This window comes from Aegilops tauschii, chromosome 7 (genome assembly GCF_002575655.3).
Source record: "Aegilops tauschii subsp. strangulata cultivar AL8/78 chromosome 7, Aet v6.0, whole genome shotgun sequence".
Lineage (NCBI taxonomy): Eukaryota > Viridiplantae > Streptophyta > Magnoliopsida > Poales > Poaceae > Aegilops > Aegilops tauschii.
The window spans coordinates 646,849,526-646,993,704 of NC_053041.3; the positions used below are offsets into that span (position 1 = coordinate 646,849,526).

At 44.2% G+C, this 144,179-nt stretch overlaps 1 protein-coding gene across 1 annotated transcript; it reads left to right on the forward strand.

Annotated features, from left to right (window-relative positions):
• The first annotated feature begins 2,073 nt into the window (after window positions 1-2,073).
• LOC109786712 (uncharacterized) lies at window positions 2,074-73,000 on the forward strand. The gene is made up of 6 exons (XM_045231636.2): window positions 2,074-2,415; window positions 6,477-6,628; window positions 69,684-69,950; window positions 70,046-71,467; window positions 72,092-72,218; window positions 72,635-73,000. Exons 1-4 carry the CDS (start codon window positions 2,074-2,076, stop codon window positions 70,299-70,301), a joined length of 1,017 nt encoding a protein of 338 aa, XP_045087571.2. The 3' UTR covers window positions 70,302-71,467; window positions 72,092-72,218; window positions 72,635-73,000.
• The last annotated feature ends 71,179 nt before the right edge of the window (window positions 73,001-144,179 follow it).

The window sequence follows — 144,179 nt, forward strand, 5'->3', positions numbered from 1 at the left end:
GGCTATATGGGCCTACATGGGCTTTAGTGGGAGATAGAGGAGGCGACCAAGAGGTAGGGGATACGCGCATTGTATGTAGGGGATATGCGCTCGGTTGCCACCCGGCGATCTATGCACCAAATTGGATCCCCGGTGGCGGCGTCGGAAAACCCTATTTGACACATTTGGGTGATACAGTCGGCGAAACGCACCCACAAGGCGACCTAGCGAGCGATTTGGGCCGGCCCATCTATAGCTTACGTACAGCTTTCAGATTCTGGTATTGGGAAATCTCTAGAGGATTCCCAGCCAGTTTATAGTGGTTTTGGGAACCTTCTAGAAGGTTCCTAAACCATTTTTTATTTTTCCTTTCTATTTTTCGTTTTTATTTTTCCTGTTTTTTATTTTTCAGTTATTTTTATTTTTTGTTTACTTTTTAATTTCTTTCAATTTTATTTTTTCGCCAAATTTTCTGAAAATAAAAAATGTTCGTATTTCTTAAAATTGGTTCATTTTTTCTAGATTTGGTTCCTGCATTTAAATTTTGTTCAGAAATTCCAAAAAAGTTGAAGTATTTCAAAATTTGTTCCCTTCTTCCAAAAAATGTTCAAAAATTCAGAAAAGATTAAAATATCTCAAAATGTTTGCATTTTAAATTTCGTTCACAAATTCAAAATATGTCCGAGGATTTCAGAAAATGTTCCTATTTTTGAAAATTATTCACAATTCAAAAAAAAATCATGTTTCCAATATTTGTTCACAAACTAAAAATATGATTGGGAAATTACATAAAATGTTTGTGTTTTGCTAAAATTATTCATTATCATCTTTCGGAAAATGTTCCTGTTTTGAAAATTTGTTCATAAATAAAAAAATAATGTTTTCATAATTTGTTCGTAAATTTAAAACAAGTTTCGGAGAATTACATGAAGTATTTGCCATTTGAAAAAATATTCATAATTTCTGAAATTATTAAATTTTTCAATTTTGCTCCTGCTTTTTTTGAAATATGTTTGCATTTTTAAAAAGTTATTCGTAGTTTCAAAAAATAATCTTTTTCGATTTTGTTCCTTTTTTTACAATTTTTTTTGAGATTCCCAAAAAATGTTTGAAGTTTGTGAGCAAATTTGGAAAATGTTTATTTTTGTAAATATATTTACCTTTGTGAAAAAGAGAACCACGTTCGAGATTTTGAAAAAAATGTTTATTTTCTTTCGCCGCCTATAGTTTTTTTCAGCTGAGCTGGCATTTTAGACAAACAAGTCTATGGTTCAGTCACTTGAGGTCGTGTGTTAAATCCCACACACGGTCGTTTTTGCGAATATTTTGCGAGCTGTTCATTGTATTTTGGGAAACGTTTGTGGCCGGGGCACCGGCCGAACCACTCGGCCGGTCGCGCGCGATCTGTGCGATCCCCTTCCATCGGCCCACAAATCGCTCCCCATTAACGCCCCACGCGGCTGTGCTGCTTCCTTTCTCTCTCTCTATTTCATCTCGCCGGTCCCTACCTCAGTTGGCCGTCGCCGTTCGCCGCCCCCGCCGGCCGTCCTCATTGCCGGTGGCCACCCGCGCCGGCCGTCCCCGTCGCCGTTCGCCGTCCTCGCTCGCCGGCCCCGGCGGAAGCTGGAACCGCGTCGTGGCCTGCTGCAACCGGTGCCCAGGAGAGCTGCCATCATGGATGGCGAGCATGGTGACGGCGAGCTGCAAGGACGGCGGCGCTCGCGGTGCAGACGTGACGGAGGCATTGCAGAACCTGCCGCACGCCCTCATGCTACAATCGTTAACCAAAATGCTTCAAACTAAGATGAAAAAAGCTTCAATCAGATACATCAAAAGCTGCAAGCAGTCATTGCCATGGCGGAGTGCTACAACCGTCGACATAAAATGCTACAACCCTTGATGAAAAAGCTTCAACCCGAAACGATGAAAGCATTAACCAAGGCTGCTACAAAGAAAAAAGCTGCAACCGTTGATAAAAAGCTTCGACAGTAGATGAAAAAAGCTACAACCATTGAAAAAGAAAGCTACAACCATACACTACATAACCAGAAAAGTTGCAACCGTTGTAGAGAAAGCTTCAATCGTATGTGCGAAATGCTTCAACCTGCGCGTGTCGCCACCGAGCCGCAATCACAGTGGATGGCTGGCGGCCCGTCGTCGACGCAATTTCGTGCAGCGATGAGCAACAACGGCGAGGGGTGGCGGCGGAGCTACAACCGGGGAGAGCTACAAGCGTCGCCGCTGCAAGCTGCAACCGCAGATGTAGTTGTTTCATGTGTCGCGGCGACGATGAGGACGGCCGGTGAGGGTTGGAAGCTGCGACAGGGACGGGCGGCGAGGGTTGGAAGCGGCGACGGAGACGGGCGGCGAGGGATAGGAGGCGCGGCGCGGCGCAGCCCGAGCGAGGGGATCGAGCCAAGGAAGAAGAAGCTGGGGGCAAGTTTTTTTTTTTGTCCAAATCCAACCGTGCACTGCTCGCATCGAACGGCTAGGGCTGGACCGGCCGAAACTGTTCGGCCGGTGCGCTGGCGCCTAGCATCGCCCTTGTATTTTACTGTTGCCGTTCGTTCGTTCTGAATGATTAGAGTCAGCTCGTGACATTGGCTAGCTGCGTGGTCGCTTTTGCGGTTGGTCGCGGGTTGGATTCCCACCTAGCCCGCAGCTTCATGTTGATTTTTCACAGAGCGCTACCTTATATGGGCCGGCCCAGGTCAGCTATCCCGTCGTATAGGAGCTTTTTTCGTTGCAGTGAACTTGCCTGCTGGGCCGACGAGAAAAGGGCCAGCGACAGCGACCGCGAACGATATATCACCGGCACGGCTCGGTTCCACGTTTTTTTGAGTTAGTACCACACCGCTCGGTTCCAAACGTAAGTAGCGGCATAAAAGTCCTGGTACTGACCGGGTTAATCGCCGAGGACAGCATTGACTGGACCAGCTAAGCTAGCTAGCTGGGCTAGCTCTGTTGAGGCATTACCAGACGACGCACTGACTGGACCAGCTAATTAAACGCTAGCTAGCTGGATTAGCTCTGCTGAGGTAAAAGCGTTCACTGGCCTGGCTACCCAGTTGAAGTAAGTCTTTTTTTTTCTCCCTTCCTTTGTTTTTTACTCCATCCTATGACAGATTTTGTTCATTTTCCTTTTTGATTTTTTCCCCCACAGACTATTAACATTTGCCTTGTGGTATCCTCGTCGCCCACCGTGGTCCCTAGTAGCAATAAGACTACAGTGGCAGCGTCGGCACCTAATTTGGCATGATGCAGCTCATAAACTTGGAAGCGTGATTTATGTGATCTAAAATAACCCAGCAACGATACTCCCATGCCACTGTACAGTGGCATATCGCCGGCGACGGCGATGAAACAACCCGAGGACAAACCCCTGAAAATCAGCCTCCCGGTCAGACGTAGGCACTGGGCCTTCCTTGGGTTTTTACTCCAATTGTACAATGGATTATGTTCCTTTTATTTTTTGATTTTTTTTCGCCCACAGACTATTAACATTTGTCTTGGGGTATTATCGCCGCCACTGTGGTCGCAGAGGCGTCTCCCTAGCAGCAATAGGACTACGGTGGTAGTGTCGGCCCCTAATTTGGCATGATGCAACTCATAAACTTGAACGATTGATTTGTGTGTTCTAAAACAACCTAGTATAACGACACTCTCATGCCACTCTATGGCGGTACGTCACCGGCGACGGCGATGAAACAACCCAAGGACAAACACCTGAAAACTAGCCTCTCAGTTAGGCACAGGCACGGGGCCACACAGATCCGCACCAGGGCACACAACCACATGAATCCCTGCCCAGATCCTTACATCTGCATACAAATAAGCCATATCCTGGCCAAGGCCCTACATCCGCTTGCATGCATGTACATAAACTGATGTGGCATGTTGGTTAGAAGTCTTTTCTCAAGAAAAAGTAACTTAGAAGATTAGCTTGAAGGTGCATGTCATGTAACCCGACAACTACCTAAGGTCATATCTAAGTATATCCTCCAAATCCCCCATTTGACCTCTCGAGGGATTTTGGACAAAATTTTGCACCTGACCAGGCCCAGTGAGCGCGAGGTGAGACGGAAACATACCAAAAAGAACAATCTCGCAAAGAATCTAAACTTGTGACCTCGCACGTCTAAACCTCATGTGCTAGCCATCACTAGTAGAAAACATGGTTCTAGTCCCGGTTTCAGAGGGCCTTTAGTCCCGGTTCTGGAACTGGGTCAAAACAAACGGCACTAAAGCCCAAAATCTTTAGTCCCGGTTTGCTTACGAACCGGGACAGAAGGGGCTCCACGTGGCCGCTACGGGACGCCCCGGCAGGAGGACCTTTAGTCCCGGTTGGTAACACAAACCGGGACCAAAAGGCAGTCACGCGTCAGCAGCTCCTAGGCGCTGGTGTTTCTGTTTTTCTAAAGGGAGGGGGTGGGGTTAGGGGTTTTGGAGGGTTAATTTAGGGGTTTCATATTGTGTGAGCTAGCTAATAGAGAGAAGTGACCTCTCTTTCTCCGTGCTTGGTCGACGCTAGCTACTATACATATAGAGAGAACTCGACACTCTAGCTAGTAAGCAAATGAAGGAACCATTAATTACACAAGATCGTCATGAACATATACAAAGAGAAGTGACCTCTCTTTCGCCGAGATTGGTCGAACAACAAGTTTTCATATATCTATCCAACGCTACTACATATATACAATATAACATCTCTTATAATCCCTAACATCTAAAATCAATTTCAATTTCCACATGGTATTCTCCCTTCTCATTTATGACGTGGTCAAGAAAGAATCCTGCCAATTCCTCTTGAATGGCTCGTATGCGATCATGTGGTAGGAGTTCATCCCGCATCTGCCACATCTAATTTAAAGAAGACATATATATGAATGAAACTCAATACACAATTGATGGTAATAAAATAAAATTGTGAATGTTATTGTTTACGTACTTCAAATTGTTTGTCAGAGAAGCCCCGCTGAGAGGTCGCATTGTAGATGAACTCACAAACATAGTGTCCACATAAATTATTCCCGCCTTCCTGCCGCAAACACTTTACGAGAAATAGAGTTCAATCAAACTGATAATCAAGCATGATAAATGGTATTGATGAAATTAGAATCAATGAGAGATGCACAGAACTAGCTAGTACTACTTACTTTCGGGTGTGTAAATCGCAGCTCTGTTTGCAGTCCCGAAACCATTCCGGTGAACTGTTTTCAAACCCTGCCAGACAAAGAAAATAATTACTTGATATCAGGAAATGAATAAAGTTGCCGATATGGTGCGATAATGATCAATTGAACTTACTTATGGAGCATTGCAGTCATGTCTGCATAATCCAGGGGATCTTTATGTCTCGAGTCTAAGACAGTTACTACTCCCTGGTCAAGCTTAATCTCTAGCAGAATAAAGTGGAAGCTACGCACGCATAACTCATCAATTACCTTATTATAACCTCGAGTAAGCGAAACCGAATATGCACAAGACAATAACACTCACTTGAAGTTGTAAGGAAAGAGTATTTTCCCTTTTTTTTGATTTCGAAGTAACGGTTGTAGCAAGTTTTCCTCAGTATCTTTGACTCTGTTTTTAACCGACCATTCATTTACGGTATTTGGGGTAATGAACCCAATGTCATAGATTTGTTCTTTTTTGCATTCGACGATCTTCAATCTGCATAATATAGTGAGGATAGTTATATATACATGCAATGAAAGAGCTAAGCTATAGAGACTTAATTACAGAAGTAATACTTACAGACAGTAGAAAGTCATGAGTTGTTTGTCGAGGGCCTTTTGATTGTATAATTGAAATAACTCCACAAATTCAACAGGCATCGGGCGACTCCAATGAGGTCGTGCTCCTCTTTAATTTTCACCATCAAACTATCCTTCCCAGACTTCCTACGGGTATCCATGTACCATTCATGCAATCTTCGCATCATCGTTGTTAGAGGAGGACGATCAGGTTTGACGAGAGGCTTCCCGTACTGGTATTCAAAAATCTCTACTACCACTAACATTTCAAACTCTACATCATCGCTCAGGTAATCACCAAGATTGGTACCGGGAAGTAGCCCCGGATGATTAGCGACGATATCACTAGACACCTTGAGCGGGGGGGGGGGGGGCACGATTGCTTCGCCTATTCGCCGAGCTGGGGAATTGTTTTCCCACTTCTTTGTTTTGGTAGCCTTGCATCACTGGAAGTACTTCCCGACCGCTGCGCTTCCTGAAATGTCTTTGCAATAACGCGCTCATAGTTGGATGGCGGCGGAGGGGGTGGTGGTCGCTTCAGGGCATCCAGAGTGCCCTTCACTTTCACCGGATCTACCGTTTCCTTCGGAGGTGGACGTTTTCATTCAAAATGGGCCGTCACTTCGGCAGCACTGATGTCCGTGTTGTCCTCGTCGGTCCTCTCATATGGTAACTTTTCCGGAGCCTTGAGGCTTGGACCGTATCTGAATTTCTTCCCGCCTCTGCTTGTACTGCTAGCCGCCCGAGCAGCGGTGTCTCTCTTCCGCCGTTGCTGACGCGGCGGAGTCCGCTGATAGGCCGGAGGAGGCGGAGGAGGAGACGGAGTGCTCCGACGCGCTGGTGGAGGCGGAGGATGAGGCGGAGTGCCCTCACATGCCGGAGGAGGCGGAGTGCCCTAATCACTCACCGGAGGAGGAGGAGGAGGCGGAGTGCCCTGACTCGCTGGAGGAGGAGGAGGAGGAGGCGTCCAGTTTGGAAGCTTGATGTACTCCTTCCTCCATAGACAGGTACTCCTTAAAGCATAAACCAGATGATTCTCCCCTTCACCTGTAGGGTAGTCAAGCTCCAGCTCCTCAAATCCCTCCATTATTTCATCAAATAAAACCTTGTGTGGTTTGTCCTGCTCCTGCTGCGTTGTGTTCCACCCCAGCTCAGCTGCTCCAACGACGGAAGGGTTCACCACAGCAGGGATCCGCTCTCCAGACTGTCTTTCACCGCCTTGGATCTTCTTCCCCGCTGCCGGCAGCCACGACAACTGCATTACCATCATCAACTGAGCAGATGACCTTGAGGACTACACGGGTCCGCAAGAGAGGTCGCACTCTTTCGTGTCTGCTTGCGTTATGCATCGCTTAATATGATGACATGCTACTTTATCGTCGTGTTCACCTATTAAACTCCGAGTCAGGTCCAAACTAATGCTGAAACTTGAGTTTTTAAATGGTTGCGGGGTACATATTGGGGCAGCAATCAGTACTATCTGTCTACTATCTGGTTAATCTCGGGTATCTACTATGAGTTTCCTGTTGGGTGCAAACAAACATTAAAGGAGCCATTATCTGTATTTTTTAACTAAAGCTATTATCTGCCTACTATCATTGGTTTTGGGTCTATCCATAGTTTGCTACCATCACTCTGGATTTGTGCATGCACTCCTTACATAATCTCACTATGTTTTATTCCTATGCATGTCAGTTATTGTACACAATGGAACTGAACATGTAGAGCAAAAGAGACGAGCCTTGCGTGGAAATAAAATTTCATGCAGCCGTCGCTCCATGGTGGGCGCAAAGGTAGCCCCCCTCCACCCATTTCGGATTGTAATCAAGAGGAAGATAACTGTTCTGAGGGGGATTCAGAAGGAGAAGACCACTTCTATTTACCCCATGAGGTCTTCGCTCTAACTTGGCATGCTGATGTTGGTAATATCATGCATATGGTGCCTTGCATTGCTTGCTTTATACATCAAATATGTCATCTGCTTATTTTAGACATGCTTTGTGTGAATGCCATCTGTTTAGTTTCTTTATCATATATGTGAATCATGCAATGCCATCTTGTTTAGCCAGGCATCATATATGTGAATTTTGCAATGCCACCCTGGTTAGCCAGTCATATTATATGTGAATTATATCATGCCATCCTTTTTTTATTACATGTTAAATTTGTCAACAATTTTAGTACATTCAATGACTCTTCCCGTGCATCAGCCATTCGGCACGGTCATGGAAAAATTTGGAGTGGAAACAAGGTCTTCAGAGCAGACAATGCTATCTGACGAAGCGCATGTCTTGCTGGTTATGGATAGCTCCTCAGAGGAGGATTCAGAGACAGATGACCAGTCCTATTTCCCCCCCGAGGTGCATGCTCTAACTTGGTAGGGTTATGTTGCTCATATCGTGCGTATGGTATCTTGCATTGCTATGTCATTTGCTTAGTTTAGACATGCTTTGTGTGAATGCCACCTGTTTAGTGTGTAATTACCATATATGTGAATTATGCAATGCCATCTTGTTGCAAGACATCATATATGTGAATTATGCAATGCTATCTTGTTGCAAGGCATTATATATGTAAATTATGCAATGCCATGTTGTTTAGCCAAGCGTCATATAAGTGAATTATATCATGCCATCATTTTTTTCTATTTCTCGTTGCATTTGTCGATGATGTTTGTATATTCAACTGCTCCTCCTATGCATCATCCATTTGAATTGGTGATGGAGAAATCTGGAGTGAAAACAAGGTCTTCAGAGCAGACAATGCTACATGCTGAAGCAGATATCTTGCTGGTTACAGATAACTCTTCAGAGGAGGATTCAGAGGCAGATGACCAGTCCTATTATCCCCCTAAGGTGTATGCTCAAACTTGGCAGGGTTATATTACTCATATCATGCATATGTTGTATTGCAATGCTTAGTTTTTACATCATATACACAAGATTGAATGCCATCTCCTTAGTTGACACATTATATATGCGATTGCCCTCTGCTCACTTGCTTAGTATATAAATCATATATTTGAATTATATCATGCCATGATGTTTACATAGACAGCATGTATCTGAATTATGGCATGCCAACCCATTTTCTAAAGACATAATATAGTTATATCATCTCATCCTGTTTACATAGTCATCATATTTTGAATTATGTTATTCTATCCGTGAATTATATCATGCCATCATGTTTCCATCGACGGCATGTTTGTGATTTATGGCATGCCAACCACTTTAATAGACACATCGTATAGTTATATCATGTCATCCTGTTTACATAGTCATCATATTTTGAAGTATGTCACTCTATCCTGTTTAGTTAGCCACCATACATCTGAAATTGTGTCATGCTAGCTGGTTTAATTAGCCATCATATATGTGAAATTATGTCCTGCTATTCTGTTTGGTTAGACAAAATAAATGTGAATTATTTCATGCCCTGTTTTCTTCCCTACTATCCATTGCACATGTCTATCTTACAATGTCTGTACATTCAATTACTTTTCTTGTTTATCAGCCATTTCAATTAGAGGGGGTGATGGCATTATGTGGGGGAGTAAAAACACGGTCTTTAGAAAAGATCGTGCTACCTGTCGATGCAGATAGAACCACGGTTGTACTTTCCCAAGAACCAGCCCCACCACACATAACCCAGACTCACGCAGATTGTATCCCTACCCAGTTGGATGGAGAACCAACTACACCCCTTCTAGCCCCAACCCTAGCAGATAGTAACCCAGTTCCAGTTGACACAGCACCGTCTCCACCACAGAGCACCGAAACACGAGCAGTTAGTAATGCAACTACAGTGCCCAAAGCACGAGGACCACCACTTCGAACCCCAAGTCAACGCTTAAAGCAGAAGAAGAATTGTTCTTAGGTCAGGTTCCGTAGCTATGGTTCATACTACTTTGCTCTTGCATCACTGTATTTACTCATACTAACTAATTTCAAATTTGAAGGATGCAATTGAAACTCCAATGGCACAACAGGTATGTTTGAAACCTGTTTCTTTAACGTGTTTGCTGTTGTAACTTGCTCTATGTTGATTTCAGTTTCAATTGAATAAACAGTCTTATATTCTGTCGTGTAGTTTCCCACACTTATATTCTGTCCATGCTGCTTTGACTTAATATATATGATTCAAACTGTCCCTATCTTGATTTGGCAAAATAAACGAGAATGATATAGACCATACAGTGACCATACTACATAGATATATGTTTGTTTCATGCTGTTATCCTGTCCACCTTACTACTGAACTGGTTTACCAAAATGAGTTTCATATACAACATGGTAAACCTATGATGTGTTTGTTTGTTTCTCTTTTAGAACGCAGATAAAATATTGGAGAAGACTACCCCGTTATGCAATGGTAAAGGAAGTAATGCAGATAAGGTTCAAGATAGTGAAACATCCCTGTTGGTCTCCAAGAAAGCTGATAGAAACTATATTGAAGACACTGAGACAACCTCAAAGTCCTGTCTTGATGTAGTGTTCGAGTTACTAGCTACTTCTGCTGGCACCAGCTCTTCGAACTCGTTGCCTGAATCAGTTCGGCTTCTTGAGTCTCAACTTCAAGTTGAGAGACATCGATCAGATGTTATGCAATAGGAAGCCGAAGGACTCAGGATGTCCCTTGAGAATTCAGATGCATACTTTCTGGTGCAACAGCAAGTGCTGGAGGATTTATGCGCCAAACAAGAGAAAGTTTATAAGCTTGCTAAGCATCTTGCCAGCATTATGGGTACCCATGATATTCTTTCTTGAGCTCTTCTGAAGTGGTTTCAGTTCTGGACTGTTTTGCTGCGGCGTTTATTTGCACTGGTCGCGAACTTTGACAATCAGTGTATATGATATGCTGCTTTGTTCCCTATATTTGCATTGGTGGCGAACTTTGATGCCCAGTGGATGTAATATATGTAATAGCCGTGATAGCCTAGCGTAAGTTGTTTGCTTATTTATTTCCATGTTGTTTTGTTTATTTCTTTGCTTGTAGTCAGTGCAGTTCTTTTTTCGCAGTTTGCTAGTGGCTGCAATAACCTATTTTTGAAAACTAGGCCACAATAACCATGGGCTACATATTTACTGTAGTTACCATGGGCGTCCTACGGGCCGTAGAAACAATGGGCCTTCTAAGGACCGTAGAAACAATGGGCCTTCTACGGGCCGTAGCATCAATGGGCCTTCTACGGGCCGTATGATCGATAGGCCAAACATGGGCCAATAGGCCGTAAACGGGCTAGATTTGGAATCGTCCGTTCATGGGCTGACAATAACGGGCCGTCGTTAATCGACCGTATTTGATGACGCTATGAAAACGGCCCAACGGATTAACGGGCTGCAAACGGGCCGATTGTAACCACGGGCTGAATTTGGCCCACAAGCAGAAAAGGCCAGTAACGGGCCATAAGTAACCGAATGCTGGAAATGAGCCCAAGAATAAATGGGACCTGAGAAGGTCGAAAGATAACACGGGTTGGAAACGGCCCAATGGAATAATGGGCCGTTAATGGGTATAAAGCGGTACACTGTTCATTGCGGGCCAGATTCACCACGGGCCGTAAATGGGCCAAGAGTTACAAATGGCCTCGTATGGGCCGAAAGACATCATGGGCCATATATGGGCCGGAAGTTACAATGGTCTGGAATCATATTGGACGGCCCAGATGAAGCTACTGGGCTTAATTCCGATAGGCCGTAATGGGTCGTGAGTTAGCGGGCCGTAAATGGGCTATATACGAACAGGTCGTTAACAGGCTTTCCATGGGCCGACCCGTTACCTTTAGACCAAGTCAAACGGGCCGGCCTTTTCACCGGAATGGGCCTCTGTTAGGCCATGCCACATGTCGACGTATCATAGGCGCCTCCTGTCCAATGAATGGATGACATCTGTCCCAACGGTGAGCCAACACGTGTTTCCTCCGGCCAATGAGAATTTAACACGTGGAAAATCCTCATTGGTCCGGGCTGTTAGCGGGTTATTGGATCCAAAACCGGACCCGATAGCTTAACGGCAACCCGTTACGGTGGATGCCACGTGTCGGTCACCCTTGATGAAAGCACTTCCATGACGCGCCATTTATCGTCATGGAAGTGGACACTTCCGTGATGATAATTTTGGTAATGTCATGGAACATTTCTACGTCAACACAGGTATGACTATCTTGATTCTATCATAAAATCGTCATGGGTGTACATGCATGACAAAAAACGTGACCTACTAAGACAAACACGTATCATCACGGAAGTGTATTTTTTTGTATTGAATACTTATGGTTACGCACAAGTTGGCAAGTTTTAATTATTAGTTGAAGTTGTCTACCACTAGCATTATCAATTTCCAAGTCATCCTTAACCGCGGACACCGCTTTCCGAAAGATTTAACCATGCAGGGGTGCTTCCAACTTTCCCATTATAAGTTGTATATGCATACCCTTTCCTCCAAGTTGTTGCTTAAGGTTAGATAATGGGATTCAAGGGGGCCCCATAATACCCCTCACATGGTAGGATGCACACATCAAAGAACATAATAACCAGATTGTTGGTGCTTAAGGTTGGCCAGAGTGGAATGAAACAATAGGGCAAAATGCCTAAGCCTTCCACCCTTAGCAACATTTTACAAGCATAACAATTAAGCATGATATTATGATGTCCCATAGATATCCATGTTAACACATGGAAAGAACCCTGCAACTGCAACTAGCAACACTATAAGAGGGGCTGAGCAAGCCATAACATAACCAATCAAAGGTTTGCTAGAATAGTGGAGTTTAAAGGATTTATCATGGCAAATTGGAGGATTGCGAACATGTTGTAGGTAGTGAGACCAAACGATAGCATCAAGATATCTAGCAAGCAAAGCTAGTAATGGTATAAAAGGTAACGATCATCCTTGATTGTTATCCTGCTTTTAAGAAGGTACAAACCATGAAGCGTAGTTCAACAAATCCTCGCACTACATATCGTTATCGAAAGCTATCGAGAAGAATAAAAAGCGGAAATAAGCAAACGATAGGGTAAACAAACAATGCATGGCATTATGCTCCATCAAATGGATGCATGACAAGTTTAGTATGTTTGCAATTTAGACTACACCACTAGCAAAATTAAATGAAGCCTTGAGTCATTTGTGGAATGACTGAAGTGGATACACATGTGCATTTTAAGTTATTCAATGATTTTGACTAAAATAGTAGTTCAAGTTGTTTAGGATGCATGAGCATGGCATATTCATGATGTACACATGATTCTAGTATAAATGCATATAAAGAGCATAGTAGATCTCTATATTTGAAAGGAATGATATTCGGAAGGGTTTTGATGCAAACAGGAAGGAAAATGATTTGTGCATCAAAATGGAAATCCATTATCACTACTGGAATGTAGGGGTTGATTAGCCCCAAATGCATATAAAATACATGGGGTTTGAGCTTAGGATGTAGAAGTTGTGATAAGATGAAAGTGTAAGGGCCTAGGAGAAAATTTGCAGCAAACATGAACATGATGTGACTAAATATTAACACAAGGATCACCAAAATAATCCTTGCAAGATTCTGGTCAGAAAACATATAACATTTGTCAAATTTCATTCAAGTATGATGAACTTGTGAAATTGAAAAAGTTGAGGGATCTAAACGCAAATGTGCCATGTGCAAGAATATAAAGTGCTCGAACCCAGAAACAACTAGCATAATTAGATTTATTGGATTGAACTAATTAAAATTCATATATAATATGACTATGTTCAAATTTGAATTATCCAAATTCAAATTAGCCAAATTTTAGTTATTTAAATGAGTTTAGGAATTAAAAAAATATTTAAATGGAAAAGAAAAGGCTTGGACTTATTACACCCAGGCCCAGCTAGCCATGAGGCTGACTAGTGGACTTGGGGCATGCCTAACATGGATGTTCTGTGGACGGAGAGGTGAGACACTGACATGTGGGATCTGGGCCCACGTGTTAGCCTAGCAAAAAAATTGCAAAAACAATGGGATGTCCTCACTAGCGCTGAGATTCAAACACAGGTCTATCCGATGAGTGTGAGCTAGTTCAACCAGCTCAGTTGGGCTCGCATGTTCGACACACAGCGTGCAAGTGGCCTTAGTGGTTGAACACGAGCCTGACAAGTGGGGCCAACACGTCAGCGGGAGAGAGCGGCATCACAAAGAATCGATCCGCGCAGATCTAATCTCGCGCGTCCAAAAGAGATCTAAGGGTGCATGATTTCTCATGTGATAAAGCAGAGATGGGGAAATAGGGCAGTGGCCCTTAGGAGTTGGTGCTAGAGTCATAAGGGCCCGAGGACAAACGCCGACGACGAATTTGGTGGTGGAGCAGACAGCTATAGATGAAGGAGTGGACAAAGAGTACAACTCCAGGTGCTCCTGGCTCGACGTAGTGAATGCCGACGAACTCTGTGGACATGATTGCAGAGGATGGGGTTGACGTAGCTCACAACAGTGTCATGAGCACGCTCTCAAGGTCTCGGGGTGGTTTGCTCAATCTAGGATCTCTCATGGTTCCATTTGAGAGGGGAAAGAAAGGGGGGGCAATGAGCATGTAGTTGGCATGGATTGGGGAGGAGATAATGTGGGAAGTGAGAAGAACTAGCACGGAAGGTCTCAGGTGCGCACACGAATGAGCTGGGCAGAGCACGCGTGTGAGGAGGAAGAAGGTGGTGTTGGGAAACATAGTAGAAAACAAAAAAAGTAGCCCTACGATCAAGACCCTAGATCACTATGAAGATGCATACAAGGTTAGATCAGATCATTGTCAACTTCGAGTTGCAGCGGAAGAAGAGTTGGTGTAGATCGTTGATGAAGTCCCTCAAACCATTCACGAGAGATCCCTCGAACCAAAGATCAAAAGCACGACCTCTCTTCGGATTGCACATGTATGAGCCGACAGCGCTTCATCATCCACAACTTGACTTTGCTGAAGGATTAGAGCAGGGAGAAGATAAACACACATGGCTTCTCTATTATCTTGATTGGAGAAAACTAGAACTAGCTCTAATCTAAATCAAGTCTAAATTAGAACTAGAACAAGGGAGAACTAGAGGAGGCACCCAAACAATAGAACTTGTGTGTCTCTAGGGGGCTTCAATCTAGTATATATAGGTGGAGGGAGTGGGAGGGGACACTTTGGAGGAGGGGATCCACTCTCCTTGCACTGGCCTAGGGCGAGGAGGAGTCCTCCCCCAACTCCAATTCAGGCCCCTTGCTTCTGCAAGAAGCTAAGGGGACGCCTATTATTGGGCTCACAAGCCCAATAACTCTCCCCTATTAGGCCTTATTGATATTTTATTTAGCTCATTGACTCTAAATAAATATTAGGGACTCGTAGATAATATCTAAGAACTCTATTGTTTATATTAGCTCCGCAAAAATAATTTCCGCATATATATCATTTTCGGTATTTCTCGAAACATTTCTGGTAACCCTGAAACGCTTTGTGTTTCTCTCGAAACTATGTATTTTATTATTGAAACTATTCAGGTAATATTTTCTCATTCCTTCTTCCTTTAACCGCCGTGTCAAAAGGCAGGCGCATCAAAGCGATGATGATGCTCTTTAAGACGCCGGTGATGAATGCAATTAACTTCTTCCTTTTTTGGTTGGCCATTATTCCCTACTAGTGCTTGCTTTTCTGCAGGCTGCTGCTGCTACTTTAGTTTTCATGCCTAATCAACCAATTCTCCTTTTATCCATTTGGTTGACACCTATTATAATTGCAGAGGATAAGAAGAACTTGGTCTCTGACCGTACTGTTCTTGCCTGTACACCAATCTCTGCTTCAACTATTGCATTTACTTTCATGTAACAGTCTTGTACCCAATGCTTCAGTGGCAATGCATCCTCAGCAATGGACTCCACTTGGTAGCGGTACAGTTACTACTAGCACTAGCATGTTCTCTTGCTTCTACAGAGAAGGAAGGAAGGACTTCAGAATTCAGATATCACTATTGTTTTTATGTGTAGGGTGTACCGTGTACGCGACGATCTTACGGAGAGAAAGCATTAATGTTGAAAGTAATATTATCCAAACTTTGACACCAGAAGAACACATAAAAGAGTCCTTCTGGAACACTCCAGAATTGTCAAAATAAGGAGGTACGTGATACGGTAAGTAAACGGACTCCGAAAAATCCGCAAAATATTTTTTATCAGTTTTGGAATATTTTAGAATTTTGGAAATAAAGAAACTCCCAGGAAGCGTCCCCTGGTGGGAAAAAGACACCATGGCGCTAGGCCCACCTGGGACACCTTCCGTACTTGGTTTTTCTCCCGTATGCTTGTCCTCCAAGATAAAAATCTATATATACTTCCCGAACCTGTTAACCACCGTATCATGAAGAAATCCTCTGTTCTCTTTTATTGCTGTTTTCTACCAGATTCAACTAGACCAACGTCATGTCTTCCTCACCCTTCAACAATGGAGAAGGAGAAATAAGGTTGGTTCAGGAAGATCTAAGGAGGGATGAAGCTGAAGAGGTTTCTATGGAGGAAGAAGAGGAAAGTCCCTTTGGGATTCACCCTCCGGCCTCTGAGAGGGGTAAACTAGCTGGCATCTCCACTCACCCTAATCCTCATGAAGCCATGGGATCATCAAACAATCAAGTGATCCTGGAAGTGCAAGAAGAGCTCCCACCAAGGAGGCCCTTACACAGGTTACATCGTAACAATTTTCATTATTTGATTCACAATTATGGGTTCGAGAACACTCCTCGTAGGCACATACCGTCCAACTGGGACATATCTCGGCCAAGAGAAAATAGTGCAGGAACCAAACCGTGGGGCCCAGAGAATAAACACATAATTGCTGAGGTGAAGAAAATAGTGAATTAATTCATCAAGCCCTTCGAGAGATTCAAGGGTTGAAGGATCTACTTATGGTTATATTGGAGAATACTACTTCATCACCATCATCTTCTTCACCACCAAAGGAGAATTGAGTATCGGGTATGGGCACTCCCCTTGGCTTCCGCCAAGCTTGGGGGAGGTGCCTCGGTATCGTATCATCCCACTATCTTTTTGCTTTTACTTATCTTAGTTCGATCTTTTGCTTTAGATGAAATAAAGTTTAGTTCGATCCTTTCTTCTTGGAGAGTTTGCTTAGTGATCTATCATTGTAATCGTGTGCAAGTTACATAATAAAGTTTAGTTTTAGTTTTTGCTTTCTTTACTTTCATGTTGCAAATAAAGAAAAGAGAAAGAGAAAGAAAAAGAGAAAGGAAATAAACGGAACAAAGGAAATAAATCAATATGATTATATACTAATCCTATGGTAGGTGATAGCACCACATAAGGAAAAGTATAAGTAGAAAATTTTATTAGAGATTGATAAACATAGCATTATTCAATGATGCAACTCATGAAAGAATTAATAAGGGAAGAGAAGATTCACATATAAATATATACTATCCTAGAAAACTTTTGTGATTGTGAGCCCTCATCAAATATTATATGCCAAAATTGTTGACGTTGGACAAGGAAAACAATTTAATGGTTTATGTTTGTTTATATTCACAAAGAAGTCATATTATCATAGATCCTTTAACATGTGATGCTTGCCCCTATCCTTGCTAGCCAAAAATTTCGCACTAAGTAGAGATACTACTTGTGCATTCGAAAAACCCTTAAACCCAAATATTTTTCAAGTGTCCACCATACCTACCTAGGAATTGAGCAAGACCCCTCAAGTAAGTTGTCATCGATGCAAAAAGGCAATACAAATTTCTTCTAAATGTGTGAGATCATTTAGTGTAAGAGAAAATTGAGTGTTTACAAACTTGGATGGAAAAGAATAAAAGCGACAGACTACATAATAAAGGTTGTCATCTTAAGGGGCAATACAACGTGACGTTCTCTTGCACTAAGGGATTGAGCATACAAACAAATAAGCGCATGGCAACCTCTACTTCCCTCTGCGAAGGGCCTATCTTTTATTTTTATGTATTTACCTTTATGCAAAGAGTCAAAGTTTTCCTTCTATTCCTTTTTTAATTTTCTCCTTTGGCAAGCATCATGTGATGAGGAAAGATCTAGGCACATATGTCCAGTTGAATACAGATAGCATAAGTTATTATTGTTGACATCACCCTTTAGGTGAGTATGTTGGGAGGCGAAACTGTAAGCCCCTATCTTTCTATGTGTCCGGTTGAAATGTTTTGCTCATGGGTACGAGGTGAGTGTTAGCAATCATAGAAGACTATATGATGGTTGAGTATGTGGACTTGCCTAAAGGCTCCGACACGTGACTCTTCCTAAAAAGATGATGAATTGTAGTTGCAAAGTTGTCCGAGAACATAGTTTGTTGATTTCTAATAGAGTTTTTGCTTTGTACTTCGATTGTGTGATGAACTATTACCTATTCATGAGAAGTATATGATAAAAGTCTTATGTTTAAATTTGTTGCTGTTAAAATAATCAACATGATGCTTCTATGTTCGTATTTTGTTTTTATCGACACCTTTCTCTCAAAGCATGTGGACATGTTTTTCGATTTCGGTTTTCACTTGAGGACAAGCAAGGTCTAAGCTTGGGGGAGTTGATACGTCCATTTTAATTTGCATTATGTTTTCTTACTATTATTTATAATATTTTCATCCATAATAATGCTTTTTGGAGTAATTCTAGTGCCTTTTCTCTCATAATTTGCAAGGAACACACCAAGAGGGGGAATTCCGGCAGCTGGAAACCTGGACCTGGAAAAGCTACGTTAGGCCACCTATTATGCACAACTCCTAACAAGCTGAAACTTCACGGAGATTTTTATGGATTATTTAAGAATTATTGGAGCAAATAACCACCAGAGGGGGGCCACCAGGTGGGCACAACCCACCTGGGCGCGGTAGGGCCCCCAGGCGGGCCCTAGTGGGTTGTGGCCTCCTCGGCCCACCTCCGGTGCCCATCTTCTGGTATATAGGTCATTTTGACCTAGAAATAGTAAGGAGAAGGCTTTCGGGATGGAGCGCCGCCATCTCGAGGCCGAACTTGGGCAGGAGCACTTTTGCCCTCCGGCGGAGCGATTCTGCCGGGGGAACTTCCCTCCCGTAGGGGGAAATCATCGTCATCATCATCACCAACAACTCTCCCATCTTGGGGAGGGAAATCTCCATCAATATCTTCAACAACACCATCTCATCTCAACCCTAGTTCATCTCTTATATTCAATCTTGTTGCCGGAAATATAGATTGGTGCCTGTGGGTGACTAGTAGTGTTGATTACATCTTATAGTTGATTCCTATATGGTTTATTTGGTGGAAGATTATATGTTCAGATCCATTATGATATTTAATACTCCTCTGATCATGAACATGTTTATCATTTGTGAGTAGTTACTTTTGTTCTTGAGGTCATGGGAGAAATCATGTTGCAAGTAATCATGTGAGCTTGATATGTGTTCGATATTTTGATAGTATGTATGTTGTGATTCCCTTAGTGGTGTCATGTGAACGTCGACTACATGACACTTCACCATATTTGGGCCTAAGGGAATGCATTGTGGAGTAGCAATTAGATGGTGGGTTGCGAGAGTGACAGAAACTTAAACCCCAGTTTATGCGCTATTTCGTAAGGGACCGATTGGATCCAAAATTTTAATGCTATGGTTAGATTTTATACTTAATACTTTTCTTGTAGTTGCGGATGCTTGCGGGAGCGTTAATCATAAGTAGGAGGTTTGTTCAAGTAAGAACAGCACCTAAGCACCGGTCCACCCACATATCATATTATCAAAGTAGCGAACACAAATCAAACCAACCCGATGAAAGTGACTAGATGAAATTCCTGTGCACCCTCAAGAACGCTTTGCTTATCATAAGAGACCGTTTTGGCCTGTCCTTTGCCTCAAGAGGATTGGGCTACCTTGGTGCATAATTGTTACCGTTATCGTTACTTTCTCGTTACAAATTATCTTGCTATCAAGCTACCCGTTACTTACAATTTTAGCACTTGCAGACATTACCTTACTGAAAACTACTTGGGTTCGACACACTTACTTATAGAAAAGAGCTACAATTGATCCCCTATACTTGTGGGTCATCAAAGCTATGGCGCCGTTGCCGGCGAGTGAAGCGCCTTTGGTAAGTGGAATTTTGTAAGGAAACATTTATATAGTGTGCTGAAATTTATTGTCACTTGTTACTATGGAAAACAATCCTTTGAGGGGTTTGTTCGGGGTATCTTCACCTCGTCCAGAACCACAATTAGCTACCCCTCAACCTGTTGGGGAACGCAGTAATTTCAAAAAAATTCCTACGCACACACAAGATCATGGTGATGCATAGCAACGAGAGGGGAAGAGTGTTGTCCACGTACCCTTGTAGACCGTAAGCGGAAGCGTTATGACAATGTGGTTGATGTAGTCGTACGTCTTCATGATCGACCGATCCCAGTACCGGAAGTACAACACCTCCGCGATCTGCACACGTTCAGCTCAGTGACGTCCCACGAACTCTCGATCCAGCTGAGTGTTGAGGGAGAGCTTCGTCAGCACGACGACGTGATGACGGTGATGATGATGCTACCGTCGCAGGGCTTCGCCTAAGCACTACGATGATATGACCGAGGTGGATTATGGTGGAGGGGGGCACCGCACACGGCTAAGGGATCAATGATCAACTTGTGTGTCTATGGAGTGGCCCCTGGCCACGTATATAAAGGATGGAGGGAGGAGGAGGCCGGCCCTCATAGGGCGCGCCCAAAGTGTGGAGTCCTACTAGGACTCCCTAGTCCTAGTAGGATTCCACCTCCCACATGGAATAGGAAAAAGGGATGGGAGAAGGAGAAGGAAGGAAGGGGGCGCCCCTTTCCCTAGTCCAATTCCGACCTGTCCATGGGGAAGGGGCGCGGGCCACCCTTGAGGCCTTTCTCTCCTTTCCCGTATGGCCCATTAAGGCCCAATACGAATTCTCGTAACTCTCCGGTACTCCGAAAAATACCCGAATCACTCGGAACCTTTCCGATGGCCGAATATAGCCTTCCAATATATCGATCTTCACGTCTCGACCATTTCGAGACTCCTCCGCATGTCCCCGATCTCATCCTAGACTCCGAACAAACTTCGCTCATCAAATCACATAACTCATAATACAAATCGTCACAAAACATTAAGCGTGCGGACCCTACGGGTTCGAGAACTATGTAGACATGACCGAGACTCATCTCCAGTCAATAACCAATAGTGGAACCTGGATGCTCATATTGGTTCCTACATATTCTACGAAGATCTTTATCGGTCAAACCGCATAACGATACACGTTGTTCCCTTCGTCATCGGTATGTTACTTGCCCGAGATCCGATCGTCGGTATCTTAATACCTTGTTCAATCTCGTTACCGGCAAGTCTCTTTACTCGTTCCATAATTCATCATCCGTAACTAACTCATTAGTCACATTGCTTGCAAGGCTTATAGTGAAGTGCATTACCGAGAGGGCCCAGAGATACCTCTCCGATACTCGGAGTGACAAATCCTAATCTTGATCTATGCCAACTCAACAAACACCATCGGAGACACCTGTAGAGCATCTTTATAATCACCCAGTTATGTTGTGACGTTTGATAGCACACAAGGTGTTCCTCTGGAATTTGGGAGTTGCATAATCTCATAGTCTGAGGAACATGTATAAGTCATGAAGAAAGCAGTAGCAATGAAACTGTAACGATCATCATGCTAAGCAAACGGATGGGTCAAGTCAATCACATCATTCTCTAATGATGTGATCCCGCTTATCAAATGACAACTCTTTGTCCATGGCTAGGAAACTTACCCATCTTTGATTAACGAGCTAGTCAAGTAGAGGCATACTAGTGACACTCTGTTTGTTTATGTATTCACACATGTACTATGTTTCTGATTAATACAATTCTAGCATGAATAATAAACATTGATCATGATATAAGGAAATATAAATAACAACTTTATTATTGCCTCTAGGGCATATTTCCTTCAGGCTCCCACTTGCACTAGAGTCACTAATCTAGTTCCCATCGTCATGTGATTTAACTAGAATAGTTCACATCTTTATGTGATTAGTTCACATCTCCATGTGACTAACACCCAAAGGGTTTAGTAGAGTCGATAATCTAGTTTATATCGCTATGTGATTAACACCCAAAGTATGATCATGTTTTGCTTGTGAGAGAAATTTAGTCAACGGGTCTGCCACATTCAGAGCCGTATGTATTTTGCAAATTTTCTATGTCTACGATGCTTTGCACGGAGCTACTCTAGCTAATTGCTCCCACTTTTAATATGTATCTAGATCGAGACTTAGAGTCATCCAGATCGGTGTCAAACCTTGCATCGACGTAACTCTTTACGACGAACTCTTTGTCACCTCCATAACCGAGAAACATTTCCTTATTCCACTAAGGATATTTTTGACCGTTGTCGAGTGATCCACTCCTGGATCACTATTTTACCCTTTTGCCAATCTTATTGTGAGGTACACAATAGGTCTGATACACAGCATAGCATATTTTATAGAACCTATGACTGAGTCATAGGGAATGACTTTTCGTTCTCTTTCTATTTTCTGCCGTGGTTTGGTTTGAGTCTTTACTCAACTTCACACCTTGCAACACAGGCAAGAACTCCTTCTTTGACTGTTCTATTTTGAACTACTTCAAAATCTTGTCAAGGTATGTACTCATTGAAAATATATCAAGCGTCTTGATCTATCTCTATAGATCTTGATGCTCAATATGTAAGTAGCTTCACCGAGGTCTTTCTTCGAAAAACTCCATTCAAACACTCCTTTATGCTTTTCAGAAAATTCTACATTATTTCCGATCAACAATATGTCATTCACATATACTTATCAGAAATGCTATTGTGCTCCCACTCACTTTCTTGTAAATACAGGCTTCATCGCAAGTCTGTATAAAACCATATGCTTTGATCACTTTATCAAAGCATATATTCCAACTCCGAGATGCTTGCACCAGTCCATAGATGGATCGCTGGAGCTTGCTCACTTTGTTAGCACCTTTAGGATTGACAAAACCTTCTGGTTGCATCATATACAACTCTTATTTAAGAAATCCATTAAGGAATGCAGTTTTGACATCCATTTGACAGATTTCATAAAAGGCGGCAACTGCTAACATGATTCGGATAGACTTTTAAGCATCGATACGAGTGAGAAAATCTCATCGTAGTCAACACCTTGATCTTGTCGAAAATGTTTTGTGACAATTCGAGCTTTGTAGATAGTAACACTACTATCATCGTCCGTCTTCCTCTTGAAGATCCAGTTATTCTCAACGACTCACCGATCATCGGGCAAGTCAATCAAAGTCCATACTTTGTTCTCATACATGGATCCCATCTCAGATTTCATGGCCTCAAGCCATTTTGCGGAATCTGGGCTCATCATTGCTTCCTCATAGTTCGTAGGTTCGTCATGGTCTAGTAACATGACTTCCAGAACAGGATTACCGTACCACTCTGGTGCGGACCATACTCTGGTTGACCTACGAGGTTCGATAGTAACTTGATCTGAAGTTTCATGATCATCATCATTAGCTTCCTCACTAATTGGTGTAGGAATCATTGGAACTGATTTCTGTGATGAACTACTTTCCAATTCGGGAGAAGGTACAATTACCTCATCAAGTTCTACTTTCCTCCCACTCACTTCTTTCGAGAGAAACTCCTTCTCTAGAAAGGATCCATTCTTAGCAACAAAATATCTTGCCTTCGGATCTGTGATAGAAGGTGTACCCAATAGTTTCTTTTGGGTATCCTATGAAGACGCACTACTCCGATTTGGGTTCGAGCTTATCAGTTTGAAACTTTTTCACATAAGCATCGCAACCCCAAACTTTAAGAAACTACAACTTTGGTTTCTTGCCAAACCATACTTCATATGGTGTCATCTCAACGGATTTAGATGGTGCCATATTTAACGTGAATGCAGCTGTCTCTAATGCATAACCCGAAAACGATAGTGGTAAATCGGTAAGAGACATCATAGATCGCACCATATCCAATAAAGTACGATTACAACGTTCAGACACACCATTATGCTGTGGTGTTCCAGGTGGCGTGAGTTGCGAAACTATTCTACATTGTTTCAAATGAAAACCAAACTCGTAACTCAAATATTCGCCTCCGCGATCAGATCGTAGAAACTTTATTTTCTTGTTACGATGATTTTCCACTTCACTCTGAAATTCTTTGAACTTTTCAAATGTTTCAGACTTATGTTTCATTAAGTAGATATACCCATATCTGCTCAAATCATCTGTGAAGGTCAGAAAATAACAATACCCGCCGCGAGCCTCAACACTTATCGGATCGCATACATCAGTATGTATTATTTCCAATAAGTCAGTTGCTCGCTCCATTGTTCCGGAGAACGGAGTCTTAGTCATCTTGCCCATGAGGCATGGTTCGCAAGCATCAAGTGATTCCAAAAGTCCATTAGCATGGAGTTTCTTTATGCGCTTTACACCAATATGACCTAAACGGCAGTGCCACAAATAGGTTGCACTATCATTATTAACTTTTCATCTTTTGGCTTCAATATTATGAATATGTGTATCACTACGATCGAGATTCAATAAACCATTCACCTTGGGTGTATGACCACAGAAGGTTTTATTCATGTAAACAGAATAACCATTTTCTTTGATTTAATGTTGCAATAAACATGATCCACTCATATTATGCTCGACGCAAACACCAAATAACATTTATTTAGGTTCAACACTAATCCCGAAGGTAAAGGGTGTGTGCGATGGTGATCTTATCAACCTTGGAATCATTTCCAACACACATTGTCACCTCGTTCTCAACTAGTCTTTGTTTATTTTGCAACTCCCGTTTCGAGTTACTACTCTTAGCAACTGAACTAGTATCAAATACCGAGGGGTTTGCTATAAACACTAGTAAAGTACACATCAATAACATGTATATCAAATATACCTTTGTTCACTTTGCCATCCTTCTTATTCGCCAAGTATCTAGGGGGTTCTACTTCCAGTGACCATTTCCTTTGCAGTAGAAGCACTCAGTTTCATGCTTGGGTCTAGCTTTGGGCTTCTTCATGGGAGTGGCAACTTGCTTGCCATTCTTCTTGAAGTTCCCTTTCTTTCCCTTGCCCTTTTACTTGAAACTAGTGGTCTTGTCAACCATCAACACTTGATGCTTTTTCTTCACTTCTACCTTCACCGATTTCAGCATCACGAAGAGCTTTGGGAATCGTTTCCGTTATCCCTTGCATATTATAGTTCATCATGAAGTTCTAGTAACTTGGTGATAGTGACTAGAGAACTCTATCAATCACTATATTATCAGGAAGATTAACTCCCACTTGATTCAAGTGATTGTAGTACTCAGGCATTCTGAGCACATGCTCACTCGTTGAGCTATTCACCTCCATCTTGTAGGCAAAGTACTGTCAGAGGTCTCATACCTCTTGACACGGGCATGAGTATGAGATACCAATTTCAATTCTTGGAACATCTTATATGCTCTATGGCGTTCAAAACATTTTTGAAGTCCCGGTTCTAAGCCATAAAGCATGGTGCACTAAACTATCAAGTAGTCATCATACCGAGCTTGTCAAACATTTATAACGTCTGCATTTGCTCCTGCAATAGGTCTGTCACCTAGCGGTGCATCAAGGACATAATTCTTCTATGCAGCAATGAGTAGATCATGGACCTAGTCCGCATCATTGATACTATCATCTTTCAACATAGTTTTTCTCTAGGAACATATCAAAAATAAACGGGGAGCTACATCGCAAGCTATTGATCTACAACATAGTTATGCAAATACTATCAGGACTAAGTTCATGATAAATTAAAGTTCAATTAATCATATTACTTAAGAACTCCCACTTAGATAGACATCCCTCTAGTCATCTAAATGATCATGTGATCCAAATCAACTAAACCATGTCCGATCATCACGTGAGATGGAGTAGTTTTCAATGGTGAACATCACTATGTTGATCATATCTACTATATGATTCACGCTCGACCTTTCGGTCTCCAGTGTTCTGAGGCCATATCTGCATATGCTAGGCTCGTCAGGTTTAACCTGAGTATTCCGCGTGTGCAAAACTGACTTGCACCCGTTGTATGTGAACGTAGAGCTTATCACACCCGATCCTCACGTGGTGTCTCGGCACGACGAACTGTCGCAACGGTGCATACTCAGGGAGAACACTTATACCTTGAAATTAGTGAGAGATCATCTTATAATGCTACCGCCGAACTAAGCGAAATAAGACGCATCAAGGATAAACAGCACATGCAATCAAAATATGTGACATGATATGGCCATGATCATCTTGCGCCTTTGATCTCCATCTCCAAAGTACCGTCATGATCTCTATCGTCACCGGCATGAAACCATGATCTCCATCATCTTGATCTCTATCAATGTGTCATCACATGGTCGTCTCGCCAACTATTGCTCTTTGCAACTATTGCTATCGCATAGCGATAAAGTAAAGCAATTATTTGGCGCTTGCATCTTATGCAATAAAGAGACAACCATAAGGCTTCTGCCAGTTGCCGATAACTTCAAAAAAACATGATCATCTCAGACAATAAAATTTAGCATCATGTCTTGACCATATCACATCACAACATGCCCTGCAAAAACAAGCTAGACGTCCTGTACTTTGTTGTTGACAGTTTTACGTGGCTGCTACAGGCTGAACTAGAACCGTCCTTACCTACGCATCAAAAACCACAACGCGGTATAGTGATTGCTTTTTGATCTTCAGAAAGAACCCTGTTCATTGAATCCGATTCAACTAAAGCTGGAGAAATAGACACCCACTAGCCACCTGTGTGCGAAGCACGTCGGTAGAACCAGTCTCGCATAAGCGTAGGCGTAATGTCGGGCTGGGCCGCTTCATCCAAGAATGCCGCTGAATCAGGAATCAACTAGTGAAGGCAAGCAATATGTATATACCCATGCCCACAACTCCTTTGTGTTCTACTTGTGCATATAACATCTACGCATAAACCTGGCTCAGATGCCACTGTTGGGGAACGCTATAATTTCAAAAAACTTCCTAAGCACACGCAAGATCATGGTGATGCATAGCAACGAGAGGGGAAGAGTGTTGTCCACTGATACGTCTCCAACGTATCTATAATTTTTGATTGCTCCATGCTATATTATCTTCTGTTTTGGACATTATTGGGCTTTATTATTCACTTTTATATTATTTTTGGGACTAACCTATTAACCGGAGGCCCAGCCCAGAATTGCTGTTTTTTTGCCTATTTCAGAGTTTCGCAGAAAAAGAATATCAAACGGAGTCCAAACGGAATGAAGGTAAAGTTTTAACTGTGGTTAACAAAAGCTATATTAGAACACCTAAGCCTGATGAACAAATTAAAGTAGAACCTGGCATTGCTATGGTTAAAGATCTCTTGGAAGAAGATATTGATGGGCATGTTATGTACTTTTGTGAAGAAGCTGCTAGAATTGCTAAACGTGAGAGAAAAGATAAACATAGACCTGTTGTTGGCATGCCTGCTATTTCAGTTAAAATAGAAGATCACTGTTATCATGGTTTATGTGGCATGGGTGCTAGTGTGAGTGCTAATAGAGACACTATATCACCAATTGGGATTATTAGAGATGTTGAAGTCTTGTGTGGCAAAATAAAATACCCTACTAATTTTCTTGTTCTTGGTTCACCACAAGATGACTTTTGTCCCATTATCGCTGGTAGACCTTTCTTGAACACTATTAATGCTAAGATAGATTGTAAGAAACAAACTGTTGGTGTTAGCTCTGGTGATGAGTCTCATGAGTTTAATTTTTCCAAGTTTAGTAGAAATCTTCATGAAAAAGAATTGCCTAGTAAGGATGAATTAATTGGTCTTGCTTCTATTGCTGTACCACCTACTAATCCTTTAGAACAATATTTGCTAGACCATGAAAATGATTTACATATGCATGAAATAAATGAAATAGATATGATTTTCTTCGAACAACGTCCTCTACTTAAACACAATTTTCCTATTGAAACTCTAGGAGGGCCTCCTCTACCTAAAGGTGATCCTGTGTTTGAATTAAAACAATTGCCAGACACTTTGAAATATGCTTATTGCTACCTCTTGAGCATGCGTTGGTTTTACCTTGAAGAGGAAAGGGTGATGCAGTAAAGTAGCGTAAGTATTTCCCTCAGTTTTTGAGAACCAAGGTATCAATCCAATAGGAGATTACACGCAAGTCCCTTGTACCTGCACAAACAAACAAGAACCTCGCAACCAACGTGATAAAGGGGTTGTCAATCCCTTCACGGTCACTTACGAAAGTGAGATCTGATAGAGATAATAAGATAAATATTTTTGGTATTTTTGTTGTATAGATTGGAAAATAAAGATTGCAAAATAACGGCGACAGAAATGGCTAGTTGTTGGGAGAATAATATAATGGAGAATAGACCCGCGGGCCATAGGTTTCCCTAGTGGCTTCTCTCAAGATAGCAAATTCTACGGTGGGTGAACAAATTACTGTCGAGCAATTGATAGAAAAGCGCATAGTTATGAGAATATCTAGGCATGATTATGTATATAGGCATCAAGTCCGTGACAAGTAGACCGAAACGGTTCTGCATCTACTACTATTACTCCACACATCGACCGCTATACAACATGCATCTAGAGTATTAAGTTCATAAGAACAGAATAACGCATTAGGCAAGATGACATGATGTAGAGGGATAAACTCAAGCAATATGATATAAACCCCATCTTTTTATCCTCGATGGCAACAATACAATACATGCCTTGCTGCCCCTGCTGTCACTGGGAAAGTACACCGCAAGATTGAACCCAAAGCTAAGCACTTCTACCATTGCAAGAAAGATCAATCTAGTAGGCCAAAGCAAACCGATAATTCGAAGAGACTTGCAAAGATATTAAATCATGCATAAAAGAATTCAGAGAAGAATCAAATATTGTTCATAGATAATCTTGAGCATAAACCCACAATTCATTGGATCTCGACAAACACACCGCAAAAAGAATTACATCGAATAGATCTCCAAGAGAACCGAGGAGAACTTTGTATTGAGATGCAAAGAGAGAGAAGAAGCCATCTAGCTAATAACTATGGACCCGAAGGTGTGTGGTAAACTACTCACACATCATCGGAGAAGCTATGGTATTGATTTAGAAGCCCTCCGTGATTGATTCCCCCTCCGGCGGAGCGCCGGAAAAGGCCCCAAGATGGGATCTCACGGGTACAGAAGGTTGCGGCGGTGGAAATAGGGTTTCGTGGTGCTCTCGAATGTTTTCGGGGTATATGAGTATATATAGGCGAAAGAAGTAGGTCAGCGGAGCCAGAGGGGCCCACGAGGGTGGGGGCGCGCCCTCCTACCTCGTGGCCGCCTCGTTGCTTCCTCGATGTCCACTCCAAGTCTCCTAGATTGCGTTTGTTCCAAAAATAACTCTCCCGAAGGTTTCATTCCGTTTGATATTCCCTTTCTACGAAACATTGAAATAGGCAAAAAAACAGCAATTTGCACTGGGCCTTTGGATAGCAGGTTAGTCCCAAAAATAATATAAAAAGGTATATTAAAGCCCATTAAACATCCAAATCAGATAATATAATAGCATGGAACAATCAAAAATTATAGATACATTGGAGACATATCAAGCATCCCCAAGCTTAATTCCTGCTCGTGCTCGAGTAGGTAAATGACAAAAGCGGAATTTTTTATGTGGAATGCTACCTAGCATAATTCTCAATGTAATTTTCTTTATTGTGGCATGAATGTTCAGATCTGAAATATTCAAGACAAAAGTTTAATATTGACATAAAAATAATAATACTTCAAGCATACTAACAAAGCAATCATGTCTTCTCAAAATAACATGGCCAAAGAAAGTTATCCCTACAAGATCATATAGTCTGGCTATGTTCTATCTTCATGACACAAAGTATTTAATCATGCACAACCCCGATGACAAGCCAAGCAATTGTTTCATACTTTTGATGTTCTCAAACTATTTCAATCTTCACGCAATATATGAGCGTGAGCCATGGACATAGCACTATAGGTGGAACAGAATGGTGGTTGTGGAGAAGAAAAAAAAGTAGAAGATAGTCTCACATCAACTAGGCGTATCAACGGGCTATGGAGATGCCCATCAATAGATATCAATGTGAGTGAGTAGGGATTGCCATGCAACGGATGCACTAGAGCTATAAGTGTATGAAAGTTCAAAAAGAAACTAAGTGGGTGTGCATCCATCTCACTTGCTCACGAAGACCTAGGGCATTTTGAGGAAGCCCATCATTGGAATATACAAGCCAAGTTCTATAATATAAAATCTCCACTAGTATATGAAAGTGACAACATAGGAGACTCTCTATCATGAAGATCAAGGTGCTACTTTGAAGCACAAATGTGGTAAAAGGATAGTAACATTGTCCCTTCTCTCTTTTTCTCTCATTTTTTTATTTGAGCCTTTTCTCTTTTTTTGTGTTTCGCCCGGAGTCTCATCCCGACTTGTGGGGGAATCATAGTCTCCATCATCCTTTCCTCACTTGGGACAATGCTCTAATAATGATGATCATCACACTTTTATTTACTTACAACTCAAAAATTACAACTCGATACTGGAACAAAATATGTCTCTATGGGAATGCCTCCGGCGGTATACCGGGATATGCAATGAATCCAGAGTGACATGTAGGAAAGAATTTTAAAGGTGGCTTTGCCACAAATACGATGTCAACTACATGATCATGCAAAGCAATATGACAATGATGAAGCGTGTCATAATAACGGAACGGTGGTAAGTTGCATGGCAATATATCTCGGAATGGCTATGGAAATGCCAAAATAGGTAGGTATGGTGGCTGTTTTGAGGAAGGTATATGGTGTGTGTATGATACCGGCGAAAGGTGCGCGGTTTTAGAGAGGCTAGCAATGGTGGAAGGGTGAGAGTGCGTATAATCCATGGACTCAACATTATTCATAAAGAACTCACATACTTATTGCAAAAATCTATTAGTTATCAAAACAAAGTACTACGCGCATGCTCCTAGGGGGATAGATTGGTAGGAAAAGACCATCGCTCGTCCCCGACCGCCACTAATAAGGAAGACAATCAATAAATAAATCATGCTCCGACTTCATCACATAACGGTTCACCATATGTGCATGCTACGGGAATCACAAACTTTAGAACAATTATTTCTAAAATTCACAACTACTCAACTAGCATGACTCTAATATCACCATCTCCATATCTCAAAACAATCATCAAGTATCAAACTTCTCATAGTATTCAATGCACTTTTTATGAAAGTTTTTATTATACCCATCTTGGATGCCTATCATATTAGGACTAATTTTATAACCAAAGCAAATTACCATGCTGTTCTAAAAAGACTCTCAAAATGATATAAGTGAAGCATGACACATCAATTATTTCTATAAAATAAAACCACCACCGTGCTCTTAAAGGATATAAGTGAAGCACTAGAGCAAAATTATCTAGCTCAAAAGATATAAGTGAAGCACATAGAGTATTCTAATAAATCCCGATTCATGTGTGTCTCTCCAAAAGGTGTGTACAGCAAGTATGATTGTGGTAAAATAAAAAGCAAATACTCAAATCATACAAGACGTTCCAAGCAAAACACATATCATGTGGTGAATAAAAATATAGCATCAAGTAAAGTTACCGATAGACGAAGACGAAAGAGGGGATGCCTTCCGGGGCATCCCCAAGCTTAGGCTTTTGGTTGTCCTTCAATTTTACCTTGGGGTGCGATGGGCATCCCCAAGCTTAGGCTCTTGCCACTCCTTATTCCAAAATCCATCAAATCTTTACCTAAAACTTGAAAACTTCACAACACAAAACTCAACAGAAAATCTCATGAGCTCCCTTAGTATAAAAAAACAAACCACCACTTCAAGGTACTGTAATGAAATCATTATTTATTTATATTGGTGTTAAACCTACTGTATTCCAACTTCTCTATGGCTCATACCCCCCGATACTAGCCATAGAATCATCAAAATAAGCAAACAACACATGAAAAACAGAATCTGTCAAAAACAGAACAATCTGTAGTAATCTGTAGGTTTCGAATACTTCTGTAACCCCAAAAATTCTGAAATACATTGGTGGACGTGAGGAATTTTTCTATTAATCATCTGGAAAAACAATCAACCTAATCACACTCTTCAATAAAAACTGGCAGCTAATCTCGTGAGCGCTAAAGTTTCTGTTTTTTTACAGCAAGATCGCAAAGACTTCCCCCAAGTCTTACCAAAGGATCTACTTGGCACAAACACTAATTAAAAACATAAAACCACATATAAAGAGAAGCTAGATGAATTATTTATTACTAAACAGGAACAAAAAGCAAGAAACAAAAATAAAATTGGGTTGCCTCCCAACAAGGGATATCGTTTAACGCCCCTAGCTAGGCATTGATAATTTCAATGATGCTCACATGAAAGACAAGAATTGAAGCACAAAAGTGAGCATCTTAAAACACATGACAAACACATTTAATTATAACATACTTCCTATGCATAGGCATCTTAGAGGCAAACAAATTATCATAGCAAGCAAAAACTAGCATATGCAAGGAAGCGGAAAGAAACAATAGCAATCTCAACATAACGAGAGGTACTTTAGTAACATAAAAATTTCTATAATCATATTTTCCTCTCTCATAATAATTACATGTGGGATCATAAGCAAATTCAACAAAAGAGCTATCACATAAAATATTTTCAACACGATCAACATGCATGCAAAGTTGATACTCTTCCAAAATAGTGGGATTAACATTAACTGAAGTCATGACCTCTCCAAACCCACTTTTATCAAAAATTTCATAAGATTGAACATTCTCCAAATATGTGGGATCTAAAGTTGACACTCTTCCAAACCCACTTTCAATAATATTGCAAACACTATTATCAATCTCATATTCATCATGGGGCTTAAATAAATTTTCAAGATCATAGGAAGAATCACCCCAATCATGATCATTGCAACAAATAGTAGTCATAGCAAAACTAGCATCCCCAAGCTTGAGGTTTTGCATATCATTAACACAATTGTCATTAAGAGAATTTATAATAACATCATTACAATCATGCTTTTCATTGAAGGAACTATCAAGTATGGGTGCAATAGCAACGATCTCATGTTTAACATAAGGAACTATAACAAACTCATCTTCATAAATATTGGCATCATGGCCACAAGAATAGCAAGCATCATGTTCATCAAGGGATATTTCAATCAAATCATCGGAATCATAATTATCTATAGATTCATGCATATCATTATTTTCTTCCCAAGCAACGGTCATTCTTTCAATAAATTCTTTGACGCAGACATTATGAGCATAGTTTTCATAGCAATATTTAAGTATGTCAAAATTCTTAGATTCGTAGAGAGTAATATCATACTTTTCAATCAAAGAAGCAACTTCATAAGCACCCTTACAAGCAACAAATTCTTCAATTTGTTCGATATCGTAGTAACTATAAACACTCTTTGCATAAGAAGATAAGATTTCATTATCATTAAACTCACATAGGTAGGGGAGGTGTTTCTTAGGGTTCTTAGAGTAACAAGTAAAATCATAAATTTCACAAAGATTCCAAGCATAACACAACAATCACTACTGGAATCAGCTAATTTGCCATCTGCCAGCTCTTTGCCGTCTGCTAGCTGACGGCAAAGAAGCTCTTTGCCATCAGCTACCCAAAAGCAGACGGCAAAGAAAGGGCAGACGGCAAAGAAGCTCTTTGCCGTCTGCCAGCTCTTTGCCGTCGGCCAGCTGACGGCAAAGAATCTTTGCCGTCCGCTGGCGGAGGGCAAAGAGTGAGGTGGCCCCCACCCCCCGCCCGTTTTTGAAAAACTTAACGGGCCACCTCTTTACCGTCCGCTAGCAGACGGCAAAGAGGCAAAAAAGCGGACGGCAAAGGGGGGCGGACGGCAAAGAGCCTACTACCTAACGGCCCGTACCCCCGCCGTTACTCACTTCTTCCCTCTCCCTCCCACGCCGCCGTTTCTCTCCTCCCACGCCGCCGCCCGCCGCGCGCCGCCGCCGCCCCGTCGCCCCCGCCGCCCCGGCTCGCCGCCGCCCCGGGGCCCCGTCGCCCTCACCGCCCCGGCCCCCCGCCGCCCCGCGCCCCCCGCGCCCCCCGCCGCCCCGCGCGCCCCGCGCTCCCCGCCGCCCCGTCACCCCCGCCGCCCCGGCTCGCCGCCGCCCCGGGGCCCCGTCGCCCTCACCGCACCGCCCCCCCCCCCCCCCCCGCTCCCGGCCCCCCGCCGCCCCGCGCCCCCGCGCCCCCCGCCGCCCCGCGCCCCCCGCCGCCCCGTCGCCCCCGCCGCCCCGGCTCACCGCCGCCCCAGGCCGCCTCCTCCACCGCCCCGCCCCCTCCTCCACCGACCTCCTCCACCCCCCAGGTGAGCCCCCCATTTTTCAGTTTTTTTCTTTTTTTTTCTTTTTTTTCCTTTTTAGTTTTAGTTTTAGTTTAGATTTAGTTTTAGTTGTAGTTTTAGGTTTAGTTTTAGGTTTAGGTTTAGTTTTAGGTTTAGGTTGTAGAAGAAAAAAGAAGAAGAGGAAGAAGAAGAAGAAGAGAAAAAGAGGAGAGGAGGAGAAGAAGAAGAGGAAAAAGGAAAGGAAGAAGAAGAAGAGGAGGAGGAGAAGAAAAAAGAAGAAGAAGAAAAAAGAGGAGAGGAGGAGAAGAAGAAGAGGAAAAAGGAAAGGAAGAAGAAGAAGAGGAGGAGGAGAAGAAAAAAGAAGAAGAGGAAGAAGAAGAAGAAAAAAGAGGAGAGGAGGAGAAGAAGAAGAGGAAAAAGGAAAGGAAGAAGAAGAAGAGGAGGAGGAGAAGAAAAAAGAAGAAGAGGAAGAAAAGGAAGAATAGGAAGAAGAAGAAAAGGAAAAAAGAGGAAAAAAAACCCGACCCGACACGGCACCCCGACCCCGACCCGGCACCCCGACACGACACCCCGACCCCTAGACCCCGACCCCGACACCCCGACCCCGAGCCTGACCCGACACCCCGACCCCGACACCGACACGGCACCCCGACCCCGACCACGACCCCGACACCCCGACCCCGACCCCGACACCCCGACCCCGAGCCTGACCCGACACCCCGACCCTGACACCGACACGGCACCCCGACCCCGACCCAGCACCCCGACCCGACACCCCGACCCCGAGACCCCGACCCCGACACCGACACGACACCCCGACACCGACACCCTGACACCACACCCACCCTTACCCCGACACCGACACGGCACCCCGACCCCGACCCGGCACCCCAACCCGGCACCCCGACCCGACACCCCGAACCCGAGACGGCACCCCGACCCGACACCCCGACCCGGCACCCCGACCCGACACCCCGACCCCGACACCGACACGGCACCCCGACCCCGACCCGGCACCCCGACAAGACACCCCGACCCCGAGCCTGACCCGACACCCCGACCCCGACACCGACACGGCACCCCGACCCCGACCCGGCACCCCGACAAGACACCCCGACCCCGAGCCTGACCCGACACCCCGACCCCGACACCAACACGGCACCCCGACCCCGACCCGGCACCCCGACCCGACACCCCGACCCCGAGACCCCGACCCCGACACCGACACGACACCCCGACACCGACACCCTGACACCACACGCACCCTTACCCCGACACCGACATGGCACCCCGACCCCGACCCGGCACCCCGACCCGACACCCCGACCCGACACCCCGACCCGACACCCCGACCCGGCACCCCGACCCGACACCCCCACCCCGAGACCCCGACCCCGAGCCTGACCCGACACCCCGACCCCGACACCGACACGGCACCCCGACCCCGACTCGGCACCCCGACAAGACACCCCGACCCCGAGCCTGACCCGACACCCCGACCCCGACACCGACACGGCACCCCGACCCCGACCCGGCACCCCGACCCCGAGACCCCGACCACGATACCCCGACCCGGACCCCGACCCCGACACCCCGACCCCGAGCCTGACCCGACACCCCGACCCCGACACCGACACGGCACACCGACCCCGACCCGGCACCCCGACCCGACACCCCGACCCGACACCCCGACCCCGAGACCCCGACCCCGACAGGGCACCCCGAGACCGACACGACACCCCGACCCCCGACACCTCCCGAAAAGGTGTTCTTTGGCCTTCCAGAAGCCGACGGGGTCATATATTTGTGAATTATTAGTTAGGTCATATATCTTTCGATTTTGTTATGAAAAACATCATATATAATTGTGTTGATCGGGTAGTTTTAAATGTGCAGTTGTTTCATCGCTGCGAGGTTTGGTGTTCGACGACCTCGCCGTGCGTTCGACGAGCTCTGCCCCTTCGTTCGTGGGTGAGCACAAATGACATGTCCTCCTCCCCCATTAATTATTTGATCTATTCCGATGAAACTTGATAGCTAGCTACATATGTGTCTTGAATCATCAGTATGCGTAACCAATATGTGTCTCCCGTTCGAAAGCGTCATAGTTATAAATATGCATGCATTTGCATATTTATAACCTTCATTCTTTCGAATTGTCCAACGCTATCCATGGACAGCCCGAGTATGTTTAGATTGGGTTCGTTTTCCCATATGCTTTGCTCCGGATCCGACGCATAAATTTCGTCAGTGCCTCCCCTGTTGTTCTCCGGGTACACATCCTCTCTGTTTATTGCAGAGACGTGTATCAGGAGAACAGCGGGGAGGTGCTGCCAAAATTTTGCGTAGGATCCGGAGCATAGCATGGGAAAATGAACCCAATCTAAACATACTCGGGTGGGATTGGGACCTATCATTACCTATTAGAGTGTAGGTTGCATGGACGTAATAAAATTGACAAAGTAGATCAACTGATGAATACATACATGGTGAATTATATATATATATATATATATATATATATATATATATATATATTGTTGTGTGTCTAGTAGCTCTGAAAGTCAAGATGAGTGATCGTGCGTGGATGTACACCGGTCACACTGGTCAGAACAAATGGAGCACTGAATGGTTCACAAAAACCAAGGGGTTTGTGCGAGCCGCATTTGCAAATGGCCAGAGGAAAACCTGGTGCCCGTGTTTACGGTGCGGCAATTGGGAAAAGAGGACAGAGGCTGAAATGGGCAAACACCTGCAGAAGAGTGGTTTTACGCCCGATTATACGGTGTGGACATTTCATGGTGAGTCTGCCCAACGTGACCGAGCTGAGGTGGATCGTCGTCGCACCGACGAGCATGGTACCGGGATGGAAAACATGGTGCAAGACTTTGATGATGCTCGGGATTCGGACGAGGAGATGGAGGAATCTGCAAAGGCCTTCAATGAAATGTTGGAGTCTTCAAAACGTCCACTCCATGAGCACACTGAGCTTTGTCAGTTGGATGCCATCTCACAAGTAATGGCTCTGAAGGCTCAGTTCAACTTGGGCAGAGAATGCTACGATGCAATGATGACAGTATTTGGACGCTTTCTACCCAAAGGCCATGTAATGCCTGCAAACCTATACCAGTCGGACAAAATCCTCCGTGCTCTGAAGATGCCCTATGATAAGATACATGCCTGTGAGAAAGGATGTGTCTTGTTTAGGCTTGACTATGCGGACTTGAACTATTGTCCCATTTGCAAGTCTTCCAGGTATGTTGTGGTAGACAACGGTATGGGTGAGAAGACACAGACCAAAATCCCCGTTAGTGTTCTTCGGTATATGCCAATCGTACCAAGACTTCAACGTCTTTTCATGGTCGAAGAGACGGCCAGACAGATGACATGGCACAAAACGGGCAAAAGAACCGAACTAGATGCAGATGGGAATCTGATGATTGTACACACATCGGATGGTGTTGCGTGGAAAAAGTTTGATGAATTACATGGTGACAAAGCGGCAGATCCGAGGCATCCTCGAGTCGGCATCAGCACGGATGGGTTCAGTGTGTTTGGTATGACGGCAGCCCAATACAGTTGTTGGCCCGTATTTGTCTTTCCACTCAATCTCCCCCCCGGACAGATTATGCAAAGAAAGAACATTTTCCTGACGTTGATAATTCCAGGGCCCAACTATCCGGGGAAAATATGAATGTGTACATGCAACCGCTTAAGGACGAATTGCAAGAAGCCTGGGATAATGGGTTCAAGACATACGATGCCTATAGCAAAAGGAACTTCATAATGCGTGTCTGGTACAAGTACTCGACGCATGACTTGCCGGCGTATGCGCTATTCGTTGGCTGGTGTGTGCATGGAAGGTTCCCGTGCCCCACATGCAAGGGAGCTCTTGAGTTTCGTTGGCTTCAGGCCGGTCGCAAGTTTTCTTGCTTCGACATGCATAGAGAGTTCCTGAATCCTCGCCATAAGTTCAGGAAAGACAAGAAGAACTTCATCAGAGGTAGAGTTGTCAAAAACTCTGCACCACATGCATTGACAGGCCAACAGACCCTGGATCAGTTAAACGCTCTCGAGCCAGATCCCGAGCGTCCAGGGTACTTCAAGGGGTATAATTCTAAGCACGCCTGGACTCACAAAACATGCTTATGGGATCTGCCTTACTTCAAAGACCTCCTTTGCCCACACAACATCGACGTGATGCACACTGAGAAGAATATCGCCGAGGCACTTTTTGGTACATTGTTCGGCATAGATGGGAAGTCAAAGGATAATACTAAGGCTAGAGTCGATCTGGAGGCGCTATGTGATAGGCCGTTACAAAACATGAAAGAACCGAAAGGAAAGCAGAACTGGATGAAGCCAAAGGCATGGTTCAATCTTGGAAGGCCCGCTATGAGGGAAATTATCTTGTGGGTGAAAATGCAGTTGATGTTCCCCGATGGGAGCCAGTCTTGATAAATTGAAGATATTTGGTCTCAAGAGTCAAGATTGGCACATATGGATTGAGCGGGTAATGCCGGTGATGTTGCGTGGCTTCATCACTGAGGATGAATGGCTAGTACTGGCAGAACTCAGCTATTTCTTCCGTGTTCTTTGTGCGAAAGAACTATCGCCTGGCGTGCTAGAAGAAATGGAAGAGTTGGCGCCGGAGTTGATCTGCAAGTTAGAGAAGATCTTTCCACCGGGCTTCTTTAATCCAATGCAACATTTGATTTTGCATCTCCCGACCGAGGCAAGATTGGGGGGGCCCGTGCAAAATCGTTGGTGCTACCCAACTGAGAGGATGCAGAAGACGCTTCGACAAAAATGTAAAAATAAACGTAGAATTGAAGCATCGATGGCTGAGGCATTCATCACTGAGGAGGCGGCAAACTTCGTGACAGCACACTACGAAGCCAAAAATCGTCATTTGCATAATCCGAAGCCTCGGTACAATGCTGACGACCCTAAAAAGGGTGGATCCAACCTCAGCCTATTCAAAGGGAATCTCGCACCAGCCAGTGTTTCAAATCCAGTATCTTTGGATAACGAACAATGGCGGACCATTTCGTTGTATATCTTCAACAACCTGATAGAAGTGCGGCCGTACATCGAGTAAGTTCTCGGTACATAGTTTCGCAACTTCTATTTCCTTTGAACTGCTCTTATTCCTGGATATTTCATACAGTCGATACGTCGCCTTATTCTCGTATGGAGCGGTGATCCAAAAGGATTCTGTCGAAGAGTATGAGCTTCTCGCAAAGCAAGGTGGCGGCTATCCCGGTTTCATCTCTTGGTTCAAACAAACGGTAATTTCTATTAGACTTGTAGGCTAATTTGTAGGCGGCTATCCCGGTTTCATTCGCTAATTTGTGCGTAATGCAACAATCCTTTCATATTAAACTTGTAGGCTAATTCAGAGTCTATGGACGCCGAATTGAGACAAGTCGCTAATGGTTTTGACTATAAGGTCCGTTCATTTGACAAATACGATATCAACGGGTATCGCTTTCGTACCTATGGCAAAGAGCTATCTATGGCCGACCGAAAGTCTACAAATTGTTGTGTATCTGCTATCGGCGAAGGAGGTACCGAGTATTATGGGAGAGTTGAAGCAATTTATGAACTTCTATTCTATGGTGAAAACCCACCGAATGTCGTAGTCTTCAAATGTTATTGGTTTCAGCCGAAGGAGACTAGAAGAACTCATGAACATATAGGGCTAGTTGAAATCAACCAAAGCACCCATTTAGATGTTCCTGATGTCTATATTACGGCTCAACAGGCGACCCAAGTATTCTATCTACCGTGGGCCTGCCAAACTAATCCAAATCTGAAAGGTTGGGATGTCGTTTATGAAGTGCCGCCACGTGCTAGACTATCTCCCCCAAAGGAAGAGGATTATGAACCTCACATTAACCCAGACACATATGAAGGAGAATTCTTCCAAGAGACACGTCTTTCCAAAAAGCGTTTCAAGAACCGCTATACTTCACCCCAAAACATTGAAGTAGACAGCGACAGTGAATCCGACATCACCCCAGAGGAGGAACAAGAAGAGCCGGAACAAGAAGAGGTTACTGCTGCGGATGACCTGTCATTGCTTGACCGATTATGTCAAGGTGGCCTTGCACATGTTGATGCCACTGAACCCTATGAGCCCATCATTGATTATAGTGATGATGATGATTATGCATTTATTGATGATACTGATCGAGATTATTAGTAGTGTCAGGTATTAAATTTTTTAATGTTGTACTTGATGATGATACACTTAAGTGATACACATATTATTATTCATGTTGGTCTTTTTTTTATGTTGTACTAGTTTCGTTTACTGTTTGTCATGGCAGGTGTTGAAAGATGGTGGGCGCTGGTCGGGAGCGCGCCAAGGCCCCTTCTTCCTCGGCGCGTGGTATGAGGTCTTCGATTCCAGACGTACCTCTTCGCCGAGCGTTGCTGGACAGTATGTCCACACCGCCGGGCCCTTCTTCGTCCACCGCGGTGCCCAGCAGGGGACGAGGTAGGAAGAGAGGAGGTGGGGCACGTGGTCGCGGGAGAGGAGGTAGGGTGACTCCTAGGGCGCCTTCCTCGCCGCCACCCCCAGCTGTTTCACCCGAGCACGTGACTGCTAGGGTGGACTCGTCCGAGGAGGAGGCTACACGGACTCCGGTCCACGAGCCTCCGGTCCACGGGTCTTGGGCCCACGAGCCTCGGGTCGACTGGCCTTCGGCCCACGAGAGTTTGGCCCACGAGAGCCCGGAGGAGCACACGTCCGGATGGGGTACCTGGCCGGATCAGCCCGAGGAGCCGAGTGGCCATGCTGATGATGGCGGGGAGCCGACTGATCTTGAGGAGGAGGGTGGCACCATCTACCAGCGTGGTGCTACACGGCTCCCGTCCGTGCCGGCGACCCGCGAGCAGAGGTGGTTGATCTTCCCTGATGGGGAGAGGTACGTAAGTGCATTTAATATTTTTGTACCTTCTGCATTCACGTTTCTTCAAATAACTAATGCGTTGGCCTTGTCATGCTGCAAGGGTTGGGACCACCATCAGAGTGTCCGCCGGCCCAACTCCGTCCTTGGAATTCTTTGCCGGCAAAACTTCCCGGGGTTTGTCACGTTGCCTGGTGAGGGTCGGCTTCCAGAGCTTGGGTTGTGCTGGGAGCACTACGTGGCTGCCCCGGCCCTGCCGGATGTCATTATCGACGGTGTCGTGTGCGACATGAGGGCAGACATGGTGATCAGGACGTTCTGGGTAATTTCTCCTTTACACATTTCAAAATCTTCAACTAGCTAGTTATTAATTGTACTAATCAATATTGTCTCATTTGATTGCAGACATTCTACAGGTGTGAGGAGCGATACGAGGAGGACTGCGCAAATGTTATCCAGAACGTCTGCAAGCGCCTACTCCAGAACTTACGGCACGAGGCTCGGGTGCAGGCTGTTCGAGACTGCTACGCCTTGCGTGGTATCAAGAAGACCAAGCCGGCGTGCCGCGATAAGTTCCTGAGTAAGGAGCAGTACATGAAGGTAATTCTTAAGGCCTTCTACTTAAGTTCCTTCATTTAGTAATTCTTAGCCGTAGCGCTCAAGTTTCTATTTGCTAACTTAGGCGCCTCCGAGATGGTGTGCGGATCGGATGGATTGTTGGGAGGTGTTGGTCGATGAGTGGTGCTCACAAGAATGGCTAGCCCTCCACAACCAGGCCAAGGACAAACGTGCCCAAATGGAAGGTGTGCCACACCATCAAGGCAGCTCCAACTTATATCAGTTCGGGCGCAACTGGGTATGTAGTTTGCTTCATGATTCATGCAATTCATTCATCATGCTAGCTTGAGCCCTTTAATTACTAATTTTCATTGTTTCTCTCTTTCGGGCACGCCACAATAAGGCGGATAAGGTGCCAGAGGTGTACGACCTGTATGCCATGGCCCACACTGGCTCTTACAAGAAAGTCAAGGCTTTCTCTCAGTCTGACCTCGATGATGCAAACAACTTCACCAACATCTCCTCCCACAACAAGCTCGTGAGATATAGAGATGAGGGGAAGGCGAGGAAAGGGGAGGACTTTAACCCGAGCCAGGGTCCCATTGATCCAGAGCTGGTGATGATATCTGGTGGCGGGAGGTCCCATGGCTCCATAGCCATTGGAGATGGACTTATCCGTTGTCCTAGCACTCTCCCGGAGATCAAGGCGCGCCAGTCGAGCTCCGCTCCTGAGGTAAGGCCTCGTGAACGGCCAGTGCAACTCGCCATCAAGGTTAGTGATACGTACTCAGTTATCTTTCTCCATTACATTGTGTGCGCTTCCATCAATGATTACAAATGGTCATGTGAGCGGTGTTGCAGGCTGCTATACAGACTGAGAGAGATAGAACGGAGAAACTTCTGGCGGAGGCGGCGGAGAGGCAGCGGGAGATGGAGAGGACGAGAAAGATGATGGAGGACGAGAGGGCACGGAATGACATGCAGGCAAGGGCCATGTACGAGCTCCTTGTGGTAAGTTTCTTCTGCAGATTACTTGCTAGTCTTAACATTTGAGTCTCATTACTAACTAGTATGACTCTGTTCTGAAAACCAAATGTGCAGTCTGTGTGCGAGAAGTCCGGTCAGCCCGCTCCGCCGATGCCAGTGATTGCTCCTGGGAGCACGGTGAGTTTAGTTTGAATGGACATTACTTGGTAGTCTTAACATTTGAGTGTCGTAATGCTAACGAGACATTGGAAATGATCTTTGGTGCAGCTTAACTCCAGAAACGCATCGCACGATCCTTCTCCAGGTAGCGGCACTAGCCACCCCGCTCCTACACCTCCCTGATCACGGTAAGTTTCTCTAGTGTTTTGCTTAACAAATGCATAAAGACCTAGACTTAGCTTTATTTCCTCCAATATGCTTACCATAATGACCTAGAGTTAGCTTATTTTCCTCCAAAATGACCCATTTTACCTAGGTTAGCTTATAAATGATGCAGTTCATCCAAGTTAGCTCAAAAATGACCCATTTTACCTACATTAGCTCCTAAATGATCCATTTTACCTACGTTAGCTTTAAAATGGCCCATTTCACCTAGGTTAACTCCAAAATGACCCATCTTACCTAGGTTATCTCATAAACGATCCATTTCAACTAATTTAGCTCATAAACGATCCATTTGACCTAAGTGAGCTAAAAAACGATCCATTTCACCTAAATTAGCTCTTAAATGATCCATTTCACGTAAGTTAGCTCAAAAAGATCCATTTCAACTAAATTAGCTCTAAAATGACCCATTTTACGTAGATGAGCTCCTAAATGATCCATTTTACCTACGTTAGCTTTAAAATGACCCGTTTCACCTAGGTTAGCTCCAAAAGGACCCATTTCACCTAGGTTAGCTCCAAAATGACCCATTTCACCTTACTTAGCTCAAAAACGATGCCCTTCACCTTAGTTAGCTCATAAACGACCCATTTCAACTAAGTTAGCTCATAAATGATCCATTTCAACTAAGTTAGCTCATAAACAACCCATTTCAACTTAGTTAGCTCATATATGATCCATTTCACCTAAGTTAGCTCATAAATGACATATACTTCTTGTTCTAGTCTTCTTCTTGTTCTAGTCTTCTTCTTGTTCTAGTCTTCTTCTTGTTCTAGTCACCTATTTCTAACTTTCTTATTTACCATTTTGCAGATTTCATTCACTTGATGGAAGCTAGCTTGCTATGATGGAGTGCTTGCTTTTCCTTTGATGAAACTTTGCATTGTATCTAGATATGTGTTATGTGATATGTGCTGGATATGTGATATGTGATATGTGATATGTGCTAGATATGTGTTGGATATGAAACTTATATATGTGATATGTGCTGGATATGTGATATGTGATATGTGCTGGATATGTGATATGTGATATGTGCTAGATATGTGTTGGATAAGTGCTGGATATGAAACTTATATATGTGATATGTGCTGCAAATTGTGGGATTTAATAAAAAACAGAAAAAACAGACAATATGCAGGCTCTTTGCCGTCTGCCACCGACGGCAAAGAGCCTTTGCCGTCTGCCGCGGACGGCAAAGAAGCCACGTGGCAGCCAACTGTGCTTCCTGGGAGCTGACCCATTTGGTCAGTTTGCCTACAGTGGCAGACGGCAAAGACTTTGCCGTCCGTGGCAGACGGCAAAGAACCTGCACTTTGCCATCAGTGGCAGACGGCAAAGAACCTGCCATCTAGTGACGTGTACATGACATCATAAGGCGGACGGCAAAGACCAAAGGCTCTTTGCCATCTACGGCGGACGGCAAAGGTCTGCCGTTAGCCACATAACGGACTGACAGCGCAATTATTGCCGCCCGCCCTCTTTGCCGTCCGCCGCGGACGGCAAAGAGCCTTTGCCGTCCGCCGCCAGGAAGCAGACGGCAAAGCAGCTGTTTACCGTAGCCTTCTTTGCCGGAGCCTTTTGCCGTCCACGACTGACGGCAAAGGTCTTTGCCGTCCGCCTTTCGAGCCTTTGCCGTCCGCCATGGCAGACGGCAAAGTAGCTGTTTCCTGTAGTGAATCTGTTTATTTCATCCCATAAGAGTCTCCCTTTTTCAGACAAACGGTGACGCACAAAGCATGCTGATCTAAAGATTTCCCATCAACTAGGCTAGTTGGGGTTTCAGCACGAGCGCATAAGGATCGAAGATGATACAAGTAGAACACTTTAAGTGGATCCATATCAATAGATTTTTAGCAAGCAAAGATGCAAGCAAATGGAAGGCACAATGAAACACAAACAAAGATACATACGGGAAGAAGGCGAAGAAAAGGCAAAGGTGAAGTGGGGGAGAGGAAAACAAGAGGCAAATGTTAAATAATGTAATGCGAGGGATAAGAGTTTGTGATGGGTACTTGGTATGTCTTGACTTGTGCGTAGATCTCCCCGGCAACGGCACCAGAAATCCTTCTTGCTACCTCTTGAGCATGCGTTGATTTTCCCTTGAAGAGGAAAGGGTGATGCAGCAAAGTAGCATAAGTATTTCCCTCAGTTTTTGAGAACCAAGGTATCAATCCAGTAGGAGATTACACGCAAGTCCCTCGTACCTGCACAAACAAACAAGAACCTCGCAACCAACGCGATAAAGGGGTTGTCAATCCCTTCACGGTCACTTATGAAAGTGAGATCTGATAGAGATAATAAGATAAATATTTTTGGTATTTTTTGTATAGATTGGAAAATAAAGATTGCAAAATAAACGGCGACAGAAATGGCTAGTTGTTGGGAGAATAATATAATGGAGAATAGACCCGGGGGCCATAGGTTTTCACTAGTGGCTTCTCTCAAGATAGCAAATTCTACAGTGGGTGAACAAATTACTATCAAGCAATTGATAGAAAAGCGCATAGTTATGAGAATATCTAGGCATGATCATGTATATAGGCATCACGTCCGCGACAAGTAGACCGAAACGATTCTGCATCTACTACTATTACTCCACACATCGACTGCTATCCAGCATGCGTCTAGAGTATTATGTTCATAAGAACAGAGTAACACCTTAGGCAAGATGACATGATGTAGATGGATAAACTCAAGCAATATGATATAAACCCCATCTTTTTATCCTCGATGGCAACAATACAATACGTGCCTTGCTGCCCCTGCTGTCACTGGGAAAGGACACCGCAAGATCGAACCCAAAGCTAAGCACTTCTCCCATTGCAAGAAAGATCAATCTAGTAGGCCAAACCAAACTGATAATTCGAAGAGACTTGCATAGATATTAAATCATCCATAAAAGAATTCAGAGAAGAATCAAATATTGTTCATAGATAATCTTGATCACAAACCCACAATTCATCGGATCTCGACAAACACACTGCAAAAAGAATTACATCGAATAGATCTCCAAGAGAACCGAGGAGAACTTTGTATTGAGATCCAAAGAGAGAGAAAAAGCCATCTAGCTAATAACTATGGACCTGAAGGTCTATGGTAAACTACTCACACGTCATCGGAGAGGCTATGGTGTTGATGTAGAAGCCCTCCGTGATCGATTCCCCCTCCGGCCGAGCGGCGGAAAAAGACCCAAGATGGGATCTCATGGGTACAGAAGGTTGCGGCGATGGAAATAGGGTTTCGTGGTGCTCTTGGATGTTTTCGGGGTATATGAGTATATATAGGCGAAAGAATTAGGTCAGCGGAGCCACAAGGGGCCCACGAGGGTGGGGGCATGCCTACCCCCTGGGCGCGCCCTCCTACCTCGTGGCCGCCTCGTTGCTTCCTTGACGTCCACTCCAAGTCTCCTGGATTGCGTTTGTTACGAAAATAACTCTCCCGAAGGTTTCATTCGATTTGGATTCCATTTGATATTCCTTTTCTGCGAAACACTGAAATAGGCAAAAAAATACAGCAATTTGCACTGGGCCTTTGGTTAGTAGGTTAGTCCAAAAATAATATAAAAAGGTATATTAAAGCCCATTAAACATCCAAATCAGATAATATAATAGCATGGAACAATAAAAAATTATAGATACATTGGAGATGTATCACTTATCTTGATGAAAAGAAGATATATCTTGTTATTATTAGTGCTAACCTTTCAGAACATGAAGAAGAAAGATTATTGAAAGTTCTAAGCAAGCACCGAGCTGCTATTGGATATACTCTTGATGATTTAAAGGGCATTAGTGCCACTCTATGTCAGCACAAAATTAATATGGAACCTGATGCTAAACCCGTTGTTGATCACCAACATCGGTTAAACACGAAGATGAAAGAAGTGGTAAAAACGAAAATATTAAAACTTCTGGAAGCAGGTATAATCTATCCACAGGTGATAGTAGATGGGTAAGTCATGTTCATTGGGTCCCTAAGAAAGGAGGTATAACTTTTGTTCCTAATGATAAGAATGAACTTGTTCCACAAAGAATTGTTACAGACTATAGTATGGTAATTGATTATAGAAAATTAAACAAAGCAAGAAGAAAATATCATTACCCTTTGCCTTTTATTTATCAAATGCTTGAAAGATTATCTAAGCACACACACTTTTTCTTCCTTGATGGATATTCTGGCTTTTTACAAATACCTGTTTCTCAACCTGATCAAGGAAAGACCACTTTTACTTGTCCTTTTGGAACCTATGCTTATAGACGTATGCCTTTTAGTTTATGGAATGCACCTGCTACCTTCCAAAGATGCATGACTGCTATATTCTCTGAATTTTGTGAAAAGATTGTTCAGGTTTTCATGGATGACTTTTCTGTTTATGGGAAGTCTTTTGATGATTGTTTAAGCAATCTTGTGCAAGTTTTGCATCGATGTGAACAAACAAATCTTGTCTTGAATTGGGAGAAGTGCCACTTTATGGTCAATGAAGGCATTGTCTTGGGTCATAAAATTTCTGAAAGAGGTATTGCAGTGGATCAAGCTAAGGTTGATGCAATTGAGAAAATGCCATGTCCTAAGGACATCAAAGGTATTCGTAGTTTCCTAGGTCATGTTGGTTTCTATAGGAGATTTATCAAAGACTTTTCTAAAATTTCTAGGCCTCTTACTAATCTTTTGCAAAAGGATATTCCTTTTGTTTTTGATGATGATTTTTTAGAAGCCTTTGAAACACTCAAGAAAGCCTTAATATCTGCACCTATTGTTCAACCACCTGATTGGAACTTGCCTTTTGAAATTATGTGTGATGCTAGTGATTATGCTGTTGGTGCTGTTCTAGGACAAAGTGTTGATAAGAAATTGAATGTTATTCATTATGCTAGTAAAACTCTAGATAGTGCTCAAAGAAATTATGCTACTATTGAAAAAGAATTCTTAGCAGTGGTGTTTGCTTGTGATAAATTTAGACCTTATATTGTTGATTCCAAAGTAACTGTTCACACAGACCTTGCGCTATTAAATATCTTATGGAAAAGAAAGATGCTAAACCTAGACTTATTCGATGGGTTCTCTTGCTACACGAATTTGATTTACATATCATTGATAGAAAAGGAGCTGAGAACCCAGTAGCTAATAACTTGTCTAGGCTTGAAAATGTGCTTGATGACCCACTTCCTATTGATGATAGTTTTCCTGATGAGCAGTTAGCTATAATAAATGTTGCTAACAGTACTCCTTGGTATGCTGATTATGCTAATTACATTGTTGCTAAATATTTACCACCTAGCTTTACATACCAACAAAAGAAGACATTCTTTTATGATTTAAGACATTACTTTTGGGATGACCCACATCTTTATAAAGAAGGAGTAGATGGTATTATTAGACGTTGTGTACCTGAGCATGAACAGGGACAAATCCTACAGGAATGTCACTCCGAGGCTTATGGAGGGCATCATGCTGGAGATAGAACTGCTCATAAGGTATTGCAATCTGGATTTTATTGGCCTACGCTCTTCAAGGATGCCCGTAAGTTTGTCTCATATTGTGATGAATGTCAAAGAATTGGCAATATCGGTAAGCGTCCAAAAATGCCTATGAATTATTCACTTGCTGTTGAACCATTTGATGTTTGGGGATTTGATTACATGGGATGTTTTCATTCCTCTAATGGGTATACACATATTTTGGTTGCTGTTGATTATGTTACTAAATGGGTAGAAGCTATTTGAACCAGTAGTGCTAATCACAACACCTCTATTAAAATGCTTAAGGAAGTTATTTTCCCAAGGTTTGGAGTCCCTAGATATTTAATAACTGATGGTGGCTCAGGTGCTTTCCGTAAAATGCTTGCTAAGTATGATGTTAATCATAGAATTGACTCACCTTATCATCCTCAATCTAGTGGTCAAGTTGAACTTAGCAATAGAGAAATAAATTAGTTTTGCAAACGACTGTCAATAGGTCCAGGAAGAATTGGTCTAAGAAATTAGATGATGCACTTTGGGCTTATAGAACAGCATATAAAAATCCTATGGGTATGTCTCCTTATAAAATGGTTTATGGAAAAGCTTGTCATTTGCCTCTTGAATTAGAACATAAAGCATATTGGGCAGTCAAAGAGCTCAATTATGATTTCAAACTTGCTGGTGAAAAGAGGTTATTTGATATTAGCTCATTAGATGAATGGAGAACCAAAGCTTATGAAAATGCAAAATTATTCAAAGAAAAAGCTAAAATATGGCATGACAAAAGAATCCAAAAGCGTGAGTTTAAAGTCGAAGAATATGTTCTTTTGTACAACTCTCGTTTCAGATTTTTTGCAGGAAATCTCCTCTCAAAATGGGAAGGCCCATATGTCATCGAGGAGGTTTATTGGTCTGGAGCCATCAAAATAAATAATTCCGAAGGTACTAACCCGAAGGTTGTCAATGGGCAACGAATAAAGCATTATATCTCAGGTACGCCTATTAATGTTGAAAATAATATTATCCAAACTGTGACACCGGAAGAACACATAAAAGAGTCCTTCCGAAACACTCCAGGATCGTCAAAATAAAGAGGTACGTGATATGGTAAGTAAACGGACTCCGAAAAATCCGCAAAAAATATTTTTTATTAGTTTTGGAATATTTTAGAATTTTGGAAATAAAGAAACTCCCATGAAGCAACCCCTGGTGGGCACAAGAAACTAGGGCGCGCTAGGCCTGGCGCGCCCAGGTCGGTTGTGCCCACCTGGGACACCTTCGTACTTCGTTTTTCTCCCGTATGCTTGTCCTCCAAGATAAAATATATATATATATATATACTTCTGATGACCCACAAGTGTAGGGGATCTATCGTAGCCTTTTCGATAAGTAAGAGTGTCGAACCCAATGCGAAGCAGAAGGATATGATAAGCGGTTTTCAGCAAGGTATTCTTTGCAAGCACTGAAATTATCGGTAACGGATAGTTTTGTGATAAGGTAATTTGCAACGAGTAGAAAGTAATAGAAGTAAATAAGTTGCAACAAGATGGCCCAATCCTTTTTGTAGCAAAGGACAAGCCTGGACAAACTCTTATATAAAGTAAAGCGCTCCCGAGGATACATGCTAATTATCGTCAAGCTAGTTTTCATCACGTTCATATGATTCGCGTTCGGTACTTTGATAATTTGATATGTGGGTGGACCGGTGCTTGGGTACTGCCCTTCCTTGGATAAGCATCCCACTTATGATTAACCCCTATTGCAAGCATCCGCAACTACAAAAGAAGTATTAAGGTAAACCTAACCATAGCATGAAACATAGGATCCAAATCAGCCCCTTACGAAGCAACTCATAAACTAGGGTTTAAGCTTCTGTCACTCTAGCAACCCATCATCTACTCTTTACTTCCCAATGCCTTCCTCTAGGCCCAAAAAATGGTGAAGTGTCATGTAGTCAATGTTCACATGACACCACTAGAGGAAAGACAACATACATCTCATCAAAATATCAAACGAATACCAAATTCACATGAAAACTTATAGCAAGACTTCTCCCATGTCCTCAGGAAAAAACATAACTACTCAAAAATCATATTCATGTTCATAATCAGAGGGGTATTAATATGCATAATGGATCTGAACATATGATCTTCCACCAAGTAAACCAACGAGCATCAACTACAAAGAGTAATCAACACTACTAGCAACCCACAGGTACCAATCAGAGGCTTGGGGACAATGATTGGATACAAGAGATGAACTAGGGTTTGAGATGAGATGGTGGTGGTGAAGATGTTGATGGAGATTGACCCCCTCCCGATGAGAGGATCGATGGTGATGATTTCCCCCTCCCGGAGGGAAGTTTCCCTGGCAGAACAGCTCCGCCGGAGCCCTAGTTTGGTTCCGCCAAGATTCCGCCTCATGGCGGCGGAGTTTCGTCCCGTGAGCTTGCTTATGATTTTTTTTCTCGACGAAAGACTCCATATAGCCAAAGAAGGGCATCAGAGGGCTGCCAGGGGGCCCATGAGGCAGGGGCGCGCCCAGGGGGTAAGGCGCGCCCCCACCCTCGTGGACGGTGGGTAGCCCCCCTCTGGTACTTCTTTCGCCCAATATTTTTTATATATTCTGAAACGTGCTCCTGTGAAGTTTCAGGACTTTTGGAGATGCGCAGAATATGTCTCTAATATTTGCTCCTTTTCCAGCCCGGAATTCCAGCTGCCGGCATTCCCCCTCTTCATGTAAACCTTGTAAAATAAGAGAGAATAGGCATAAGTATTGTGACATAATGTGTAATAACAACCCATAATGCAATAAATATCGATATAAAAGCATGATGCAAAATGGACGTATCAACTCCCCAAGCTTAGACCTCGCTTGTCCTCAAACGAAAGGCGAAATCGAAAAATATGTCCACATGTTTAGAGATAGAGGTGTCGATAAAATAAAATACGGACATGAGGGCATCATGATCATTCTTAGAACAACAACATATATATATTGGCATATGATCTCTTATGCTAAAGTAACAATTCAATCACAATTTCAAGTATGAATCAGAAACTTCATTGTGAACCAACAAACTCTAATCTTAGTCATTGAGGCAATTGCAATTTATCATAATATCAGAAAGAGTCAATAAGAACTTTTCAGCAAGTCCACATACTCAACCATCATTTAGTCTTTCACAATTGCTAACACTCACGCGATATTTATGGTTATGAAGTTTTAATCGGACACAGAGAAAGATAGGGCCTTATAGTTTTGCCTCCCAACCTTTTACCTCAAGGGTAATTTCAACAATAATAGTTCATGAAAACTCACATCCAATTAGCTACATATAGCAGGATCTTTCCAACACATTGTGCTTGCCAAAGGATAAAATGTAAAAAGGAAAGGTGAAGATCACCCTGACTCTTTGCATGAAGTATAAGACAAGAATAAAAGATAGGCCCTTCACAGAGGGAAGCAGAGGTTGTCATGTGCTTTTATGGTTGGATGCACGAAGTCTTAATGCAAAAGAACGTCACTTTATATTGCCACTTGTGATATGGACCTTTATTATGCAGTCCGTTGCTTTTATTTCTTCCACATCACAAGATCGTATAAAGCTTATTTTCTCCACATTAATAAATCATACATATTTAGAGAGCAATTTTTATTGCTTGCAACAATGACAACTTACTTGAAGGATCTTACTCAATCCATAGGTAGATATGGTGGACTCTCATGGCAAACCTGGGTTTAAGGATATTTGGAAGCACAAGTACTATCTCTACTTGGTGCAAAGAATTTGGCTAGCATGAGAGGGAAAGGCAAGCTCAACATGTTGGATGATCCAGGACAATATAATTTATCTCAGATGTAAGAAAACATAACCCATTACGTTGTCTTCCTTGTCCAACGTCAAGTCTTTGGCATGTCGTATTTTAATGAGTGCTCACAATCATAAAATATGTCCATGATAGTATATTTATATGTGAAAACCTCCCTTTCTTTATTACTTCCTATTAATTGCAACGATGACCAAAACTATGTTTGTCAACTCTCAACAACTTTTATTCATCATACTCTTTATATGTGAAGTCATTACTCTCCATAAGATCCATATGATCTCTTTATTTCTATTTATTCTTTATCTTATCTTTTATTTTATTCCCTCAAGATCATAGCAAGATAATCAAGCCCTTGACTCAACACTAATCTTTATTATATATAGCTCACGGACTCGATTACATAGAAGGATCATAAAGCAAAACTCAAAACTAGAACATACTAAAACTTTATTCTACTAGATCAAGATATTACCAAAAGGATCGAACTAAGAAAAAGGGTAAAGATAAAAGTGTGATGGTGATACGATACCGTGGCACTCCCCAAAGCTTGGCAGTTGCCAAGGGGAGTGCCCATACCTGATACTCAGTTCTTCTTTGTTGGTGAAGAAGGTGTTGGTGATGATGGATAGTCGCACATCGAGCGTAGGAGATCCTCCAATTTGCGGATAATGCCATTGAGTGCGATGATATGCTCCTTCAACAAAATATTTTCATTGGTGAGATACTTGTTTTGAATGCGAGCTAACTCAATCATCTTGAAAGCTTCAATCTTCGTTGGGGTAAAGAGATTGTGATGAGGTTGAAGGATGTCTTCGTCTACTACTGCCAGAACTTGATCCCCCATGGCCTTCTTGATCCCATCATCCTTGCTGATCTCTACGGGCTCTTCTCTCTTCAGCTCTATCTTCATTAGCCAAGCATCGTTGCCCTCATTGTTGGAGGAGGAGGGAGACGACATGATGCCTGGCCTTGACAACCCTGGCAGAAAACAACTTGAAACAAAACAAGAGATTTTCACGTGGTACGGTGGTCAAAACCTTCGGAAGATTAAATAATGAATTATTGCCGACCAAAAGGAGTATCGTGCAAGAAAACAGAGTCTGGAGAGCACACGAGGTGCCCAGGAGGCAGGGGGTGCGCCCATGGGGGTAGGGCGCGCCCTCCACCCTCGTGGACGCCTCGTGTCCTTCCCGGGCTACTTCTTATTTTTCCTATTTTCTTAAATATTCCAAAACGAAGAAAAATTGCCATTAGAACTGTTTTGGAGTCGGTTTACTTACCATACCACGTACTTATTCCATTCTGGACTCTGAAACGTTCTGGAAAGTGTCCCTGCTACCTCTTGAGCACTGCGTTGGTTTTCCCTTGAAGAGGAAAGGGTGATGCAGCAAAGTAGCGTAAGTATTTCCCTCAGTTTTTGAGAACCAAGGTATCAATCCAGTAGGAGACCACGCGCGAGTCCCACGCACCTACACAAACAAACAAGAACCTCGCAACCAACGCGATAAAGGGGTTGTCAATCCCTTCACGGTCAATTAAGAGAGTGAGATCTGATAGATATGATAAGATAATGTTTTTGGTATTTTTATAATAAAGAGTATATAAATATGCAAAGTAAAATAAACGGCAATGGAAATAACTAAGTATTGGAAGATTATATGATGGAAAATAGACCCGGGGGCCATAGGTTTCACTAGTGGCTTCTCTCAAGAGCATAAGTATTACGGTGGGTAAACGAATTACTATCAAGCAATTGCTAGAATTGAGCATATTTATGAGAATATCTAGGTATGATCATGTATATAGGCATCACGTCCATGACAAGTAGACCGAAACGATTCTGCATCTACTACTATTACTCCACGCATCGACCGCTATCCTGCATGCATCTAGAGTATTAAGTTCATAAGAACATAGTAATGCTTTACGTAAGATGGCATGATGTAGAGGGATAAACTCATGCAATATGATATAAACCCCATATTTTTATCCTCGATGGCAACAATACAATACGTGCCTTGCTGCCCCTGCTGTCACTGGGAAATAACACCGCACGATTTAACCCAAAGCTAAGCACTTCTCCCATTGCAAGAAAGATCAATCTAGTAGGCCAAACCAAACTGATAATTACAAGAGACTTGCAAAGATAACCAATCATACATAAAAGAATTCAGAGGATATGCAAATATTGTTCATAGATAAACTTGATCATAAACCCACAATTCATCGGATCTCGACAAACACACCGCAAAAGAAGATTACATCGAATAGATCTCCAAGAAGATCGAGGAGAACATGGTATTGAGATCCAAAGAGAGAGAAGAAGCCATCTAGCTAATAACTATGGACCCGAAGGTCTGAGGTAAACTACTCACACATCATCGGAGGGGCTATGGTGTTGATGTAGAAGCCCTCTGTGATCAATGCCCCCTCCGACGGAGCGCCGGAAAGGGCCCCAAGATGGGATCTCACGGGTACAGAAGGTTGCGGCAGTGGAAATAGGGTTTTTGCTCCATATCTGATGTTTTCAGGGTATATGGGTATATATAGGAGGAAGAATTACGTCGGTGAAGCAACGAGGGGCCCACGACGGTGGAGGGCGCGCCCAGAGGGGGTAGGCGCGCCCTCTACCTCATGCCTTCCTCGTTTGTTGCTTTGTGTAGACTCCAAGTCCTCTGGATCACGTTCGTTCCGAAAATCACGTTCCGAAGGTTTCATTCCGTCTGGACTCCGTTTGATATTCCTTTTCTACGAAACACTGAAATAGGCAAAAAAAATAGCAATCTGGGCTGGCCTCCGGTTAATAGGTTAGTCCCAAAAATAATATAAAAGTGTATAATAAAGCCCAATAAACATCCAGAACAGAATATAATATAGCATGGAACAATCAAAAATTATAGATACGTTGGAGACGTATCAGTCCCTTATGTATTCCTCCGGGGTTACAGTTTTAATAACATTAGTTTCAACATTTATAGGATTACCTGAGATATAATGTTTGATTCTTTGACCGTTCACCACCCTCAGATTTGTGCCTTCGAAGTTGTTGATTTTTATGGCACCAGAGCGATAGACCTCCTCGATGACGTAAGGACCTTCACATTTAGAGAGGAGTTTTCCTGCAAAAAATCTTAAACGAGAGTTGTATAACTATACATAATCACCTACATTAAACTCATGTTTTTGTATCCTTTTATCATGCCATCTTTTAACTTTTTCTTTAAACAGTTTGGCATTCTCATAAGCCTGGGTTCTCCATTCATCAAGTGAGCTAATGTCAAAAAGCCTCTTCTCACCGGCAAGTTTGAAATCATAGTTGAGCTCTTTAATGGCCCAATATGCCTTATGTTCTAGTTCAAGAGGTAAGTGACATGCCTTTCCATAAACCATTTTATATGGAGACATACCCATAGGATTTTTGTATGCAGTTCTATAGGCCCATAATGCATCATCAAGTTTCTTGGACCAATTCTTTCTACATCTATTAACAGTCTTTTGCAAAATTAATTTAAGCTCTCTATTACTCAACTCTACTTGACCACTAGATTGTGGATGATAAGGAGATGCAATTATATGATTAACATCATACTTAGTAAGCATTTTACGAAAAGCACCATGAATAAAATGTGAACCACCATCAGTCATTAACTATCTAGGGACTCCAAGCATCGGAAAAATAACTTCTTTAAGCATCTTAATAGAGGTGTTATGATCAGCACTACTAGTTGGAATAGCTTCTACCCACTTAGTAACGTAATCCACAACAACTAAAATATGAGTATACCCATTAGAGGAAGGAAACGGTCCCATATAATCAAAACCCCAAACATCAAATGGTTCAATAACAAGTGAATAATTCATAGGCATTTCTTGACGTCTACTAATATTACCAATTCTTTGACATTCATCACAAGACAAGAGAAACTTACGGGCATCCTTGAAGAGAGTAGGCCAATAAAAACCGGATTGCAATACCTTATGTGCAGTTCTGTCTCCAGCATGGTGTCCTCCGTAAGCCTCGGAGTGACACTTGCGTAGGATCTGTTCATGTTCATGCTCAGGTACACAACGTCTAATAACACCATCTACTACTTCTTTATAAAGATGTGGGTCATCCCAGAAGTAATTTCTCAAATCATAGAAGAACTTTTTCTTTTGCTGGTATGTGAAACTAGGTGGTATAAACATAGCAACAATATAATCAGCATACCATGGAGCAGTACGAGAAGCATTTATCACAGCTAATTGTTCATCAGGAAAGCTATCATCAATAGGTAGTGGGTCATCAAGAACATTCTCTAACCTAGACAAGTTGTCTGCAACGGGATTCTCAGCTGCCTTTCTATCAATAATATGCAAATCAAATTCTTGTAGCAAGAGAACCCATCTAATAAGTCTAGGTTTAGCATCTTTCTTTTCCATAAGATATTTAATAGCAGCATGATCAGTGTGAACAGTTACTTTAGAATCAACTATATAAGGTCTGAACTTATCACAAGCAAACACAACTGCTAAAAATTTCTTTTCACTAGTAGCATAGTTTCTTTGGGCACTGTCTAGAGTTTTACTAGCATATTGGATAACATTTAATTTCTTATCAACTCTTTTTCCTAGAACAGCCCCTACAGTATAATCACTAGCATCACATATGATTTCAAATGGTAAATTCCAATCAGGAGGCTGAACAATAGGTGCAGAAATCAAAGCTTTCATAAGTATTTCAAATGCTTCTACACAGTCATCATCAAAAACAAAAGGAACATCTTTTTGTAAGAGATTAGTCAGAGGCCTAGAAATTTTAGAGAAGTCCTTAATGAACCTCCTATAAAAACCGGCATGACCAAGGAAACTTCTTATACCTTTAATGTCCTTAGGACACGACATCTTTTCAATAGCATCAACTTTAGCTTTATCAACTTCAACACCTCTTTCAGAAATTTAATGCCCCAAGACAATACCTTCATTAACCATAAAGTGCCACTTCTCCCAATTCAAGTCAAGATTAGTTTCTTCACATCTCTGCAAAACTCGATCAAGTTTACTTAAGCAATCATCAAAAGAAGTTCCGTAAACGGAGAAATCATCCATGAAAACCTCAACAATCTTTTCACAAAAGTTAGAGAATATAGCAGTCACACATCTTTATAAAGTAGCAGGTGCATTGCATAAACCAAAAGGCATACGTCTATAATCAAAGGTACCGAAAGGGCAAGTAAAAGTGGTCTTTTCTTGATCCTCTTTTGACACAGGTATTTGAGAGAAACCAGAATAACCATCTAGAAAGCAAAAATGTGAATGTTTGGATAATCTTTCTAGCATTTGATCAATAAAAGGTAAAGGGTAATGATCCTTTTTAGTAGCTTTATTTAATTTGCGGAAATCAATTACCATTCTATAGCCTGTAACTATTCTTTGTGGGATCAATTCATCTTTATCATTAGGAACAACAGTAATACCTCCCTTCTTAGGGACACAATGGACAGGACTTACCCACTGACTATCAGCAACGGGATAAATTATACCTGCCTCCAGAAGATTTAGTATTTCTTTTCTTACCACTTCTTTCATCTTAGGATTTAACCGTCGTTGGTGATCAACAACCGGTTTCGCGCCTTTCTCCAGTTTTATTTTGTGCTGGCATAGAGTGGGACTAATGCCCTTAAGATCATCAAGAGTATATCCAATAGCAACACGGTGCTTCTTCAGAGTTTTCAATAATTTCTTTTCTTCATGCTCTGAAAGGTTAGCACTAATAATAACATGATATATCTCTTTCTCATCAAGATAAGCATATTTAAGAGTATCAAGTAAAGTTTTAAGCTCAAACACGGGATCACCCTTAGGTGGAGGAGGATCCCCTAGGATTTCAACAGGCAAGTTGTGTTTCAAAATAGGTCCCTGGTTAAAGAATACTTCATCTATTTCCCTTCTTTCATTCATAAACATATCATTTTCATGGTCTAGCAAATATTGTTCTAAAGGATCATTAGGAGGCACGGCAATAGAAGCAAGACCAATAATTTCATATTTACTAGGTAATTCTTTATCATGGGGTTGTCTATGAAATTTAGCAAAATTAAATTCATGAGACATATCCCCTAAACCAATAGAAACAATATCCTTATTCCAGTCTATCTTAGCATTAACAGTATTCAAGAAGGGTCTACCAAATATAATGGGACAAAAGTTATCTTGTGGGGATCCAAGAACAAGAAAATTAGCATGATATTTTACTTTCCCACACAAGACTTCAACATCTCTAACAATCCCAACTGGTGAATAGTATCTCTATTAGCAAGCTTAATTGTAACATCTATCTCTTCTATCTCAGCAGGTGCAATATCATGCATAATTTCTTTATATAAGGAATGAGGTATTGCACTAGCACTAGCACCCATATCACATAAGCCATGCTAGAAATGATCTCCTATTTTGACAGAAATAACAGGCATGCCTACAACAGGGCTATGCTTACTTTTAGTATCAGGTCTAGCAATTCTAGCAGCTTCATCACACAAGTAAATAACATGCCCATCAATATTATCAGCTAAGAGATCTTTAACCATAGCAACACTAGGTTCAACTTTAATTTGCTCAGAGGGTGTAGGTGTTCTAGTATTAATCTTACGAACCACAGTTGAAGCTTTAGCATGATCCTTTATTCTAACAGGAAAGGTGGTTTCTCGATATAAGCAGTAGGAACAACAGGATCATTATAAGTGATAGTCTTTTCTTCAACTTTAATAGGTCAACTACTTTTACTTCAATGGGAGGATTATATTTAAACCACTTCTCCTTAGGGAGACCAACATGAGTAGCAAAGGATTCATAGAAAGAAGCTACTATCTCAGAGTCAAGTCCATATTTAGTGCTAAATTCACGGAAAGCATCTGTATCCATAAAAGATTTAACACAATCAAACTTAGGTGTTATACTTGACTCCTTACCTTCGTCGAGATCCCAATCTTCAGAGTTGCGTTTAATTATTTCCAATAAATCCCATTGGAATTCAATAGTCTTCATCATAAAAGAGCCAGTACAAGAAGTATCGAGCATGGAGCGATTATCGAAAGAAAGCCGAGCATAAAATTTTTGAATAATAATTTCTCTTGAGAGCTCATGATTGGGGCATGAATATAACATTGACTTAAGCATCCCCCAAGCTTGAGCGATGCTTTCTCCTTCGCGAGGCCAAAAATTATATATATAATTACGATCACGATGAACAAGATGCATACACTACAAAAAAATACACTTCCGTGATGATACGTGTTTGTCACAGTAGGTCGCGTTTTTTGTCATGCATGTACATCCATGACGATTTTATGAAAGAATCAAGATAGTCATACCTGTGCTGTTGTAGAAGTGTTCCATGACATTACCAAAATTATCATCACGGAAGTGTCCACTCCCATGACGATAAATCGCGCGTCACAGAAGTGCTTTCATCAAGGGTGACCGACACGTGGCATCCACCGTAACGGAACGCCGTTAAGCTATCGGGTCGGGTTTTGGATCCGATAACCCATTAACAGCCCCGACCAATGGGGATTTTCCACGTGTAAAATCATCATTGGCTGGAGGAAACACGTGTCGGCTCATCGTTGGGACAGATGTCATCCACTCATTGGACAGAAGGCGCCTATGATACGTCGACACGTGGCACGGCCCAACAAAGGCCCATTCCTGTGAAAAGGCCGGCCCGTGTGACTTGGTCAAAAGGTGGCGGGCCGGCCCATGTAAAGCCTGTTAATGGCCTGTTCGCATATAGCCCATTTACAGCCCGCTAACCCAAGGCCCATTACGCCCTATCCGAATTAGGCCCAGCAGCGTCATCTGGGCCATCCAATATGATTCCAGCCCGTTTTCACTTCTGGCCCATGTATGGCCCATGATGTCTTTCGGCCCATATGAGGCCCTATGTAACTCTTGGCCTATTAACGACCCACGGTGAAACTGGCCCGTAATGAACAGTGTATCACTTTACACCCATTAACGGCCCGTGGTGAAACTGGCCTATAATGAACAGTGTATCACTTTATACCCATTAATGGCCCGTTATTCCGTTGGGCCGTTTCCAGCCATGTTATCTTTCGGCCTTCTCAGAGCCCATTTATTCTTGGGCTCATTTCCAGCATTCGTTTACTTACGGCCCGTTACTGTCATTTTCTGCTTGTGGGCCAAATTCAGCCTGTGGTTACAGTCGGCCCGTTTGTGGTCCGTTAATACGTTGGGCCGTTTTCATAGCGTCATCAAATACGGCCTATTAACGATGGCCCATTATGGTCGGCCCATGAACGGACGATTCCAACTCTAGCCCGTTTACGGCCATAATGCGGCCTGTTATTGGCCCATGTTTGGCCAATCGATCATACTGCCCGTATAAGGCCCATTGATGATACGGCCCGTAGAAGGCCCATTGTTTCTACGGCCCGTAGAAGGCCCATTGTTTCTATGGCCCGTAGAAGGCCCACGGTTTCTACAGCCCGTAGAAGGCCCACTGTTTCTATGGCCCGTAGGAGGCCCAGTGTCACTACAGTAAATATTAGCCCATGGTTATTGTGGCCTAGTTTAAAAAATAGGTTATTGTAGCCACTAGCAAACCGCGGAAAAAGAACTGCAATGACTACAAGCAAACAAATAAACAAGACAACAAGGAAATAAATAAGCAAGCAACTTACGCTAGGCTACCATGGCTATCACACATATTACATCCACTGGGCATCAAAGTTCGCCACCAATGCAAATAAACGCGCCGACAAAAGAATATACAAAACTGAGAGCACTTCAGAAGGCACTGGGCCTGGCCAGGCCGGGCCCCCCAAACAGCTGAAGATGCTGAGTAGACCTCAGTTGTGTCAACGATAGATGCATCAACACTAGATTTATGGCATGATGGTGTGCACGGCAGTCCTCTGACATCTTCATTGCATCTTTGACTTCAAGTCGGAGCTGAGCTGAAGCAAGCCTTTCCATTTTAAGTTGAGACTGAAGAAGTCGAACTAATTGAGGCAGCGACTACACAGAGGTTGTCTCACACCTTCTGGTGAGTAGCTTCAACTCACTGTCTTCATCAAGACAGGACCTTGGGGTCATCTCGCTGTCCTCAAGATGGTTTGGCTCACTATCTTCCCTAAAGTTCTGCCTGGCGTAAGAGATACGACTCTGAAAGAGAAACAAGGAGACACATAACAGGTTTCACAATTATATAAGCAAATAAATGGATCTGTTCTGCATAAGGAACATGTTTTTACAACTACAATTTGAAACTGGTAGTTGTTGCAAACATCCAATCAGATGTAAACAGCAAAGCAAACAGGAGTGGAGGAAATGAGGCCTATCCAAATCTATAGAACAAAGTTTGAAGGCTTGAGAAGGATGAACTTACATTACATGTTAACACGGGCTGGACAAAGCCCTTCTCCATGTTGATGGAAGGATAATTCAATAAATTCCCCAAAGAAAATTCTTTATAAGTGTTGCCATTATTCTACATTTTGCAAAGAGTAAATATAGATCAAATAATATTGGAAGAAACAGAGGATAATGAAGCTCAGGTGCAGACTGATGATACATAATCAAATAGAAATTAATTAAGTACAGCGTTACAAGGCAAAAGGGAGAGAGGTACTGACACGAGCAATGCAGATCCCATTATTGTTTTGAGATCGTATGATCCTTTGAGCAAGGAGATTCATATGAAATTAGTTTTCATATAAGAGAGAAGGTAAGGCACAAGCAGAAATTTAGGAGTTCAAATTTTGAATTGATATCATAGACAGTACCTGACGCTGGGCTCCCAGCAGTTCTAATAGGGGTTTGGCCACTGGAGTAGGGGTAAAGTGTGGTACAGTTGGGCCTGTGTTTTCTGTGGCTGCTGATCTATCTGATTTAATAGGTATCACTACCTTTTCCAAATACCTAGTTTGTACTCCTTGAGGATCTGCACTCACCCTCTTCCTTTTGGACATCTATTACGAAAGAACAACATTTGACTGGAAAACATAGTGTGATGACACATGGAATAGGTACAGAAAATGGATATGTATGACATATACTCATATATGATGCTTAAACTAAGCAGATGGTGTAACAAAGTAGAAGTAATGCAAGAGGTCAGATGCAAAATATGTGCGACCAATACAACTTTGCAAAGTAAGAGCAAGCACCTTGATGGGTGAATAAGATAGGCCATCCTCCACCATGCCAAGTTTGTTAGCCAGTGGATCCTTCCGCAATATTCCCCTCATGCGCCCATTCTCATATTCATTTTGATAATGTTCAATATCTGACATGCATGAAAACATAAAAACAAGTGAGATTTTCTTTGTAATGCAGAAGTGATTCTAATCCAATACTGCCTCCCTGTAAACCCCTTTGTGCTATCTCTGCAATTCTTTTAAAAGATGCCATGCATGCTGTAATTTGTTGTGTGCATTAATATAATGTGGCCTACTACTCAAAATATGAGAGCTCCAGAAGTGATGACACTTCGAGATGACAGCTTCAACATATAGTAAAGAAGAACAAGTCGACCTGACCTGACAGATTCAAAATATACTAAGGGAGAACAACTCGACCTGACCAGTCGACCGCAAGAGAAGAGTATCATCTTAAAGAAGAGCAGGAGAGCAAGCAGATTGAAGATATTACAAGTCTTTCAATACAATGTCGGTTGGCCACCCATGATGAACCAGAGCGCACAGAGAAATACTATTCTTTCCGGTCTCTCCATATGTGGGCTCACATGCATTTCGAAACTAAAGTAGGAACATTTAGCTAACCAATTAAACATCTCTCAGTTTTACTAATATCAGCAATAATATCATATATGAATTTGTACAACTAAGCTTGTTTAGCTCGATGGGTGGAGCAGTGCTATTACGACACGAACCACGTAGGCTGATTGTGGTCATCATAAAATGGGGAAAACATAAGCATGATGAGTACAGTGTTGACCGTGGCAGTGGGATGGCAGATCTGAAGCTGCAAACCGCGCAAAGGGTAGTTAGCAACCGATGTTTGCTTTGAAATAACAACTAAGATTTGGTATGGACAAGAAAGTACGGTCAACAAGTGACAAAGAAATGCAATTATGTTGTCTCTCTATATGTCGCGACATGCATTTGGAAACTCAAGTGGGACCTTTAGCTAACCAATTAAATGTGTCGGTTAACTAATATCAGTATCATATCACAATCATATTTGAACAACTAAGCTTTCGAATTCTGAGTGTTGTGTTGTTTAGCTTGAAGGGTGGAGTAATGCTAGTACGACAGAAAGCACCTACGCAGATCATAGTAGAGTAATAAAAGGGGAAAACCCTAAGCATCAAGAGAAAAATCAGGAAAGTGGAACTAGCTGGACCACTGGGTGGCGCACATGCTTTTCGAAACGAATATAGGAACATTAGGTGACCAATTAAGTGTTCTCTGTTTTAGTGATATGTGCATCATATCAGATTCGTATTTCAAACGTAAGCTTTGGGTTGAGGTCTTGAGGAGCAGTACTAGCATGACACGAAGCACCTACGATGATGGTAGTGAATATAAAGGGGGGAAACCATAAGCTTTACGAGTATAGTGCCCGTGCAATGGCGGATCTGAAGGTGAAAACCGGACAAAGCTACTTCGCAACCAATGTTTGCTTTCAACTGGCCACTACGATTTGGTATGGACAAGAAAAGTACAGTAAACAAATTACGATCTATTTTCCGAGTGAGATCAATAACTTAAGCACATATGGAAGAGTACCACCTCTCTTGCAACGCCGTGTAGGCCTATGCTGATACGTTGAGGGTGCTGCGGGTGCGATGGCTGTCAGCGGCGGGGAAGAAGACTTTAGACGGCAGACGGCCGGGTCGGGGGATATATCCTGTTGCCGTGGACGAGGCGGTCGTAGGAGCGGCAACGGCAAGGTGGACGACAGTGCCGATGAAGCGAGAGGAGGCGATGAAAGGATCCTGGTCCAGCGCCGTGGATGAGAGACGTCCATCTCTTGCAGTGGACGACGGGGTAGGGGTAGCGGCTCCGGCAAGGTGGAGGATGGGGTGGCGGACGGAGGAGGCTGGCCGCAGTGCGGAGGTTGTCGTGCCGCCGACGGTGTATGAATGGGGAAATGGAGGGGAGGGGGGATCTCAAACTTTGGGACGCGCTTCTCTGAAATGGGGGAAAGTTACGAACTTATCCCCCGTTTAAAATTTTGGACATCGCGTCGGTTCGGGATAGGACGGTAGTCTCGCATCTCCCAAATATTTGCCGGTAACTATTTCGGGCGAGGAGAGGGTGTTTTGCCGCCAACGATTGGCGCCCACGGTGTATGAACGGGGCTGACAGGTAGGGCGGTTGTGTCACGTCTGATGGAAGTTACACATCTGCCCCTATTTAAAATATTAGCCTACATCGATTTCGGACGAGGAGAGTTTGCTTTGCCGCCCACCGTGTATGAATGGGGAAATGGAGGAAGAGACACATGTCTTTCGGACGAGCTTGAATCAAATGTGTTTTGCCGCCCACGTTTGGCGCCCACCGTGTCTGAATGGGCTCAGAGGCCGTCGTGTCACGTCTGATTGAAGTTACTAGTCTACCCCTATCGACAGCAGTGTAAATCCGGTCGATAAGGATGTCAAGTGTCAGGGGTAGATAGTAATTTCCATCTCGCAAACACTTGCTTCGGGCAGCCCACAAATTATAGTGGGTGTTTAGCCGCTTCGTTCAAAACTTGGGAGAATTAGCATTCACGTTTGCCCTGGGCCCTGGCAAACTAAATTCAAATCCAATTTGTATTCGATTACGAATATCCACAGATAATTATACGTTTTGTTATTTATTTCTTCAAAACCACAACAAAGATTTATTCCACATTTATATATGATTATGATTTAGAAATGTCGTGATCTTCGAAATCAGTAGGTTGGATACACTCTGAGTCAAACAGTTATTTCATCCAATACAATATGCTCACACGAAAAACAGTTCACCTTATGCCAATCATACAAGTACTGAGGATTACCTCGCCTAAAAAATTTGGATCATTACAACACATGGACAACATAGGGGGTCTTGCAACATAATCCATTTAGAGACATGACACAACATGCAAGTACAATAATCTAATGACAATTTCAACTGGTATCTAAAGAAGAACCGGGATTACCTTGGGATTCAGATAGCAGAAATAGCAGGACCTCCTCCGTCTTCAAATGCAACATTCTTACTTCCTCCAATTCTTGGGTTGCTTGCATAATGCGTGCCGCTAATTCCGTAATTTCCAGCCTCAAGATAAAGATTACCTCATTCATGGCAGCCACACCATCTCTTTCTGCCTCTAGTAGAGCTCCAGCACTATAATATCTGTGCTCAGACTGCTCTCCGGCGGTGTTGCCTCTGAACTGCTACCATCTGGTAACATGGATGGCGCACTGCTTCCACAAATAGATTCTGGGGTTGTACATTGTGTCCTAGTGTGAACGGCATCCTGAAAGGTTTCCGCTGGACATAAGTAAGAGATAGTTATCGTATGATCCAGGCAGTAAGCTTACATGGTAAACGACGGACGAATTATTGCCGAGCATGGCAAACTATATTTAAATGGTTCGAAGCAGCATCAGCCAAAAAGAAATTAAAATGGTAAGATGAAACTAGGGATGTAAGTGGCAAATAAACGGCATCCGCCAGTCCCATCTAGTTAGTTTTTTGCTACCTCCCTAGTTCATTTTCCTCAAAAAACGAAAACTCTTTTGAACTATCATACCACTAGTGGACTTTAATCGGGATTAAACGGGACCCAGTTGACATCCCTAGTTGAAAGGGAATGTACCACCGCTATATTTAAGTTGCCAAGGCATCTAAGCAGTTGAAATAATCTGAGAAAGCACTTAACAGTATGGCCTCATATAAACTATGAAGACAGTCTTGTGATGAAGTTGAGAGGAAAAGTTAAGGACTCAAATGAAATAGGCATGCATTTATTTACGATAGTACAACAGGCACTGCTGACATATTGGCCAACTCAGGTATAGCGTAACAACAAACAAGCATTCGAATCAAGCAATACAGCAAAGCAGACAACTGAACTATTTGTAATCCGGTAGGATTACACGTTGAGGGCACAAGCCAAGAAAGCAGCCCACTCGCATTACATTTCACATGTACTAAAACACACTGGCTTACCATATGTTGCTGTGAAGCCTCGCTGCTGTTGCAATGTTCTTTGAAGATATCGCCAGCATCCCGTGGTTGCAAATCTAGTTGTTGTAGTTTATTCTGCACCCTCTATTTAGGCAAAATTAATTTTAATCGCATGCACTGGTCCGAATTGATCATCAATGGTTCATCTAAACTAATGAAAGAAGGGTGTGTGCATACACGACAATATATCTGCTTCCCTCTATTTTTATGCTTGTTCGAGGTGCCAGCCCCAAAAGAACAAATATTTTGCTTGATGGGGTTGGCAGCTCCATAATTAATAGAAGCATCAAATTAGTCATGCAACTTGGGAAGATCAAGAACACACAAACAAGTAATGAACAGAGGCTCGGAGCAGTGATGTAATAGCTAGCATCAGAAAATGTAGGGTAAAACGAACAAAAAGCAGCGGAACCACATGCTAGTTTGCTGATGTGTAATTAAGCATAGAGAACATTAAGCAGTCTGATGGAACCAACAGGTGGCATCAGAACAAAACTAAAGCATATTAACTATATGTGCACTGGTATGTAATTTAGCACATGTAACATGTTCACTGCCAGAAGTATGGCCCTACAGGTGCAAGCAGAATAACGCGTCTCATGAAAAACAGAATGATGCCCTGAAGAAATTCAAAGGTGCAGTGCTTATGCTAGGAAAGTGAACGTAGGCGCCGGCCGTTGGATAATAGTACCTGGTTCTCGGCGGCGTATGGGTATCGTTGTCATACTTGATAGCTAAGGATCGTGGATGGTGCTCGTGTTGCGGTTGAGTTTGGGCCGGCTGTCGCCATCGCTGAAGCGGCTCCGGTGCTACGGTTGCAGCGCCTGTCGACATACAAGAAAGCTCATCTGTGGTAAGTGAACAGTTGCACGATAAAGAGAAAAACCGAAGGAGTACAAATCGAAATAACCTGATGAGGCTACGATGTGGGTAAAGCAGGGCCGGTGGAGTTGAATATGGCGTCCGTGTAGCGGGTCCGGTGTAGTGGACGAAGGCTTCGGCGGGCGCGTTGTACAGTGCTTTCGGTGAGGCAGATCTGTTACGGCGGACGAGGGCTTGTATGAAGGGCCAGCGAAGGGGCGGACGAGGGAGTCAGTGAAGGGCCTACGCTGTGGTGGACGAGGGCGCCGGTTAAGCAGATCCGGTGCGGTGGACCATGATGGCGGTCAAGGAGATCTGGAGCGGTGGACAAGCCAGTCGCTGAAGCGGCTCCGGTGAAGTGGTGAGTTGGCAGTTGGGGGTTCCAAGGTGCGGAAGGTAGATCCGGCGGGGTGTGAGGTCCACCGCTGCGGCGGAGGACTAGATTCGGCGGCTTGCCGTGGTTGGGAGGGTCGGGGAGGGGAAGGGGAGGGGCTCTGGGGAAGAATGTTGGGGGCATAGAGGGGAAAACAATGGAGTTACCAAAGCAGCCCTTTTCCGTTCATGTGGCAGGGGTAAAACAGGAATATCGCAGGGCTAAACTTTCGGGCGCGTGATATTTCGATGTGAGCGGGAAGTTTGAAAGCTTTTGGCGCCTAAAATTATAAGTATTCTGCTCTCGTACGGCCGACTATGTTATCATGGCCGACAATTTGTTTGTTTTACCCGCAAAAAATATTTGCAAGTTTTGAAAATCAATGTCTCCAACTCGAAACTTAGATTGTCCATTCAATTCAAATATGGATCATTGAGCTACTACAAGCAAATACCATCATACGGTCCAATTCAAATGAAATTCGAAATGTGTTTATCTTAAATATGATGACAAAAGCAAAAGTGTGTATGTGTATGAATAAAGTCGATGATTATAAAGTTTGAACATGCCTGTATGTGTATATCTTTAGGTTTGATATATGAATTTGAAATCACGAAATCCCGACTTAAAAAATGTACCTCCATTTAAATGAATTACAAAAGCTAATGATGGAGTCGAATTCCAAAATTCCAATCTTATGTTTGTAATTCTGGTACACCAAGGTATATCACGCATGTTCAAAAGTATCATTATCTCATAGTACAAACTGTGAAACAAATTGATCAACCATGAGTGCACAATATCTCAATTACGCTAAAGTCCCTCAAATATAGACACCTCACTCTTTATCTGAAGTCAACCCCCCCCCCCCCCCCCCACCACCACCACACACACACATAGAGAAGTCGTTCTCTCCCCCAAACACCAACACACGAGCACATTAACACCCCTCTCTCTTGTAAAGTCCGGACCCCAACTTAGGTCTCTATCACTTTGTCTCTCGGGCATGCACACATCTCTTCCCTCACTCTCTAGGTCTCCCGCTATCTCTCTTACCCAAACACACGCACTATGTAGAGTGTATATTCCCATACACACAAAACGTCGCCCCCAAACGTCTATCTCCCTAGTTATGTGGTTCTCGCGCACTCACCTCACACACCACCACCACTGCAAACAAGCACACTTTGTCTCCTTGTGCACCACTCTCCTCTTTCTATCTCTCCCACATGCGGACCCGCCCCATCTCCTTCCCTGTATACATATATGTCGTGACTCTTTACATAGCTCCCTAATGTATAATCGTTCTCGATTTCGCACATTGTTCTCTACACCATCTATTCTAGATCTCTCATGAAGTCCCTATCACACACACGATGACTCGCTTCCCTTGCGTCTCCGTTCATAGGCCAATTTCGGACAACATCAACATTGCCTCCCTATCTATACGCCATTTATGGACACAAACGACCCCTCTCGCCCCCTCTCTTCCTCTCTCTCTCTCTCTCTCTCCGTCGCTAGCTCTCTCTTTCTCTCGCTCTCACACCCCTCTCCTACACACACAATCGATGTCTCTTCCAAATAGTCTGCTCCCCCCGCCCGCACCCGTGCTATCCCGCTACTACACATGTCACACCATTCCCCCTTCCCTTATACTAGGTTTACATCATCAGTGGTCTCTCTGCTCCACATACACTCTCTCCCCACTACTAGGAAAATGTTTATACATAGAAGTTTAACAGTAGCGTTTATTTAAACCCCCATGCTACTGGTAATTACCAGTAGCGTTGGTTTCTTTTGAACACGCTATTAATAAATATCTCTCATGGACAGGACGTAGTAGTAGCGCATGTCGTAAAACCTCGCTATTACTAAGTGAAAAGCTATAACGCAGGTGAGACACCCCACGCTACTACTACCCCGATCCAGTCGCACCACGGAACTCTCGTGAATTCATCAAAAAAACTCTCGCGACCTCACCCCCACCCCTCTGTGGACCTCCTCTCCCCACGATATCCACCCCGCCGCCACCACCCACGCCCGCCAGTTCCTCGCCGGCCACGCCCTCCGCCGCGCCCTCCCCTCTCCAGCTTCCTGGCGCGCGATCCTCCCCGCGGCCTCCAGCCGCCTCCTCTCCGTCACCGCGTCCACCCAGCAGAACACCGCCGACACCGCCATCGACCTCTCCAACGACGAGAGCCGCCGCCGCCTCGTCAACAGGTGCGTCTCCTCCATTACCCCTTCGAGTCTTCGACCTCTGGGCCAGCAAGAACGGTTTGCTGATTGGGAGGCCGCGTACACCTGCGTGCGCGCAGTCTGATGTACAGGAGCAAGCAGAGGGGCTTCCTGGAGCTGGACCTGGTGCTCGGGACCTGGGCGGAGCAGCACGTCCGCTCCATGGACGAGGCCAACGTCCGCTCCCTGCTCCAGATCCTTGACCTCGAGAGCTATCCTGCCCTGCCCCTGCCCCTCCCCCTCCCCCTTTTATTGACTGATCTAGCTACTCATCTGATTGTTTTTCTGTCTTACTATGGTATCTATAACATACTTCAGACTAAAAAATTCAGCTAGTAGGGATACTCTTGGTTTCTTTGTCCTGGATTTATCACTTCAGCCTATGTGTGTCACGCTTGACCCAGTCAAATTGGTCCCGAACCACCCCCCACCAGTTTATCTGTAATGTACTGGAAAATTTGTTAATGGGAATGTTCAGTGTTATGTGGTGTATGCTGCAAGTATCGGATTTAGTTTGATGTCCATCAGTCGCTTCGCAAGAATTGACTAGACAAACACCTATATTACATCTCATGTTCAGGGTTTAGTGTCAGAGATCTTGCCTGTGTTCCAGCCAATCATTCTCGAAAGCACATGGGTATTAACAATGTTGTTCCTCTATAGTGCTAGCTATCTGATTTTGCTGTAAATCATTGCATAACCTAGTTGTGTTAGATTTGTCCATCCCTTATGATAACAGTATGTAGAATCACCAGCTGAACGTGAAGGCCTCTGCAACGTGCTGCTGTTTTTTCTTGGATTTCTTGGAGTCTCTGGAGTGCGTTCTTGAGCTTTTTGGCCTTTCGGGAACTGCTGGACACTACAACGCCACGGCCACAACAGAGCGAGCTGCACGAATCGATTCACCACAGTGAGGCATAGACCAAAACCTAGCTTGCTTCACCGATTCGCGGCGGCGGGGACGGTGACCGGCGTGGGGCCGTGGGCGCATGTCGACCGGCGCTGCTGCTGCGCCGCTGGTGGGTGGCCAGTCGGCGGTCATCCTCACATCCTGTTGGAGGCTTGGAGCTCTCGCCTCTGACTCGAGGTCTGAGCCTCTCGGCCTCTCGCCTCTTTATGTTGATAACCGGAGTAGTCCTAGTGTAAATTGAGCTAGCTCTAGTGTTAATGCGTATGTATATTACTGGTTGCTCTTGCTGCGCTGTCAGGTGAAAGCAGTTCTCCTGTAATCCCGAGTTTCAGTCATATGGTTCTGAACTTCTGATATTAGCATATACGCTTTCTTCTGAACTGGGTGGATGTTGGTTGGCATATAGTATGCGTAGTTCTTATCTTCCTTTTTAAATTCCTTTGAAGTGGTGCTCTGTACTGACTAATGATGATACTAGTTATTTGCTACTGCTCCTAATGCTCTAGTAGAAGAGGCTGCTGAAGGGCACACTCAAGAACAGGGGACTGCTCCAGAACAAGAAGCATGTGCAAGTCTGGTGTAGACAAACAAGGTAATTACCATGTATGTTTTCGACATTTTCATAGTTGTTACAATATGTGAATTTGCAATGCTTGCATTACACTTAAATTGTGAGCTTTGCGCAGAATTATTTTTTAGTGGCACCCCCATAGTGTAATCCTAGATCCGCCACTGTATAGAGTGATTTGACATGCCGCCTGAAAGTACTAGTTGTGCATATTGGATATCTGTAGCATTACATTTTGAACCTAATTTTGGTCTGCTAACTCTAGCTTGCTTTTCCATGTTAATCAGAATGTGGTGAATTTTTGTAATAAAAAACATGTCACTCCTTGAGTGACAGCTTTTATGGGGTGTAGAAAAGAATGACTTTAAAGAAAATGTACTTTGTGGATGTTCTATATTTCTCGGTTTCGAAGAAGCAGAAAATGAAGAAGTAAGTTGTCTAACCATTTGATCTGTCTTGGTTTGCTTGACTCTAAATGTGTAGCTTTTGCTTCAATTCATTTGGATCCAATGTTGCCTCGTGTAAAGAATAAACCATGTATCTTGCTTCAACTTTTATTTTTGAACTAGGACAAAATATTCTAAGAGAACTTCCACATTCACTCATGGCAATGTATGATAATAAAGTATGTTGTGTCATTGGTTTCAGACATCTGGACGAGAAGAAAAAGAAGTGCAAGGCTGGTAAGGTCGAGACTCATCTTGAATTCCCTGGACGTGAAAAGGTTAAATTTGGTGAAGTTGTCGAAGCTCCACCAAAGTTATCATTCCCAAAGGTGCCTTCTCTACTCATAACCTTTTATGTTATTAGATTTGGTCGGATTCATATGAAGGGTTGACTGAACTTTTGAAGGACGCCCCATATACTTCAGTGCTTGTATGTTTGTCTTAGATTCTTATGGTCTGATCCCTGCCAATATGAATTTGACTGTTGGCATTTGTTGTTACCAAAATAGATCACTTTTCAGCCATTTAGAAATGAGAAGTTGACTTCTTGTAAATGTGAATTTGGTGTACAGGATTTGACAACAAAAAATAATGTTATATGATGAATGAATGATATTTTTAACAACCAAAGTGATGTTTGACATTGAGCTTTCTTATTCTTGTAGCACATTGTTAATAGTACTATTTTGTTGAATTGATGCAATGTGCGTACTAACAAGTTTTAACTTTCCCGACGTGGGCGCAGAGGTGATCGACGCTGACAAGCGCGGCCCGGTGGCGCTGTGCTCTTCAACCACTCAGAGGCGGACTTCGCCGTGAAGCCCGGTGGCCACGTCGCACAGATGATCGTCCAGGTGATTTCGACGCCGGAGGTCACCGATGTGGAGGACCTTGACGCCACAGTCCGCGAGAGGGAGGATTCGTGTCCACCGGCGTCTGAACTCCTAGCCTTGTAGATACATCTAGAGAGGTGGTCTGTTTAGGTTGGTGGTAGACCACTAGGGAAGGTACCCACCTTACGATGATGGTTGCGTGTGTCTGATGTTAAATGGAATCTTGAGATGGTTCTGTGAGTTGGTTTGGTTTGCACTGGACGTATTACCATTCATAAGTACTACATCTAATTTTTATTTTTTTTAATTCCTAAATTGTTAGTAGTAGCGTGGGTCAAAAGTGAGGGCTACTAGTAGTTAGGTTAGTAGTAGCGTGGGTTTTAGGTTAGTAGTAGCGTGGGTGCACACGCGCTACTACTAACTTTTTAGCTGTAGCGTGGGGTAACAAACGCGCTACTGCTAAAAACTAGCTGTAGCGCCGTAGCAGTAGCGCGGGAACCCACGCTACTGCTATGCAAAAAACCCACGCTACTGGTAGTGTTTTTCCTAGTAGTGCCCTCTCACACACAAACGCGTGCACAAACACACACAGACACGCACAAACACCCATTTATCTGGATCCTCATCTCTCCCCATGTCCGCATGTGTATCTCACACACTCACTCTCTAATTATGTATATGTGTCTCCACGTTACACAACACAAAGCTCCATGTACATGTCTCTCTCTATCCTCCACACAGATAGACACAAAGAATCTGTTATCATTGCCTCAGTCTCTAACATATCACACACGCACACTGTCTATGTGTATCTCACACACTCACTCTCTAATTATGTATATGTGTCTCCACGTTACACAACACAAAGCCCCATGTACATGTCTCTCTCTATCCTCCACACAGATAGACACAAAGAATCTGTTATCATTGCCTCAGTCTCTAACATATCACACACGCACACTGTCTCTCTCTCTCGCAAACACGCTCAACAAGGGTTTCCCCGTGAATAACGTACCATCTATTCATCAATAGTCGTGGCAGTACGGCGAACACGAGACGTGAAAAAGAATAAATCTACACGTGCTTAGACCACCTAGTATGACTACTAGGACTAGAGCAAACCAAAAAGCGCGCCGCCGTCACCCCCTCCTTGTCGGCGACGGGAAAATCTTTGTTTTACACAGTCGAGAAGTCATTGTGCTAAGGCCCCAGATGCCGAGGCGTTGAAAAGAATGTAGATGCTAGTTTACGGAAGCAAGTATCGATAATACGTTTGTATCTCCATACTTATATTTCTTCTCTTATAAAAAACCGAGTTGGTGATGATGGTACGTGTGCCATCTTGCAATATAGACCGTCCGATCTATATCTGACGGATGGAAATTAAACTAAAAGATACCCGCACCCCTCTCCACATTTGCGGACAAGGCCTTCCCTCGTTCATCCTTATCTCCAACAAACCTCATTGTTGAGCAATTAAGAAAGGAAGCCTATGGAACAAACTGGCCTGGTGGCCGCTGCCGGCGTCGTCAATCCCCGTGCCTCCGCTCAGTCCGACCACCAACCACCACCACACCCCACTCCTCTTCACCTTATCTCATATTTCTCGAGATATCATTAGTTTTTACACATGGGATTACTCCCGCAAGGGTCAATCACAACAAGTGTTTTATAAAAAAATGCATCTTGATGTTCCGTGCAATGCACGGATCTTGCTAGTACTCCTACACAAGACTAAGTTGGTGATGCTGGTGTGTCTGCCATCCGTCGTTTCTGACCATTAGATCTACATCTAACGATTGTGAGGTAAGTTGTTGTCTTTTCTCACCAACATCCCACTTGTCTACCAATTTGCAGAAAAATCCATAATTAGTATCTTAAAACCAACCACATCCCTCCCTGACCTCACCAAAACAGCCCAAGGAATATATTCTAATTGAAACATAATATATCTCTAGTGACATATGTATATCAAAATTAGAGTGTTTTGTACCAAGTTTGTGAATAAGTATTATTTTAATTATGATTCGTTGCAACGGACATGAACATTGCTAGTATTTCCAACCATGCATTTTTTCCTAGTATTCCATAGTTTTGAGTTTTCCATCAAGATATTAGTCACTCATGGTTGATATTTACTTTCAATCATGTACACATATGCACTATGTAACTAGCCTTGCTTATTGGCTTCCAAAGCTTAACTTTCACTCCTACTTACAATATGTAGAGTATTTAACAAAAAACTACCACTTTGAACCAGCCCTAGGAAGAATCTATTGTACAAAAAATAGCAAAAACATACCCAAAATTTCTTCCACGCCAAAAACTACTACCTAGTACTCCTACCGATTAGGTTCGTTTAAACCCATTTATGACAGGGTTGGCCCACACATCCGTGCTGACGAGGCAGCTTAAACCAACACATTTTGTTTGACCGTTGACACGAGGGACCCACATCTGACCTTCTATCCTGTTATTCCCCCTCAAATCATTATTTTTCCTGAACATTACTTCAAACATTACTGATGCGTGTTCGTCGGTGGCGTCGGTGATGAGCGAGTTGGCCGCCGCTCCGCCGGACGGGCCGGACGCCGCGCTGGCCTTCGCACGGGTTGGCAGGCTGGCCCGAGCGTGACTCATGAGCGAGCAAGCCGCCGCGCTGGCCTTAGCGCGGCGCGCGCGAGCAAGTAGCCGCGCTGCCGTGCCAATCTAGCTAGCAAACCTTGCACACAAGCAGCTGGACGGAGCTATCTTGGCTAGCTAGCGGCCGCGAGCGCCGGACGGAGCTGGCATCCGGGCTGTCGCAACATGGGCTCCGCACCGCCGGCGGTTTTGACCTCGCCGTCTGCCGGCGGCGGTAGCTGCGTCCCATGGCTGAGGATGACTAGGTGGACGGGCCGGAGGTAGGAGGTCACTCGAGGATTTTTGTTGGTAAGAGCATGTACAATGGTTGATAAGGTAGTCTTATCTTAAGTCTGCCACGTATGCAAGTGGTAGTAGTTTCTTGGCATTTTAGTGGTTTCTTGCATTATTAGGGGTTTCTTGTAAGGAACAATGTACGTACTACTAGCGACAAAAGGCGATTCTAGGTTGGGTTGTACTCCAACGAGTACTACTAGTGGTCGCGGGAGTGTATACCTCGTTTTGTGGGTTCGATCCCGGCCGAACGCACGGCGGTCTTTTTTTTTAAATAGTAATACCACACTTCGCTGCGAGTCAATATTTTACACGGGTAGTTTGAATTTTGAAGTCAAACGGACGTGCGGCCCCACAATCTTGGTGCACTGGATAGCCTAGCCACGTGAACGGGTTTTCCTTCCCAGCATCCAGTTGCTCGCGTGCTCGCCCTAGCCGCACCTCGCTTGCAGCTTCCTCATCAGCTAGTAGCATATTTAAACTAGCACCTACCAATTAAGGCCGAGGAGCCGGAAAAGCCTGGCGGGGCATTGGGAACTGTGCAATATGGCGCTGTACGTAAAGTGCTCTACTACTACTCTGTAGCTTGTGGCGTTGCACGCATGGACTTCACTCCATTATCGGCTCTACTATAAATGAAATTCCTCTTGACGTGTTTTTTTAAACCGAGGCAAAAGCTTTGCTTCATCTCATTCATAAAGAAGGAACTAGTAACAAAGTTCAACGAGATCCATTACACCTCCACAAATGGAAGCGAAAAGCCTAGTCTCGCTGTATCAAATAACTCAAATGTTCTGCCCCCGCAGTAACCGTTGCTGATAAACAGGCTGCTAGTGTGTGCGTGAGAGGAGCAGCTGCTGAGTAGGCCAGCTACATGAGAGGATCGGCTGAATAGAGCACCGAGAGTACCCACTAGGCCACTACGCAGGTGTACTTTCCCTGCATTGATAGTACAGCGATGGTTCTAGAGAACAGTAGTACCCTCCACTTCCAACTGTAGCTCCTTGGCCCTGAGATTCAAGAGTTCAAAACTGGTGCACTATACTAGACTAGACTAGAAGTACAGTACATCGCACTACTAGTTGAGAAAAGTAGTACTAGTACTGCTACAGTACGAGTACGTACTCCTCCGTCACATAATGTAAGACGTTTTTTGACACTAGTTGGCGTGTACAAAAAATGGCAAAAACATACCCAAAATTTCTTAATCCACGCCAAAAACTACTACCTAGTGCCAAAAATTTCTTACTAGTGCTATTATTTACAGTATAATGCAATCCCATAACGTTCCATAATGCTAGTACTAGTAGTAAATAATAGCCTCACCCCTTCGCTGAGGAACGATCTACAGTTGGAAGGGACGAGGCCCTACGGTTACTACGCTCTTATCTCCTCCTTGCCAGTTCCCCTCCCCCCGAAGAGAAGGCAGTTCGTCGCTGCACCCATGGATTCGCCAGGCGGTTCTCCTCCTCGTCGGGGCTGGGAGACCTTGGACGACGATCCTCTGGGAGAAATCGCATGCCGCTCCGACGTCCTCACCACCGCAAGACTCGGTGCTTCCTGCACCAACTTTTTCAAGACGCTGCTTAAACAGGCTTGGGAAAAGGCCATGCTCGTTGGTCTTCCATGCGTCCTCGAGGGAAGGTTCTTCTATGGGACAATCCTTTGAACATTCCACCGCTCCCTGGCCATGGTTGCACGTTGACTCTGCTAGAGTTGCCGACGTTGAGAGGTAGTCGGATTTTGTCCGATGAGCAGGTCAGTAATGGAGTTTGATCATGTAGTACTTAGTTATTCCATTTCCATCCCGTAATTTCTCCGCTGCCCACCGTCTTATATATAGGTCTGGGTCGGTGCCAACGAAGATTGGCTTGCATACCTCCGGCCGGATACCACCATCATTTTGCACAACATCCACAACAGTGTGGCCGTTCCAGTAGACCCCTTCTCCACCATTGGGATCGGCCTTCCGGACTGGCTGGGCTTGAATACGTATGATGATGCCTACATGAGACTGAAGAAGATAGCAATTGCGGACCCGCCGACAAAGCGACGCGGCTACGACGATTACTCGATTACTATCTCATCGCGGTGTTCGACATAAGGATTGCCATCAATGCAAGAGGCAGTAACGGCAGAGGCTGGCGCATGTTGGCGGCGGCAGATTTGTACCCCTACACGTTCGAAGACGCCGTGTGCCATCTAGGCTGCATCTTCGCGGTGACAAGCCAGGGGACTTGTTTCATCTGGTTGCCATCCTACAGTACGGGAGATTACAAACAGAATGCACAAACCATCATTTGCATCCCTAACGGTACTCCATTATTTTGCAGGGACCAGTCATCCCCCGATCAAAATAAGATCGCCGATCCTGGATGTGCATTTGCATCCACGATTCGGTCCAACCTGGAACCTTGTAGCTGACTTTGGCATATTGGGATCAACTATCTTAGCAGTCGTTACCCATGGTACCACTGATGTTCAACATGGTCCCACAATCTACCACGATCGGACCATCACCATCTACCCAGGTATTCCATTTTTTAACCCTCTCGCCTTCTCTTTCATTGTTGTACTAGTAGTATACTTAGTAGTACTAGTAGGAGTACTTTTTACCTTGGAGGACGCGTATAGCTAGCTAGGCCCTTGAAGACTTGAACCCACTAGCTGCCACCATTTTTGTTTTTCCATGTCTTACTATCTCATCCATGTAGCCAAGAGTGGCTATATATAATAAGCCGGTTATTTTACTTCCTCTATACCGGAGTAGTACTATTTGCTGCACAGTATTACTGACTGCCATATTTGAGCACAACATTATTATGCATGGACCTTGACTATGTACGTCACCATGTGTCCAGATCTGAGATGCCGCGTGTACCAGATGAACGGCGCCGAGTTCGACCCCCGTGATGCTATGTGGGTGCCGAGGAACACTCTTGGAGAGTACTCGCTTTTCATCGGGGACAGCTACCCCATTGTGAAGCGGATGCCACCTTCCGTGCACGACATTGAACGCCTACCGTTCATGAAGCATGGTTGTGTCTTCATTGCGCACCGCCGGATGAACGACATGCTGGGACACGCTATCCCTGATTTATGCCGCTTCAGCTTGGATGAGTCTCCATCGTGTGGAACTGGAATAGAAAGCTGCGACAATGATTCCCGTTGCCCACCGCTATGGATCGTGCCATCCATGAAGAACACCTGGGACTGGAACCTGGAGGAGGACATGTGGCCCATCTATAACGTGTAAGTGGAGTACGGTAATTGTGAACGGTAGCGTTGTGAATATATGTGGACTAGTCGCGCACAAATTTATCACATTAATTGGAGATGAACTTGTGTGGCATACTGGCATTTGTCCTTTAGAATTTATTACTAGTAAATGTGTTATGTGTACGTGCAACTTGTGTGGTTGTTGCACGGGCTCCAACACGCTCTTTGAGAAAAAAAGGTGGCACAGCTTTGGATATACGTGACGTGGCGGCATCATGCAGTAGCATTGTTCGCTATAGTTGTAGTACACTCCTACTAGGACGACAACTCCTATAAAACCTCGCGTTTGGCTCTTTGCCTCTTCGGGAGGTTCAACAGTTCGTACTCGTGTGAACCTTGCACTTGGCTCTTCGCCTCTTCGGAAGGTCCAACAATGATGATACTACAGTACAATATGCTTCTGGCAATCTGACACCGATTGAACTGCTACACGTCCACCGTGAGGGCGAGGGCGAGGGTGAGGGAGAGCGCGCTGTAGTCAAAACCCTCTCCTCGTCCTGCGAACCACCGCGCGCGTGGGCGAGGGAGAGGCGTAGTAAGCAAGCTTCTCCTTGTTCGGCGAGTTGACGGGACACATCAAAGCAGTACTTGTACTAGTAGTCCATACTGCTTCCTTTCCGATTAATATGGCTTAATTTGAAACGAGAAAAATACACTGGCGGTCAACGTATGTAACAATACGCTCTTTACGGTCACTATATATAGTTTTATGGTGATTATACGATCACTAGCTCATCGTAGAGCACCGTATTGCACCCTACTGACCGGCCACATAGTCGACGTGGCACTTTGTTGACTGGTTAAATTGTCACCTGGTTTCTGGGTCCCACCTATCAGTTGGCAGAGCAAAGAAATCAGTTAAACAAAACTTTACGCAGGCGCGACACGAGTCCAACCCTTGCGCGCGAACCGCCCTGGCTGTGTATGTGAGTGCATGCACGTGTACTCCCTCGGTCTTCCAACAAAGAGTGTACATTGGCTATAAAACAAAGAGTGTAGTACATGATGTACATCTACACTTCCAATGCATTTAGCCTTTAATCTAAATCGATATTGATTGACTAATGCACCAACTTGTGTTGTAGGTATAGGCTACATGTCTATCCTTAATTACAGCATGCAACGGCCTTCATTTAATCTTCTTCTCTCAATGGTCGCATGCACACATAAGTCTGCTACTTTTGGGCGTTAATTATGCCCTGGTCAATGTGTAAATCTCTAAATGTACAGTCTTTCACGGACGTAGGGAGTAGGTTGAGCACTTGAGCGTGAGCGTGTGTGTTGCGTCGTGTGCTGTGTGCCGCACGGGTGCGTGAGTGTTGCGTGCATCCATGTGTACGTGTGAATGTTGCATGTTGCATGCATGCATGCATGCATGGGGCTTACTCCCTTCCATTGACATGTTCATTTCAAGCTTCCTATGTTCCCTCCATATGGTGATACTCCCTCTGTTCCCAAATACGGAGTAAAAGCCTCCCTCTGTTCCCAAATACGGAGTATTTGTCTTTCTACAGATTTCAACAAGTGACCAGGTACGGAGCAAAATGAGTGAAGTGAGCGTAGAGGCATAGGGATACTGTAGAAAGGAAGTCCTCGCGATCCATTATTCCCCATCTCGGTCAGAGAGAACTATTCAACTAATCTTCGCAGTGAAGTGACAATACACGCTGCAGTAGATGGGACACGTAATTAATAAGTTGAACCAGCGTGTTGGTGTTACTAAATCAGCCTTACCCAGTACTGCCATCATGTTTGCCAGTAGAGCACGCTTCCGGAAATACGCCTACGCACCTCTATCCTCCATTAACTGACATATGGGCCCTCTTGTGGTAGACCCACATGTCATCGGTGTAACTATTTACACTCCGAAGGACGGTATATCCTGGTAGTAGTACTAGTAGAATTGAGATTTAATGCACTTTCTTCCCCGTCTTCCACTCTTCTTCCTCCTCTCTTCTTCTTCCTCCTCTCTTCCCCATCGTCGGCCGCACACCATTTACCCCCGCTCACTGCTCGCCCGCCCGCGCTATCTTCCTTGGTAGCTCGCGCGTACCATATCCCCCTGCTCATTGCTCGGCCACACGAGGAGAAGCTTCTTCGCTCGCCCGCCCGAATCCACTTCCCCACTGGCTCGCAGGCACCGAAAACCCCAATGGCAGAACCGACTGACACGCAGAGCCGCGATTTGAATTCCCTCCCCGATGTTCTCTTGGAGCATATCTGTAGTCGTATGGACCTACTCAGCACCGTCCATCTGGCCGCATGCTCGGTGTCTTTGTACCGTCTACTCGTCTGCAACCGGCTGGCTCTTTTCAAGACACCCTGCTTGGTGATGCCCGATCCTCGCAGGTGGCCCAGACACCGACTTGACGATCCTACGGAGGTTGCCGTGGTGCCCCTCGACATGCTACCACTACCCGTCCACCTGTCCTTCATGCGCGGCCACTACTGGGCGGGCATGAAGGCCAACTGGATCGTCCTCATCCACCACTCCGGTAGTCCGTGGCATCTCGTGGATATCTACACCCAGCGAGAGATCACCCTTCCATCGTTGGATACTGCCGCCATCGAGCCACGCGGCCCGCCGGACACTCCTGCCTACTACGCACGAGACACGTCAAACTTTTGGCTCGACCTCTATTTGCAGAGAGTTGTAATCTGCGAAGTGCCCACACCATCAGAAGACTACATGGATTACAAGCTCATTGCCTTGTTCAACATGAGACTAGTCTATCTGGAATCCGGTCGCCATACATGGTTATGGCTCATCATCAATCCTGTTGAGGCAACATTTTTGTTTGATGCTATAGTGCACGATGGCATCGTTTACGCGGTCGACGCACAAATTGGCTGCCTATACTGGTGAAATCTATCGCCGTGTAATTGTTCTATCTCATCTCATCTTTACCTTATGAATATGAATGCCTGTATATTTGTTACAAATTTAGAATACATAGCATGTCTATAACCACATCATTGCTATATGTTCCTCTCATTTCCTAGATTTTTATGACCACACATGTTATTGTTAGAGTTGATATGAGAACAATTGGCATCTAATGATTGTTAGAATACATATTATGAGCATAACATCATGATTGCTATATGTTACTCTCGTTTACAAGATTTTTATAACAACGCATGTTATTTCTTAGAGTTGATATGAGAGCAGCAGTAGTAAGTGCTATGGTAGAATATGAGTAGGCGTTGTCATAGTTGTTTTCCTCTCATTGTTACATGATGTTTGAACCATGACATATTGCTAGAATATGAAAGCCATTGGCTTATTTTTTTAACTTGGGGTATGATTATGACCACGGCATTGCAATTCTCTGTCTATGATATGTGTCACTGTTATAATAATCTTAATTCCACACATACTCTGAACATGATTGTTTATTTTTGTCCTTTTGGTCTCCAATTTGAATTGTTGCAGCAGACGCAAATGCGCTGGCCTTCATGATTCCAGGACCTGGAATCATACCAGCCGATGGGTGGTGGTTTATCGCTCGTTCAGCTGACGGCGGTCATTTGATGCTCACTCGCATGTACCAAATTGACCAAACCATTACATCAACCCACATGCAGTACAATGCGTGGGGCATTCGTGACATTGATGGCTATGGCTGCTTCGTGTTCGAGAAAGATCTCAGCTCCGTTGGGCCAGGCGTATTCAACTGGAGGCGGGTTTACAGCCTCGGCAACCACTCCTTGTTCCTCGGGCTCAATTATCTGATCATCCAACCAATCATCGATCATATCACCGGCGATGATTACCGTGCTATGCAACTTCCATTCGCGAGGGGGGACTGTGTTTACACATCATACCATGGGTTTCATGAATCACCATATCCAGAGATTCGTCGACACAGCTTGTTGCCAGATAATCTTCAGTGTGTGAAAGGCATCAAGCTTCCATGCGATGGATGGCTTTTGCAAACCCGACATGCGGCGATGTGGTTCATGCCAACATCAAATATGCACAACTTGATTCGTGCTGATATCTAGACTGAGCCATGTATCCTGCTGCTATAGCACGACCCTCTTTTGTTGGATATTATGTACTGTTGTTAGTTTGAAGCACTCCTCTGGTTTGAAGGATAGATACCTTCCTGGGATCAAGTGCATCCTAACTCACCTGCGTAGGATGTACTGATAATGATGATGGAGATGCTGTGCAGAAGCCATATATATATATATATCAGTTAGGCTTCAAGTGCGTACTTGTTAGTTAAACCTATGTATAAATTGTGACACTAAATATGACTAGTAAGTAGTACACTAGCAGTACTAGTATACGTCGGTCAAATTATTCATCATGTCCACACATTGAATTGACGTGATAACACGCTGCGCGTGAGGTGACACAAGAATCCCGGCGGCGTGTTTTGGTATTCTGGACTTCAGATTTGGAGTAACACTTATCTGTCGAAATCTTTCATCATTCACTTAAAACAATCAATTGATCATACATTGAGTACCATATAACTAGAATTACCGATGCAAGTCGAAGAAGGATTGGTCGGTGCTGCCGGCTGGCGTCAAGTTCGATCCCACGGATCAGGAGCCGATCGAGCACCTTGAGGCCAAAGTGAGTGCTGACAGCACGAGATTTCAGTCTCTCATCTATTTGTTCATACCAACCATCGACAGCGAACACGGCATATGCTACACCCAACCTGAGAAACTTCCAGGTAAGACACCGATCGGCCGTCTACTTGCACAAACATATTCCTTTGTTTATAGCTCTATTTTTCTTTTTAGGCGCAGACCTGGTGAAGCAATTACAATTCGACAGTTAATAAAAAGTGAAACAAGTGACTGCAACATGCCAAAGATGTTATGAAAATGCCAACTACGTACACTAAAACCTGTATTCCACAATACTGCGGGTATCACACTGAGTGGCCTAAGGAAGCATTTCTTCCAGCGCAATTCCAGGGCATTCAAAAGGGGCAAGTGGACGCGTCGCAAGATACAGTCGGAGTGCGGCATGCACGCGATGTGGCACAAGACCGGCAATACCTTGCCGGTGATGGTCAACGACCGGCAGACGGGCAGCAAAAAAGGTTCTGGTGCTGCACACCAACGAGAACTTCGACCAGCAGAGGACCAACTGGGTGATGCACCAGTACCACCTCGGGGACCTGGAGCAAGAGAAGGAGCGGGAGCTGGTCCTCTGCAAGATTTTCTACCAGACGAACACTAGGGCCAGGAGTAAAAAGATTATAAGTTAGTTTGGTATTGGTAGTTGTACTACCTTGTCGTCCGCAAGTTGGTATTGTTGTTAACGATCTTTTGGTATGAACTTGCATTTGCTTCCAACCATCATGCCGAGGGTCGACGTGGATATAAAGCTGAATCATTTGTTTCGTAACGAATTTTCAGGCACCTGATTTTTATTTGATGGGTACCATAAGCACCTGTCGTTCGAATTCCCAGTTCTCCAATTTTTTTGAAACAAGTGCATGCACTTATTATCACGATAAAAAACAATATCCGTGCTGCATCCCAGTTATCAGTCTGTACTTGCAGAATTCTCTCGTTTATTGAGCACGTATATTGTTTTTTCAGGTCGAGCAAGTTTCAACTGGGCTGTAGACTGCCCAGGGTTGGTTTTGTTTTTAACAGGCCCAGCCCATGACGACAACGGGGCACAAAGATCCAGCAGGTATCTACTGGCCTCTTGCCCGCCAGCATTAGTTATGTTTTGTCTTACAACATCCGCAGGCAGTTTTTTTTACTAAATCAAACACACAGCCGAGTTCTATTTTCCTCTTGAAACGCATGTCCTACATCCATTTTCTAATCTCTACCTATAGTTTTACTAGTTCATATACACGTATCATTATATTTAAAACACATAAAATTCCCTTTTCATATTTACATCCTTATTTTTGTTGTTTTTCCCCACCCAGCGCTGATTTTTTTACCACTGGTTTTCCCTTCAACCAACTCAATTGTCCCACATCTTATTTGCTTACAAAAACAAAACGACTTTTTTGGCAAATCAATAAGTTCTTAAAAAATATTTATCATTTCGGGATTACAACAGTTCGGACTCCACCGAAATATGCAAAATAAGGTTGAACTTTTTGGCCGTGGTCCTGGGCAGAAAATGGGCTGTAATAAATTACTTAAGAATTAGCAAATGGGCTGCAAATTATAAAAAATAGCAAATGGGCTTTATGTTGTCTGCCACAGATTTGGAGGCTGACTTGTGGGCCTACTAAGTTCATGCGTACACAAGGTTTCTCAAAAAAGAAAGTTAGTCAACAATCGACTCTACCAACGTCAGACTGTTAGATGTCAATCTAACGGCAATCGTGCTTCTTCAGTCTCTAATCTTCCTGCCCCAGCCGCCCAAACCAGCGCCATCGGAACTGCCTGCTCCCGCCTCCCGTGGCCGGCAGTGCTGCCGGGCAGGCCTAACGGCCCCATCATACTCGCATCCCTGGCCTGTCTATCCCTCTACTCACCCACACCTCCTGTTATTTTCCGGCGACGGCAGCCGAACCAGTCAACCCACGTACTCTCCACCGCGTGGGCAGCCACTGCTGTGTGTTCCCTGGCTCCGTGTCGTTCCCTTCATAGGCCTCGCTGTCGTCCACCGCCCTGGTGCTCTCGGTGCGGCATGGTCAATGATGTCCATCCAACGGCTGTAGTGCTTCTTCAACCTCTGGTCTTCTTGTCCCAGCCGCCCAAAGCAGCGCCGGTCGTGCCGCATGCTCCTGCCTCCCGTGGCCGGCTGTGCTGCCTTGGAGGCCTCACCGTCCCCATACTACTCCCACCGCTGGCCAGGCCATCCCTCCACTCACCCACTCCCCCTGTTATTCTGCGGCGACGGCAGCCTCACACCGCAGCCGAACCAGTGAACCCTCGTACTCCTCTCCGCGTGGGCATCCACTGCCGCGTCTTCCCCGGCTCCGCGTCGTCCCCTTCCTAGGCCTCGCCGTCGTCCACCGCTGTGGTGCTCTCGGCGTGGCGTGGTCAATGTGGTCAACGACCGACTTCCATCGGAAGAGTACTGTACGTGGAGAGGCCGATAGCTGGGTCCACGGCAGCCGCAAGGAAGTGCCTCCTTATTACGCGCAAAATAATTATTCCTCCACCTGACAGCAGGGACCCACCGGACGGGCCACCAGTATTTCGTGAAAAAAACGTTTCCCCCCTGACTGCTGGGACCCACCGGACGGGCCACCGTATTTCGCGAAAAAAACGTTCCCCCCGCTGTCAGCTCGGACCCACCGGAAGTGCCTCCTTATTACGCACAGAAAAATGAATACTCCCCCTGCTAGCTGGGACCCACCATGGTGGGAGGCTGACTTGTGGGCCTACTAAGTTGACGGGGACGGATGGCTTTGTCAACTTAGTCAATATGAATGATTCTAGCTCCAGTGACTATTGGATGTCCATCCAACGGCCGTCGTGCTTCTTCAATCTCTGCTCTTCCTGCTCCAGCCGCTCAAACAAGCGCCGGCGGGACTGCCTGCTCCCTCCCCCCCGTGGCCGGCTGTGCTGCCGCGCAGGCCTCACCGCCCCACCGTACTCCCATCGCTGGCCTAGCCATCCCTCCAGTCACCCACACCTGCTGTTATTCTCCGGTGACGGCAGACGAACCAGTAAACCCTCGTACAGTCGTACTCACCTCCGCGTGGGAAAAAACTGCTGAGTCTTCCCTGCCTCCGTGTCGTTCCCTTCCTAGGCCTCGCCGTCGTCCACCGCCCTGGTGCTCTCGGCGCGGCCTGGTCAACGTGGTCAACGACCGACATGCATCTGAAGTGGACTGTACGTGGAGAGGCTGACAGCTGAGTCCACGGCCGCACGCAAGGAAATGCCTCCTTATTTCGCGCAAAATAATGATTCCTCCACCTGACATCGGGGACCCACCAAAAGGGCCTCTGTATTTCGTGAAAAAAACGTTACCACCACCGACAACTCGGACCCACCGGCTATATCTTCGCACGCAAGGAAGTGCCTCCTTATTACGCACAAAAAAATGAATACTCCCCCTGTTAGCTGGGACCTAGTATAGTGGCAGGCTGACTTGTGGGCCTACTAAGTTGACGGGGATGGAGGGCTTTGTCAACTTAGTCAATATGCATGATTCTAGCTCCAGTGACCGTACGATGTCCATCCAACAGCCATAGTGCTTCTTCAACCTCTGGTCTTCATGCTCCAGCCGCCCAAACCAGCGCCGGTCGTGCCTCGTGCTCCTGCCTCGCGTGGCCGGCTGGGATGCGGCGGAGGCCTCACCGCCCCCTACTACTCCCACCGCTGGCCAGGCCATCCCTCTACTCACCCACACCCCCTGTTATTCTGCGGCGACGACAGCCTCACACCGCAGCGAGCCAGTGAACCCTCGTAGTCCTCTACGCGTGGGCATCCACTGCCGCGTCTTCCCCGGCTCCGCGTCATCCCCTTCCTAGGCCTCGCCGTCGTCCATCGCCCTGGTGCTCTCGGCGCGGCGTGGTCAACGGCTTCCATCGGACGTGGACTGTACGTGGAGAGGCTGACAGCTGGGTCCACGGCCGCAGCAAGGAAGTGCCTCCTTATTACGCGTAAAATAATTATTCCTCCACCAGACAGCAGGGACCCACCGGACGGGCCATCGTATTTCACGAAAAAAATGTCTCCCCCTGACTGCTGGGACCCACCAGCTATATCTTCGCATGCAAGGAAGTGCGTCCGGGCAAAAAAAACGATTCGCCCCCCTGACTGTTGGGACCCACCAGCTACATCTTCGCAGGCAAGGAAGTGCCTGACAGTCGGGACCCACCTGGTCGAAGCGTACGTAGCATTGTCATTCTGGTCGCGAACGTGTACGTACATACTGGTCGATGTAGAGGCGCGCACGTGTCGTAGTAGAGGCGCGCACGTAGCATGTACACGTACGATCAACGGCCAGGGTGCAAGAAAGAAAATACTGCCACGTACGTACATACGGGCGGGGTCTCGAACGCCTACTCGCGCATTCGTACGGCCAGGGCTCGTGTACATGGCTGGGTCGGAACGGAGAAACAGCGTCGTCGTCGTGTTCATGGGGAGCCAACCGGCTGGGTCGGAACGGAATGCGTGGTCGTGTTCATCGGGAGGGCTTGGACGGAACAGGCGATGGAAACGAGGCCTGGCGTACCGCACAACGGAGGAAACGACCTTGTGTTCGACCGGCCGCGTTAGAAACGGGATCCTGTTGATCGGGAGGGGTGTGGCGTACCGCAAAACGGAGGAAACGGACCTCCTACGGTCGAGACGGGGGTCCTGTTGATCGGGAGGGGTGTGGCGTACTGCAAAACGGAGGAAACGGACCTCCTACGGTCGAAACGGGGGTCCTGTTGATCGGGAGGGGTGTGGCATATCGCAAAACAGACTAAACGGACTTGTGTTGGAGCGCTACGGTCGAAACGGGGTTCCTGTTCATCGGGAGGGGTGTGGCGTACCGCAAAACGGGACTCCACGGGATACTGTTCATCTCCACCGTCGACCTCCTCCAGCCTCCACGGGCTACCGTCGACCTCCTCCAGCCTCCACGGGCTGCTGTTCATCCAGCCTCCACCGCGCGCCACTCCACCGGCTACTGTTCAACCACCCCTCCACGGGCACCCCTCCATCGTCTACTGTTCATCCAGCCCTCCACACCACGGGGTCCAGTTCATCCAGAGGCAACGCCACGGGGTCCTGCATCCACCCCCACCGCTCACTATTCATCAAACCCCCCCTCCCCCGCAACGCTCACTGTTCATCCAATCAATCGGCTTCAGTTAGCAGCAGTAGCAAAGGAATCGCTCGATCGTGTTCAGTTAACAGCCATCGATCGATCGCTCGGGTTCAGTAACACATAGCCTGCAGTGCAATCGCTCGGGTTCAGTAACACATAGCCTGCAGTGCAATCGCTCGGGTTCAGTTAGAGCCCAATGCCTCGCTCGGGTTCAGTTAGAGCCAACGCCTCGCACACACGCGCGTATGTGTACGAGAGAAACGCGCATCGCTCGGCCCCCGACCTCCCACCGTAACCGGGAACTCCCCAAAATTTTCCTCGCCCTCGCTTCTACCACAGTTTTTTCCGTCATGGACGGCCCAAAGAATGTCATGCAGCCGCGTGTCCGGCCCGCCCAGGACGAAAAGCCCATTTTCTGTCATGATTTTTTGTCATAGAAGTAGGAGCCCACCACATCTATGATGATACCGGGTTGTAGTTCCATGATCCCATATCATCACATAGCCTAAACCATGTCAATGCCTTTCCCTTAAAAGATAAAGGGAAAACCTTCTTCTTGATAACATCCTCGGGCATACCTGCAAGCTTAAATAATCCACAAACTTCATCCACATAGATTAGGTGCAAGTCGGGATGCAATGTTCCAACTCCTATAAAAGGATTAGCTAGCATTTTCTCTATCATACCCGAAGGAATTTCAAAGTAAACATTTTCAGTAGGTTCAGTAGGTTGAGGAGCAACTCTTTGCTCTACTGGTCGGGGTGAAGATACCCCGAACAAGCCCCTCAAAGGATTATGTTCCATAGTAACAAGTGACAGTAAATTTTAGCACACTATATAAATTTTTCCATACCAAATTCCACCTACCAAAGCCGCTTCACTCCCCGGCAACGGCGCCAGAAAAGAGTCTTGATGACCCACAAGTGTAGAGGATCTATCGTAGCCTTTTCGATAAGTAAAAGTGTCGAACCCAACGAGGAGCAGAAGGAATAAGCGGTTTTCAGCAAGGTATTCTCTGCAAGCACTGAAATTATCGGTAACCAATAGTTTTGTGATAAGGTAATTTGCAACGAGTAGCAAGTAATAGAAGTAAATAAGGTGCAGCAAGATGGCCCGGTCCTTTTTGTAGCAAAGGACAAGCCTGTACAAACTCTTATATAAAGTAAAGCGTTCTCGAGGACACATGGGAATTATCATCAAGCTAATTTTCATCACGTTCATATGATTCGCATTCCATACTTTGATAATTTGATATGTGGGTGGACCGGTGCTTGGGTACTGCCCTTCCTTGGACAAGCACCCCACTTATGATTAACCCCTATTGCAAGCATCCGCAACTACAAAAGAAGTATTAAGGTAAACCTAACCATAGCATGAAACATATGGATCAAATCATCCCCTTATGAAGCAACTCATAAACTAGGGTTTAAGCTTCTGTCACTCTAGCAACCCATTATCTACTTATTACTTCCCAATGCATTCCTCTAGGCCCAAACAATGGTGAAGTGTCATGTAGTCGACGTTCGCGTGACACCACTAGAGGAAAGACAACATACATCTCATCAAAATATCGAACGAATACCAAATTCACATGACTACTTATAGCAAGACTTCTCCCATGTCCTCAGGAACAAACGTAACTACTCACAAATCATATTCATGTTCATAATCAGAGGGGTATTAATATGCATAATGGATCTGAACATATGATCTTCCACCAAGTAAACCAACTACCATCAACTACAAAGAGTAATCAACACTACTAGCAACCCACAGGTACCAATCTGAGGATTTGGGACAAATATTGGATACAAGAGATGAACTAGGGTTTGAGATGAGATGGTGCTGGTGAACATGTTGATGGAGATTGACCCCCTCCCGATGAGAGGATCGATGGTGATGACGATGGTGATGATTTTCCCCTCCCGGAGGGAAGTTTCCCCGGCAGAACAGCTCCGCCGGAGCCCTCGATTGGTTCCGCCAAGGTTCCGCCTCGTGGCGGCGGAGTTTCATCCCGTGAGCTTGCTTATGATTTTTTTCTCGACGAAAGACTCCACATAGTCAAAGATGGGCATCAGAGGGCTGCCAGGGGGCCCACGAGACAGGTTGCGCGCCCCCACCCTCGTGGACGGTGGGTGGCCCCCTTGGTACTTCTTTTGCCCAATATTTTTTATATATTCTGAAACGTGCTCCCGTGAAGTTTCAAGACTTTTGGAGATGTGCAGAATAGGTCTCTAATATTTGCTCCTTTTCCAGCCCAGAATTCCTGCTGCCGGCATTCCCCCTCTTCATGTAAACCTTGTAAAATAAGAGAGAATAGGTATAAGTATTGTGACATAATGTGTAATAACAGCCCATAATGCAATAAATATCGATATAAAATCATGATGTAAAATGGACGTATCAACTTCCCGAACCTGTTAACCACCGTATCACGAAGAAATCCTCTGTTCTCTTTTCTTTCTGTTTTCTGACAGATTCAACTAGACCAACATCATGTCTTCCTCACCCTTCAACAATGGAGAAGGAGACATAAGGTTGGTTCTGAAGGAAATATGCCCTAGAGGCAATAATAAAGTATTATATATTTCCTTACATCATGATAAATGTTTATTATTCATGCTAGAATTGTATTAACCGAAAACATAATACATGTGTGAATACATAGACAAACAGAGTGTCACTAGTATGCCTCTACTTGACTAGCTTGTTAATCAAAGATGGTTATGTTTCCTAGCCATAGACATGAGTTGTCATTTGATTAAAGGGATCACCTCATTAGGAGAATGACGTGATTGACTTGACCCATTCCGTTAGCTTAGAACCCGATCGTTTAGTATGTTGCTATTGCTTTCTTCATGACTTATACATGTTCCTATGAATATGAGATTATGCAACTCCCGTTTACCGGAGGAACACTTTGTGTGCTACCAAACGTCACAACGTAACTGGGTGATTATAAAGGTGCTCTACAGGTGTCTACAAAGGTACTTGTTGGGTTGGCGTATTTCGAGATTAGGATTTGTCACTCCGATTGTCGGAGAGGTATCTCTGGGCCCACTCGGTAATGGACATCACTATAAGCCTTGCAAGCATTGTGACTAATGAGTTAGTTGCGGGATGATGTATTACGGAACGAGTAAAGAGACTTGCCGGTAACGAGATTGAACTAGGTATCGAGATACCGACGATCGAATCTCGGGCAAGTAACATACCGATGACAAAGGGAACAAGGTATGTTGTTATGCGGTCTGACCGATAAAGATCTTTGTAGAATATGTGGGAGCCAATATGGGCATCCAGGTCCCGCTATTGGTTACTGACCGGAGAGGTGTCTCGGTCATGTCTACATAGTTCTCGAACCCGAAGGGTCCGCACGCTTAACGTTACGATGACAGTTTTATTGAGTTTTGATGTACTGAAGGAGTTCGGAGTCCCGGATGAGATCGGGGACATGACGAGGAGTCTCGAAATGGCCGATACGTAAAGATCGATATATTGGACGACTATATTCGGACTTCGGAAAGGTCCCGAGTGATTCGGGTATTTTTCGGAGTACCGGAGAGTTACGGGAATTCGTATTGGGCCTTAATGGGCCATACGGGAAAGGAGAGAAAGGCCTCAAAAGGTGGCCGCGCCCCTCCCCATGATCTGGTCCGAATTGGACTAGGGAAGGGGGGCGCCCCCTTCCTTCTTTCTCCTTCCCCCTTCCCTTCTCCTACTCCCACAAGGAAAGGAGGAGTCCTACTCCCGGTGGGAGTAGGACTCCCCCCTTTGGCGCGCCTCTTCCCTTGGCCGGCTGCCTCCTCCTTGCTCTTTTATATACGGGGGCAGGGGGGCACCCCAGAGACACTACAATTGATCCTTGTGATCTCTTAGCCGTGTGCGGTGCCCCCCTCCACCAAATTACACCTCGATAATACCGTTGCGGAGCTTAGGCGAAGCCCTGCGTCGGTGGAACATCATCATCGTCACCACGCCGTCGTGCTGACGAAACTCTCCCTCAACACTCGGCTGGATTGGAGTTCGAGGGACGTCATCGAGCTGAACGTGTGTAGAACTCAGAGGTGCCGTGCGTTCGGTACTTGATCGGTCGGATCCTGAAGACGTTCGACTACATCAACCGCGTTGTGATAACGCTTCCGCTGTCGGTCTACGAGGGTACGTGGACAACACTCTCCCCTCTCGTTGCTATGCATCACCATGATCTTGCGTGTGCGTAGGAAATATTTTGAAATTACTACGTTCTCCAACAGTGGCATCCGAGCCTGGTTTTATGCGTTGATGCTATGCACGAGTAGAACACAAGTGAGTTGTGGGCGATATAAGTCATACTGCTTACCAGCATGTCATACTTTGGTTCAGCGGTATTGTGAGATGAAGCGGCCCGGACCGACATTACGCGTACGCTTACGCGAGACTGGTTCACCGTTCGGAGCACTCGTTGCTTAAAGGTGACTGGCGGGTATCTATCTCTCTCACTTTAGTTGAACCGAGTGTGGCTACGCCCGGTCCTTGCGAAGGTTAAAATAGCACCAACTTGACAAACTATCGTTGTGGTTTTGATGCGTAGGTAAGAACGGTTCTTGCTAAGCCCGTAGCAGCCACGTAAAACTTGCAACAACAAAGTAGAGGACGTCTAACTTGTTTTTGCAGGGCATGTTGTGATGTGATATGGTCAAGACATGATGTGATATAATTTGTTGTATGAGATGATCATGTTTTGTAACCGAGTTATCGGCAACTGGCAGGAGCCATATGGTTGTCGCTTTATTGTATGAGATGCAATCGCCATGTAATTGTTTTATTTTATCACTAAGCGGTAGCGATAGTCGTAGAAGCATTAGTTGGCGAGACGACAACGATGCTACGATGGAGATCAAGGTGTCGCGCCGGTGACGATGGTGATCATGACGGTTCTTCGGAGATGGAGATCACAAGCACGGTGCTTCGGAGATGGAGATCACAAGCACAAGATAATGATGGCCATATCATATCACTTATATTGATTGCATGTGATGTTAATCCTTTATGCATCTTATCTTGCTTCGATTGACGGTAGCATTATAAGATGATCTCTCACTAAAATTTCAAGACAAAAGTGTTCTCCTTGAGTATGCACCGTTGCGAAAGTTCTTCGTGCTGAGACACCACGTGTTAATCGGGTGTGATAGGCTCTACGTTCAAATACAACGGGTGCAAAACAGTTGCACACGCGGAATACTCAGGTTAAACTTAACGAGCCTAGCATATATACAGATATGGCCTCGGAACACAGAGACTGAAAGGTCGAGCGTGAATCATATAGTAGATATGATCAACATAGTGATGTTCACCATTGAGACTACTCCATCTCACGTGTTAATCGGACATGGTTTAGTTGCTTTGGATCACGCAATCACTTAGATGATTAGAGGGATGTCTATCTAAGTGGGAGTTCTTAAGTAATATGATTAATTGAACTTAAATTTATCATGAACTTAGTCCTGATAGTATTTTGCAAATTATGTTGTAGATCAATAGCTCGCGTTGTTGCTTCCCTATGTTTATTTTTGATATGTTCCTAGAGAAAAATTATGTTGAAAGATGTTAGTAGCAAAGATGCGGATTGGATCCGTGATCTGAGGATTATCCTCATTGCTGCATAGAAGAATTATGTCCTTAATGCACCGCTAGGTGACAGACCTATTGCAGGAGCAGATGCAGACGCTATGAACGCTTTGGCTAGCTCAATATGATGACTACTTGATAGTTTAGTGCACCATGCTTAAACGGCTTAGAATCGGGATTTCAAAGACGTTTTGAACGTCATGGACCATATGAGATGTTCCAGGAGTTGAAGTTAATATTTCAAGCAAATACCCGAGTTGAGAGATATGAAGTCTCCAACAAGTTCTATAGCTAAAAGATGGAGGAGAATCGCTCAACTAGTGAGCATGTGCTCAGATTGTCTGGGTACTACAATCGCTTGAATCAAGTGGGAGTTAATCTTCCAGATAAAATAAGTGATTGACAGAATTCTCCAGTCACCATCACCAATTTAGTAGAACTTCGTGATGAACTATGGTATGCAAGGGATGACGAAAGTAATTCCCGAGCTCTTCGTGATGCTGAAATCGACGAAGGTAGAAATCAAGAAAAACATCAAGTGTTGATGGTTGACGAGACCACTAGTTTCAAGAAAAGGGCAAAGGGAAGAAGGGGAACTTCAAAAAGAACGGCAAGCAAGTTGCTACTCAAGTGAAGAAGCCCAAGTATGTACCTAAGCCTGAGACTAAGTGCTTCTACTGCAAAGGGACTGGTCACTGGAGGCGAAACTGCCCCAAGTATTTGGTGGATAAGAAGGATGGCAAAATGAACAAAGGTATATTGGATATACATGTTATTGACGTGTGCTTACTAGTGTTTATAGCAACCCCTCAGTATTTGATACTGGTTCAGTTGCTAAAGATGTAGGGGAACGCAGCAGAAAACAAAAATTTTCCGACCTACGCACCAGCCCAGGACCACTATGGAGACTGCATACATGGTTTGATCTTTTTCGTTACCGACTCGTAGCGCAGCGGGAAGTAGAGTCGATGACGATCGGTGGTGCAGATCCCCGCAGCTAGGATTTACAACCTCCCAACCGCGAGGATGTATACCCTCATCTGCTCCTCAGACAGCCCTCCAGGAGGCGGTCGAACAGCCCCCCGGACGGTGTCGCGGACAGCCCTTCGGGAGGACCTTCGAAACTCGAACGGTCACTCGGACAGCCCTTCGGGAGGACCTTCGAAACTCGGACGGTCACACGAACAGCCCTTCGGGAGGCACTCACGAACTAAGACCGAAACTACGATCTCTCTACAGAGTTGCACACATACGGTGTCATCTATCCGGCAGGGCTTCGCCGTCCAGAACTAGTTCCTGCCGGAACCCAGACAGCCTTACGGCTCTACGAAACTCTTTTCGTGGGAGGGAGAGAAGAAGCCAGATAATGCATGGCATGTGTATGAGAGCAAGGGATGAGTGTGGAGGGCTGCCCCTCCACCTCTATTTATAGGAAATCCCAAGGGGGTAGGGTAGTTTCACAAAAAACCCAAAATGCACATGAATGAAGTCCTTCCACAAGGACCTAGGAGGGAAACCAAGGAACAAGAGGGTCCCCAAGGGGGGATACCCCATGTGGCCGGCCACACCCTCATGAGGGGCCCAAAAAATGGCTCCTATCCATCCATGTCATCCCCAAGATCTTTTGGAGCAAAGCCCCAAAAGGTGGCTTTCCATAAAGTAACCATAAAGCTGATTTTCACTATTCACGACGACATTTTTCAGCGTCTGATCGAACTGAAAATATTTATGTGGGCTAAGAACATTTCCAGTACCCACTAAAATGATTTTCAACGCGTTCCGAAACAATTCCGGTTTTAGTGATTTTCATCTGCGAAACGCATCTGATGTGGCTCCGGCAGCTCCAGAACATTTCCGGTTTTTATCTCAGAAAATTCCAAAAAGCTTCCAGAATGATTCTGGCATCCTCCAAGAATTATCAGGCATGTGCCGAAACCAATTTGACTTAATGGTGTATCCCGAAACAACTTTTCGGTATCATCGAAACTTATCCGATGACCTCTCTCTGCGGTACGATTCCGCTGTCCGAAACTTTTCGGTGTCCGAAACTTTTTCGGTGATTTTCTCTCAGACTCCCTGTCTAGTATTCAGCAGATAGATGACCCTTAAGTGTGTGACCCTATAGGTTCGGTGAAGTATAGACATGACCCGGAACCCCTTCCGATCAATGATCAACATCGGAGCCGTGGACACCCATATTGACCCCTATACCCACACGAATAAATATTCGAGTGAACCTCCAGTTGCCGTGTGCTATTCCTGTTGCTTCGCGATATGTTACAAATACCCGAGGTGAGACATGTTGGCATTCCCGTGGATCAACAACTTGTCCACTATGCTAGTTACCTCGTTACCGGTATTGTTCTCTTTTCTCGTTATCGTGTTCCGGCATCCCCGTGATCAAATCACAAAGTGTCTGGCCAGACGATGATGGATACCGTAACACCGAGAGGGCCCAGAGATATCTCTCCATCGTCGGAGGAGCAAATCCCAATCTTGAGCTATCAAGTTACTTGACACACTTTTCCATGAACCCGTAAGCCGCCGTAATAGCCACCCATTTACGGATGACGTTTAACAAACCCCAAAGTTCATGAAGCAAGCATGAAGAAACTCGATACTCTCATGGTCTAAGGAATCATGCAAACGTTAACCATCTCTGTGTTATGTACCAATAAACTTGTGATGAATGAATCTCATAGCATAACATCATGCCGGGTCGATTCAACACAAATGTTCTCTTAACATTATGCCCTCAAGGTTGCTGACATAGACATGCCCATGATCAGGAAAACATAACCATCATGCAACACTTGAGCTAGTCTTAGAGGCCAGACTAGGAATACATTTTACCGTTTATTATTCCACACGTGCATATGAGTCTTCCTCCGAGCCTCGTGGTTATTGCAGACTCGAGAACCATAGCAGTTATAGCATGGAACATAAACATAATTATGAACTCAGAGATAAATAATATCATTTATTATTGCCTCTAGGGCATATCTCCTACAGACTCCCACTTGCACTAGAGTCAATAATCTAGTTAATGCTAATGCGCTTTACACCTGTGGCACACCAGTGTAAATATGCTTCGCTTGTGGTATAGCCTGATGTCCAACGGATCTGACGACTTCAGTTCCGTGTGTATCTTTGCATGTCCTCGCGTTTTCACGTTTTCACAAAATTCATATTTTGTGTGGACTTGGCTTTGTATGTATGTGAATCACAGGTCGAACCTGGATTCCTCAGACTGAGTTATGGAGCAACTACCTGCGGTAGTGTCCCATTGTCAAAAGCCATCTTGGAACTATACTAAGTTCATGAATGAACTATATGATTCAACATCTTCTTTGTCGCTTCTAAAGCGTCAACATACTTAGCCCTTGTTATAGAATTCGCCACAGTAACTAGTTTGAACAAATTCCAACTAACTGTGCCACCACATTGTGTGTTACACAAAACCCTTAACTTAAATCGAAAATTGCACGGTGAAAAGATGAAGACTATCGATGTAACATTTTACAACGAACTCTTCATGATCTCCGCTTGCAAGAAAACATATCATCCGTACTTACTCTAGTACTCAATGACATCTTTCACTGTTGTCCCACGATCAGTACTTTGATCACTTTAGTATCCATACTCGCAACACCTTGGGAGTATCGGACATATCTGGTTGTTTTACATACCATGGAATACATGATTAATCCAAACACAAAAGTGTGTGGAATCTGCATCATGTATTTTACTCATCAGTGTTTTGGGACACCGAGTCTTGCAAAAACTCCTTCCATGTGACTTTGGCAAGAATCACTCCTTGGCGTTTTAAATGCTAAAAGGTTTTAGCATCTTGTCAATATGTATTCATTGCTTAGCCCCATTAGGTAAATCTATCTCCATAGATCATCATGCCTAATATTGAGGCTATTTAGCCTAAGCACTTCATCGAAAAACTATTTTCAAATGAAGTCCTAATTCGTGTCAAGAAATTTATTTCCAATTACCAATGTGCCAAGCACATAAGGTTTTTAGAAATATTATTACGCTCCCACTTACTTTCTTGAATTACAAGCATCTTCGTTACCCATTGATGAAGTCAAAACCCTTTTGACCATTTCATCAAAACACGAAGATTCCAACTCCATTTTGCTCTCTTCTGTCCATTGCTGGAACTCTGAAGTTTGCATACCTACTAGCATCCTCTGGATCGACAAATTACTTTGGATTGCATCATATACAAATCCTAGCTTTCATTTCCATCAGATGGAAATCCTTTTATCATCCATCTTTTATATCTCATGATTGAAATATGTATTAATTGCTAGTTCAACCCGAACCGACTTTAAGCATCGCTACGATGAAAACAACCTCATCGTAGTCAACTCTTGAACTTGTTATTTCAACAAGTCGAGCTTTATGGATAAAACATTTTTATCCATATCAGTTTTAAGTTCCATAAATATTCGTTAGACTCTAAGTCTTTCGAAAGGTGTATCAAGGTTTTAATCTTGAATCACTTATATGGAAACTAACTTGGGTTGTATTGGCATTTAGCCAATTCCGGAGTCAGGGCCCATCAACGCTTCCTTGTGTATCGTAGGTATAATGTTGTCTAACAACAATATCTCGTTTGCGCACCTGAGAGGTTTGCACGAGCCTTGCCTACGTGGTTCAGCTGCAAGTTCGACCGAAGTTCATACATTTTATTGTAGAGACTTCCGTATCAGTCGCAGTAGGAAACTCTGGAATTACTTCCAAGGTCTCTTTCCTTTGATCTGATGACTTAGATACTGTTTATCTCGTCGAGTTGCACTATTCTCCCACTCACCTTTTTGAAAGAACCATTCTCTTTAAAAGCACACCGTTTCGCGGCAAAACTATTTGCCTCGGTATAGTGAGGGAGGAATACCCAACATTTTGGTATAACCTACAAACTAGCACTTGTCTGATTTGGAATAGGTTTGTAACCTTTTACACAAGCCCCATATTCCAAATGTTAAGAAAAGATATAACATGGTTGGGCGTACCATACCATGGCTTCATTTCAACAGACCCGATGTAGCTCTTTTCAGTGTTAAAGCCGCAGTCTCTAAAGCATCACTTTAAAAGGGATAATGGCAAATTTATTTATGTCATCTTTGACCTTACCATGTCATAAATGGTTTGATTACATCTCCACGGACTTTCCACTTGCAGTGGTGTTCCGGGAGGTGCAAGTTATGAAACCCCTTTCACAACTCATCAGACATTCGCTAAACATGTAACTCAAATATTCCTTTGTGCAATCAAATTGCAGAAACATAATTTTCTTGTTACAATAACTTCTACTTCATTTTTGAGAACCTTTCGAATGATTTCAAAAGATCCAGACTTACGTCTCATCAAGTAAATATCCATATATCTACTTGAGTCATTTCTGAAGATAAATAAATCCACCACTAACAACACTTATCGGACTACACACATCAAATGTATGATCACTAATAAGTTTGTTGTTCGTTCCTTATGGCCTGTGAACAGTATTTTAGTCACTTCACTTTTCGGAGGAAATTTGCATGTGTCAGATGATTCAAAATCAAAAAGACTTCAAAATCCATCATAATGGAATTTTCCATGCGGGTTTCTCCAATGTGACCAAATGTAGTGCCACACTTGTGTGGTATTCTTTTAGTCTTGCGACATTTAGCGTCAGTGTTATGGATGTATCATATTACCCTCAATATTCATAACATACGTCCCATCGATGATGGAAGTATGGCCCTTATGTTATTCATAATACTTAACAACAATTGTTGTTTTTATGAACAACTCTTTTGCAACAAAACTTGTGCAATGGGCTAGAGTGTATGAAACTCTAAAATGAATTATGAAAAGTAAACCCAGAGGTATTGTATTATTATCAATATTCATAACATACATCTCATTCATAATGAAAGTATGGCCCTTGTGTTATTCATAACATCGAACATAAAAAGTTCTCTTATGAACAACCTTCTTGCAAGATGCCTTATGCAATGGGATAGAGTTTGTAAAACTCTAAATGAATTATGAAAATAAATACAAACGGCAATACACCGATGGAAGGTATAGTAACATTTACTATGTTCCATGTGTATACCTTAACCTCATTTCTAGCTAGTCTTTCATGCCATAGTAGTTCTTACATCGAGTTGCAACAGACTGCAATCGAGCGGGCATTTTTGTGATGAACTCACAATACCCAAGAATTAGTGATTAACATGTTTAACCATAATTCGCAAGAACTATATCTTTGACCAGCCTTCTATACATCAAAAACTTGTATGACATTCATACATGAGCTAGATATTCCAGTCTTCTTTCCTTTTGCCTTTATACTTCTAGCAGTTTAACTTTTAGTATTTCTCCTACTCTCAGAAGAAGCACCCAACTTAAGAGTGGGATTAGCCCCGGACTTCCTAGGCGTGTAAGTCATACTAACACCCTTTGGACACTTCCTTTATCTTTAAGTTGTTGTTTTATTCACCTTTCATTATATGACAGGCGTTCTTCTGGATCCCTTTCCCAACAGTCAAATGCATAGTAAACACTTTTACTAATACTTGCAAACAAACATTACTTTGTTTGTATCTGAAAATAATTTTCAGTTCCATGAATATCATATAACTATCCCAACTTTCGAAGTTTGGGTTTCATGGAAGCAAACATATTGCACTTGACTGAAACGGAATTATAGCTTTTGGATCAAAGGACGAGAGTCACATGATCCATAGCTTTAGCGGGAGGATACGGAAAGCATGCGATAGGACAAAGTCCTTCTCGGCACTTTTGAGGACAATCCTCATATTACGTTACCAATCGTAAAGTTTTAACCAGATATTTAACAGTTATTCAATTTTAATAGGGAAGGTGGAAACGCGAGCCATTATTCTACAACTATTTTGCAAGAAACACTTAGACAGTGTTCATGATTAATTGCACTGAGAATTAAACATGTTAATTCAACAGTGCGCTCCCACTCAAATCAATATCTCTCACAATTAATTTTGAGTGATACAAGATCCAGACTTCAATTCATCGCCATAGAATCATCATCTCATAACGGGAATTTCAATCGGTAGGCCAACTTGCCGATCACATCTCTATGTGACTCTTGCTCATCTTTCGATGCATGTGTTCCGAGCTCAGGACGATCCTGCCATGAACGTCAAGACAACCAAGTGATCTTGCTGCGAGGTCTGACCTCACCCGCCTCACACTTCTCTAGTCGTTCGTACCCATGCATCCATGGCGCACCCCGAAAAGATAGGTGCCGTGACGGTGCTACACTTGGGAGAACACTAACTACTTGATATTTTAAGTGAGAGATCACCCTAATAAAAGCGACTACCGCGCAATCAAGAAGGGTGCATCATAAGGGATAAACATCTCAGGCAATTCATAATAGCATGATATGGTATAGCCCTTTCTGACGGAGAAGTATTTCATTTCTTCGTCTTTGGCATTCGCGTCGGTGTTCACCTTCGGGAAGATTGCCACCACCTTGTTGATGCACCAGATAATATTGCTATCTCTATAGCTAACAAAATAATGCATTACAACAAGGTCGACACGCAGGTCATTAAAGTGCAATCATATGGCTCCAGCCATCATGCCGAATCATGACACGCAGGTCATGTTAATCAAATTACATCATATATTCATCTCATACATAATCGAATTAGTATGAGCACTGCTATACCACATCACATGCACATCCTGCAAAACCAAGTTAGACGCCTCTAATAGGTTTATGCAAAATTTTATTTTACGTGGCTTCTAAGGTTTTGACTTAAACCGCAGCTACCAACGTTTTATCATCAAGTATGATTATTCAAGTTGCTACATTAACATCTCGGGGTGTATGAAACACGAGATAATTAAATCTCGAGCCCCATACTAAACTTCGTCATACGCATGACCCCCATGCAGATAATATCTGCAATGCCCTTTCATCTGCGAATTTCATCTTTCTTTTGACTACGGCAGAACCCAAAGAACTGATAGCACTTCCATGATCAATCAGGATCACGGATTGCCAGAACTTTGTCAAATTCCACCATGCTGTCTCGAGATTGAGCAAACGCAAATTCTAGGGAAGCAACAAGAACCTCGGGTAACAGATTTCATCTGTCACCCGCATAAATAATTTTCAGCAATAGATCTCATCTACTACCTAATTATATTATGCAATACGCATACATCTCCATGTATTCTAGATCGAAACCTGCATCTACGCATAGCACGGCTCTTGATGCCACTGTAGGGGAACGCAGCAGAAAACAAAAATTTTCCGACCTACGCACCAGCCCAGGACCACTATGGAGACTGCATACATGGTTTGATCTTTTTCGTTACCGACTCGTAGCGCAGCGGGAAGTAGAGTCGATGACGATCGGTGGTGCAGATCCCCGCAGCTAGGATTTACAACCTCCCAACCGCGAGGATGTATACCCTCATCTGCTCCTCAGACAGCCCTCCAGGAGGCGGTCGAACAGCCCCCCGGACGGTGTCGCGGACAGCCCTTCGGGAGGACCTTCGAAACTCGAACGGTCACTCGGACAGCCCTTCGGGAGGACCTTCGAAACTCGGACGGTCACACGAACAGCCCTTCGGGAGGCACTCACGAACTAAGACCGAAACTACGATCTCTCTACAGAGTTGCACACATACGGTGTCATCTATCCGGCAGGGCTTCGCCGTCCAGAACTAGTTCCTGCCGGAACCCAGACAGCCTTACGGCTCTACGAAACTCTTTTCGTGGGAGGGAGAGAAGAAGCCAGATAATGCATGGCATGTGTATGAGAGCAAGGGATGAGTGTGGAGGGCTGCCCCTCCACCTCTATTTATAGGAAATCCCAAGGGGGTAGGGTAGTTTCACAAAAAACCCAAAATGCACATGAATGAAGTCCTTCCACAAGGACCTAGGAGTGAAACCAAGGAACAAGAGGGTCCCCAAGGGGGGATACCCCATGTGGCCGGCCACACCCTCATGAGGGGCCCAAAAAATGGCTCCTATCCATCCATGTCATCCCCAAGATCTTTTGGAGCAAAGCCCCAAAAGGTGGCTTTCCATAAAGTAACCATAAAGCTGATTTTCACTATTCACGACGACATTTTTCAGCGTCTGATCGAACTGAAAATATTTATGTGGGCTAAGAACATTTCCAGTACCCACTAAAATGATTTTCAACGCGTTCCGAAACAATTCCGGTTTTAGTGATTTTCATCTGCGAAACGCATCTGATGTGGCTCCGGCAGCTCCAGAACATTTCCGGTTTTTATCTCAGAAAATTCCAAAAAGCTTCCAGAATGATTCTGGCATCCTCCAAGAATTATCAGGCATGTGCCGAAACCAATTTGACTTAATGGTGTATCCCGAAACAACTTTTCGGTATCATCGAAACTTATCCGATGACCTCTCTCTGCGGTACGATTCCGCTGTCCGAAACTTTTCGGTGTCCGAAACTTTTTAGGTGATTTTCTCTCAGACTCCCTGTCTAGTATTCAGCAGATAGATGACCCTTAAGTGTGTGACCCTATAGGTTCGGTGAAGTATAGACATGACCCGGAACCCCTTCCGATCAATGATCAACATCGGAGCCGTGGACACCCATATTGACCCCTATACCCACACGAATAAATATTCGAGTGAACCTCCAGTTGCCGTGTGCTATTCCTGTTGCTTCGCGATATGTTACAAATACCCGAGGTGAGACATGTTGGCATTCCCGTGGATCAACAACTTGTCCACTATGCTAGTTACCTCGTTACCGGTATTGTTCTCTTTTCTCGTTATCGTGTTCCGGCATCCCCGTGATCAAATCACAAAGTGTCTGGCCAGACGATGATGGATACCGTAACACCGAGAGGGCCCAGAGATATCTCTCCATCGTCGGAGGAGCAAATCCCAATCTTGAGCTATCAAGTTACTTGACACACTTTTCCATGAACCCGTAAGCCGCCGTAATAGCCACCCATTTACGGATGACGTTTAACAAACCCCAAAGTTCATGAAGCAAGCATGAAGAAACTCGATACTCTCATGGTCTAAGGAATCATGCAAACGTTAACCATCTCTGTGTTATGTACCAATAAACTTGTGATGAATGAATCTCATAGCATAACATCATGCCGGGTCGATTCAACACAAATGTTCTCTTAACATTATGCCCTCAAGGTTGCTGACATAGACATGCCCATGATCAGGAAAACATAACCATCATGCAACACTTGAGCTAGTCTTAGAGGCCAGACTAGGAATACATTTTACCGTTTATTATTCCACACGTGCATATGAGTCTTCCTCCGAGCCTCGTGGTTATTGCAGACTCGAGAACCATAGCAGTTATAGCATGGAACATAAACATAATTATGAACTCAGAGATAAATAATATCATTTATTATTGCCTCTAGGGCATATCTCCTACAGACTCCCACTTGCACTAGAGTCAATAATCTAGTTAATGCTAATGCGCTTTACACCTGTGGCACACCAGTGTAAATATGCTTCGCTTGTGGTATAGCCTGATGTCCAACGGATCTGACGACTTCAGTTCCGTGTGTATCTTTGCATGTCCTCGCGTTTTCACGTTTTCACAAAATTCATATTTTGTGTGGACTTGGCTTTGTATGTATGTGAATCACAGGTCGAACCTGGATTCCTCAGACTGAGTTATGGAGCAACTACCTGCGGTAGTGTCCCATTGTCAAAAGCCATCTTGGAACTATACTAAGTTCATGAATGAACTATATGATTCAACATCTTCTTTGTCGCTTCTAAAGCGTCAACATACTTAGCCCTTGTTATAGAATTCGCCACAGTAACTAGTTTGAACAAATTCCAACTAACTGTGCCACCACATTGTGTGTTACACAAAACCCTTAACTTAAATCGAAAATTGCACGGTGAAAAGATGAAGACTATCGATGTAACATTTTACAACGAACTCTTCATGATCTCCGCTTGCAAGAAAACATATCATCAGTACTTACTCTAGTACTCAATGACATCTTTCACTGTTGTCCCACGATCAGTACTTTGATCACTTTAGTATCCATACTCGCAACACCTTGGGAGTATCGGACATATCTGGTTGTTTTACATACCATGGAATACATGATTAATCCAAACACAAAAGTGTGTGGAATCTGCATCATGTATTTTACTCATCAGTGTTTTGGGACACCGAGTCTTGCAAAAACTCCTTCCATGTGACTTTGGCAAGAATCACTCCTTGGCGTTTTAAATGCTAAAAGGTTTTAGCATCTTGTCAATATGTATTCATTGCTTAGCCCCATTAGGTAAATCTATCTCCATAGATCATCATGCCTAATATTGAGGCTATTTAGCCTAAGCACTTCATCGAAAAACTATTTTCAAATGAAGTCCTAATTCGTGTCAAGAAATTTATTTCCAATTACCAATGTGCCAAGCACATAAGGTTTTTAGAAATATTATTACGCTCCCACTTACTTTCTTGAATTACAAGCATCTTCGTTACCCATTGATGAAGTCAAAACCCTTTTGACCATTTCATCAAAACACGAAGATTCCAACTCCATTTTGCTCTCTTCTGTCCATTGCTGGAACTCTGAAGTTTGCATACCTACTAGCATCCTCTGGATCGACAAATTACTTTGGATTGTATCATATACAAATCCTAGCTTTCATTTCCATCAGATGGAAATCCTTTTATCATCCATCTTTTATATATCATGATTGAAATATGTATTAATTGCTAGTTCAACCCGAACCGACTTTAAGCATCGCTACGATGAAAACAACCTCATCGTAGTCAACTCTTGAACTTGTTATTTCAACAAGTCGAGCTTTATGGATAAAACATTTTTATCCATATCAGTTTTAAGTTCCATAAATATTCGTTAGACTCTAAGTCTTTCGAAAGGTGTATCAAGGTTTTAATCTTGAATCACTTATATGGAAACTAACTTGGGTTGTATTGGCATTTAGCCAATTCCGGAGTCAGGGCCCATCAACGCTTCCTTGTGTATCGTAGGTATAATGTTGTCTAACAACAATATCTCGTTTGCGCACCTGAGAGGTTTGCACGAGCCTTGCCTACGTGGTTTAGCTGCAAGTTCGACCGAAGTTCATACATTTTATTGTAGAGACTTCCGTATCAGTCGCAGTAGGAAACTCTGGAATTACTTCCAAGGTCTCTTTCCTTTGATCTGATGACTTAAATACTGTTTATCTCGTCGAGTTGCACTATTCTCCCACTCACCTTTTTGAAAGAACCATTCTCTTTAAAAGCAAACCGTTTCGCGGCAAAACTATTTGCCTCGGTATAGTGAGGGAGGAATACCCAACATTTTGGTATAACCTACAAACTAGCACTTGTCTGATTTGGAATAGGTTTGATAGTGCAACTTATTTGTGGCACTGCCGTTTAGGTCATATTGGTGTACAGCGCATGAAGAAACTCCATACTGATGGGATTTTGGAATCACTTGATTATGAATCACTTGATGCTTGCGATCCGTGCCTCATGGGCAACATGACTAAAACGCCGTTCTCCGGAACTATGGAGAGAGCAACAGATTTGTTGGAAATCATACATACAGATGTATGTGGTCCGATGAATATTGAGGCTCGTAGCAGGTATCATTATTTTCTAACCTTCACAGATGATTTGAGCAGATATGGGTATATCTACTTAATGAAACATAAGTCTGAAACATTTGAAAAGTTCATATAATTTCAGAGTGAAGCGGAAAATCATCGTAACAAGAAAATAAAGTTTCTACGATCTGATCGTGGAGAAGAGTATTTGAGTTACAAGTTTGGCCTTCAGTTAAAACAATGTGAAATAGTTTCGCTACTCACGCCACCTGGAACACCACAGTGTAATGGTGTGTCCAAACATCGTAACCGTACTTTATTAGATATGGTGCGATATATGATGTCTCTTACCGATCTACCACTATTGTTTTGGGGTTATGCATTAGAGACAGCTGCATTCACGTTAAATAGGCTACCATCTAAATCCGTTGAGACGACATCTTATGAACTGTGGTTTGGCAAGAAACCAAAGTTGTCGTTTCTTAAAGTTTGGGGCTGCGATGCTTATGTGAAAAAACTTCAACCTGATAAGGTCGAACCCAAATCGGAGAAATGTATCTTCATAGGATACCCAAAGGAGACAGTTGGGTACACCTTCTATCACAGATCCGAAGGCAAGACATTCGTTGCTTAGTATGGATCCTTTCCAGAGAAGGAGTTTCTCTCGAAAGAAGTGAGTGGGAGGAAAGTAGAACTTGATGAGGTAACTGTACCTGCTCCCTTATTGGAAAGTAGTTCATCACAGAAATCTGTTCCTGTGACTTCTACACCAATTAGTGAGGAAGTTAATGATGATGATCATGTAACTTCAGATCAAGTTACTACCAAACCTCGTAGGTAAAGCAGAGTAAGATCCGCACCAGAGTGGTACGGTAATCCTGTTCTGGAGGTTATGTTACTAGACCATGACGAACCTACGAACTATGAAGAAGCGATGGTGAGCCCAGATTCCGCAAAATGGCTTGAGGCCATGAAATCTGAGATGAGATCCATGTATGAGAACAAAGTGTGGACTTTGGTTGACTTGCCCGATGATCGGCAAGCAATTGAGAATAAATGGATCTTCAAGAGGAAGACGGACGCTGATAGTAGTATCACTATCTACAAAGCTAGAATTGTCGCAAAAAGGTTTTCGACATGTTCAAAGTGTTGACTACGATGAGAGTTTCTCACTCGTATCTATGCTTAAGTCTGTCCGAATCATGTTAGCAATTGCCGCATTTTATGAAATATGGCAAATGGATAAACAAAACTGCATTCCTTAATGGATTTATTAAAGAAGAGTTGTATATGATGCAACCAGGAAGTTTTGTCAATCCTAAAAGTGCTAAAAAAATATGCAAGCTCCAGGGATCCATCTATGCACTGGTGCAAACATCTCGGAGTTGGAATATACGGTTTGATAAGTTGATCAAAGGATATAGTTTTATACAGACTTGCAGTGAAGCCAGTATTTACAAGAAAGTGAGTGGGAGCACTACAACATTTCTGATAAGTATATGTGAATGACATATTGTTGATCGGAAATAATGTAGAATTATTCTGCAAAGCATAAAGGAGTGTTTGAAAGGAGTTTTTCAAAGAAAAACCTCGGTGAAGCTGCTTACATATTGAGCATCAAGATCTATAGAGATAGATCAAGACGCTTGATAAGTTTTTTCAATGAGTACATACCTTAACAAGATTTTGAAGTAGTTCAAAATAGAACAGTCAAAGAAAGAGTTCTTGCCTGTGTTACAAGGTGTGAAATTGAGTAAGACTCAAAGCCCGCCCACGACAGAAGATAGAAAGAGAATGAAAGTCATTCCCTATGCCTTGGCCATAGGTTCTATAAAGTATGCCATGCTGTGTACCAGATCTATTGTATACCCTACACTGATTTTGGCAAGGGAGTACAAATAGTGATCTAGGAGTAGATCACTGGACGGCGGTCAAAATTATCCTTAGTGGAATAAGGATATGTTTCTCGATTATGGAACTGACAAAAGGTTCGTTGTAAAGGGTTACGTCGATGCAAGTTTTGACACTAAATCTAGATGACTCTAAGTCTCGGTCTAGATACATATTGAAAGTGGGAGCAATTAGCAAGAGTAGCTCCGTACAGACCATTGTAGACATAGAAATTTGCAAAATACTTACAGATTTGAATGTGACAGACCCGTTGACTAAAATTATCTCACAATCAAAACATGATCACACCTTAGTACTCTTTGGGTGTTAATCACATAGCGATGTGAACTAGATTATTGACTCTAGTAAACCCTTTGAGTGTTGGTCACATAGAGATGTGAACTATGGGTGTTAATCACATGGTGATGTGAATTATTAATGTTAAATCACATGGCGATGTGAACTAGATTATTGACTCTAGTGCAAGTGGGAGACTGAAGGAAATATGCCCTAGAGGCAATAATAAAGTATTATATATTTCCTTATATCATGATAAATGTTTATTATTCATGCTAGAATTGTATTAACCGGAAACATAATACATGTGTGAATACATAGACAAACAGAGTGTCACTAGTATGCCTCTACTTGACTAGCTTGTTAATCAAAGATGGTTATGTTTCCTAGCCATAGACATGAGTTGTCATTTGATTAACGGGATCACCTCATTAGGAGAATGACGTGATTGACTTGACCCATTCCGTTAGCTTAGCACCCGATCGTTTAGTATGTTGCTATTGTTTTCTTCATGACTTATACATGTTCCTATGACTATGAGATTATGCAACTCCCGTTTACCGGAGGAACACTTTGTGTGCTACCAAACGTCACAACGTAACTGGGTGATTATAAAGGTGCTCTACAGGTGTCTCCAAAGGTACTTGTTGGGTTGGCGTATTTCGAGATTAGGATTTGTCACTCCGATTGTTGGAGAGGTATCTCTGGGCCCACTCGGTAATGCACATCACTATAAGCCTTGCAAGCATTGTGACTAATGAGTTAGTTGCGGGATGATGTATTACGGAACGAGTAAAGAGACTCGCCGGTAACGAGATTGAACTAGGTATAGAGATACCGACGATCGAATCTCGGGCAAGTAACATACCGATGACAAAGGGAACAACGTATGTTGTTATGCGGTCTGACCGATAAAGATCTTCGTAGAATATGTGGGAGCCAATATGGGCATCCAGGTCCCGCTATTGGTTATTGACTGGAGAGGTGTCTCGGTCATGTCTACATAGTTCTCGAACCCGAAGGGTCCGCACGCTTAACGTTACGATGACAGTTTTATTGAGTTTTGATGTACCGAAGGAGTTCGGAGTCCCGGATGAGATCGGGGACATGACGAGGAGTCTCGAAATGGCCGATACGTAAAGATCGATATATTGGACGACTATATTCGGACTTCGGAAAGGTTCCGAGTGATTCGGGTATTTTTCGGAGTACCAGAGAGTTACGGGAATTCGTATTGGGCCTTAATGGGCCATACGGGAAAGGAGAGAAAGGCCTCAAAAGGTGGCCGCGCCCCTCCCCATGATCTGGTCCGAATTGGACTAGGGAAGGGGGGCGCCCCCTTCCTTCTTTCTCCTTCCCCCTTCCCTTCTCCTACTCCCACAAGGAAAGGAGGAGTCCTACTCCCGGTGGGAGTAGGACTCCCCCCTTTGGCGCGCCTCTTCCCTTGGCCGGCTGCCTCCTCCTTGCTCCTTTATATACGGGGGCAGGGGGGCACCCCAGAGACACAACAATTGATCCTTGTGATCTCTTAGCCGTGTGCGGTGCCCCCCTCCACCAAATTACACCTCGATAATACCGTTGCGGAGCTTAGGCGAAGCCCTGCGTCGGTGGAACATCATCATCGTCACCACGCCGTCGTGCTGACGAAACTCTCCCTCAACACTCGGCTGGATCGGAGTTCGAGGGACGTCATCGAGCTGAACGTGTGTAGAACTCGGAGGTGTCGTGCGTTCGGTACTTGATCGGTCGGATCCTGAAGACGTTCGACTACATCAACCGCGTTGTGATAACGCTTCCGCTGTCGGTCTACGAGGGTACGTGGACAACACTCTCCCCTCTCGTTGCTATGCATCACCATGATCTTGAGTGTGCGTAGGAATTTTTTTGAAATTACTACGTTCTCCAACAGGTTCAGGAAGATCTAAGGAGGGATAAAGCTGAAGAGGTTGCTATGGAGGAAGAAGAGGAAAGTCCCTTTGGGATTCACCCTCCGGCCTCTGAGAGGGGTACACTCGCTGGCATCTCCACCCACCCTAATCCTCATGAAGCCATGGGATCGTCGAACAATCAAGCGAGCCTGGAAGTGCAAGAAGAGCTCCCACCGAGGAGGCCCTTACACAGGTTACATCGTAACAATTTTTATAATTTGATTCACAATTATGGGTTCAAGAACACTCCTCGTAGGCACATACCATCCAGCTAGGACATATCTCGGCCAAGAGAAAACAGTGCCGGAACCAAACCGTGGGGCCCTGAGAATAAACACATAATGGATGAGGTGAAGAAACATAGTGAATTAATTCATCAAGCCCTTCGGGAGATTCAAGGGTTGAAGGATCTACTTATGGTTATATTGGAGAATACTACTTCATCACCATCATCTTCTTCACCACCAAAGGAGAACTGAGTATCGGGTATGGGCACTCCCCTTGGCTTCCGCCAAGCTTGGGGGAGGTGCCTCGGTATCGTCTCATCCCACTATCTTTTTGCTTTTACTTATCTTAGTTCGATCTTTTGCTTTAGATGAAATGAAGTTTAGTTCGATCCTTTCTTCTTTGAAAGTTTGCTTAGTGATATATCATTGTAATCGTGTGCAAGTTAGATAATAAAGTTTAGTTTTAGTTTTTGCTTTCTTTACTTTCCTGTTGCAAATAAAGAAAAGAAAAAGAGAAAGAAAAAGAGAAAGGAAATAAATAGAACAAAGGAAATAAATCAATAAGATTATATACTAATCCTATGGTAGGTGATAGCACCACATAAGGAAAAGTATAAGTAGAAAATTTTATTAGAGATTGATAAACATAACATTAGTCAATGATGCAACTCATGAAAGAATTAATAAGGGAAGAGAAGATTCACATATAAATATATACTATCCTAGAAATCTTTTGTGATTGTGAGCCCTCATCAAAATATTATATGCCAAAATTGTTGACGTTGGACAAGGAAGACAACTTAATGGTTTATGTTTGTTTATATTCACATAGAAGTCATATTTTCATAGATCCTTTAACATGTGATGCTTGCCCCCTGTCTTTGCTAGCCAAAAATTCCGCACTAAGTAGAGATACTACTTGTGCATCCGAAAAACCCTTAAACCCAAATCTTTTTCAAGTGTCCCCCATACCTACCTAGGGATTGAGCAAGACCCCTTAAGTAAGTTGTCATCGGTGCAAAAAGGCAATAAAAATTGCTTCTAAATATGTGAGATCGTTTAGTGTATGAGAAAATTTAGCGTCGTACGAACTTGGATGACAAAGAATAAAAGCGACAGACTACATAATAAAGGTTGTCATCTTAAGGGGCAATACAACTTAACGTTCTCTTGCACTAAGGGATTGAGCATACAAACAAATAAGCGCATGGCAACCTCCGCTTCCCTCTGTGAAGGGCCTATCTTTTACTTTTATGTATTTATTACTTTTATGCAAAGAGTCAAAGTTTTCCTTCTATTCCTTTTTTAGTTTTCTCCTTTGGCAAGCATCATGTGGTGAGGAAAGATCTAGGCACATATGTCCAGTTCAATATAGATAGTATAAGTTATTATTGTTGACATCACACTTGAGGTGAGTATGTTGGGAGGCAAAACTGTAAGCCCCTATCTTTCTATGTGTCCGGTTGAAACGTTTTGCTCATGGGTACGAGGTGAGTGTTAGCAATCATAGAAGACTATATGATGGTTGAGTATCTGGACTTGCCTAAAGGCTCCGACACGTGACTCTTCATGAAAAGATGATGAATTGTAGTTGCAAAGTTGAATGAGAACATAGTTCGTTGGTTTCTAATAGAGTGTTTGCTTTGTACTTCGATTGTGTGATGAACTATTACTTATTCATGAGAAGTATATGATAAAATTTCTATGATAAAAGTCTTATGTTTAAATTTGTTGCTGTTATAATAATCAACATGATGCTTCTATGTCCGTATTTTGTTTTTATCGACACCTCTCTCTCAAAGCATGTGGACATGTTTTTCGATTTCGGTTTTCGCTTGAGGACAAGCGAGGTCTAAGCTTGGAAGAGTTGATACGTCCATTTTGCATCATGTTTTCTTACAGTTATTTATAATGTTTTCATCCATAATAATGCTTTTTGGAGTAATTCTAATGCCTTTTCTCTCATAATTTGCAAGGAACACACCAAGAGGGAGAATTCCGGCAGCTGGAAATCTGGACCTGGAAAAGCTACGTCAGGCCACCTATTCTGCACAACTCCAAACAAGCTGAAACTTCATGGAGATTTTTTATGGATTATTTAAGAATTATTGGAGCAACTAACCACCAGAGGGGGGCCACCAGGTGGGCACAACCCACCTGGGCGTGCCAGGGCCCCCATGCGCGCCCTGGTGGGTTATGCCCTCCTCGGCCCAACTCTGGTGCCCATCTTCTGGTATATAGGTCATTTTGACCTAGAAAAAAATAAGGAGAAGGCTTTCGGGACGGAGCGCCGCCGTCTCGAGGTGGAACTTTGGCAGGAGCACTTTTGCCCTCCGGTGAAGCGATTCCGCCGGGAGAACTTCCCTCCCGGAGGGGGAAATCATCGTCATCATCATCACCAACAACTCTCCCATCTTGGGGAGGGAAATATCCATCAACATCTTAAACAACACCATCTCATCTCAAACCCTAGTTCATCTCTTGTATTCAATCTTGTTACCGGAACTATAGATTGGTGCATGTGGGTGACTAGTAGTGTTGATTACATCTTGTAGTTGATTACTATATGGTTTATTTGGTGGAAGATTATATGTTCAGATCCATTATGCTATTTAATATTCCTCTGATCATGAACATGTTTGTCATTTGTGAGTAGTTACTTTTGTTCTTGAGGTCACGGGAGAAATCATGTTGCAAGTAATCATGTGAACTTGATATGTGTTCAATATTTTGATGGTATGTATGTAATTGTGATTCCCTTAGTGGTGTCATGTGAACATCGACTACATGACACTTCACCATATTTGGGACTAAGGGAATGCATTGTGGAGTAGCAATTAGATGGTGGGTTGCGAGAGTGACAAAAACTTAAACCCTAGTTTATGCGCTATTTCGTAAGGGACCGATTGGATCCAAAAGTTTAATGCTATGGTTAGAATTTATTCCTAATACTTTTCTCGTAGTTGCGGATGCTTGCGGGAGGGTTAATCATAAGTAGGAGGTTTGTTCAAGTAAGAACAACACCTAAGCACCGATCCACCCACATATCAAATTATCAAAGTAGCGAACACAAATCAAACCAACCTGATGAAAGTGACTAGATGAAATTCCCATGTACCCTCAAGAACGCTTTGCTTATCATAAAAGACCGTTTTGGCCTGTCCTTTGCCTCAAGAGGATTGGGCTACCTTTCTGCATACTTGTTACCATTATCGTTAGTTGCTCGTTACAAATTATCTTGGCTACTTACAATTTCAGCACTTGCAAACATTACCTTACTGAAAACTACTTGTCATTTCCTTCTGCTCCTCATTGGGTTCGACACTCTTACTTATCGAAAAGAGCTACAATTGATCCCCTATACTTGTGGGTCATCACTGAAGGATTAGAGGAGGGAGAAGATAAACACACATGGCTTCTCTATTATCTTGATTGGAGAAAACTAGAACTAGCTCTAATCTAGATCAAGTCTAAATTAGAACTAGAACAACGGAGAACTATAGGAGGAACCCAAACAATAGAACTTGTGTGTCTCTAGGGGGGGGGTTAAATCTAGTATATATATAGGTGGAGGGAGTAGGAGGGGGCACTTTGGAGGAGGGGATCCACTCTCCTTGCACTGATCTAGGGCGAGGAGGAGTCCTCCCCCAACTCAAATTCGGGCCCCTAGCTTCTCCAAAGTGCAAGGGAACGCCCATTATTGGGCTCACAGGCCCAATAGCTCTCCCTTATTAGGCCTTATTGATATTTTATTTAGCTCATTTACTCTAAATAAATATTAGGTACTCATAGATAATATCTAAGAACTCTATTGTTTATATTAGCTCCGCAAAAATAATTTCCGCATATATACCATTTCCGGCATTTCCCGAAACATTTCTGGTAACCCTGAAACGCTTTGTGTTTCTCCCAAAACTATTTATTTTATTATTCAAACTATTCCGGTAATATTTTCTCATATTCCTCACTCCATTAGAACTCAATAGATCATAATTCCCTTAAGTGTGTGACCCTATAGGTTTAGTAAATTATAGACATGAACAAAAACACCTTTCGTTCCATTGTCAAAAGCGGAACCGTGGACATCAAAATTGATCCCTATATTTACACGAGCAATATTCAAATGAACGCTTTGTTATCATATGATATTCCCTTTGCTTCATGATACTTTACAAAACCAAAGTTGGGACATAACAGTATCCTCGTGAGTCATTCACATGCTCACCATACCGGTCTCCCCGTTATCGGTTTTGTTCTTCTTTCTCATTGTCATATTCTGGCATCCCTGTGAGCTAGTCACTTGTATCTGGCCATACGATGATGAATGTCGTCACACTGAGAGGGCCCTAAGAATACTCTCCATTGTTAGAGGAGCAAATTCCACTCTTCGGCTATCTTGCCCCTTGTCATACTTTCCGATAAACTTGTAAACTGTCGTTTGTTGGGGAACGTAGTAATTTCAAAAAAATTCCTACGCACACGCAAAATCATGGTGATGCATAGCAACGAGAGGGGAGAGTGTTGTCCACGTACCCTCGTAGACCGAAAGCGGAAGTGTTAGCACAACGCGGTTGATGTAGTTGTACGTCTTCACGATCCGACCGATCAAGTACCGAACGCACGGCACCTCCAAGTTCAGCACACGTTCAGCCCGGTGATGTCCCTCGAACTCTGATCCAGCCGAATGTTGAGGGAGACATTCGTCAGCATGATGGCGTGGTGACAATGATGATGTTCTACCGACACAGGGCTTCGCCTAAGCACCGCTACAGTATTATCGAGGTGGACTATGATGGAGTGGGGCACCGCACACGGCTAAAAGATCAAATGATCAATTGTTGTGTCTCTAGGGTGCCACCCTGCCCCCGTATATAAAGGAGCAAGGGGGGAGGTGCGGCCGGCCAGGAGGAGGCGCGCCAGGAGGAGTCCTACTCCCACCGGGAGTAGGACTCCCTCCCTTTTCCTTGTTGGACTAGGAGAGGAGGGGGAAAGAGGTCGAGGAGGGGAAGGAAAGGGGGGGCGCCGCCCCCCTCTCCTTGTCCTATTCGGCTAGGGGGGAGGGGCGCGTGGCCCTGCCCTGGCCGCCTCTCCTCTTCTCCACTAAGGCCCACTATGGCCCATTAAGCAACCGGGGGGTTCCGGTAACCCCTCGGTACTCCGGTAAAATCCCGATTTCACCCGGAACACTTCCGATATCCAAACATAGGCTTCCAATATATCAATCTTCATGTCTCGACCATTTCGAGACTCCTCGTCATGTCCGTGATCACATCCGGGACTTTGAACAACCTTCGGTACATCAAAACATATAAACTCATAATATAACTGTCATCGTAACGTTAAGCGTGCGGACCCTACGGGTTCGAGAACTATGTAGACATGACCGAGACAAGTCTCCGGTCAATAACCAATAGCAGAACCTGCGTGCTCATATTGGCTCCCACATATTCTACGAAGATCTTTATCGGTCAGACCGCATAACAACATACGGTGTTCCCTTTGTCATCGGTATGTTACTTGCCCGAGATTCGATCGTTGGTATCTCAATACCTAGTTCAATCTCATTACCGAGAAGCCTCTTTACTCGTTCTGTAATACATCATCCTGCAACTAACTCATTAGCTGCAATGCTTGCAAGGCTTAAGTGATGTGCATTACCGAGTGGGCCCAGAGATACCTCTCCGACAGTCGAAGTGACAAATCCTAATCTCGAAATACGCCAACCCAACAAGTACCTTCGGAGACACCTGTAGAGCACCTTTACAATCACCCAGTTACGTTGTGACGTTTGGTAGCACACAAAGCGTTCCTCCGGTAAACGGGAGTTGCATAATCTCATAGTCATAGGAACATGTATAAGTCATGAAGAAAGCAATAGCAACATACTAAACAATCGAGTGCTAAGCTAACGGAATGGGTCAAGTCAATCACATCATTCTCCTAATGATGTGATCCCGTTAATCAAATGACAACCCATGTCTATGGCTAGGATACATAACCATCTTTGATCAACGAGCTAGTCAAGTAGAGGCATTGTAGTGACACTCTGTTTGTCTAAGTATTCACACATGTATTATGTTTCCGGTTAATACAATTCTAGCATGAATACTAAACATTTATCATGATATAAGGAAATAAATAATAACTTTATTATTGCCTCTAGGGCATATTTTCTTCAGTCTCCCACTTGCACTAGAGTCAATAATCTAGATTACACAATAATGATTCTAACACCCATGGAGTCTTGGTGTTGATCATGTTTTGCTCGTGGAAGAGGCTTAGTCAACGGGTCTGCAACATTCAGATCCGTATGTATCTTGCAAATTTCTATGTCTCCCATCTGGACTAGATCCCGGATGGAATTGAAGCATCTCTTGATGTGCTTGGTTCTCTTGTGAAATCTGGATTCCTTCGCTAAGGCAATTGCTCCAGTATTATCACAAAAGATTTTCATTGGACCCGATGCACTAGGTATGACACCTATATCGGATATGAACTCCTTCATCCAGACTCCTTCATTTGCTGCTTCCGAAGCAGCTACGTATTCCGCTTCGCACGTAGATCCCACCACGACGCTTTGTTTAGAACTGCACCAACTGACAGCTCCACCGTTCAATGTAAACACGTATCCGGTTTGCGATTTAGAATCGTCCGGATCAGTGTCAAAGCTTGCATCAACGTAACCATTTACAATGAGCTCTTTGTCACCTCCATAAACGAGAAACATATCCTTCGTCCTTTTTAGGTATTTCAGGATGTTCTTGACCGCTGTCCAGTGATCCACTCCTGGATTACTTTGGTACCACCCTGCTAGACTTATAGCAAGGCACACATCAGGTCTGGTACACCGCATTGCATACATGATAGAGCCTATGGCTGAAGCATAGGGAACTTCTTTCATCTTCTCTCTATCTTCTGCGGTGGTCGGGCATTGAGTCTTACTCAACTTCACACCTTGTAACACAGGCAAGAACCCTTTCTTTGCTTGATCCATTTTGAACTTCTTCAAAACTTTGTCAAGGTATGTGCTTTGTGAAAGTCCAATTAAGCGTCTTGATCTATCTCTATAGATCTTGATGCCCAATATATAAGTAGCTTCACCGAGGTCCTTCATTGAAAAACTCTTATTCAAGTATCCCTTTATGCTATCCAGAAATTCTATATCATTTCCAATTAACAATATGTCATCCACATATAATATCAGAAATGCTACAGAGCTCCCACTCACTTTCTTGTAAATACAGGCTTCTCCAAAAGTCTGTATAAAAGCAAATGCTTTGATCACACTATCAAAGCATTTATTCCAACTCCGAGAGGCTTGCACCAGTCCATAAATGGATCGCTGGAGCTTGCACACTTTGTTAGCTCCCTTAGGATCGACAAAACCTTCTGGCTGCATCATATACAACTCTTCTTCCAGAAATCCATTCAGGAATGTAGTTTGACATCCATTTGCCAAATTTCATAATCATAAAATGTGGCAATTGCTAACATGATTCGGACAGACTTAAGCATCGCTACGGGTTAGAAAGTCTCATCGTAGTCAATCCCTTGAACTTGTCGAAAACCTTTTGCAACAAGTCAAGCTTTATAGACAGTAACATTACCATCAGCGTCAGTCTTCTTCTTGAAGATCCATTTATTCTCAATGGCTTGTCGATCATCGGGCAAGTCAACCAAAGTCCACACTTTGTTCTCATACATGGATCCCATCTCATATTTCATGGCCTCAAGCCATTTTGCGGAATTTGGGCTCACCATCGCTTCTTCATAGTTCGTAGGTTTGTCATGGTCAAGTAACATGACCTCCAGAACAGGATTACCGTACCACTCTGGTGAGGATCTCACTCTGGTTTACCTACGAGGTTCGGTAGTAACTTGATCTGAAGTTACATGATCATCATCATTAGCTTCCTCACTAGTTGGTGTAGTAGTCACAGGAACAGATTTCTGTGATGAACTACTTTCCAATAAGGGGGCAGGTACAGTTACCTCATCAAGTTCTACTTTCCTCCCACTCACTTCTTTCGAGAGAAACTCCTTCTCTAGAAAGGATCCAAATTTAGCAACAAAAGTCTTGCCTTCGGATCTGTGATAGAAGGTGTACCCAACAGTCTTTTTTGGGTATCCTATGAAGACACATTTCTCCGATTTGGGTTTGAGCTTATCAGGATGAAACTTTTTCTTATAAGCATCGCAACCCCAAACTTTAAGAAACGACAGCTTAGGTTTCTTGCCAAACCACAGTTCATACGGTGTCGTCTCCACGGATTTAGATGGTGCCCTATTTAACGTGAATGTAGCTGTCTCTAATGCATAACCCCAAAACGATAGTGGTAAATCGGTAAGAGACATCATAGATTGCACCATATCTAATAAAGTGCAGTTATGATGTTTGGACACACCATTACGCTGTGGTGTTCCAGGTGGCATGAGTTTGTGAAACTATTCCACATTGTTTTAATTGAAGACCAAACTCGTAACTCAAATATTCGCCTCTGCGATCAGATCGTACAAACTTAGTTTTCTTGTTACGAAGATTCTTCACTTCACTCTGAAATTCTTTGAACGTTTCAAAATGTTTCGGACTTGTGTTTCATTAAGTAGATATACCTATATCTTCTCAAACCATCTGTGAAGGTCAGAAAATAATGATACCCGCCGTGAGCCTCAACACTCATGGGACTGCATACATCAGTATGTATTATTTCCAACAAGTCTGTTGCTCGCTCCATTGTTCTGAAGAACGGAGTCTTAGTCATCTTGCCCATGAGGCATGGTTCGCAAGCATCAAATGATTCATAATCAAGTGATTCCAAAAGCCCATCAGCATGGATTTTCTTCATGCACTTTACACCAATCTGACCTAAACGGCAGTGCCACAAATAATTTGCACTATCATTATTAACTTTGCATCTTTTGGCTTCAACATTATGAATATGTGTATCACTACGATCGAGATCCAACAAACCATTTTCATTGGTGTGTATGACCATAAAAGGTTTTATTCATGTAAACAGAACAACAATTGTTCTCTAACTTAAATGAATAACCGTAGTGCAATAAACATGATCAAATCATATTCATGCTCAACGCAAACACCAAATAACACTTATTTAGGTTCAACACTTATCCCGAAAATATAGGGAGTGTGTGATGATGATCATATCAATCTTGGAACCACTTCCAACACACATCGTCTCTTCACCCTTAATTAGTCTCTGTTCATTCTGCAACTCCTGTTTCGAGTTACTAAACATAGCAACTGAACTAGTATCAAATACCAAGGGGTTGCTATAAACACTAGTAAAGTACACATCAATAACATGTATATCAAATATAGCTTTGTTCACTTTGCCATCCTTCTGATCCGCCAAAAACTTGGGGTAGTTCCGCTTCCAGTGACCAGTCCCTTTGCAGTAGAAGCACTTAGTTTCAGGCTTTGGTCCAAACTTGGGCTTCTTTGCTTGAGCAGCAACTTGATTGCCGTTCTTCTTGAAGTTCCCCTTCTTCCCTTTGCCCTTTTTTTGAAACTAGTGGTCTTGTCAACCATCAACACTTGATGCTTTTCTTGATTTCTACCTTCGTCAATTTCAGCATCACGAAGAGCTTGGGAATCGTTTCCGTTATCCCTTGCATATTATAGTTCATCACGAAGTTCTAGTAACTTGGTGATAGTGACTAGAGAACTCTGTCAATCACTATCTTATCTGGAAGATTAACTCCCACTTGATTCAAGTGATTGTAGCACTCAGACATTCTGAGCACATGCTCACTAGCTGAGCAATTCTCCTCCATCTTGTAGGCAAAGTACTGTCAGAGGTCTCATACCTCTCGATATGGGCATGAGTATGAAATACCAATTTCAACTCTTGGAACATCTTATATGCTCCGTGGCGTTCAAAATATTTTTGAAGTCCCGGTTCTAAGCCGTAAAGCATGGTGCACTTAACTATCAAGTAGTCATCATACCGAGCTTTTGTCAAAACGTTCATAACGTCTGCATCTGCTCCTGCAATAGGTCTGTCACCTAGCGGTGCATCAAGGACATAATTCTTCTGTGCAGCAACGAGGATAAACCTCATATCACGGATCCAATCCGCATCATTGCTACTAACATCTTTCAACTTAGTTTTCTCTAGGAACGCATTAAAATTCAACGGAACAACAACACGGGCCATCTATCTACAATCAACATAGACGAGCAAGATACTATCAGGTACTAAGTTCATGATAAATTTAGGTTCAATTATTCATATTACTTAAGAACTCCCACTTAGATAGACATCCCTCTAATCATCTAAGTGATCACGTGATCCAAATCAACTAAACCATAACCGATCATCACGTGAAATGGAGTAGTTTTCAATGGTGAACATCATTATGTTGATCATGTCTACTATATGATTCAGGCTCGACCTTTCGGTCTCAGTGTTCCGAGGCCATATCTGCATATGCTAGGCTCGTCAAGTTTAACCTGAGTATTCTGCGTGTGCAAAACTGGCTTGCACCCGTTGTAGATGGACGTAGAGCTTATCACACCCGATCATCACGTGGTGTCTGGGCACGACGAACTTTGGCAATGGTGCATACTCAGGGAGAACACTTTTATCTTGAAATTTAGTGAGAGATCATCTTATAATGCTACCATCAATCAAAGCAATATAAGATGCATAAAAGATAAACATCACATGCAATCAATATAAGTGATATGATATGGCCATCATCATCTTGTGCTTGTGATCTCCATCTCCGAAGCACCGTCATGATCACCATCGTCACCGGCGCGACACCTTGATCTCCATCGTAGCATCGTTGTCGTCTCGCCAATCTTATGCTTCTACGACTATCGCTACCGCTTAGTGATAAAGTAAAGCATTACATGGCAATTGCATTGCATACAATAAAGCGACAACCATATGGCTCCTGCCGGTTGCCAATAACTCGGTTACAAAACATGATCATCTCATACAATAAAATTTAGCATCATGTCTTGACCATATCACATCACAACATGCCCTGCAAAAACAAGTTACGTCCTCTACTTTGTTGTTCCAAGTTTTACGTGGCTGCTACTGGGCTTAGCAAGAACCGTTCTTACCTACGCATCAAAACCACAACGATAGTTTGTCAAGTTGGTGCTGTTTTAACCTTCGCAAGGACCGGGCGTAGCCACACTCGGTTCAACTAAAGTTGGAGAAACTGACACCCGCCAGCCACCTGTGTGCAAAGCACGTCGGTAGAACTAGTCTCGCGTAAGCATATGCGTAATGTCGGTCCGGGCCGCTTCCTCCAACAATACCGCCGAACCAAAGTATGACATGCTGGTAAGCAGTATGACTTATATCGCCCACAACTCACTTGTGTTCTACTCGTGCATATGAGATCTACGCATAAAACCTGGCTCGGATGCCACTGTTGGGGAACATAGTAATTTCAAAAAAATTCCCGCGCTCACACAAGATCATGGTGATGCATAGCAACGAGAGGGGAGAGTGTTGTCCATGTACCCTCGTAGACCGAAAGCGGAAGTGTGAGCACAACGCGGTTGATGTAGTCGTACGTCCTCACGATCCGACCGATCAAGTACCGAACGCACGGCACCTCCGAGTTGAGCACACGTTCAGCCCGATGACGTCCCTCGAACTCCGATCCAGCCGATTGTTGAGGGAGAGTTTCTTCAGCATGACGGCGTGGTGACGATGATGATGTTCTACCGACGCAGGGCTTCGCTTAAGCATTGCTACAGTATTATCGAGGTGGACTATGGTGGAGGGGGGCACCGCACACGGCTAAAAGATCAAACGATCAATTATTGTGTCTCTAGGGTGCCACCCTGCCCCCGTATATAAAGGAGCAAGGGGGGAGGTGCGGCCGGCCAGGAGGAGGCGCGCCAGGAGGAGTCCTACTCCCACCGGGAGTAGGACTCCCTCCCTTTTCCTTGTTGGACTAGGAGAGGAGGGTGAAAGAGGTGGAGGAGAGGAAGGAAAGGGGGGTGCCGCCCCCCTCTCCTTGTCCTATTTGGACTAGGGGGGAGGGGCGCGCGGCCCTGCCCTGGCCGCCTCTCCTCTTCTCCACTAAGGCCCACTATGGCCCATTAAGCCCCCGAGGGGTTCCGGTAACCCCTCGGTACTCCGGTAAAATCCCGATTTCACCCGGAACACTTCCGATATCCAAACATAGGCTTACAATATATCAATCTTCATGTATCGACCATTTCGAGACTCCTCGTCATGTCCGTGATCACATCCGGGACTCCGAACAACCTTCGGTACATCAAAACATATAAACTCATAATATAACTGTCATCGTAACGTTAAGCGTGCGGACCCTACGGGTTCGAGAACTGTGTAGACATGACCGAGACACGTCTCCGTTCAGTAACCAATAGCGGAACCTGGATGCTCATATTGGCTCCCACATATTCTACGAAGATCTTTATCGGTCAGACCGCATAACAACATACGTTGTTCCCTTTGTCATCGGTATGTTACTTGCCCGAGATTCGATCGTCGGTATCTCAATACCTAGTTCAATCTCGTTACCGGCAAGCCTCTTTACTCGTTCCGTAATACATCATCCCGCAACTAACTCATTAGCTGCAATGCTTGCAAGGCTTAAGTGATGTGCATTACCGAGTGGGCCCAGAGATACCTCTCCGACAGTCAGAGTGACAAATCCTAATCTCGAAATATGCCAACCCAACAAGTACCTTCGGAGACACCTGTAGAGCACCTTTATAATCACACAGTTACGTTGTGACGTTTGGTAGCACACAAAGCGTTCCTCCGATAAACGGGAGTTGCATAATCTCATAGTCATAGGAACATGTATAAGTCATGAAGAAAGCAATAGCAACATACTAAACGATCAAGTGCTAAGCTAACAGAATGGGTCAAGTCAATCACATCATTCTCCTAATGATGTGATCTCGTTAATCAAATGACAACCCATGTCTATGGCTAGGAAACATAACCATCTTTGATCAACGAGCTAGTCAAGTAGAGGCATACTAGTGACACTCTGTTTGTCTATGTATTCACACATGTATTATGTTTCCAGTTAATACAATTCTAGCATGAATAATAAACATTTATCATGATATAAGGAAATAAATAATAACTTTATTATTGCCTCTAGGGCATATTTCCTTCATCGTTATGATCACCGTGTTACATATGACGCTGGAGCAACGCCAAAGTGTATCGTACAACATGAAATGACTCGATACTCTCATGGCTAAGGAACTAGGCATACATTAAATCTCGGTGTTATTGACTGTATACTTGTGACGATAACATCTCTAAGTATAACAAAACACTTGGGTAAATTTAATATGATCGTTCTTCTAACATAATATTCTCAAAGTCGTCGGCATTCCCATTACACTAAACAAATGCCTATGATCAGGAAAATATAATAATCATACAATAATTGAACTAGTCCTAGAGGTAAGACTGGGAATCAGGTTTTACCATTTTTTTCTTCTACACGTGCTTATGAGTTTTTCCTCTAAATCACATATTCAAGAACCATAACAGTCATGGCATAGAATATAAAAAACCTAATTATTAATGTGATGATAAATTATTATTATTATTATTATAGGGATTTTTATTCTTGTCCCCCTGGTTCCTTAGCTCTACTCATTCATCCCCACTCTGTTAACTTTTGCTCACTTTTCTCCACTCCCTTGCCCGAAACCCTCAGAACAGGTTATAACGGACGTTGTCGTCGGGTCAATGCCTTTGACCGTTAGCTGAGGAGTGGGGCCGCGTATACGTGGGCGCATGAAAGACCGCGGTCGTGGGGTAGCATGTGTCCATTGACATGCCCGAAACGTCCCATCATATAAAGAGGGCAACCACCTCCATCGCCCCTACCATTTTCCCCCAAATCCCCTCCCTGCCGCATCGTCTTCCTCTCCCCCACCGGTGTCGTCTGGCTCTCCTCCACTTCCTCCACCGCACCGTCTCGCTCTCCCCCACCGCATCCTCTTCCTCACCTTCATCGCCTCCATCTGTCAGATGGCCGACGCTCGTGGCGACGCCGGCGCAGTGGCCGAAGATGTGGTGGAGCTGCAGGGTCAGGGCGCGGTGACCGCGGATGTCGGCGGCATCCACGGCGGTGCGGGGAAACTCGCAACCGCTGCATATGTGGCGGGCTCCGCCTCATCGCTGCAGAAGGTCACGGCGTCGAGCGGCGCAGTCCATCCCGATACCCCCGTTGTGCCGCCTGCCGTGGAGGAGCAGGTATTTGCACTTGCTTAGCTTGTAGACTTAGTTGCTCCCTAGTTGCATTGGTTAGATTGTGATTCATACAGTAGTTCAGATTGTTAGAGTAGTTGGTTTGACGGATGAGCCAGGGTTTTTTGTATGGGTTGGGGGGATGGGGGTTTTTGGACTAGGGTTTGTTGGATAAATTCGTTGCAAAAATGCTAGCTAGATGTTGTGAACTATGATTTTAGGTGCTGCAATGATTGGGGTTTTTAGATTTTTTTTAGATTTGGATAAATTCATTGCAAAAATGCTAGATGTTGTGAATAGATTGGGGTTTTTAATGCTATGATGCTTATTATATTTGTTTTTAGTGCTCACAGATTGGGGTTTTTTAATGCTACTCAGATTCGTTGCCTTAGATTGGGTCCCTATCACTACAGGAAACAGCTACTTTGCCGTCTGCCACGGCGGACGGCAAAGGCTCGAAAGGCGGACGGCAAAGACCTTTGCCGTCAGCCGCGGACGGCAAAAGGCTCCGGCAAAGAAGGCTACGGTAAACAGCTGCTTTGCCGTCTGCTTCCTGGCGGCGGACGGCAAAGGCTCTTTGCCGTCTGCGGCGGACGGCAAAGAGGGCGGACGGCAATAATTGCGCTGTCAGTCCGTTAGGTGGCTAACGGCAGACCTTTGCCGTCCGCCGCTGACGGCAAAATTTCTCTGTTCTTTGCCGTCTGCCACTGATGGCAAAGTCTTTGCCGTCTGCCACTGTAGGCAAACTGACCAAATGGGTCAGCTCCCAGGAAGCACAGTTGGCTGCCACGTGGCTTCTTTGCCATCCGCGGCAGACGGCAAAGAGGCCGTTGCCATCTGTGGCAGACGGCAAAGAGCCTGCATATTGGGTTTTTTGCTGTTTTTTATTAAATCCCACAATTTGCACAGAAAATATATATGACATATAGATATATTTCACAGGCATTCATAAGCAAGTTCATGTATTTAACAGGCATTCATAAGCAAGTTCCATCCGTACATATTACATAAGAAAGTTCCATCATTTCATACATAAACAAGTTCCATCCATCATTTCATACATAAACAAGTTCCATCCATACATAAACAAGCACTCCATAGCTAAGGTGACTAGAATGAGAAGACAAGAATGAGAAGACAAGAACAAGAAGATTAGAACAAGCACTCCATCCAGCACATAATGAAATCTGCAAAATGGCAAAATAAGAAAGTTAGAAATGGATCTTTTTTAGCTCACTTAGGTGAAATGGATCGTTTTTGAGGTAACTAAGGTGAAATGGATCGTTTTTTAGCTCACTTAGGTCAAATGGATCGTTTTTGAGCTAACTTAGTTGAAATGGATCGTTGTTGAGCTAACTTTGTTGAAATGGATCATTTTTGAGCTAATTTAGTTGAAATGGATCGTTTTTGAGCTAACTTAGGTGAAATGGATCATTTATGAGCTAATTTAGTTGAAATGGATCTTTTTGAGCTAACTTAGGTGAAATGGATCATTTAAGAGCTAATTTAGGTGAAATGGATCGTTTTTTAGCTCACTTAGGTCAAATGGATCGTTTATGAGCTAAATTAGTTGAAATGGATCGTTTATGAGATAACCTAGGTAAGATGGGTCATTTTGGAGTTAACCTAGGTGAAATGGGCCATTTTAAAGCTAACGTAGGTAAAATGGATCAATTAGGAGCTAATCTAGGTAAAATGGGTCATTTTTGAGCTAACTTGGATGAACTGCATCATTTATAAGCTAACCTAGGTAAAATGGGTCATTTTGGAGGAAAATAAGCTAACTCTAGGTCATTATGGTAAGCATATTGGAGGAAATAAAGCTAAGTCTAGGTCTTTATGCATTTGTTAAGCAAAACACTAGAGAAACTTACCGTGATCAGGGAGGTGTAGGAGCGGGGTGGCTAGTGCCGCTACCTGGAGAAGGATCGTGCGATGCGTTTCTGGAGTTAAGCTGCACCAAAGATCATTTCCAATGTCTCGTTAGCATTACGACACTCAAATGTTAAGACTACCAAGTAATGTCCATTCAAACTAAACTCACCGTGCTCCCAGGAGCAATCACTGGCATCGGCGGAGCGGGCTGACCAGACTTCTCGCACACAGACTGCACATTTGGTTTTCAGAATAGAGTCATACTAGTTAGTAATGAGACTCAAATGTTAAGACTAGCAAGTAATCTGCAGAAGAAACTTACCACAAGGAGCTCGTACATGGCCCTTGCCTGCATGTCATTCCGTGCCCTCTCCTCCTCCATCATCTTTCTCGTCCTCTCCTCCATCTCCCGCTGCCTCTCCGCCGCCTCCGCCAGAAGTTTCTCCGTTCTATCTCTCTCAGTCTGTATAGCAGCCTGCAACACCACTCACATGACCATTTGTAATCATTGATGGAAGCGCACACAATGTAATGGAGAAAGATAACTGAGTACGTATCACTAACCTTGATGGCGAGTTGCACTGGCCGTTCACGAGGCCTTATCTCAGGAGCGGAGCTCGACTAGCGCGCCTTGATCTCCGGGAGAGTGCTAGGACAAAGGATAAGTCCATCTCCAATGGCTATGGAGCCATGGGACCTCCCGCCACCAGATATCATCACCAGCTCTGGATCAATGGGACCCTGGCTCGGGTTAAAGTCCTCCCCTTTCCTCGCCTTCCCCTCATCTCTATATCTCACGAGCTTGTTGTGGGAGGAGATGTTGGTGAAGTTGTTTGCATCATCGAGGTCAGACTGAGAGAAAGCCTTGACTTTCTTGAAAGAGCCAGTGTGGGCCATGGCATACAGGTCGTACACCTCTGGCACCTTATCCGCCTTATTGTAGCGTTCCTGAAAGAGAGAAACAATGAAAATTAGTAATTAAAGGGCTCAAGCTAGCATGATGAATGAATTGCATGAATCATGAAGCAAACCACATACCAGTTGCGCCCGAACTGATATAAGTTGGAGCTGCCTTGATGGTGTGGCACACCTTCCATTTGGGCACGTTTGTCCTTGGCCTGGTTGTGGAGGGCTAGCCATTCTTGTGAGCACCACTCATCGACCAACACCTCCCAACAATCCATCCGATCCGCACACCATCTCGGAGGCGCCTAAGTTAGCAAATAGAAACTTAAGCGCTACGGCTAAGAATTACTAAATGAAGGAACTTAAGTAGAAGGCCTTAAGAATTACCTTCATGTACTGCTCCTTACTCAGGAACTTATCGCGGCACGCCGGCTTGGTCTTCTTGATACCACGCAAGGCGCACTAGTCTCGAACAGCCTGCACCCGAGCCTCGTGCCGTAAGTTCTGGAGTAGGCGCTTGCAGACGTTCTGGATAACATTTGCGCTGTCCTCCTCGTATCCCTCCTCACACCTGTAGAATGTCTGCAATCAAATGAGACAATATTGATTAGTACAATTAATAACTAGCTAGTTGAAGATTTTGAAATGTGTAAAGGAAATTACCCAGAACGTCCTCATCACCATGTCTGCCCTCGTGTCGCACACGACACCGTCGATAATGACATCCGGCGGGGCCGGGGCAGCCACGTAGTGCTCCCAGCTCAACCCAAGCTCTGGAAGCCGACCCTCACCAGGCAACGTGACAAACCCCGGGAAGTTTTGCCGGCAAAGAACTCCAAGGACGGAGTTGGGCCGGCGGACACTATGATGGTGGTCCCAACCCCTGCAGCATGACAAGGCCAACGCATTAGTTATTTGAAGAAACGTGAATGCAGGAGGTACAAAAATATTAAATGCACTTACGTACCTCTCCCCATCAGGGAAGATCAACCACCTCTGCTCGCGGGTCGCCGGCACGGACGGGAGCCGTGTAGCACCACGCTGGTAGACGGTGCCACCCTCCTCCTCAAGATCAGTCGGCTCCCCGCCATCATCAGCATGGCCACTCGGATCCTCGGGCTGATCCGGCCAGGTACCCCATCCGGACGTGTGCTCCTCCGGGGTCTCGTGGGCCGAACTCTCGTGGGCCGAAGGCTAGTCGACCCGAGGCTCGTGGGCCCAAGACCCGTGGACCGAAGGCTCATGGACCGGAGTCCGTGTAGCCTCCTCCTCGGACGAGTCCACCCTAGCAGTCACGTGCTCGGGTGAAACAGCTGGGGGTGGCGGCGAGGAAGGCGCCGTAGCAGTCACCCTACCTCCTCTCCCGCGACCACGTGCCCCACCTCCTCTCTTCCTACCTCGTCCCCTGCTGGGCACCGCGGTCGACGAAGAAGGGCCCGACGGTGTGGACATACTGTCCAGCAACGCTCGGTGGAGAGGTACGTCTGGAATCGAAGACCTCAGACCACGCGCCGGCGAAGAAGGGGCCTTGGCGCGCTCCCGACCAGCGCCCACCATCTTTCAACACCTGCCATGACAAACACCTGCCAAACTAATTAAACCTAAACTAATTAAACTAAATAACCTAAACTAATTAATTCTAAACTGAAAAAACTTAAACTAAAAAACCTTATCTAAACAGAAAAGAAAAACTAAAAAACAGAAAAAAAATGGGAGGGGCTCACAGTGGGGGGCGGCGACGGGTCGGGGAGGGGCCGGGGCGGGGCGGTGGAGGAGGCGGGGCGGCGGGGGCCCGGCCGGCGGGGGGCCGGGGCGGCGGGAGGCTCGGGCGGGGCGGTGGAGGAGGCGGCCTGGGGCGGCGGGGGGCCGGGGCAGCGGTGGGGCGCGGGGCGGCGGGGGCCGGGGCGGGGGGGCGGCGGGGCGGTGGGGCGGCGGGGAGCCGGGGCGGTGGGGCGACGGGGCGGCGGCGCGCGGCGGGCGGCGGCGGCGGCGGCGGGGTGGGAGGAGAAGGGCGAGGAGGAAGTGAGTAACGGGCGGGGGGGTACCTGCCGTTAGTCAAGTGCCCTCTTTGCCGTCCGCCAGCCTTTGTCGTCCGCCTTTTTGCCTCTTTGCCGTCTGCTAGCGGACGGCAAAGAGGTGGGCCGTTAAGATTTTTTCAAACGAGCGGGGGGTGGGGGCCACCACACTCTTTGCCGTCTGCCAGCGAACGGCAAAGATTCTTTGCCGTCTGGCAGATGGCAAAGAGCTTCTTTGCCGTCAGCCTTTTCTTTGCCGTCTGCTTTTGGGTAGCTGATGGCAAAGAGCTTCTTTGCCGTCAGCTAGCAGACGGCAAAGAGCTGGCAGATGGCAAATTAGCTGATTCCAGTAGTGTATTAGATTTGTTTTTGAATGCTACTCAGATTGGGGTTTTGAATGCCATATGCCCAAATGGAATCCATTGATTAAAAAGTTATTTGATTCATTAGTATATAAATTTTTCCACAATATGTAGTTATATTAGCTCTGTTCTTCAATGTGTGTGCATGACCAATGATCAATGTGTTATTTGAATGTCATATTGGGGTTTTTGATCAATGTGTGTACAAATCGAATACATTGATATACTAGTGATGGATGTGGTTTTTGAATGCATAGAGCTAAGGGGCATAGAAATAAAAAAACACTTCTAAAACATTTCTGATATTGGGAGTATATTAGCCCTATGATCAATGTGTCATGTGTGCATATCTAAATTTTCAATTGGCTACTAGTGATGGATGTAATTGTATATTCAGGAGGATGATGGTTGGGGGCGAGAAAGAGGAAGCTAGCCGAATACGACCCATACGAGGGGGCGTTTAGTGACGATTCTGAATATGAGGTAAGCCTATCCCTTGTTCATTTAGTTCCTTTGACATGGTGTATATGAATCTATAATGTATTAATGCAATTCATTCATGTGTGCAGTATGATTCTGGAGATGATGTGTACAAGGGCAACGTCGCGTCCTTCACAGCCAAGGAGGTGGAGAAGATCAAGGCCAAGGGAGTTGCTTCCTTCTACAACCGCAAGTTCAAGAAGTGGCACTGCCCCTACTGCACCACCAAGCCAAAGCCAAGGGATGGCCGCTTCGATCACCTTCTATATCATGCTGAGGATGTGGCGATTCGCAGGGAGGACTAGTTGATCAGGGGGCAGCATGCCGCCCTCGCGAAGGCCCTGACTCCGACGTGATGTGATCGATGATGTGATGCTGTGAATTGAATCTTTAAGTTTATCTGTTGGGTAACTTTTGGTTTGTTGAAATGAATCTCGTTGGTTATGGTTTATTGAACTGAATCTCTCGTTGGTTATGCTAGTAATCTGGTTGCTATCTATATTTGCCTGTCCTTAAATTTGCCTGTGGTATATTTGTTTGTCCTGAATCTATGGTTAGTTATGTTTAGATGTTGTGAACTATGATCTTAGGTGCTGCAATGATCACACATGTTGTGTAGGAAATCAAATGCATGCTTCAAATGAGATCATGTAAACCTTGGCAAACCTGGACAGTACAAATTCAAGAAAATGCAAAAACAAGTAAAACATTGGCAATGTTTGTGTAGGAGATCATGTGTGCAAAATTTGAAGTAATTTAGAGGAGGTCAAATAAATTTGAATTTGATAAAATGTGCTCCAAATGAGCTCCCAGGCTAGGGTAAACAACCCATTTGTAATCAAGTTTTTTTGAACCTACTCTAAATGAGCCAAATGTTTTTTTATTAACACATATTCACTTTCCATAGTCTAGATTCGAAGTCTCACTATTTTTTGAATTAATCTTCATATTTTTACATTTTGTTTTGAAAACATATGCTTTAATATAAAAACTATTAAAAACATGTTTTGAAATATGAAAATGGAAACCTAACTTCAGATCCTTCTTATTCACTTTAAAATAAAGCTTTAGTGATTTTTTTGATTTTTTTTTAATTTTTCAAAAACAGAAGGTAAGACCACCTCCTCTCCTTGAACTCTATGAAATCATGTACATGATAGCTCATATGTGTGAAGGTTTTCTCATGAAAATGACCAGAGACCAAATTTATGATTTTTGGTTGGTAACATGTCACATAAGACAACATTGTGCGCAGGTTTTATATTTTTTTTATTTTTAAAAATTAAAGGTGCTCATTTGACCTCGATCCTACCAGCTAGGGTTTTTTCATGAAAACGACCATAGACCAAGTTTAATATTTTTCCTCGTTAGTTTGTCTTATAAAACGACGAACGGCGAAGGTTTCATATTTTTTGATTTTTTTAAATTAGTTATGCTCAGTCAAAACCTTCGAAACCCCGTTGACCAGCTCAAAACCCCTCTAAACCCCGCGGGGTTTCGCCTTACCCTAGCTCCAAAGTCAGCCATCCGATCATACCCTCGCGCCAAGTGACAGCCCTCAGATCTGGTCTTCTAGAAGGAATTAGGTGGGCTGGCTGCATGGAGGCTCCGCGCCGTTGGATCACAAGGACGGCTCCGCATCGTTGGATCGTGGGGCGATCCGCAAGAGGCTATCCTATTGGTTGTGCTCGGCTGCTCGCCCACCACTGACTCCGCGAAAAAAATGTTGTTATTGGGCCCAAAAGGAAACCAAGCTCTGGTTGGGCCATCGAATTGCGTTGTTTTTTTTTTGCATCGTTTGCTCTGTTTTTTGTGAACGTGCTGGCTCTGTATTTTTGTATCTTTTTTGCATCATTTGCTCTGTTTTTGTGAGCGTGCTGGCTCTGTATTTGTGCATCGTTTGAAATCAATTAACATCGCGTAGCAAATGACCAAATTTTTAAGGGCCAAATTTATTCATATAATATTCAACTATTCAAAAATTGTCTCTTTTTGTTCATATAATATATATGACCATGGATTCCCACGCATGCAATTAGCTTCTTTTTATTCTTCTTTTTTAAACCACCGTTTCCCACGCGTGTACACTCCCGATGTTGCGGTGGGTTTGAAAACGGGTTACTTCACATTTGACCCCGTTATTGCCACGGCCAAATAACACGTAGCACTACGGCTATTTAAGCCACCCTCTTCCTCTGCCATCCCTCATCCATCTCCCATCCTCTCTGCCATCTGCCCTTCTTGCTCTTCGACCACTTCTCCTTCTTCTAGCACATCCTCAGCCATGCAGTACACCGGACCAACCTACCACTTCCCACCCACCGTGCCGGAGAGGCTCTACCCTCCTGCCGTGTACGTTGAGCGCACACTACGTGTGTGGGCAATATCAAGGTGGAGGACCGCAAGGAACTTCACCGAGTTCTTCCTCGCGTTCGGCTACCACCACCTCCCGCGGAGATCTCCAAGGATGTTTCGTGTCGAGGAGGTTATCCAAAACGGGGTGGTGGTTGCTCTCCTCGCCCACTTCACCAACACATTCAACGCCTTCTACCTCCTTAGCCGGGTGTGTTGGTGTGGCTGCGAGTTCATCGTTTTCACCACCCACAACATGTTCACGGAGTACACCAACATCTTCCCCACCGCGTCCCGCATGCACACTCTTTCGTACCCCATCGACAACGCCCTGGAGGAGCAGTGAAGGGCGCGCGGAGGAGGAGCGAGGTGGAGAAGGCGGCGTCTAGGGTTCTAAACCCTCTATCTATTTTTCTTTTTTTCAGTCTATGTTATGTTAAGTAGTAATCTCATTGAACTATGTGAGAGATGCTATGGGCTTGTTGGCCCTTTTATCAAGTTATATTATTAAGTTTTCTATCTATTCTATTATGAAGTTCTTCCTAGTTTCAACTATGTGATCGTGCTATGGGCTTGTTGGCCCTATCTACATGTATGTTGATTGTTAGTTACCACCTAGTGCATGCAGCCACAACGAACTCTTCTTTTCTTACACAAGCCACAAATATGTAGCCACCTAGCTAGTGCATGCAGCCACAACATATTTGTTCAATTTATTTGTCGTAGCAAAACGGGTGCAGATGCGAGTGGATCGAAAAGGCCGCAACTGATAGTAAAAAACGATGCTCTAAATCGAGGAGACAAGTGTGCGAGAAGAGAGGAACCATCGGCAGCGACTGTCGCTGCATCCGTGGCGGCTGGCGTGCACGAAAGTGGCTCGGTCAGTGCATCGTGGAGGCACGCATCAGCGCATGCAGGCTCGGTCGGCGCATCGATGCATGCAGGCAGGCTTGTTGGGTGCATGCATAGCAGGCTTCTGTCGTGGTGGCACGCGCAGGCGTTTAATGCAAGGGACGGCCCAACGAAACCACGACCCAACGGTCGAACAGCTACACCCCCAATGCGGCCCCACTCGTCAGAGTTAACGGTCAAAGCATTGACCCGACGACGACGTCCGTTGTGACCTCTTCTGAGGGTTTCGGGCAAGGGAGTGGGGAAAACTAAGCAAAAGTTAAGAGTGTGGGGATGGATGAGTAGAGCTAAGGAACCAGGGTCACAGATGTAAAAATCCCATTATAATATTGCCTCTAGGACATATTTCCAACAGGTGGGTGCAAGCGACCTGCTCATAGTTGCTGACCTATGGGCACTAGCGAAGCTTAGTGAGGGCAAAACCAGGCTGTGGCCCGCCCAGCTCCTGAGAAAAATAAAAAAAATTGTGCATGTAACAGCCCAATCCATCCAGTAGCAGACCAAACCAAGCAGCACTATCCTCGCATCCATCCAGGGCCCAACACTGCCTCACTCTCCTCGCATCCATCTAGGTCCCAGCATTGCCTCGCATCCAGCTGTGAGCTTTCTACCCCTCAAAAAAGCTCTGAGCCAAGCTATGAAAACTACTCGGTACACTGCATAGGAGTCCGAGAGGTCCACTAGCCAGGCAGCCGGCTGCCACAACAAGCACAATATCGCAAAACCAGTCAGCCAGCACCCACGAATTTTCTTTCTTTCTCCAAATTTTACTTCAGAACATCATCTTGATACAACTTTCCCTGTATAGACTTAGGCTATACCGTTGTAGCAATTTGAAATTTCACTAACTAATGCCTACTTAATTGTATGGTTTAGAATTAAATTTTATTTGCCCGCCCAAATAATTTGTTGTAGCTCCACCACTGTCTGTGGGGTCGATTAAGCAACATGGGCGAAGTGCTGATAGGGTAGGTGGGTCGTTGTGTGAAAAACGTTTAGAAGGGGTTGGTGGGCTTCGACCATGTTGGGTTGGATCTCTCTCTCTCTCTCTTTGTGTTTGTGCTTCCTTTCGCCTTTTCTTTCAAAAAGATTCCGAAGAGGAGGAAAGAGAGGGTTAGAAGGGTAATTCCCTTGGAGAGATATGTTTCTAGACTCCTAAAAATATTTGGGATTTAAATAAAATGGTTTGTGTTTTTTGTACTTGATGCACTATCTCCCTTCAACCCTTTGAGCGAAATGTAGCAAAAGGAAGGAAAATCCATGGACCGACCCCATTGTCTCCACCCCGTAGGAACTACGAGATCACCCCAAGGATGCCCTCGGCGTCCAGGGGTCACAGACAGACCTTTTTAGACAAAACAAAATTCAAACAAGTTGAATTTAATTCAATATGTTTGAATTTTGAAACACATTTAAATGAATTCCAAATGGGTTGAAATTGAAGATAGTGACCCTACACAATAAATGTGATTTATGGGGAAAATGAAAATTTATGAAGGAAGTAAAGTTGCAACTTAACTTTCAACAATCCCTTTTAAAGATAAGTTGAAAGTTGTATTGGAATGTTGGAAGTTGGGCAAGTGACTTTGTGCAAGTGAAAAAGAAATGGAGTTGGAAAAGAAACACAAGTTGACATGAAAAAAAGTAAAGAAAAACACTCATGCACAAACATCCATAACATAAATATAAATCAGAAACTGGTCCTTAGATATGGTTTTTGGGTCTAGGCCATTACAACTCTCGCCCACTTATAAGAGATCTTGCCCTGGGATCTAGGAATGTGAAAGATCAGGAGGTTTAGCTATATAGTTGCTTCTTTGACAAAAGAGTGATAGCAAAGAACCTTCGAGGTTGCAAGGACATGAAAAAGCGCACAAGGGACAAGAAAGAATTTGGAAAAGACTCTGATTGAAAAGAGAGACAAGGAATAGTTTCATGTCGGAGGTCATGTTGTATTCATTGAGAAGATGGAAAGAACTACGAAGGAGAGCAACACCACGACGCTTACGGAACAAAAGAGTTAAAGCTGGATGCTTGGAACCAAAAGAATGGAGAAGAAAACAACATCTTAGACCAGAATGAACTTGGAAGAGCAATCTTACAAGCAAGGCTTGTTGGAATCTTCACACCAAAAGATATGGTGGGGCCGAGTTTGACTTTTGGTTTGGGGTTTGAGAGAGTAACCACTTTCTCATAGGAATCTTCACACCGAAACCACTCTCTCATATCCCAAACCAAAAGTCAAACTCGGCCCCACCAAAATATTCTATCCGGCGCCACGGAGTTCACTTGACATAGCCACTGCCACAAACCCTAGTCACTTCGGTCTCAACGATAGGGATCTCGGTCTCACCGAGATGGGATTGCAAACTCTCTGTTTCCCTTTGTAACGTTTCGGTCCAAACGAGATGAGCGATCGGTCCCACCGAGTTCGCAATGCAAACTCTCTGTTTCCCCTTCGTAACATTTCGGTCTCACCGAGATGAGCGAATCGATCCCACCGAGTTTGCCTGACCAACTCTCTAGATAGCTTATTACCAAAGTCGGTCTCACCGAGTTTGTGTAATCGGTCACACCGAGATTACGTTATGCCCTAACCCTAATGAAATCGGTCCTACCGAGTTGACATGTCGGTCCCACCAAAAAGCCTAACATTCACATTTTGAACTAAATCGGTCTGATCGAGTTTTCTGATTCGGTCCCACCGAGTGTGGTGAATTGTGTGTAACAGTTAGATTTTGTGTGTAGGCTATATATACCCCTCCACCCTTCCTTCATTCGTGAGGAGAGCCATCAGAACATGCCTACACTTCCAGCATACATTTTCTTAGAGAGAACCACCTACTCATGTGTTGAGGTCAAGATATTCCATTCCAACCACATGAATCTTGATCTGTAGCCTTCTCCAAGTTGCTTTCCACTCAAATCATCTTTCCACCAAATCCAAATCTGTGAGAGAGAGTTGAGTGTTGGGGAGACTATCATTTGAAGCACAAGAGCAAGGAGTTCATCATCAACACACCATCTATTACCTTTTGGAGAGTGGTGTCTCTGTAGGAGATATGCCCTAGAGGCAGTAATAACAGTTATTTTGTATCTCCAAAGTTTGTAATGAATGTTTAGCTTCCATGCTATAACTGCAATGATTCCCGAGTCTGCAATATCCACGAGGCTCGGAGGGAAACTCATGTGCACGTGTGGTATACTAAACGGTAAAATGTATTCCTAGTCTTGCCTCTAAGACTGGCTCATGTATTGCATGATGATCCTGTTTTCCTGATCATGGGCATGTCTATGCTGGCAATTCTGAGGGCGCAATGTTGGTAGAACACTTGTGTTGAATCGACCCAAATTGATGTTAAGCTATGAGATACCTTCGTCACAAGTTTATGGTTAATATCATTGAGATAGTTAATGTTTGCATAATTCCTTAGACCATGAGAGTATCAAGTTCCTTCGTGCTTGCTTCGTGAACTTTGGGGTTTGTTAAACGTCATCCGTAACTGGGTGGCTATTACGGCAGCTTCCGGGTTCACGGAAAAGTATAGGAAGTAACAAGATAGCTCAAGATTGGGATTTGCTCCTCCGACGATGGAGAGATATACTCGGGCCCTCTCGGTGTAACGGTATCCATCATCGTCTGGCCAGACACATTGTGATTTGATCACTGGGATGCCGGAACACGGAAACGAGAAAAGAGAACAAAACCGGTAACGAGGTAACTTGCATGGTGGACAAATTGTTCGTCCATGGGCATGCAATAAATCTCACCTCGGGTGTTTGTGACATATCGCGAAGCAACAGGAATAGCTCACTGCAACTGGAGGTTCACTCGAATATTCATTCGTGTGGGTTTAGGGGTCAATATGGGTGTCCACGGCTCCGATGTTGATCATTGATCGGAAGGGGTTCCAGGTCATGTCTATACTTCACCGAACCTATAGGGTCACACGCTTAAGGGTCATCTATCTGCTGAATACTAGACAGGGAGTCTGAGAGAAAATCACCGAAAAAGTTTCGGACACCGAAAAGTTTCGGACAGCGGAATCGTACCGCAGAGAGAGGTCATCGGATAAGTTTCGATGATACCGAAAAGTTGTTTCGGGATACACCATTAAGTCAAATTGGTTTCGGCACATGCCTGATAATTCTTGGAGGATGCCAGAATCATTCTGGAAGCTTTTTGGAATTTTCTGAGATAAAAACCGGAAATGTTCCGGAGCTGTCGGAGCCACTTCAGATGCGTTTCGCAGATGAAAATCACTAAAACCGGAATTGTTTCGGAACGCGTTGAAAATAATTTTAGTGGGTACTGGAAATGTTCTTAGCCCACATAAATATTTTCAGTTCGATCAGACGCTGAAAAATGTCGTCGTGAATAGTGAAAATCAGCTTTATGGTTACTTTATGGAAAGCCACCTTTTGGGGCTTTGCTCCAAAAGATCTTGGGGATGACATGGATGGATAGGACCCATTTTTTGGGCCCCTCATGGGGGTGTGGCCGGCCACATGGGGTATCCCCCCTTGGGGACCCTTTTGTTCATTGGTTTCACTTCTAGGTCCTTGTGGAAGGACTTCATTCATGTGCATTTTGGGTTTTTGTGTGAAACTACCCTACCCCTTGGGATTTCCTATAAATAGAGGCGGAGGGGCAGCCCTCCACACTCATCCCTTGCTCTCATACACATGCCATGCATTATCTGGCTTCTTCTCTCCCTCCCACGAAAAGAGTTTCGTAGAGCCGTAAGGCTGTCTGGGTTCCGGCAGGAACTAGTTCTGGACGGCGAAGCCCTGCCGGATAGCTGACACCGTATGTGTGCAACCCCGTAGAGAGATTGTAGTTTCGATCTTTTTCCCGAGGGGCTGTTCGAGTGTCCTCCCGAAGGGCTGTCCGAGTCTCCGTCCGAGTTTCGAGGGTCCTCCCGAAGGGCTGTCCGCGACATTGTCCGGGGGACTGTCCGACCGCCTCCCGAAGGGCTGTCCGGAGAGGGAGTACATCCTCGCGGTTGGGAGGTTGTAAATCCTAGCTGCGGGGATCTGCACCGACGATCTACACCGACTCTTCTTCCGCTGCGCTTCGAGTCGGTACGGATCAGATCAATCCTTTTATGCAGTCTCCATAGTGGTCCTGGGCGTGCTCGCTATACCGAAAATTTTCGTTTTCTGTCGCGTTCCCCTACAGTGGCATCAAGAGCCATGCTATGCGTAGATTCAGGTTATGATCTAGAATACATGGAGATGTATGGGTATTGCATAATATAATTTTGGAGTAGATGAGATCTATTGCTGAAAATTATTTATGCGAGTGACAGATGAAATCTGTTACCCGACGTTCTTGCTGCTTCCCTAGAATTTGCGTTTGCTCAATCTCGAGACAGCATGGTGGAATTTGACAAAGTTCTGGCAATCCGTGATCCTGATTGATCATGGAAGTGCTATCAGTTCTTTGGGTTCTGCCATAGTCAAAAGAAAGATGAAATTCGCAGATGAAAGGGCATTGCAGATATGATCTGCACGGGGGTCATGCGTATGACGAAGTTTAGTATGGGGCTCGAGATTTAATTATCTCGTGTTTCATACACCCCGAGATGTTAATCTAGCAACTTGAATAATCATACTTGATGATAAAACGTTGGTAGCTGCGGTTTAAGTCAAAACCTTAGAAGCCACGTAAAATAAAATTTTGCATAAACCGATTAGAGGCGTCTAACTTGGTTTTGCAGGATGTGCATGTGATGTGGTATAGCAATGCTCATATTCTATTTGATTATGTATGAGATGACTATATGATGTAACTAACATGACCTGCGTGTCATGATTCTGCATGATGGCTGGAGCCATATGATTGCACTTTAATGACCTGCGTGTCAACCTTAAGTAATGCACTTATTTTATTAGCTATAGAGATAGCAATATTATCTGGTGCATCGACAAGGTGGTGGCAATCTTCGCGAAGGTGAACACCGACGCAAATGTCGAAGACGAAGAATTGAAAGACTTCTCAGTCAGAAAGAGGCTATACCATATCATGCTATTATGAATTGCCTGAGATGTTTATCCCTCTTGATGCACCCTTCTTGATTGCGCGGTAGTCGCTTTTATTAGGGTGATCTCTCACTTCAAGTATCAAGTAGTTAGTGTTCTCCCAAGTGCAGCACCGTCACAACATCTATCCTTTCGGGGTGCGCCATGGATGCATGGGTACGAACGATTGGAGAAATGTAAGGCGGGTGAGGTCAGACCTCGCAGCAAGATCACTTGGTTTTCTTGACGTTCATGGCAGGATCATCCTGAGCTCGGAACACACGCATCGAAAGATGAACAAGAGTCACATAGAGATGTGATCGGCAAGTTGGCCTACCAATTGAAATCCTCGTCATGAGATGATGATTCTATGACGTTGAATTGATATTTGGATCATGAATCACTCAAAATCAATTTTGAGAGATATTGATTTGAGTGAGAGCACACTTTAGAATAAAAATGTTTATTCACTAGTGCAAATTTCATTATAAACAAAAGTCTAAGTGAAACTTGTGTTTTCCGTTGTAGATCAAATGGCTCGCAACACCGCGTTCAACTTAGGCCCGATGTTAGAGAAAGAGAAGTTAGCTACGACTGGAAACAACTATGCGGACTGGGTCCGTAACCTGAGGATTGTCCTCAGGAGCGCTAAGAAATTGTACGTGCTTGAAACTGCTCTTCCAGCTAAACCGGCGGCAGATGCACCGGTAGATGAACAAAATGTCTGGGCCACTAAGGATGATGATCACAACTTAGTGCAGTGCCTCATGCTAGCTTGCATGACTCCAGGGCTTCAAAAACGTTTTGAATTCCATAAAGCCCGTGATATGATCCGGGAATTGGATGCTCTGTACAAGGAAACCGCAAAGTCTGAGCGATATGATATCATGAAGGCTTTGATGGATTGCAAGATGGCTGAGGGTAGTTCAGTTGGTGAACACGTGGTCAAAATGATTGGCTATTCTGAAAGGCTTAAAGCCCTAGAATTTCCACTTCCACCTGGCCATATGATGGACATGTTGCTTTCTTCACTCCCCCCGTCTTACGACGGTTTTGTCATGAACTACAACATGGCAGGGATGGAGAAGACACCGGAAGAGGTGCTCGCCATGCTGAAAACTACAGAAGGAGGACTGCGGAAAAATCGCAAGCAAGTGTTGCTTGTGAATAAAACCGCCAGTTTCAAAAAGAAGAAAGGCAAGCCAAAGAAGGGCAAGGGCGCCGGTAAGACCGGCTCCCAAAGCAACTCTAAGGGCGGAGCCAAGAATGAAACTGAGTGCTTCTACTGCAAGGGCACAGGACACTGGAAGAGAAACTGCAAGAAGTATCTGGAAGATAAGAAGACCGGGAAAACCGGAAAAGGTATAATTGTTATACAGGTTAATGTCATTGACGTTTTGCTTGCTAGCGAAAATTCTAAGTCTTGGGTATTTGATACCGGATCGGTTGCTCACATTTGCAACTCGATACAGGGGCTTCAGAAGGTGCGCAAGCTGGCAAAGAATGAAGTCGTAATGCGCGTCGGGAACAGCACTGGGATCGCCGCTCAAGCCGTCGGCATTATGCCTCTACGTCTCCCTTCAGGATTTATCTTAGAACTAAGTAACTGTTATTTTGTTCCACTGTTGTGTAGAAACATTATCTCCGGATCATGTTTAGTACACGATGGGTATTCGTACAAGTCTGAGAACAATGGTTGTTCACTTTATTGTAAGGATATGTTTTATGGATTTGCACCCATTGTTGGGGGCCTTTTCATACTAAATCTTGAATGTGAAAATGATGTCTTTAACGTGAATGCCAAACGCCTTAAGAAGGCTGACACCACCACCACTTACTTGTGGCACTGTCGGCTTGGCCACATCGGAAAGAAACGTATGCAAAGACTCCAGAGAGATGGAGTTTTACCGTCCTTTGATTTTGAATCATTTGACACATGCGAAGCTTGTCTGATGGGGAAAATGACCAAGACGCCGTTCACGGGTCATCCTGAACGGGCGGGTGAATTATTGGAAATAATACATAGTGATGTATGTGGTCCAATGAGCACAGCCGCACGGGGTGGGTATTTCTACTTCGTGACTTTTACTGATGATTTAAGTCGATATGGCTATATCTACTTAATGAAGCATAAGTCGGAAACCTTTGAAAAGTTCAAAGAATTTCAGAATGAGGTAGAAAATCATTGTAACAAAAAGATTAAGTTTCTGCGGTCTGATCGCGGAGGCGAATATCTTAGTCATGAGTTTGGCCAACATCTGAGTGACCGTGGAATCGTTTCACAGCTTACGCCTCCCGGAACTCCACAAAGAAACGGAGTACCGGAAAGACGTAACCGAACCCTGTTGGACATGGTAAGGTCGATGATGTCTCTTACAGATCTGCCGATATCTTTTTGGGGTCATGCACTAGAAACTGCCGCTCACACACTAAACAGAGCACCGTCTAAGTCTGTTAAGACGACACCACATCAGATGTGGAATGGGAAGAAACCCAGTTTGTCGCATCTTAAAATTTGGGGATGTGAGGTACATGTAAAACGTTTACAACCTACCAAACTCGATCCCAGATCAGACAAGTGTAACTTTGTAGGTTATCCAAAAGAAACAACTGGGTATTCCTTCTACCTACCCTCCGAGCACAAAGTGTTTGTAGCTAAAAGCGGAGTCTTTCTTGAGAAAGAATTTCTCGCCAAAGAATTAAGTGGGAGGACAGTACAACTTGATGAGATTAGTGAATCTTCGGTAACTGTTGATATGGCTAAGGAACCGGAAGAAATTCCGCTCATTATCCCTGCAACTGAGCCGGAAGTTGTCGCATATGATGCGGAGACTTCAGACAATGTTGTAACTGAACCGCGCAGATCAGGTAGGGCTATCCAGCCACCTGAATGGTTTCATAATGAAATCTTCATTCTTGAAGACGATGAACCTGCGCACTACAAGGAAGCGATGGCGGGGCCCAGCTCAAAGGAATGGAACAAGGCCATGAAATCCGAAATGGAATCCATGTACGAAAACCAAGTTTGGAACTTGGAAGAACTTCCTGAAGGCGTATAGCCAATTGGTTGTAAATGGATTTTCAAAAGGAAGACAGACGCGGATGGTAACATTACTATCCACAAAGCTAGACTTGTCGCGAAAGGGTTCACACAAGTTCCAGGAGTGGACTACGACGAGACTTTCTCGCCGGTAGCTATGCTTAGGTCTGTTCGGATATTACTAGCAATTGCTGCTTATTTCGATTATGAAATATGGCAGATGGATGTCAAAACGGCTTTCCTAAATGGAAACCTCAAAGAGAATGTATACATGATACAGCCAGAAGGTTTTATCGTTCATAAGGATGCTGGAAAGGTATGCAAACTTCAGAAAGCCATTTATGGTCTGAAGCAAGCGTCAAGGAGCTGGAACATTCGTTTTGATGAAGTGGTCAAAGAATTTGGCTTCATCAGGAATGACGAAGAATCTTGTGTTTACAAGAAATTTAGTGTGAGCGCAAAAGCATTTCTAATCTTGTATGTGGATGACATATTATTGATTGGAAATGACGTGAATTTTCTTAGCGAAATAAAAGACTCATTGAAGAAAAGTTTTTCAATGAAAGACTTAGGCGAAGCGGCATATGTATTGGGCATCAGAATCTATAGAGATAGATCAAAACGCCTGATAGCGCTTAGCCAAAGCACGTACATTGACAAGGTGTTGAAAAGGTTCAACATGGGGAACTCCAAGAAAGGCCTACTCCCCATGTCACCTGGCACAGTGCTTTGCAAAAATCAGAGTCCTCGGACTCTGGATGAGCGAGTACAAATGA

What these genes read in the sequence shown, in the direction of transcription:
- LOC109786712 (XM_045231636.2), top strand. Translation starts at nt 2,074, where the DNA reads ATGCTTCAACCTGCGCGTGTCGCCACCGAGCCGCAATCACAGTGGATG. An exon ending in CAAGGAAGAAGAAGCTGGGG is followed by an intron (nt 2,416 to 6,476) that starts GCAAGTTTTTTT and finishes TTGTACTGCTAG; the next exon opens with CCGCCCGAGCAGCGGTGTCT. An exon ending in CACATGCCGGAGGAGGCGGA is followed by an intron (nt 6,629 to 69,683) that starts GTGCCCTAATCA and finishes ACTCTCGTGAAT; the next exon opens with TCATCAAAAAAACTCTCGCG.